The sequence below is a fragment of the Nesoenas mayeri genome (assembly GCF_963082525.1).
Source record: "Nesoenas mayeri genome assembly, chromosome: Z".
Taxonomy (NCBI): domain Eukaryota; kingdom Metazoa; phylum Chordata; class Aves; order Columbiformes; family Columbidae; genus Nesoenas; species Nesoenas mayeri.
In genome coordinates, this window is record NC_137542.1 from 51,393,310 (window position 1) to 51,537,488 (window position 144,179).

Genomic DNA, 144,179 nt, shown 5'->3' on the forward strand with positions numbered 1-144,179 from the left:
TTCTGTTTTATAATATAATAATACAATATAATAACCTATACTATCAGAGCCTTCAACACTGCTTTGTTGAAGGTGGCATTTATTACAGATCTCCAGAAAATCTGTTTTAAAAACTATTGTGTCAGCAAGATGTTCCATGACACAGTTTGCATCTTTTTCTAAAGACTATTTAAAAATATCCCCATTTTTTTTTCCCTGAAAGTTGAAAATACAATGAAAACAAACTTTAATTTCAAAAGAAATTACACAGCCAGCAGCAAATGGGCAGGGAACCACAAATGCTTGCTCTTGCTTTAAGGAAGGCAAAATGCTTTTGTAAAGTATCCGTCAACATTTGGATTTGTTACTTAGAGAACTTTGTATGATTAAAAGGGACAGATACAGAACTTCCTTTTAACCAGTGCTGAAAACTGACTAATTGCAGAACCCTCTGCTTACATTTACATGTGAAATGGAACAGTGATTGCTATATTAAAACAGATCCTGAGCCTCTCAGCTGCTAATATTGCTGAAAAAGTGCTCCAAATAAAACAAAAATCACTTATCTGCTAAATAATCATGCAGATTAAGGAAAAATGCTTTTGTGTTCACATAAAGACAGCTGTTTGAAAAGGCACAGTTTACAAATTTCTGCACAAGTTGTGAAATGTTGCATACTGAGCTTAGGTAAAGATCTCGATTTGTAAATCACATACTTAGGTAGGGTTCTCCATTGGCCTTAAGTCCTTGATGTATCTGTCATTAAGGCCAGCAGAATAATACAACGTGCTGTGCTTAACTGCACCGCAAAACAGTTACCGTGTATTCAGTAGCATCATCTTCAGTATATCAGCCTTACATGTAAGTAGCTACCATGTAGTACGGAAGACTGGGTGTTTCAGCAGCTCCCTTGATGGGGGCCTGTCCTGAGGTTGAAGTTCCAAACACCGAAGAGTCACATCTTTCAGGCCAGGAGACAGATGTGTAGGGATTGATGGAGCAGTAGTTGCACTAGCGATCTAAACAAACAGAAAATAATGTTTTAAAAGTCAGTGATTTTTAAGCCCCCTCTCTTACCTGAAAAATCTGACATAAACCCATCATTTTCAGCTCATGAGTTATATTTATGAGCTTTTCTCCATTTAGTGTTCTTTCCTACTGCAGTTGATGATTACATCACTGCTTCAATTTTATAAAATGGGTCTTAAGTTGCCCTTATGCCTCTTTACCGAATAACATAGGTTCTATCGCCTTTTACAGCCTGCCCCTCTCCTTGTACTTTTCTCTAAATTTTATTCTCACAGCAAGATTCTGCAGTGACCATCTGGGGAGCAGGCTGTAAGACAAGCTCTTATGTCACACATACAGGTATTCTTTACAGTAGTACTTGCCATCACTGTTAACTGGCGTAAGTCAACATGGAGATACATTAAGCTAAATGACATTACATTATGGTACGTCGAGCTGGGTATGCTCTCTTGCATTGTCTGTACTGTATTTCTGTAATCACCCCAAAGAGCAATCTTCCTCAGACACAGATCACTCTCAACCAAGTTAATTTTATCATCTCTAACCCAAATCAAGCAAGAGGCTTGAGAACACTAGGGTAATAGCACCAGATTCACACAGACACAGAACCAAGACAATCATATCTCTTATCGCAAATGATTTGTACTTAATTAGAATATAATTAGAACATTAGAACCTAAGGTCAGGGAGACCCTACTGCAGTTTTTCAGTACTTAAAAGGAGTCTATGAGAAAGATGGGGACACACTTTTTAGCAGGGCCTGTTATGATAAGACAATGGATGAATGTTTTAAATTAAAGAGGGGAGATTCAGGCTAGATATGATGAAGAATTTTTTTTACAATGAAGGTGGTTAAGTACTGGAACCGGTTGCCCAGAGAGGTGGTAGATGCCCCATCCCTGAAGACATTCAGGGCCAGGCTGGATGGAGCTCTGAGCAACCTGATCTAGTTGAAGATGCCCCTTCTTACGGCAGGGGCGTTGAACTAGATGAGCTTTGAAGGTCCCTTCCAACCCAAACTATTCTATGATTCTATATTTGAATACTGTTGTGCTAGTTCTGTTTTGTGGAAACACTTTTTCAACATGCTAGTGAAGACACTAATAATCACTTTCTCCACCTGGGGCACTATTTTCTTAATTCACACCTACAGTTCAACTGCACTTTTAGAATTAAATATACCTAACTGATTTCAGTAAGACACATGAATGCCAAAACAGATGACCTAGAAAAGGGAGGGGCAATGTTCACATATAGCATGGCATAATGGCCGATATCTTTCAGCAAAATCTCAATGTCGAACACCAGGTTTCTACCAAAAGACATTACCCACTACGAAATACATAAATACACACACAAAAGTCTTATGGTATGTTCTTTTGCTTCCATATTTTACACAATTTTAAGAAAGAATTCAAATCCCAATCTTCTGCATAGAGTCAAGATAAACTCTATTATCATTTTTTTTTTCAGCCTGTTACACTATGTATTTATATCTCAGATTTTTTCTGCATGTTATTGTGTTGGTAGCTCTATTTTTTTTAACAATCAAGTATGATTATGCTGGTATCAGTATTGATTTTGTAGAAGCAGCTCCAATATAGAGAAGAGCTATTGCAACAACCTCTACTACTTGTATACTTTTCTAAAATTCACATTGCTGCATATGAAATTAGTCACCATCTTTTATAGCATATTGGTAGAATCAAAATACCTCACCTTAAATATCAGAGCAAGATGATTGGAGTGTTTCTCTGCATTCCATGGAGGTTTAGCACAAGCCATTTCTATAACAACACAGCCAACGCTCCACACATCACAGCTCCTACCATATTGCTGTCCTCTCAGAACCTGAACAGGCAAACAGACCAAAGCTCAGATTATCCACTTCAAAGTATCATAACTCTAAGTAATTTAGATGAAAAAAAAACATCAGCCAAGGGCATTCTGATTGATACTTCAGGTTAAGAGAGTGATCAGTGGTGTAAATGCGATAAGATTAATACAGCTGTAGAGAGCTAGTAAATAAAATTCCTGATGAAAGAACAAAGCAGAATACTTTGTAATAGTTAGCTTTTGACCAAATGGCCATTTGGGCTTTAGTAACAACACTTACGATAGATAAACTACTTAAAACAACTTCAATAGTGAGAAAGAAATCTAATTATCACCATGATGCAGTCATTTCTATTCTTCAGGACAAGTGTATTGAAAAGGCATTTGAAGCATTTGCAGCAATTTTCTGTTATTTGGCTGTATGAATTATCTTAAAGAGTTCAAACAAACTTTTTGAAGTAACTTCCAAAACTGGTTTCTTACCTCCGGTGCCATAAATGCAATAGTTCCCAACAACTGTCCCTGAAACTCCCCAGCACCAGTTCCTTTTGATGCCAACCTGGCTGCAGCTCCAAAATCAGCAATTCTTAATCTATGACCTGTGCTGTCAATTAGCAAATTGGCACCTGTCAACAGCATAATAAAAATACTGCTAGTTGGCTTTCTATTAAAGGCAAAAGGATGAACAGACATTCTTCCTTCCTCCACTTCAAAACTATGAATAGGTTGCTGTCCCCCAACCCCAATATCAAGAAAATCTAGAAATCAAGGACAAAGTCTAATAATGTCACATTATGCCTGAATCACACTGCACACAGCTGGAGGCTGTCTAAGAGATTTAGGGAAGCAATCAAACTTTCAAAGTAAGGCAAACACAGAATTCTGGAACAACGTCTGGAAATGGAATACAGAAAGTGGTGACCTAAAAGCCTGGAGGTTTTCAGTGCCTGCAGCTCCCTGGGAAATCTAAACTTATTTCATCCTTAAGCAACTTTAAGATGTCTGGAAGAGAATTACAGAACAATTGAAAGTTTTCCTATTTTAAGAAGAAATATCAAAGACAAATATTTGCCATTGCTATTGCTACTTATCTGGATATCTCTCCAGTTCATGGATAGCTATGGTGACATTAAAGGGATGGTGACATTAAAGGGAAAAGTTTAGTAAGACTAGTATTTCCCAATAACATCCACATTTTGCTCAAACATAGTACAACTGTATTTAGGTTCAATTACAATGAAGGAAGAAAACAATATTCCTTAACATTATAAACCTGACCTCTTTATCTTGGCTTTTTCAGAGATTTTACTATGATTTCGGTATAAACATTTACATTAATTTAACTAGAGATCTTTAAAGCTATATGGCAACTTCATATTTTATTTAAACAAATTGAGAAAACCAATTTTTCTAAACTATCGTCACAGGTAGCAAATATCCCCAAGTATGCTATGAACATTCTGATTAGTTTCAGGAACTAAAGGTTATTAAGAATAATCAGAAAAAAACAACAGAAATATGACTCTTGAAATGGCATCTGAGATAAGAATAGGTGTCAAGCCAAAATAGACACTGCTTTCTGAATACTCCTTTTAAAGAGACTTTCTAAACAATTCTCACCTTTAACATCTCTGTGGATTATCTGATTTTCATGGAGGTAAGAAAGGCCACGTAACAGTTGTTCCGTGTAATTAATAATAACTGATTCTTTGAAGGCTCCATATTTACTTAACAAATGAGCAACTGAACCCCCTAGGAGATTAAAAAAAATAATTTTATCAACATTTTTGCTTTGTATTAGTAGAATGAGGAACTGCATTGGAACTCTGTATTGTTATTTCTAATTTATAACTAGATTTCTCCCCACACCAACATTAAAAAATTTCATAGGCAAAACATAATATACTCAGTTACTTAATTACTCTCTACCTGGAAGTATACACATTAAAGGCGTAAGTCTCCATGCTTCCTAATAATTTTATACTTCCTTAGAAGAATGTACAAGTCCCCTAGTGTACAAAGTACTGTTCCTGAAAAAAATCTACACATACTTATGCATGTTTTGTCTTAACATTTAAGCAGCAGAACACTAGGTTTCTTTGGGACAACAGATAGACACAGCCTCTGGTAAGCATTCGCTCTGAGGACTGTAATTTAGTTTTGGTACCATCTAAGTACCAATATATAGAAGCAAGTACACAAATAGGGAAAAGCAGCATCTTACTCTGTTTTCCAAAACTGGTACATAGATCCTCATGATTTTGGATTTCCACTGCGACTCTGAAAGTATTCTAATATAACTTGGGCTTGAAGAAGGTAAAGACAAATCCTGACATTTTATTCTCTAAATAATACTACTTCAGAAAAAAAATACTTTAAAAAAGTTAAACACCTTTAGTTTTGAGAAAATATTTTTCTGTACTATAGCTTATAATAACACTTACTTGGGCTCTGTTTGTTAGCACTCTGGTATTGCTAAGTGGTTTCTGCCAAAGAACATGACTTGAAGTACAATGCTTTCTTGTATAAGAAAGAAAGATGTATAGAACACCAAATCTAGTCTTGGTAGTAGGATGGCAACCACATGTAATCCCATTCATAAAATTAATAAAGATACTTTTTAAAAAGAGGATAGCAAAGTTATTATTAAAAATAACTTAAGTCACACAGATGCACTGAACTTGTAACAGTTCGATGTATTTCCAACTGAAGTAACTGTCTCTCAGTTTCCAAACCCTTATTTAGATTCAGAAACTGGGGAAAAAGTAGTAGAATTTTTGTTCAGAGCTCACCAAATTAAAAAAAGTATGTACCAGTAAGGATACTCCTATGATCACTTGAACTGTTCTGTAAGTAGACCTTTATACTGGTTACCAACAGCTATGAAAATAAGAATTTGCAAACTGAAGTGACACAAAATACAGCATGAAACTACATAGTTCAAGAGTTAACTTATACTTCCATTTTCTCTGGCATAGTACTTGTTTACCTGCCATCCATTCAATAAAGAGGTTATAGTTGCTCTTCTCACATGTAGCACCCAACATTCGAATAATGTTAGGATGGTTCAGATGACTCATCATCCTTATTTCTTCTCTGAGTGCTTCAACTACCTCTTCTTGCTCAGATGATGTGTTCCTGACATATGTCACCTGTTTTGAAATATGGTATTCAGATTAACCTTACATAGTTACAAGTCCTATAGCTCCCCTTCAGTATACTAACAAGAACAAGGGTTTTCATCCCATTTCACCATGTGGAAATATAGCAAGCATTCTTTTACCTCAAGCCCTTTCAGCTGAGAACATATCTTCATGTGAGACAATCAGAGAAAATTAAGAGTGATCTTATGGGAAAACACTAACAAAAAAATCTCTCCAAGTATGGAGTGGGGAAACTTCCCTCTTCACTCTACTCAAACTAGGAATTTTTTTTTTCCAGATGTTGAAGAAGATAATGCCTGAAACAGGATTCTGACAGTGTTGTTATTTGTAAGACTTTTACCAATCTAATCATACTATTTGTTTCATAACTAAATCTCTTATCCCAGATATTCAAAGGGAGGGGTGGAAAAAGCAGAAGTCCTGTAATGGAACAGGAGCCAACCCTATCTCTGATCCACACTAAATCTGAAATAATGGCATGGTGCAGAGAATTTCCCCTAGGCATCAGAATCATCATCATCATCATCTCTTCAGGAGTAGCCTCAAGGACTACATGGACAGTCCTAATCTTTCACAAGCAAGAGAGTTTTAAAGAAGGAATAGCTAATGACAGATATTCCTTCCCTGATTAAATGTTTTGAACTTGCTTGATTCCATAGGTATAAGTTAATTCTATAATTAATGAAAAAATATTAGGACTGAGATTCTTTCTGTGTTGGCAACACTGATTCAGACCTATGGCACCTTAAGGGTGAAAGATTTACTCACATCTAGAACCTCCAAAAATCTTGGGTGAAGCATGTGTGTTTAGGCCACTTCTCAGTCATGCTTCTGTACCTATTAATTTAAGTATTAAAAATACTTGCCTCTAAGTTGGCTGTTGATCAGAGGAAACAAGCATCAAACCGTATTTCCTCTGCTTAAACTGTTTTAGGGAAAAAAAGCTTGCAAGTACAAGGAAACTACTTTTAATAGGTACTCTGCAAAGATTGCATCAATTCAGAATCAAGAGATCTGGGCTCCATTCCTAACCCTGTCACTGATTTATGAACTTGATAGAAGTAAAATTGCATTTGGAGAACTATGACAGTAAATGGTCACATAAAAAAAGTACAGTGTTTTGGTGGGTTTTTTGTTGTGGGTTTGTTTTTTGTTTTTTTCTAATTTTAAGAATAAGAGAAAGAATTGTAAATATGTTAAAAAGTCTTTATGTGCATGGTATTATGTATTATGTGAGAACACTTTACAGGGAGCAGAGGAAGCATGGAACACAGGAAGTCTGTGAAAGCAGAGAGCTTTTATATTTAATATTCCAAAGAAATATTGAAGAACAAACACAATCTATTCAAGAAAGTATCTGAGGTATTTACCTGTTTTACAGCCATTAAAGTCCCTGTTCCTACATCTTGAGCTTGGTAACAGGAAGAGAAAGCTCCAAGACCAATCTGCTGACCTTTAAGCCATTCTGCATCTTCTCTGTAATGGTGTTTTGCTTTGGTATGTCCAGGCAGAGTTTCTGGTGTCTGCAAATTAAATTTCAAACCAATTCCATGTTTACTAGCATGCATATAAGACATAGACATTCTGGAAGGTTATGAAATACCCAAGCTTTTATGTCTCTCCTCTCCCTTACAGTTCTTTGTACTGCACATTATAGATGCTTCAGCTGAGACCAGAACACCAGTGTATTCTGTAAATCCACATAATCCTGCTGCATGTAAAAACAGAGAGTCTCCTCTATGTTACCCCCCAAAGGTGAAAGGCAAGATTTAAGGACATGAATACGAGCAAGACTCTTTTGCTATTCTTGTTCTCATGTCTAGTCAAGGTTTTAGTTAGCACCTACAGTAAAAACAAGCAAAATCATGTTGTTTTATACTTAATGTATTTCTCCAATTTTATGTTTCACATGTTGTTATCTCATGCAAAGGATCACAAATAAAATACTCCTTTTTCTATTACTTTTTCTTGTGCTTTTGTCTATTTGCAAATATATTTTTTCTGACTTCTAAAGTATCTCACATTTTCTCGCTCAAGAACTGACAACATGATCTCTTTCAACTCTGCCTTATTTTTCAGAAACTAGTTGGGTTTTGCTCAATTGCCTGCAAAGTAAATCAGCATTAAGAATCAGTACAGTTCTACTCCTCCTTAATTAGAAACTTTGTTCTCATTCCTGGTTTCCCCACTTCTCCACTTCCTCCTTTGCCATTTTAAAGGCTTGTACATTACATGGTGTTTCTCTTCCAAATACCTTCTCTAAACTGTTATTAACCATGGAAGTATTGTATTAGCACTCTCAACTGGCAGACTCTTTATACTCCAACTCTGAGGATAGGGAACTGTCCTAACTTTGGAAATACAACAGCACTGCTTTATAAACTCAGTGAACCTCAACTTTCACTTATACTAAATTCCCATATGTATACTTACATCTTGTTGAATGATTATGATATCTTCACCATTTTCGACCTGTAGTTGGGGAATTATTGGCAGGGCATCTTGAGATGCTGACATTGCCATAGCAATAGCTAAAGCTTCCTCCTCTTCAGCTTCCATCTTTTCCTTGCATTTTTGATTATGATTTACATCATCTTTGTAAGTATCATCATTTTCTGCCCGCTCAGGAGAAAGAACTGCAACTTCAGACTTGAATGTAACTGTGCCGTCACTTGTTGGCATGGACGCCTCTAGTAGGTCCTCAATACTGGAATTGAGCTCTGCATTAACATCCAATCGGCATTTGTCATCTACAGGTGTGAACACCGTCTCTTCACTTGGTATAACTGCGCTGCTACTACTACCGCTATTGCCATCGCACTGTGAAATATCATTCAGGTCAAGTGTCATACTGTTTTTTGAGGTTTCTCCCTGCTTGTTCACATCACTTGGGGTGGGTCGTGATGGCTTTGGCCTGTGTATGTGACTGGATGGCAATGGCCTGGCTTGGGTAAAAACTGGAGAAAGTTTATCTGGTTCTTTATTTTCAGAACAATTCCTCTGAAACTGAAGAGAAAGCTTCCGCTGTGTTTGAGGAGAAGGTGAGGGCACTTTGCAGGGAACAAATCCCTGAGGTCTGAGTTTCAAGACATCTGTTACAGTGCCAGCTGGTACAGATGGGTTCGAAGGAGACAGAAGTGCTGGGAATAGTGACTGGGAATGACTGGATGAGGGAGAAGAGTTCAAATACTGACTGTGGGGTTTTCCTTTTGTTTGAATGGCTGGCTTTGGTTGCTCAGTGGTTACTGATGAAACAGGAAGTCCCACAGCAAGGCCAGCCAGCATCTCAGAAATGTCCTCTGGACTGGCACTCAGTTTTTTATCACTTAAACCCTTCCCACTTTTCCCTGATAACTGGACAGTATTGTTAGGAGTATTACTTTCTGTGGCTTCTGGAGAGTTATCTGGTACAGGTAACTGTAAAAAGTCTTCATGTCGACATTCCCCAGAGTGCATTTCTTCCATGCCTAGCTGGATGGCTTCTGCAATTTCCATTTCATCTGCTATTGCCATCAGACGTCGACGCATCCTTGCATAATGAGATGAGCTCGTCACACTCAACATTTCTAACAGCTTTAGAAAAACATGGGGCACTCTTGCCACCATTCTTGCCGCACTCAAAAATACTCTCCGTGATAGCTTACCAACCATTGAGTGTGAATTATCAATTGACTGCAAGGCGAAAGTTAAGAGGGAGAGAAGTTTCTTATACCTAAAAAAAAGGAAAAGAAGTGTTTTATATACTCTTTAACACTAGTTAACTAGTTCCAAGAAAGCCATTTCAAGATAATGTATTTAGCTGTCACTTCTGCAATAGAGACTTATTGCTGCACTGGTTCTCAAATTTGACTCACAGGTCAAAAGTTTTTTTAAAAAGGTAACCATTTATTCTGTAAAGTAAGTGCACTTTTGCATATAAATATATACTCTTTGTTTCCATGAATTACAACAACTATTTTTTTTAAGAAATTAACCAGTTATGCATTCAGCTATCAAGAATAATAGTCAGTGCAAATCAAGTACCTGTCTGCTACAGTATCAGACTGTAAAACATCTCCACAGACAATGTGGGGATAAAAGTCACCAGGAAATTCCAACAGAAGTCTGTCTATTAGACAAAGTCGCCCCAGTAGTGCTTGCCAGTTGCTAGATTCAATTTGGGTTCCGAGAATACAATTTAAGACGTATTCAACACCACCAATACCAATGGAGCCTATAAAAAAGGTCGACAAAATAAGTGTTAGATATGTTCACACTCTAAATTCTGATCTAAATACAGATCGGAACTGTATCATTCAGAAATACATATTGTGTGCCCAAATTACCCTCCTCCCAAAAAGCAAAGAGAAATATTGCTCTCTTCGTCATGTTGGTATCAGATAAATCCTTTTTTATATTTAAAACACTCCAGTATATTTGCTTGCAATTATAATTCAATTACACACAAAGACCTATTATTACCAGATTTAAGTATTTCTCTCCCAACTGCCAGCTCGCCCGCTTGGCCTTTACACATCTCCAATAATGTTGAAACAGAAAGTTGGCTTGTTCGACTATAAGAAATTAGAACAAAAAAATTACTCTTAGCAGATGCTTTGAAGAAAGAAAACGTTCTAATCATTATATTTAAATAGTCATTCATTTGAAATTGCACATGGAAAATGCTTTCACATTACTTTATTCCAATATGTTTCTATAATCCTCTACCTGTAGGCTAACAATAGTTGTGGGTTTGTTTTTTTTTTTTTACGAGGATACTTCCAGAAATGTTGTGTCTATCACTAATAAATAAACCCAAAGACAATGTCATCTTGCAACAACAGGCTAAGTCCAGGAATCCAGTAACACAAGGAACAGTTCTGCCTCATTTATTCCCTCAACATTAGCTATACTATTGCTACACTATTGCCAGGGCACCTCTAGCTGCAGTTTCAGAAGAAATGCTTCTTAGAGACATAAATCAAGCTGGTAGACTTCTGCATACAGTTTACTGTAGAGGTGCAGAAATGGTTAGTCTGGTAGAACAGAGGGGGTAGCTCAGGACAGGAAGATAAGGCCTACTTAAGCCAGAAATGCCAAGGCCATTCACTCAGAATAGCTATCTCCTAACACTACACTGTGAAATAAAAGGTAGAAGTGTTAACACTTCATGACACAGATGTACAACAGGAAACATACTTGATCAGTACTTGCTGATTGTTTAAAAATGAGTCATGAGAATTATATCCAAGCAATATCAACTGAGGTGGAGGGGATGGCTGACTGTACCTAACATGTTCCTTTATATTAAGGAGGAAAAAAGGCCTTTTGAAATCAAAGTATCATTTAAGATCTGTGAGTGCTGGAAAAACACAATGAGGTGCCTTCAAAACCTATGTCTTTCAAAACAGAAATTTGTTGGTGGCAATTAGACCTTAACAAAAACATGATATATTTATACTTATGATCCACACATTTTCTTTCACCACCAACTATAAACAGTCTTCTAGATCCACATAAATAGTAACAAATGAAGCTTCAAGGCATTTCAGTAACAATCCAAAATGAATCTGAACTCCATAAAACACCATACCTGTTGGCATCTGCACATTTAACTAATATTGTCTCTACAACTGGCTTGAGAAGTCGCTGTAGTTTAGTCCTCTCTGCCAAAGTATGACAGGGGGTATATACCAGCATGGCTCTTAAAGTTTTCTAAGAGAAAGGAAAAAAGCAATACATATGAAATCAGATTAGCCACAATTTTATTTTTTTAAATGGTTGCAAATAGTTTTATATAAATTGCGTTTATAATATCAGTGAAATGTTCGAAGGGATAAATAGCTTACTACATATTCACTGTTAGAATTAGTCATATATTCTCTGAGATTTGAAAGAACCTAGTCATACAAGTACTGTTAATACTTAGCGGTGTAGCAAGCATTTCCTTGTACTTGGCCAGTGGAGCCATGCCATTTCCCTTTTGTTGAGGATTTTGTACATCCCACTTTCAGATAATGGTTTCAAAGTAAGTTCGTGGTGTTCGACAAAATAACTAGGATTCCCGACCTAATATATCTCCTCCCTTTCTCTCCCCTTCAAAAATGAAATAACTTCAAAATTGCTAGAATACAACAAGTAAATGAGCTACTTACTAAAGCAGCAACATACACTTTGTAGACAGGGTCAGCACAGACCATAGAGAGCACACTGCAGCAGGATTCCACCACCACATCTCCTGAGATACTGGTCTGAGCTGACCCACTAGCTGCTCCCAGAGCTCCAGCACTTGTGTTGTTTCCATTGCTACTTCCAGAATTTCCAGTGCTTTCACCATTTGCCAGTAACAGGGCACCACTAACATCATGGGAAAGACGTCTCAGTGCCATCTCTCGTATATTCCAGTTTCGAGAAAACAAGCAGCCAACCAACTCCATTCCAAATACCTGCCAAGGAAAAAGTACATTACAGGAGTCAAATTGAATAATACTGAAATTTAAGTAACTAAGAAGAGCAACAAAAATTGCAAATAAGTATTTCTGGTGAAAAATCACCTTAAGAAGTCTCATAACAAAAATGTGTCACAAGGTACAGTGTTTTAAAAAGATTCTATGGTATAAATGAAATATCATAAGTGGTAAGTCATCAGTTCTCCAAAAACTGTTAAGAGAAGTGGGAGGATGACTGTACAGATGACTTCATTCACTCTGAATTTTAATTATTCAGCATGCAGTTTGTTTCTAGACATCAACGTAAACAACTCTTAAATCAAGACTTGGCTACACCAAGCAAAAAAAGCAGCAGAAATATAAGCAATACAAGTTCTCTCACTTTTAATTGTGTGAGCCCTGCTCAACTGAACCCACCTCTAGGCTCCAGAGGTTATTTAGTATGTTTGGCTCCTGCAGTACAACTTGGATAACAGTAAGGATCAACTTTGTACTTACGTGACACTTGCACAATCAAAACTAGAGGTAAGAATACTACGTTTTATTACATGGACCTTTAATATGAGGCCTGAAATGAAGTTCAAAACTGAAACCCCAGTCAAAACAAGGCTGGAAAGCCTTCTATTCTGATACAATGATTTCCCATAATGAACTATAAAGCTGATGAGATTGAGAATAAATTTTTGAATTCTTGATCTGACAAACCTAGCAAATAATTTTGAAATCAGTTTTTACATTTGAAGCTTCTTTTACAAACTAAAATTACCTGAATCCATGGCTCAGCTAAATCTTTATAGGCAGAAGGGATCTGCTGGACCCCATAGTGAGTAAGGTTAAAATTGCTATCTTGGGTTCTTCTCTGTGATCCAGCAGTAGATTGTTGCTGAGTTTGTTGCTGAACCACACGGAGAACAGAAGAATCCACAGGGCTTGGCAATTCGTGACTACAGATTAACAACAAATAAAAGGGATTAAAAAATGAAACATCCACTGCAGTAAATCAGCATATTTAGGAACAATCAACTAAGGATCCAGAAACAGATGGTTTGTTATATGCAGACTGAATCGTTCATTACCTGTAGAAATCATGAGATCTCCATTTAGATCTGCAAAGAGGACAAATAAGTGGCTCTCTGTTTCTTCTGCATTCTTCTGCCCCTGGAACAGAGCAACAGGACAATAGATACTTCAGTCTTACAATGTATAAAAACAGAAGATAGCATTACTATTTCTGCATTTTACCGAAGAATGTCAGTTTCAGGATAAAAGCTTCTGAACTGAGCCATTTGCAACAGCCTGATAAATATGGGCACTTAAACATTTTTTGCATGCAGAAATGCTTCGTTGTAGCACTACAATTAATATTAAAAGTTATGAACTGAAATGCAATTCCTTTTGAACCTCAAACATAAGCAATACTTTTTCAAGAGTATCAAAATACAGGACATGGAATTTCATTTGTTAAAGCAAAGTATAATTATTTATATATTTTATTTAATGTAGTATGTAAGCATACTCCACAATTACAGTATAATCTTAGCTGATAGTAGATGACTTTCATGTGTCCACATGACAAGTCACAGTTGGACAATCTTTTCATTCAAGTAAAAGATGCTCAAACCTCCAGCCCTGCAGTTAACTTCTTTCTCAAAGCATCAAATTACAAACTTGATTCGTGATAAAATAAGGCATATCCATAGCACTCAACTCTCACAAAGAGCTACCAGGCATGACTTAAGAGCAGGTTTCTGGTTTTTTATTTTAAAACACACAAATGAAAACATGCTAAGTTATAATACTTTTGCATATTTAGAGTCACTAGAACTTAACCGGACAAAGGATGACAACGTACATATTGACATGCAGTGGTGGTGTAACTTGTTCCTGCAGCCATCTTCACACACCGTCAGGCTCTCTTCATCCAGCATGCCTAGCAAGCAAATGGGGCACATTTGTTCTTCTTCATCCTTCATACTATAAAAATAGATATTTGTGATTGTAAAAGTGGTATAGCAGAATTCAAAACAGGCTTAAACAGTGAAAAAAAGCTTAACTTCCATTTTGGAACAGTCACTTCTGAATAATTATAGACTATTAATGAATAATTTTCTTGAACCTTGGACTGAATGAGTAAGCAACAATATTTTTAGAAGCACTGAGTACAGACAACACTTTGTTGAAATGAAAGGGAAAGTCACAAAATGCATGACATCTTTTCAAACTAGGTCAGATACCAATTAGGGATTGAAAGGCCCAGCCTCGGAAACTTACATTTTTTTTTTTCCCCTAGGGTTTCTTGAAACAAACCAACCTTCACTTTTTTATTTGTAATTTGGTCTTGAAAAACTAAGAAATTTTTATATTTTGAAAGCTATCTACATTTTTTCCATCAGACTCATTTCAGAGTATTGAGTCACAAGGTAGTCTTTAGCCCATTACAGTCAACTGTAACTACTATTTGATGAACATATGTAAACCTCAAAGAATTAACAGAAGACAACAGCCACTCAGTTTTCTGCCACTAACAAACAGATGCACCAGATTCGCCTGAACACTAACGTACCTACATGTCACATGTGGATCTAACAAAAAAACCAACCACCCAAACATTTTCCCTGTTTTACATGTTACTTCCATTTAATTTACCCTCACCTTAATTTTTAATGGATACAACCAGAGATTTTGCCAGAAATAAAGTTATTATCTTAAGCAACATGTAGGGAAACCCACAAATTTTAATCTTCTGTAATATTGTTTAAATGTGCAAAAATCTCGCTATTCATAGCAAACATTTAAGAACAAAATTTGTGTGTCTAAATGTTTGCAGGAACCCTGTCTTTGTTCAGGAAGATATTTTAAAAATAAAACCTATTAGTATCTATATTGTTCATAGATGCATATATTCACTTCTTTTTACTTGTAAATGGTTGACACTACTTTTCGTCCTCGAAAAATCCACAAAAACAAGCTTACAGTAAAGATTCATTTCCACAGCTTCTATAAAAACACAAGTATTAATAAAACTTATTTTTGAAGAATTAGTAAATGAAAATTATTTCTCTCAAATGAATCTGATGTTCAGTGTTCTCCAGTACTTATACTAATAATATGCAAGATTAGGCTTGCACAAAATAGCAACTTATCTCATTGAACCAGTAATGCAAAGAAGTAATCATCAGGTGTACTGGCAAATAACTGAAAGAATCATCCTGTCAAAAAAAAAAGAGAACTAACACAGTAGACTTCCAGTGAAGCCAACTATATTAAAAAACCCCATGTTTTCCTATACATGGTATCTACATTAAAGGAACTGGCTTGCCAGATAAGTAGTTCCAGAATAGATTATGTATTTAACAGCTTTGTTTATGAACTTTATTTGACAATTGGGAAAAATAAGTAAAAGATGATGGGAAACTAAGGTCAGAATCTGTAAATCAGAATTATAGACCTATCTGAATATGTTCATCTCACTATATGGTTATTATCACAAAGTAACATATCAAGGTACTCTGTATGTCAGGTTTCACTTTATACAAAAGAAAGCCTCAGTTTAGGTTGCCTTCTGGGGTTTGACCTCTCCAGAGGATGTCTAGTTCACTCACTAACTAATGCATGCACAAATTACTTGTTTAAGAAGTTAACCAATATCTTTTCAAAATCAAGGGAAAGAACATACAAAAGCACTCCAGCAGTAGAAGTTGGGGAAAAAAAAAAACACAACCAAAAAACAAAAAAACAAACAAAACCCCAAAACAAAGAAACAAATATCACTTACAATTTATACATAAGGCATATATTGTATAAACTATAGAAATCTTGATAGTTTAAATAGCTTCCTTAAAATAATTTAATCACTCATTTCACATGAAGTGTTTTTTTAAAGAATATATGCTTTCTTATTTTTTTATGTTTACACAAACACAATGCATCGAACCAAAAATATTTGAGTATATTGTCTGCACAAGCATTTCTCCATAGTAGGACAAGAGAAAAGGAAAACCCATGTTCATTTCTCAACATTTGTACAAGTGCTGTATTTGAATAAATGCATACAAAATAGTTTTCCAAAGTTCATATATGCTTCAGACTTGCACTTACATTTCAGAAGTTTGCCAAATTCATAAAAGGGTCAAAATAATTCTTTTCACAACTAAATATTTTCCAAACAACAGTTAAAAGCAAATATGCCCACTTGGTACCATGATGACTAACATATGCTTGACTTGATTGTTTGCAAATACAGAGACTTAACATGGCTTGAAATGAAAGTAGTTTTGAATAGGAATGTAGGCGATTCTAAGCCTCCAAAATTAGAAGAAAACCACAGAACAAAGCTGTTAATTCCTTTAGAAAAATACTAACCTGTTTTCTGAGCTAGATGTAGAAGTACTAGATGATGACAATGTATGAGAATTTGACATGCGTGAGACAAACTTCTGGATGGTGTTACGAGATGGAGCTTTGATCCTCGAGCTACGCCTACTGTGATATTTCTGGAACAAACTCTCAACCTAACATCAGAAAAAGATAGCAACATTTGTATTTATGATATGTGTAGCTTGTAATTAAAAGTACTATTACTATTACTGAAGCTTAATTATTGCTAAAAAAATATCTATCCACCTTCACAATAATGCAGAGCACTTTGCAATAAAAATGTACTTGCTTATTAAAAATAAGTAACAGGTTTAAGTATATACACAATTACTTCTGAATACCCTTAGATCCTTTTTCCTTTCAGAGCTCATCAGTGAGACAGATAGACAAATTTGAATAAAAAATCCATTGCTAGAATCACTCACTAAACTACAGCTCTCTTCTTTTAGTTATGTCTTTTATTTGCAGCTATTTTTTTCCTACTTGCAGAGCTCTTGAGACAGAATTAAAGATATAATTAAAAACATACATTCTAATTGCTTTCAAAAGCACAAGTTTTCAGCATTTTTAACATAATGTTCTAAAAACATTTATCTGGAGCATGTTTAAGATCTGCCATTAGTTCTATTAGAAGCTGATTACCTCAAAGTTCTTCAGTGTCTTCCTCCAGAGCATTGGGTCTGAGGGTTCAAGCTGGAACACGCGCAGCATAACAAACAGCAGGTGAATACAGAATGTTCCACGGCCACAGCTACAAGTCTGCAAAGAAAAGTATATGCTAAGGCTTTACCGAATTGATAATGACATAGATAATTTTTCCACATTGAAGTGCCTCATAGAACACACGCTACCCTCCTGCAAACCAGAAAAAAAATAGTTGTTAATGGCAAATATTTCTTATATAAGCATAAATATCTTCTTACATATCCTTACAGAAAATGTTAATTCCCAAAATAGTATTAATAAATATATTAATATATGGAAAAACAGACAATTATTACACCAGTTTTCAACTGGCTTTACTTCCCATTTTGTCATTCTTTTAAAATCAACTAAAGCTATTGCTACAATTCATACTAGGAAGGAATTTATGCATATAATCATCATATACCCATAACAGGACAGCAAACTTAAATGAGATGCTTCTGTTTACTCAAAAACCTAGATGTTCCAAATGTAGGATCACATTAGTACTATGAATGTCTATGGAAAAGATCTCACTATGGGTATTAATGAAATTACCACACCACTAAAGGAATTAACTAATGTACTTGTCATTTATATATGTCCCATGAACACAATAATGTGTTTCAGAGTGAGAAAGTAGGAAAATGAAGTGGTCAAATTTTAGTCAAAATACTAGACATATATAATTCATAGACAATTCTAAGAATGAGAAATAGATAATAGCAATTACTTTTTCCAAACTAGAGTGGTGGGTTATTTTTTTAAAGAGAAACTTTAGACAAAACTAATACACTTGCTACCTATTTGACAACATACAAGATCATCATTATATTACATGAGAACAGATTACAACTTTTAAACATTACTTTATAGTACCACTGTCACGGATTGGCCATTAACTTGATCTAATTTGTTTTTGAATTCTTCCAAAATTAACTATAAATTAACAAATGCTACAGACAACACAAAAAGGTTCTCTACCTGAGGCCCAATAAACACTCTGTATTTATTATCAGGGCTGTCTCCTCCAATTAGGAAAGAGTTGGGTCCTATCTGCTGCAGCAGGTACAGCCTGGCTCGCATAACTTTGTTGACACGACGATTTGTTTCCTCAGGGCTGTATGGAGAGAAGCCATCTGGAGATGGGGCTCGTCGAGGTGGTGTTATCCGTCCACTCTGAAACTACATAAGTGGTTCCACCATAAGCACTTCCAAGACAACAGTAAGGCAGTAAGTTTTTTTTAGTGGGTTATTTTTTTTTTGTCTGTTGTTTTGGTTTTGTTTTCCAAAAGTGATAGAATAAGACAGTCCCCTAAACCTGAAAATACTACTACCTGCTTAGACTAAATAATTTTAGAAGGATTACTTTTCTTGCATGCCCAGAACTCAAGGGTGGAAGAAAAACTGAAATTTTGTCTGACATTATGACAGAAGAGAGATTCCTTCTATTTGCAAGTGTTCATTGGTTGTCTTACCACATTACTACTGAATTAGCAAGTATAATTCAATGAGAAGATAATCATGGACTTGTGACTCAATACAGGAAATTACATAAGGTTATAATGCTAATATATTTCAGAATTGAAGAAATCCTATGACTTCAGTTTTAAAAAAAGAATATCCAGTCAACAAGGAACAAAAGCTTAAGAAATTCCAGAGGAAAGGAAAAAGGATGCAGCTTCCTCTCCTTTGCACAATTAAAGCAACTTTCAGCTCAGGATGTATTTTTTGTTTTGTTTCGCCATGATCAAAAATTCAATGGCCCAAACCTTATCTTAAAACTGTCTTAAACTAAATTCTTTACATTTCTAACATTGAGATGCATTAATGGCTCTGTCCAATTTCAAATCTTCTGCTTTGATTTAGATCTGCTTTTAATTTTATGTTTTGATGCAGGTTATAATTGACTCACTGTCCATCAGTTAAGTAAAAGACAGCCTGAACTTTAAAGGTTTTATATGAAACATTAATATAAAATAAAGTAAAACAATGCAGTAAAAATTCAAAGGCTAAATTAGACAGTTCAGTGGATTTTTGTTTTGTTTTTGTTTTTGTTTTTTTTTAACCTTTCAGTTTCTCTTGTCAAGACAGAAAGAGCTGTGCTGCAGTGCTCTAACTTGTGATAGTTGTCCCTAGTTCAAATTCAGAGGAACGGCAGGATGTATTTTAATTAATTTTTGAAGTATCTTCAGAGCAAATGAGACAATAAAAGCAGTTAGATCTTATTCTTAACCTAATTGCATTGTGAAGCTGTAGACAAGTCAGCTGAAGCTTAACTGTGGATGAGCATTTTTATAACAAGCAAACCCACTGGATATTATGGCTCCAAACTTTATACTCTTGATCTTCTTTAATGAAGCCAGTTACTACTGTCTAAAGTGTCCTATTCCAGATCTTCTCAGATGTAATGACAGAGTTAAGTCTTCTAACAATGAACATCACCAAACCTTCTCTCATCTGTACACAAAGATCAATTATGGAATAGAGGATCACAAACAGCACACCAGTAAAACACTTCTGCAGAATCTTAAGCCAGTAAACAATCCTATGTCTAACAGAATATACCTGCCTGGAAAACTGACATGCAAAACTACTGGAAAAAAACCCAAACTACTATCACTTCTTTGAGCAAATCAAACAAAGAGCACATACTCCTCTTCACAACTACATTATCTATATTTCTTCATTTATTTCCTAGAAATAAAAATGAAAAGCAGGACTGAATTTAAAAAAAAAAAAAAAAACAAAAACATGCACCTAAGAGTAGAGAATAAAATTCCACATTTGAGAAATGTAACATGGGATATGCTCTGCATATCTCACTCGAGTGATAGCCTGTCATAATCCCTTTGTATCAGCATCTTGCTCTACACAGGGAGAAAATTAATTGCCTCTATAAGCAAGAGATTGCTCAGTATAGCCAAAATAAAAATTACATCACAGCTTGCAACTTACAGGCACTGGAGATACCCTTTTTCTTCTAACACCTGGTGATTCAGATTTAACAGTCCTAGAGGATGATGAAGAGGAGCTACTAGGAGAAGGACTACGTCTTCCTTTCTGTGCAAGTGAAGAAGCAGTGCTTTGTCCTTCAGACTGGGGCTCTAGAGAGAGTTTGTTCATTTCCGATCCATCTCCTTTCCCAGGAATAGGTTTCACCACCTTGCAGGAGTTAGATTATGTTAGAATTATGAATTGATCATTTGATACTAAAGGAAAAAGAAGTGAATCAAAACTTATTTTGTTAGCATTATATAACAAAACCATTATCCAGACATCTGAAGTTCGCATATTCCCCAGGTTTAATATTAACATCCAATATCTCATTAAACTATACGCAACACAAAAGCTAGAACCTTTTTTCCTGTCTATTTGTACTGCCAACCAATTTGATTCTTCAAGTACTTCTGTAATTGTCATTCCTGATATCTCAAAGGACAGCAATTCCCTCATTTGGATAGTATGAGCCAAAGGAATTTTTTTTTTCTACAGGCATTGTCTGTTTATTAAGAGCTGTAACACTGGGTCCATCTGTTATAAACAGTAAGTATCAGGGTCATTATTTCTACAGCACAACACTTGTTGCAGAGTAAAAATTACTTTAAACCTGCAGGCAATGCAGCAAGATTAAGGTGTGCTGCAGCTTCCCAAGTTTCCTGCCTACCATACAAGTAAAACACCAACACAACATCTGGCACCTGAGTCAAACACTGTGCTGCATTACATGAATTGACATTATGCTCAGAGTGAGTACATACACTTCTAATACAGTGCTTTGTTGCACAAACACTGAATTTTGAGGCTGAGGTACAGACTATTTCAAAACAGCTTCCATAATGCATGAGAAGAGTAAGGCCCCTGGGAACTGAATTAAAAGCAGCCACGACAGGCAGAGTCAGTTTGAGTTCTACACTTCTCATCCAACTCAAACTATTCCATTATCCAGAAACGCATTTCAGTTTCAGCTGGCTACAGGGAAAAGAGAACAACGAGGAGGCTGTGGTCTAGCACTTAGGCACTGCCTAAGAGAATGAAAACCTGCATTTACAGCCTTGACTCAAGCACTGCTCATCTTACTTTAAGAAGTAATCATATTTAACATATTACAAACTTGAACTTTCAGAAACTCTTGTTGCTATAGTTTTAAAATATATTGCTATCTGATTATGAAAGTGAACAGAATAAAGGAGAAGTATAAAAAAATATAGCTTTTTTTTTTTTTTTTTAAATATACAAAAGCATTAACCAAAATGCTAACAAAATACTCCGGCATCCAAAGTTTAGCAGTGTTGAGGTTTGTGTGAAAAAGTTATTCAGCTTTGGGTTCTTTTCCTGGTTCTGGTAAGAGTGCAGTTTGTTTTTCCATCTAGCAAAAAAATCCATACACTTCCATTACGATCCATAGAAAACTTTGACACTTCCGAGCTAAGGAAAAGTGAAGTCATGAAACCGCTAAGAATCAAAGAAGTGCAAAGCACCATAGTGCAGTTTTGCACTCAATTTTTTACCTGATGAACAGGAGCTACTTTTGTTGCTGACACTAGAGGGCAGTGTTGTTACAGTATTACTACACAAAACAACAGCGTGGCTATATGCCTTTTTCTCAAAAATAAAGCTTAATAAATGCGTACATTTCAGAAAGTCAATGACAGTTTGCTGTTAAACAGCTCATAAAAAAACTTAACTGCAATGCAATTAAGAGTATGCAAGTTAAGAAGATAAAGAAGTTTCTGATAGAAGGAAATACCAGGAAATTCTATTTGTAATAGCTGTCACAGATACTGCCTTTCCATCAATGCCACTCACCACGGGGCCTCTCCTGCTTCTTCTTTCCAGCCATTCATGCTTCCAGGCTGGCATACATGTTGCCTTGAGTTTCTCCCTGATCATGCGCTCTTCTGGGCGGTCATCCATCTTCTGCAACCCCCGGAGGGTTTCTTTATTCTCCATGTCACGACTACAGCAAATAAAAAAATATAATCATAAATATAATATAACCACAAACAATTATTTGTAGTTAAAGTGCAATACCACAGCATTATTAAACTCTGTGCCACCCTCTTCACTTCCTTCTTACAACCCAGCTGTTAAAACATTACTTCCAATTGACTGCAGCAAGCCTTTTAAGAGTTACGACTAGTCTGCCATTTGGAGCAGACCTGTTTTGAGGGCTAGTTCTTTAAAATATGTGTACTACCTGTAACACTGGGCACCCAGTAAAAAGCAAAGACTTGGCAAATATTGAACTGATACAAAAATCACCTATGTGTCATGTCATTCACCAAAAGTTCCACAGTGCTGTGATGGTTCATATATACCTTGGCAATCTAAAGCTTGCAATCTCTATTTTAAAACTATTTAGGAAATAAATATAAATTAATATCAAAAATCTTCCATCCTCACAAGATGCACAAACATGAAACCATGTATGCAGTGCCTCTCCCTATACATGAATTCTTCCTCAAAAACTTGTCAACTAATACATATTAAGTATGATTACACTAGACACCAAAGTCATGAAAGTAAGGCTAGTCATGAGAGTAAGGCTAGTTGCCTTCACAGTTGTTTTCTGAGTGACTGATAATGCAAAAGCTCTTCAAGTCACCTATAATTATAGCAATATTCATAGCAAGTTCACATCTGTAAAACGAAAGTGTAATCCATCTGGGCTTGTACTTTTTTCATTTTTAACCTTCAGCAAAGTAGTTGCTTGTGATTGCTGGCAACAACAAAAAAGCAAAAGATACTGTCTGACACTGAAAAACAAATAGGAACAGTCTGGTAGATTTCCTGATTCTGTTGAACTACCTGCTAAACCACCAAGAAAACCACATTCTTAAGCAGCAGTACATGATCTCCACCCATCTTCTTCAAGTTAGCCGCCTTTAAAAATAAGCAAGCTTGATCAAGCCAGTTCTCAGAATTAAGTTCTCTTAACAAAAACAAATACACAAATCACAACTTAAAGTGGAAGATAAAGCTATGCAATAATTTATTTACAACCACTGCTTTCGTGCATGCAGTCTTCAGCTTCTGAAACATTTAGCTATGCAGTTAAAGCTGTATTTATGTACTGTATCGTGACCTAGAATATATTCCCGATAATATTAATTGCATTAAGATAATGTTAAAATTATAATTTCTATCTTCATCAGCAATGTAATATTAAGGTTGATTCATCAGAAATTCCTACTTAGAAAAATGAGAAGTTTCCAGTGGTAAGAAGGGGTTCTGTTATTTTTTTTTCTCTCTCTTTGTAGAGACAAAGGAAACAAAATATTCTGAGGCAGGAAATAACTCTTCCTGTTCAGTGCTGAAACGTAATAAGCAGATGGATATTGTAAACAAAATGTATTTTCTTTCAAGCAACATCTAAACCTACTGTTAGTAACCAATTTTAGACACTGAGAACTGTGTCTAGCAATTAAAGACTTAAAAAATGTTTATAAATCAAAACACAATCCACCTCAGAATGAATATTTTTGCAGAGGTTAAGTAATAATGCTTGACTTCAAAACCTAAACCCATGACATAAAAATACTTTTATCCCAGCACTGAATTCCATACTATTGTTTTCTAAAAAAAAGAGAGAACAAAATTAGTGATAGTTCATGAAAAAAAAAAAAAAAGATATTATAGCAGCAGGTAGATTCCAAATGGAGAATGTGCCTAAAAGTTTAAAATAGGGGAGAAACTACTGTGTAAAAAGGCTCAACTTTACATTTATTCCTCCGTAAAAAAAAATACCAGTTCAAAGACAAATCTTTGTGTAACAACAGTACAGCTCTGAAATAATATAGGTGCAAGTTAAACATAGTTACCCTGTTTTTTCTATCAGTTATTCCACGGGATGAACCATCTCAGTTGCATGAATACTTCGTATACAAGACAGAAAACACTATCCCAGCAGTGAAAGAATGACACAGTAATTCATTTGTTCTTATAACCACGATTAACTTCCCAAGTGATATAAAAAAAGGCTTTTAAGCCCTTGGACTTGAATTCATGAACAATGTAATACAACAGCGGAGGCTTCACAATCTGTGCTTGTTCTCTAAAAAGCAGAAGCAACTATCTTCCTCTCATGTGACAGCTTAACCGATCCACTCTCGCCTGCACAAAGAACTCTTGTGCTTTCCCTCCACGCAGGTGGGAAAGACCGAGTCTGAAAGCTTTTGCTTAGTACACCATGGTTATCTTCTTGCAAAATTTAAGTATTATGTGTACTTTTATAGAACACAGCATCTGAAGTGCTCAAGAAAATTTCATATTTTAACTCACACTTAGCTAAAATATTTATTTAAAATTCCTATACAGTTGGGTGGGTGGAAAAAATATTTTTCCTGTGACTGCACAGACCTCCTGAATACTGCAGACACCCTCATTTTGTGGCCCTCAACCTGCAAGATTTTAAATTATTTATTTATTTTTTTTAATCTAAAGCAAATCTCACCTATTCCAGGCAAGCTGCAGTTTTCCTACATGACAATGGTTGCCACTCTCCATATCACTGTACCTCAGCACAAAATAAAAATAATAAATCCCAAGCATACTCCATGAAGGACTTGATCCTGCAGGGTACAGAGCAGTCCTATTTAGGAGTCAAGGTAACTATGCCCTTAAGTGATGCTTTACTTGAAGCAGCAGTGCCAGGGTAGGGGAAGCTTAGGGGCAGGCCAAAAAGCAAACCTCAGAACAAGCTACCTTGGTCCAGGGAGTCTGATATTTTGCAGCAGCCCACCCCTCTGCTTCATCAGGAAGCAAGGATTTTGCTTTTAAATGTTTCAGCTTTTTTTCATGAATCAAGCAAAGAAGATAAAATTTATCTGCAAAAAGCCTTGTACCTTTTGAACTTTATTCCCCCACCTCTTCCCCACTTCACTTCCCCCCCCCCCCCCCCCTTCGACAGACCAGACTTTTAAATTAACTTCTTGTGCAGAGAACACAAAATGTCCTTTGTTTCTGTGTCTTAATTTTGAAGACTTGCAAGCAGTAATTGAACAGTTAGATTATTAACAACTTGTTCTCCATGGATCAGTGATTTAATATTTTAACACAAGGTATGCAATACACACGTTACTTAGCAAACTTTTGTGAAATGCACAAGATTCACCTCCGAATAGCTCAGTGAATTTAAAACTAATTCTCTGCAAGCATTTTTCTTACAAAGACCATATAATAGTATATGAAAGCTGAATTTTAGCTCCAATTTATTTTCCTGTGCTTCTCAATGTTTAGAAACAGTTACACATCTTGGCTTCTCTGCTATCTTATTGGACTAATGGCCCTACCCAATAACCATGCTGCACCTGATTTTATTAACAGCAGGAAAACAGGAAAAAGGCAAGTTCTGAAATAGAAGAGAGTCAATTCACCAAGAAAACGGAAGCTCTGTCTCCTATATCCACAAATACCCAATCATAAGAAAGAACAATCAGCGCATTTAACAACAGGTTGCGAGGAGAAGAACGTGGGGTTTGATGGAAAAGCACTGAATGAGGAGGAATGAATATGGGAGAAATTACATATTCTGCACAGTACAAATGCTACATGGTGACAACCAATTCTGGGGACAAGCTTACGAGAGATGTATAAAACTCATTTTGTGGACCTTAAACAAGAATTAAGAATATGAGCACTCAGCTAACTGCAACCCAACCCTCAACAGGTCCAGAGAACACTGGGCTAGTTGGCTGGCCTGCAGGTACCCTAGGAGAAGCACTCAGTGTCGGGAGCAAGGACAAAAAGAGTTAGCCATTCCGCAAAATGAGGTTATCTACTAGTGTTTTAGATATCTTCTTGTCACTAACAGTCCCAGTACTGCTCACACTTTCCCTTTTGCCATTAAGTATTTTTAATGATAGCAAGATCAGCAAAAAACAAAACCAAACCATCCAGCCAACAAATTCAGATCACAATGGGCAAGGCCTGGTCTGTCATCTTACCAGTCTCTCATTCCTTCTCTTCCTGAGCCACAGCTCTTGGCACCTATCATCTAACCATTTATGTTCATCCCAACAAAGCAAAAGATCAGCTATGGCACATTCTAGTAAAATGAAAAACTTGACAGTGAACTTCCTCAAACTAGTACTAAGTGGCAGCAACGGCCACTTAAAGACAGCATTAAACATAATGCCTCATAGAGGCTAATCAATTTGGCTTCCTAAAATAGTTACAGGGATTTTAGCCAAATGTCATAAGTGCGAAATTAAGTTCTATGCTTCTGTTAGAGTGCCTTACAAACACAAAAGGAAAAACAATAAATCATATTTCATTCAGGCTGAGAGTGTTTGGGTTGTTCAGCCTGAAGAAGAGAAGGCTCCAGTGAAACCTTATTGTGGCCATTCAGTACTGAATAGGTCTATAAGAGAGATGGGAACAGACTTTTTAGCAGGGCCTGTTACAATTAGATGATAAGTAATGTTTTTAAACTACAAGAGGGGAGACTCAGGCTAGACATGAGGAAAAAATTTTTTACAATGAGGGTGGTGAAACACTGGCCCAGGTTGCCCAGAGAGGTGGCGGATGCCCCATCCCTGGAAACACTCAAGGCCAGGCTGGACAGGGCTCTGAACAACCTGATCTAGTTGAAGATGTCCCTGCTCATTGCAGGTGGGTTGGACTAGATGAGCTTTGAAGGTCCCTTCCAACCCAAACTATTCCATGATTCTATATTCCTTTTTTTTCTAGCTGCCTCAGCTTCTCCAATAGTTCTTCATCATCTTCCCTTGAGAATATTCTAGGCTGTCTCTTCATTTGGCCAACACACCACCCACTGAAGTTCACGAGGAGTATCTATTGAGAGGTACTCAACACCCACTGTTTGCCTTTCACTCACATTAGAAAATTGCTACTTTCTTACATCATTTAGATGTATCACTAACAACCATTCTGCATTATGTTATATATATGTATTACATTTTTTATATATATGTATATATATATTTTTATATATATGTGTGTATATATATATGTATGTATCTTGTACATATATCTTGAAAAAAACTACAAATATATTTATATGTTATAAAAATACAGAAAAAGCATAAATGAAACAAATATTACACCCTGCAGGTTCCTGTTGATCCTCTGCTGCCCAGGGGATCACAGGCTGCAGTGTGAGGGGCACTGTTGGAGAACACCATCAGGTGGCAGCCACTGCACCTTTACTTCAAAGTAGTTTTAGAAGCTATAACACCCTATTTCTTCCAGCATTTTTCTGTAAAAGGGAAACAAACTTGTACAGAATGTGAAAATATGAAATAAAAACATTTCTGTTACTTGGCTCTAAAATGAGAAGTACTGAGGCTACACCTCTGCTAGTTTGGTAATAATTAATCCCAGTTTGATACACCTCGTCGTCTCTGCCAATAATGTCATTTTATCAATTATTTTTCCTGAAGATTGGTATGTCAAAGGGTGCATTTTGAAATAGAGTATTTCACTGCTAAACAGGACAATATTCACAACTAAGCACTAACTCTACTGAAGGAGCCATCACCTTCAGTGGAAGCTCACAGGCCCTGGTCAAGAAGGATCATCCCCCTCAGTGTGGAAGATTCACATCTCCAAAGACAGATGCCTAAATTTTCAGGGGTAAATTAGCTGCCTGGATTTGTCTAGCTACTATGAAGTCAAATTCCCCTATTCAGTGATTCCATGTTGGCTACTCCCGATAACCTTCCTTTCTGCCACAGGCTTAGAGATGACATCCAGAATAAGTTGTTCTATCACCTTTCCAGGGATGGAGGTGAGGTTGACCGGCCTGCAGCTTCTTGGGTCCTCCTTATCACCCTTTTTGAAGGCTGTACTGACACTGGCTTTCCTCCAGTCCTCAGGCACCTCTCCTGCTCTATATGATCTTTCAAAGGTGATGGAGAATGGCTTGGCAATAACATCTGCCAGCTCCCTTGGCACTCATGGGTGGAATCCCATAGGGGCCCATGGATTTGTGATCCCTGATCCAATCCTCTGTGACCAGGGGAAGGTCTTCCTTTCTTCAGACTTTGCCTCTTACCTCCAGGGTCTGGTATTCCTAAGGGATGGTCAGTAAAGACTGGAGCAAAGGCAGCATTCAGTAACTCTGCCTTCTAAGCATCCTCCATCACCAGGGCACCCAAGTAATTCAGCAGCAGGCCCACATTTTCCCTAGCCTTCCTTTTGCTGCTGATGTACTTGAAGAAGCCCTTCTTGTTCTTTATATCCCTGGCCAGATTTAATTCCAAGTGGACCGTAGCCTTCCTCACCACATCTCTGAATACCCTGACAATGTTGTATTCCTACCAAGTGGCCTGTCCCTTCTTCCACATTCTGCAAACTTCATTCTTCAATTTGAGCTTTTTCAGAAGCTCCTTGCTCACCCCTGTAGGTCTCTTGCTACTTTGGCTCACAGGGATGCACTGATCTTGAACCTGGAGGAAGTGATGCTTGAATACTGACCAGCTCTTTTGGACCCTGCTACCTTCCAGAACTCTAATCCATGAGATTCCTTCAAGTAGGACCTTGGAGAAGCCAGAGTTAGCACTCTTGAGCTCCAGGGTTGTAATCACTCCTGCTTATTGCCCTGCTTCCACCACACAGTTTAATCTCTTTGGCACCAAACTGAGCTTTGTATTCAGATTCTTTAAGCCTGTCATACCTCAAACAGCAGTACTAGGTGAAATGCAACTGGCTAAGATGTCGAAATCATCACATCAAAAGAGGTATGGTCCTTGCTGAGGTAAAAGTCTGCAGCCATGAACAGAAAAATGGGATTACAAGTATGTTAAAATCCAAAATAAAAGTCCTAAAACAAAGTTCTCACTGCAGATTATTTGTATATGTCCATATATCTGGCATATGAGAACATTCATACTGTTTTAAGTTAGAGTCTATCCTGCTTATAAAGACGAAATTGCTTATTGCATATTGAATGACTGTCAGGGTAAAATGTCTCCACACGTAATTCACAGGATGAAGAGCTTCTTAGACCATTTAACTCCCCTGTTCCCAACAGAGAAGATCAGATATTTTATAGAAAAAAAATTATACTTTGAATCAGCTTAAGATAATAGGAATATGCAAGTAAAGCTCTGCATACTATGTTCTACACCTCCAGTTAGAATGGTTGAAATAAGCATACTTAGCAGGATAAGCTACACAGATTTTCAAAAGCTAAAATATATTAAATAATTTCTGGAGGAGTTACAAATAGGAAAGGGAATTTAGACCACTCTGGCACCATTCAAACCAGCAGAATTTTCAGCACATACCAAATGTTTCAAGATTGCTGCTGGAAAGAGAATTTAGCAGTTCTCTCAGTAAAATATTATTATAAAAATGAACAATATAAGAAAGAAAATTGAAAAAAAAAATCAAAGTATTACAAACATGTTATTTCTAGCAAAGAAACAACATATTCTAAAATGTAAGTCATAATGACTGGTTAGGCAATATATGATATTTATGGAGAATCAAAATTATTCTTTCCAAAACAAGTAAGTCTTTCAATAATCTAAAGCTAAATTCAAAAAGTTATAAAACCCTACACACTCTGGCCTTAAGGGAGACCAGACACCCAGAAAGAAGCTTAACAGGTTTGCTCTTGTTATTTTCTGAAGAATGATTTGACCGTCATGCTTCTGCGATAAAAATCACTATTTCTTACCAGGGTTATATTTGTTTCTTGGGTTACACTACTGAAAATTGTAGCAAATTATTATTATCATCTACTAGTTGTACTGAAGAAGCAGCTAGGAGTCACGAGGCAAGATCCTAGTATTCCAATAATCGCAATTAGTTTTTTTAGTTACCTATCTTGCCTGTGTCTGGTTTTGTTATTTGGTAGTGATCTTTTCTAAGCTTATGCTTAAATATATGGGCAAGAAAAATGCCAAGAAGAAAAAAAAAAACCAACAATCTGAGTTACACTGGCAATTAATATGATTTCTTATGATACAGGAGTAATAAGCTGTACTAAATAACCACTACAAGTTGCTAAAGACTCTTGCTCACTGACACTCAGAAAACCCATTCAAAACATCCTCATCCTATCAAGATTCATGCATATCCTGAATTTTGCTCCAAAAGACAAAGAGGAGAAAACATTTCCACATATATTTCTGTCTCTGTCATAAAAAGCTTTCCTTGGGTGCAGAAATAAAGTGCAAAACTCCTTGCAAGCCTATTTTGAGCAACTAGTTGGTGAAGAAACAGAAACCTATAGCAATCCATTAGAATCCTTCACCCACTTATAGCAGATTCATAGAGCACAAAGCATTTTCTGTCAGCGGAAAGTCACATGCGAACAGGCTCTCACCACGAAGACCCAGACTTAGGATCTTTAGTTCCTTAACCCTCATACATATAACACTGCTGTATGTACACAGCATGCTCTGGGCTGTGCCTCCCTGGACAACAAGACCTTTCGCTGATATCTGTCTACTGATCTAGCCACAGGCCAAGCATACAGTAACTACGCCCACTTTAACAATGGCAGTTACTATTACAAATGTTTATTTTTGTAAGATAACAACAAGATAGTATGAAAAAAAAAAAAACAGCAGGAAAAGGCATTCAAAACTTCTGCAAGCATTTGGCTAAAAACGGTTATAGTTTCAGTAACTCCTATTTCGGAATCTTTAAAATCCATAGTTGAAAGAGAAAATAAGTGCAGGAATCTTATCTGATGAGGAGGGGAGTACTTAGTGAAGTAGATTAAAAAAAAAAAAAAAAAATCAATGTAGCAAAAAAAAAAAAAAAAAAAAATCCATAATAACCAGTTCTGTGATAACAAAGCAAGGAAACTAATTACTGGACAATTTTTTCTTATCATCCTCAGTGTATTCCTGATTTTCTTTTAAAACTTTGTTGCATTCTTATCTCACAACAATGTACTAAATTTTTAATTTATAGTAAAGCATCCTTCTTTAGAAATGTAATTCCTGACACTAATTACCAATTACATACTGGCACAGTAAAAATGCAGTGAGCTCACATCCCTTTGATACAGGTCTAGATAAAGGGAAAAGGATACCTTCACCGTTTGCTTAAAAATTAACATAAAAATTGCAGACACATTCGCAAAGCAGTGTGAAAATGTAACAAGAGAGAAACATCACTTTTCAAGACCTTCAGCTTGTCACCAGTGATTTGAAGGAAGACACAATGTCCTATGTGAACAGAGTTTGATCAGAAAGGCTTTGCATTCAAGTTTCAGTAGTCATTCCCTCCCAGGCTCCTAAGCACAATAGTATTACCCTGTAAGCAAACACCTGGGAAAAACAATTTCATATCCATGGGCACCTCACAATAAAAAATAAAAATAACACTACACATATCTAGAAAGATGCATTAGCATGGAATGATATTGCTAGATATCACACTTATGGAAAAGGAGTAGTCTAATTTAATCAAATATACTGTGCAACAGCAACTGGAAGCAGTATTAAGCATATATACAGTATCTGAGGCAGGGGTGTAACTAGTAAGAGCATTTGGGACAGACGGACATACTTTTTCCTATCTGTGAAACAATCTTAATAAATGGAACAAGCAAATCAATTTATTTTTATCTCATGAGATATGTGGTCCTCCTAAGTCCCAGTTCATGAAAGAATAGCACTATTTCACATAAAGAGTAAAGTCTTAGTTTAAATGAGAGACTGGCAGTGAATAAAGATGCCTTCATTGCCTTCAGATTTCAGTTAGGACACTGATTTCCAATGGACTACTGCCAACCGCCAGCAGGTTTTGTGGGCCATCAAGCACTCTGTCATCTCAGTATGTACAGCTTTACATGTCAGCTCCCTGCATACCATTTTGACCACATTCCTGAGTTCTCCAGACCAATTACTTCAGTAATCATTACATGGAAACTAATAAGTGAAAAATAATTTTAAAAAAAAAAAACAACCTAAACTTCAGGCAAAAAGTCATCAGATAAAATGCTGAATTCCAATCAAGTAAATTCTGTGGAGGAGCTGAGTGTGGTGCCTTTACTTAAGCCATTCAGCAGCCTACTACAAAATACTTTGGCTACTTCTCATTTCTTGCATTTATTTTTTTACAACTAAAGAGCAAATTTTTTTATTCCAGGATAGCACTTTTTAGGATTCCCAGCTACAAGAAACCTTTTCCTTCCATCAGGATTGTGTAGAGTGCTTGTTTTGTAAAACTTTGTAAAACTGTACTGATTACACCACCACAACGCTTTGAACACAAAGCAATTCTGTGCCTAAGGAAGTATGGAAAGATCAAAAGACACGACAAACAGGAAAAAATAAACCACGCTGTAGAACAACCTCAAATTTACACTGATACTCGCCCATCTCCCACTATTGTATTATTCAAACATTCTGGTACATGTACTTACATGGTAGTTGAAACAAACCTGTCTCTGACCTCATGTTGGACTTTGAAGCCCCAGAATACAGTGAAAATAAGTAATAATGTTTAAAAGTAAGTAATGAACTTCAGATCATGCCAACTGTGTCTAAGTTTCACAGAACAATGGCTGATTTATTTCTGCTGTTAAAAATCCCTTTGAAGTGGAACGGAGGAAAATTTTCCAGAACTGGAGAGTTAATCTTTCACTGTAATTTCTAATCAGCAGCACAACTGAATAAGAGAATAATTCCAGTTCATAACTCCAATCTGAGATCTCCTCCCCAAGGTAACTGTACAGGTTTTGGCTGGGAAGGAGTTACAAGAGTAACTCAAATTTTCATATACTATTGTTAGACAAAATCAGAGTAGCTAAATTTACCATTGTCATCTTTTCACTGATCCAAAAGAATCAGGAAGGCGGAAAAAAAAAATGTGTGTGAGAACCACAAAATTTATAAACAGGAATAAGCACAGGCAATCATGGTATACAAGTTTTATGGACGTACAAGGCAGTTTGAAAAACTATAAAAAGTAAAACAGGTGGAACTGTAAAAAAAAATCTTAAAAATACTTATTTCAAAAATATCAACAGCATCACTTGAGTATTTTATTTATTGCCACGGATAGGTATCACCTTAAAGTGACTTGTAAGAAGGCTTTTTTCACATAAGCTCAAAAAGAAACGACCATTGTCTTCGAAGAGGAAGCAGACTTACATTTTTAAAGCTGCAAAATATGCACAATTGCAAAAAAAAAAAAAAAAAAAAAAAAGCAGAAAAAAGCATTTACTTGCTTATTGAGAGAACCATACTCAACAGCATTGGTCATAAGGTAAGCAATGAAGGTATTTTTGGTGGGATGTATGTGAAGTATATCTGCAAGACAATTATCTGGAGCATGGGAATAGAGATACATGTATACTTCAGGCAGAGGAGATGTTTTCAATGGCACTGACCTCTTTCACACATCAGATTCTCTTAAAAAAAGGAACTTAAGAAATGGAATTACAATAATCTGCTTAAAAATCGCGTTTGGCTTTATTTGGCACACACTTTAAATATTTTAAACTGGCAATCATCAGAGAAGGAATAGAGTATTTAATACTTTACAAGTGCACAATGTCAGATCTTTCTTTTCATCTATCTGCCCAAACTTCTTACTTCAGCAGAAACTGACTGTCAGCATTCGAGCTAACAGGTTCTGATTTCCTGTACACTGTTGACCAGTTAAGATACCAGTTACCATTTAAGGTTAGTGATATCTACTTTTCTTCAGTCACACAGGGCCTACAACTACTCAGATCATCTTTGAGGTAGCTGATGGAATAAGCCCAGGGGCTGCAAGAAAGACTCCAAGCCATAAGCCAGAAATCAAGGGAAGTTTGGTTAGGAACTGCCATGCAGTTCCTCCATGCCAAAGGACCCTGAAATGTATAGATAGGAAGCAATTATTAACCATTTGTACAGTACCTTTAACCACTGCTTCAGCTGAGATAGCAGCACTCAGTGAAGTACACGGCTTCAAAGCAAAAAAAAAAAAAATAGCACACAAGTGTACTTTCAGATTTTTAAATTGCTCTCCCACATAACTCAAAAAACAAAGATTGTGTTTGTTCTGCAACACTATACACTAGGCTTTTGTGGACTACTCGTGTAAGCTTATCAATGAACTCCTCAAACATCCATCTTCTGTCCACAACTCTGTCCTCGCTCTACAAATCAAGTCTGAAGTTCAGTGGAGCAATTCTCTGGAATTCTGACACTATCAATAAGCTTACATTAGGAAACCTAAAATAATAATAACAAGGCCCTATTCATTAATATTCTCAACATAAAGAAGAATGCTGGGATGCTCCCATATGAAGTTCACAATACCTAAGTATTCACATACAGCAATGACAAGGTTTCCTTGCTTCATCCCTGCCCCCCCACTCCAAGGAACTAATTACAAAAACAGGTATAAGCATTAATGCTTACCTGAGCTTTACAGTGAAGCAAAAGCAATGTACTGCTTCCCTGAGATCAGAAAACCAGAATGTACTACTGCTTTTGTAACAGTAACTTTACTAACAAAAATTAAGGAATACATAAAAGTAAACTTCATCCAATGTGCCAAAATTAAAATTAAAAACATTCTTGATAGGTTGAACATCACTTAGATACATGTTCCACAGTTTTCTCAAACTTCCTGTGAAATGTGTTTGATAAAGTTGTACAAGCAAAAAAAGAAGCCTCCTATTGTCCATCTGGAAGATGACTTTTCACTATTCCACATGAGAAGCAATGCCGTATTTTAAATTAAAATTATGAGGAATTAGGTTTTCTTTATATTTTCTTATCAAGCCTAGGTTTACAGCATGGTTTTCAAACATCTTGATTTGTAGGCTTTATTTTTCACTGTAAAATTATACCTTTGTAGAGAAAAAGTCTTGCTTTTTGTTTTTTTGTTTTTTTCCCCCCAGAATTTGTGAAATATACTAAGCTATAAATCCTGTAGAAATGTGTAGACCCTTGATTCAGAAGTGCCTGCCCTAAAAAATAAAAAAAATAGAGTCAAATATCAATATCCACTTTTTTCTTTTGAGGTGTTGTCCATCACTATGCAGATTTGGAAGCTCATAGCATAACTTATGTGGCTGCATTTCATTCATTTGTATTCAACCACTGAAATTTTTAACCTAGAAGTCCACTGCCAACAACATACTAAACTGAAAGCACTTCCTTGTCCCAACTATTATTGTTCTACTTTTCACAGCATGGCTCCCTAAAAAAATAACTCACCCAAGTGCTACCATCCTGAATCCATCTGAAATAAGATTCCAAATATTTCACTCATATTCGTCTGCTTCCTAGTTGTCACTACCAGCAGCATCTGATTAACAAGAACAATCACTATTAGTAATTAGTGACTATGATTCAGGCAGCAGTGGAAATGAAAATACTTTTGCATTTAAAACAGCAAGAGAAACTTCAGTCCTGAATTGCAGAGATTTTATTTAAATTATCCCTGCATGCTTTTACTTTTGTAAAGTGAAGAAATATCAGAGCTTAGATTTTCAGCTTCACATGTATTAGCACTGTCCTTGGATTATTTTTTTTCTAGGAAAGGTCTTACATGGCAACTCAAAGCTATATGGGAAAAGCACATGAACTGTGCCAGTCCCTGCTACGAGTGTCTCATTCATGAAGGGTTCATAAAGTGAATGTACTTCATGTTAAATTTTGCTGTTGCAAATCCACTGAACATTTTAAAAATCCACACATTAAACAGAGCACCTGCTACATGAAGCCCCGTGGACAGGACATTATTTCCGTAGCACTGTCAAGTTTGAAAAGCAAGACAGAAGAACTGTGGATGCTGCTGCAAGCATATCACATGAATCCCTCCCTACAAGGACACTGTTTTAATGGACAGACGTATTATCTGTATCTGGCTACATTTTAAGTTTTAACACTGTTCTCTAAACATGTTGGATTTCAGATAGTTTCAATACAATTAATTCGCAATCGATGCTGTAATGATGAAAGGTAGGAAAATGTGGTCTCGCTTACAGTCACGCTTACCTGCTCTAGAGAGAGACAGCAGAATTGCAGCCCTCGTCTCCTGGAGCAGACCGGTTTTCAGCTTCACACCTACTGCTGTCAGTCAGTATGACCAACTTCACACAAAAAAACAGCACTGAGTGGAATGTGCACACAAGCGGTCAAACGAAAAGTCCATGCCACTGTAAAATGCCTTCCTTAAATCGAGTTCAAGTACTAACCAGAAAACACAGTTACAGCAGCAAGTAACAGGCATTTAGACTCAAAGACTGCTCTGCTCCCCTTTCCAGGCAAGTGGCAGGGTTTGAGGTGATATACTGCAGACACAGAGCTAGCTACTACATGAAAGCAGCAGATTTAAAACTGAAACCTCAGTTGAAAGTTCTGTTTTTTATGTACTTCGATCCCTAAATAACAGCTTCCCGATGACAATTTTTAAATCTAACTTCCTAAAGTTCAATTTATTAAGAAATATTAATGTTATGTCATTAATAAAATAACCCTATGCAATTATTCTTTTAAAATTTGTCATGCATAAACACAAGATACATTTTCCCTAGTTAATTCAATTAAGTAGAAATGTATGATTTTAACTCAAAAAACAAGTAGAGCTGACAATTTTATCTTCAGTATTCAGCTAAAGGATGTCTCATACAACGAAAGGGAATTGGACACTCAAAGTCTGCTCTACAGGCCAGAGTTGGACTAATCATAAAACTGAAAAATCAGAAGTCCTGCATTTTTTTGCAACATTGATCAGCTCACAGCAGGCTGCAATGAAGTTCTAAAACCTTCCAATCTACTTGCAGTATGTGACAGAGGTAGTAAGCCATTTTAGCAATACAGTGTAGTCTTTAAAAAAGTGGAACTGAATCCCTGGCAATTATATCAAACCGAAGGTCAGAGAGAACATTTGTAAAACTGGAGGTACAGAGAGATTATTGAAAATTTATTCAATGGGACAACATAGAAAAAGTAAAAATTGCAAGTTTTGTTTCTTTACTAAGTAGCTTTCAAAAATTTATGAGGAACAAAAGGCAAAAAAGCCGAGTTTGAGTGTTCATCTGAATGCAAACCCACTTAAGCAAGGTATCCAATTTTCATTTCTTATCATTCCCCCATTTGCCATTCCACATCCACTAAATAAAATCTACTGATGCTGTGGATAATTTTAAGTTTTTCATTTTGGTCACGCACCTAAATCTCAGCCATAAAAACTTCAATTTACAGGTCAAGATGCTTCTAAGCATGAAAAAAATACACTGAATATTTAAATAATAATAATAAAACAGTGAAGAGTCCATAAAATATTTATATGCAAGTACAATCTTGTTTTTGCAGCTAGACTACTCTTAGAACAAGTACTAACATTAGAACTTGAGTGATAACAAGCCTAGAAACACATGAAGTAATTTAAATACCTAGGCTCTGAATACCTAAGCTCCAGCTATACATGCCACTAGAGAGGAAGAGACCAGAGGCTAACCTAGCTTGGGTAGGTAACCTGTTGAAACAGTTCCATATACCATCTTCCCAGTAGCAATGTCAGTTTGAGGAGTTCCTATTCCCCACATTGATTATTCATTTCTAGTCCTCCTTACTGATGTGGATCTGACTTAAAAAAAAAAACAACAACAACTCAACTAAACAAAAGAAAAAAATTCCACAAACCACCAAAAAAAAAAAAAAAAAACCAACCACCACCAAAACATCAAAAAACCCAAATAAACAAAACCACCAAACAAATCCAAAACCAAAACAACCACCACCAAAGTCCAACAAACCACCAGCAAAAACAACCCAACTTCATGTGTTTTCAGACCTGAAGTTGGAGAGGAAAAAATCATAAACTGTTGAACTGGATTTGATCTACAATCCAATTCATAACATGGTCTCATGACAATTTCACAGGAAAAAAAGACAGTATGACATTTCTGATGAACTTTCATCGGTCTTCTATGACTGATAGTGAGGTCTTCTACGACTGATAGTGAGGTCTTCTACTTTCACAGTACACATGCACTGTAATACAGATTTATTCCAGTAGAGAAGCTCCAAATACAACAATATAATCTACCACACTGCAGACTACGGTTCCATAGGATCAAGAAAGATTGTTATGAAAATTAAGCTCCAGGATCACAGAATCATTGTGTTTGGTAAAGACCTTTAAGACCATCAAGGCCAACTGTTAACTTAACGCTACCAAATACATCACTAAGATGCCCCCAAGAACCTAATCTTTTAAACACCTGCAGGGTTGGTGACTCCACCACTTCCGTGGCCAGCCTGTTCCAATGGCTGACAACCCTTGCTGTAAAGGAATTTTTCCTCATGTCCAATCTGAACCTCCCCTCACACAACTTGAGGCAGTTTCCTCTTGTCCTATCACTTGCTACTTGAGAGAAGAGACCAACACCCTCCATGCTACAACCTCCTTTCAGGTAGTTGTAGACAGTGATAAGGTCTACCCTCAGCCTCCTCCAGGTTAAACAGCCCCAGTTCTCTCAACCTCTCCTCCTAAGACTTGTGCTCCAGACCTCTCACCAGCCTTGTTACTTTCCTCTGAACTCTCTCCAGCACCTCAATGTCTGTCTTGTCATGAGGGGCCCAAAATTGAACACAGGATTCAAGGTGGGGACTCATCAGCACTGAGTACAGTGGAACAATCACTCCTCTACTTCTGCTGGACATCCTATTCCTGATACAAGCCAGGATGCTGTTGGCTGTTTTGGCCACCTGGGCACATGCTGGCTCATGGTCAGCTGCTGTCAATCAACACCCCCAGATCCTTCTCTGCCAGGCAGCTTTCCAGCCACTCTTCCCCGAGCCTGTAGCGCTGCCTGGGGTTGTTGTGGCCCAAGTTCAAGACCTGGCACTTGGCCTTTCTGAACCTCATACAATTCGCCTCAGTACAATGATTCAATGGGTCCAGATCCCTCTGTATGGGCTTCCTACCCTCCCACAGATCAACACTCCCACTCAACTTGGTGTCATGTGCAAACTCACTGATGGTGCACTCAATCCCCTCATCCAGATCATCGATATAGAGATTAAACAAAACTAGCCCCAATACTGAGCCCTGGGGAACACCACTCGTGACCGGCCACCAACTGGATTTGGCTCCATTCACCACAACTCTTTGGGCCCGGCCATCCAGCCAGTTCTTTATCCATCGCAGAGCACACCCATCCAGGCCATGAGCTGCAGCTTCTCCAGGAGAATGCTGTGGGATACAGTGCTGAAGGCTTTACTGAAGTCCAAGTAAACAACATTCACAGCCTGTCAAGTAGGAACTACAGCCCCCAAAATCTGAAGTTTATTCTCCTTCAACCTGAATTTACTCAGCAAGACAGCAGGGGTTATGACTTGCAGCCATGACATTAGATGTACTGGAAAGCTTAACATCGTCTGTCACTCCACAGGATCTCCTCATAAGAGCATCTTTATAAGATCAAACCAGAAGTCCTTCTAGCCCGGTATCCTATGTCAAACAGCAACTACTTGTGCTGCGGTACAACCACTGGAACAACAAGATGACAGCTGAAATTAACTGTACTAATATACGAAGTTATGTTAGATACATGTTAGAGGTAAATGCACATTGTTTATTCCAATTTATATGCCACCCTTGTGTACAAATCTAGGTTAGGGAACAAAACCCACTGTCAGAAATTGGAAAAACTGAAGGCCCAGTAACTTTAAAAAAAATTCCCATAAAGACAAACGCACAACCCTTCCCTCTTTCCTTTAAAATCCTGAGGCAGTTTTTAAAATACTGTAATAATGGAATCTGCTTTGTAGATAAGTCAAAAAGGAGGAGGCTAGTTGGCTACCTTCTCATGTATTGAGAAAACTAATTGGTTCATAAAGTACAGGTTTTGCTTTTCTTTTTTTTTTTTTTTTTTGCTATGAATAAGTTTATCTTAAGGTGTTTCACTTCTCTAGGTAGAAGACATTGCATGTCCTTAATTACATGTCACTATATCAGCATTAACACACAAGATACAAGATTGATACAATAAACCCCACTGTTTCATTGTTTAGAAAATCTTACACCAGAAATACCATTATATACAACTGCATTTAAACTACCAAACCGAAGTAATTCTCCCAGTGCAGAGAACTACAGACTCAAATACATACTACCATGAGTTACACAGATAGCATTCCCTAGTAATGTATGTAATCTAACACCTTAGCTTTCCTTAAAATTTCTTTCCCCTTTAGGAAGGGAAGTGGATGAGGAGGCAGAGAAATCATACTTAAGGTTAGAAGATCTGATACCATCATAAAACGCTTTATGTATTCAACAAGTTAAGTTTCACTCAAATCAAACTGGCAGACAGAAAACCCCAGATGACCTACCTGACATTCTGGTGAGGGAAGAAGGAGAAATTGTACAACTACGGTTTGTGTTAAAACTCTAAAAGAAGCTGTGCATGCCAGCAGACATTCAACAAAAAGACGTCAGTGTTACCACATAGATACAGCCCAGAAGAAGAGAGGAAGGAAGGAAAGCTCCATTTCATGGAAGCTTTCCCTGTAGTAACTATACTAGCAATAAATTCTTACAAATAAGGGCGGATTGCACCATGGCTTGTTAAAAATTGATCTGTAAGTCATGCTAAACAGACCTGAAGATTATTGTCAGTTACTACAAACTATCAAAAAAGAGTGTTCAGTTAAATCAGTTTCTTCACAAATAGTGAAGCTAAAACGGAAACACTGCGTGTTTATATCTTGGAACACGTTCTTACGCATCTCAGCAGCTCCTCCTGCACTGGGCATTGAAGTTTCTGACAAAGCATAAGGAGTCTGTTAACTTTCTGCTTTGCAAAACTATCAAAGCAATTGTCACTTTATCGGCATTTGACAGGCAGACAGGAACAGCTTACTGTACCCTAGATGCTGACAGTGTTTCATTAGCAACTTAAAACGGTACTTCTGCTATGAAGGAAAGCTGACAACAGAATTAAAGATGAACAACAACAAAAAGCAACCTCAAATTCCTGAAGGCATCAACAACAAAAAAGCTCTCCCCGAGGCCTACTCAGAACAAGACCAGACAGTAGTCAAGAAATACATTTCGTGCTCTCTCTGAAACATAAATACAAAAAGGACAGAAATTTCAATACACATTAAGGTACATTTGCTATAACACAGACAACATGAAGAGAAAGATATGCACTAATGGATATTAAAGGCTTCATAAGGACTCCTTCCCTTGCAAAAGTCAGGAATGAAAAAACATTCTGCAGAAGTCAGCTGCATGCTTTCAGTTTCTCTTATCAGGCTAAGAAAAGACCCTTTTTTACTGTTGTAGAATGCAAAAATCTCAGTAAAACGGGAGGCAGAAATCAGGAAAACAGACATTATTTTCAAGTGCTGTTCTAACATCTGAGCACATTTTATGATGCAATTTCTATTCTACAGATCGTTACATTCAAAAAAACAAAATGGTTGGACAATGTAGAAATACAGCTGTTTGTTTTAACAATTATAAAGAGGGAAATGTGTGTCTGACAAACACTTACGTGACTTCTGCACTGAATTGTTATGAATAGCACAGTACACAGTTGACTCAATTTAAAATACACAATAGTTAAACTTAATAGATATGATCAGCACAGTCTGAATTTTACTACACGATCTGTCACAATTCAGCGTCTTAGAAGATTTGTTTAAGTAATAAACAATTTACTATGATAGAGCTGTTAAGAACACAACTTTGTCCTGGAGATGAGGACTTAGCTTCCTTGGAATGAAGAATACACACAGAGACCTTTCTGCTTCAAATCCACAGCAAACTAATCTTTCTCTATGGATTCAGCTGCAGCAGCTAAGTGGGAAAAATAAAAGTACAAGACACTCATTACTTGCAATTTATCTCAGAAGACTTCTCCAGCAATATTTTTAAAAGTTCAGCTAGGAACAACAAACTCAGATCTGCCTTGTTTTTAGGGAGAGTTGATATACAGTTCACAAACGCAAATATTTCTCTTATAAAATTATTCTTTTCACAGCAAAAGAAATCTTGTGTCATTCACATCTAAGACATCTTGTTGAAAGTGCTACAGTAAAGGAAACTTTAGCTAATTTGGGAGATTTTACTAGGTAAGTAGCAGCTGGCTGTTTCATTTGCAGTTTACCAGCTCCAGTTTCACAGTGTGTTAAAGAGTAAACTAATTACATATGCATAAGATATGGAAACCCCTTATCCATACGACAGTATACCCTATTCTCTCTTCAGTCCAGGCCCAATAAGCAAAGAAAAAGTGTTCACATCTACGTAACAGCATAAATTTAAGAGCTGCTTTCTTCTCAGTAAGAACATTGAACATGAAATCTAGCCCATGCATTAAAGCATTACCAACAAAAATTATTATTATTATTCTTATTATTATAGTGTGAAGCAAAGTTAGTTGTCTAGAGTTTTAATTTTAGTTTATTCAATCGAAAAACCCGTAGATTTTCTTCCTTATGAAGGACAATAGAATTCAAATATGTGAGAACAATAAGCAGAAGTGTCTACACCTGATTTGACACAATGCACAAGTGCCACTAGTGTCTGGAGGAGTGGTGGTGTGGGGAAGGAACAGTTGTCCTTGTCTGAATCTTTTTCTGCTTTCATATACTCACCAGTTAATGCAACTATAAGCAAACAAGATGATATTGCAATGTATACCCCTTCAGTGCCTCACAAATTAATTTGACCATTAAAAGCAAGGCTTTTAGTGTAAAACATACTGAAACATACCGTTAACTTGCCATCAGATCAAAAGTCATTAAAGGCGTGCTGGTAATTAATGGCAGCCCCACAAAGCCATCGAGCAATTTTATCAAAGCAAGCAAGCAAATAATTAACACTAAATCTGGAAAAAAAAAAAAATGCAAACAAAAGTCTTGAAACAATACCAGAGAAAGTTAAAAGAAATCACCAATACCTTTTCTCTACCCTCACTTCAAAAAATATCCCGCAACAACCCAAACTATATATTCCTTCTTTGCACTTGATTCCATGTACTCAAGTATCTCATAATTGTTATTTGTGCCACAGAGGTAGGTGCCCAAGTTTGCTGATAAACTCCTTGCTTATTTACAGGTAACAAAATAAATTGAGACAGACGACTGAAACACTTTTTCCAGGAAGTGCTGAAAATCAGGCATGAAAATGATCCTTTACGGTATTTAGAAATTTCTGTGAAGTAATTCCTGATATAGGAAATGATGCCATACCATCATAATTATTACACTGTTCCTCATTTCCACAAGCTGGAACTGCACCATGTGGCAATATTTCAATTGTGAAGCCAACCTATGAGGCAGGTTTGAAAGTCATCCTTACTTCTGCTAGATCCAAAATTTTCCCAGCTGACACTGACTATGTTGTTGCTAGGGTGCAACAGCAATCTGCTTCAACTTTTTCCCCTTCCATTTGGGTTAAAACATTTCAAATTTTATTTTATTTTATTAAGAGTCAATACTAGATCAAACCTACGGAACAAGTTTAAATTCTAACTTCTATATTTGTTTCCCACTTCTTTTAGCCATTACTCATTGGAAGTGGCTTTCAGATTTCTCTCTTCATAGTAAATCCTGTGTAGTATTTTTTAATGCCAGTGTATCTAGGACACCTTCCTAACTCACATATGAAACACAGTGTAAATTGTTGTCTGATGGAAAATTTCATACCAATCTACAGGTTAAGATTTGTGCATCTGTAATGAACACAAACTGCAAAGTTCTACAATTTCTCTTATTTTAAAACCTTAAGAAAATATCCCAGAAAAAAATAAAACTAAGCACTTCACAGGACCTCCTTGGCAGTAGGTACTATTCAAAAATATCTCATCAATTTAAGGAACTTTGAACAACAGTATTAGACCCAGACATGGGTGCAATTAAGGAAGAATATGTGCTTTATTTTTTAATCACTTCTTTGAAAGGCATATATGTAATTTTGCACCTACAAGAACAGCATTGTTTAAGTTAACATTCTTTGAGTGTCAGTGCTTTCATGAAAAAAACATCAAAACAAGAAACCCACCTCCCAAAGTCTGGTACAGAACTTAATTATAGAAATATTTTTTTCCTTAACTTTAAGCCTACTGTTCAGTGTACTGAAGAACAACAAATGTAAAATACTTGAAACATATGTGTACAAAGGCAAACCCAGAAAAATAGGCCATAAATGACAATGCTGAACCAGCTCCAGAGTTTCAGTAAAGCCAAGACCTGTCTCTGTTCCTCCCCACATGCCACTGTCAGACACAAGTCCCTGCCAATGCAGATGACAGGTTTTGAGGCTGGCTTAAAAAACACCTTCTCTTGCAAAAGGCCCCAAAGCCTGACTGCTTGCACGTGTTGCCATTTTACCTCAGGACTAAGCTAGTATCTCAATTAGTGAATTTAGTGTTGTGAAGTGACTGGAATTAAAAAATACTACACAGGATTTACTATGAAGTGAGAAATCTGAAAGCCAATTCCAATGAGTAATGGCTAAAAGAAGTGGGAAACAAATATAGAAGTTAGAATTTTTTACTAGTTTCTAATGAAAATTTTCCAGTAGTTTTGAACAATATGATACCCAAGAATAAGAAAGGCACTAAGTCAATGTGTACAGTCAAGTGTGTCTTAATATAGTTTCTGGAACTTTTCCAGTTCATTTTATTTCAGTAGTCTAAGGGAAGGTTAAACTACCATTGACTGAATCTTGTATTTCTGTTCAAAATCATCTAATAATTTCCTCATGCAACAACAAATTCTGGTCCATTAAAATGATGACCTTAAAGTTTACTGGTTTTCAAATTGGTGGATGAAGCGCCAACTAGTGTCTCTTCAAAAACATTTACCAAAAAAGCATCTCAAGCAAGTTACATACTTTAAGAAAAGTAAAATTTTGCCATTATTCTTGGAAAATTCTTAACCACTTCTAAATTCAAATTAATAATGCAAGTAACATTTAATATTGTGCACTCAATCCTAAAAGACAGAATAAGCCACATTACTTGAGCAAACTGGATGATAAACAGTCTTCTGTTAATTTGTATCCACTGCCAGCTTCAGAAAAAGAGGGCATTACATTCCTGAAGAAGGTGAAAGACTATCAGTGACTGCTGTTCTGGATTGCTCTATTCTCTGCCTTCCCTTTACAAAGGCTTCCCAATTCATATCTAAGTACCCACAGGAGAAATTTGGTTTTCTAAAACACACCAAGCCTCCCAAAGCAGTTGCCAAATGTAGGCATCACATTTAAGTAACTAATTCTATCTTTCAGCTATATTTAAAATCCAATCTTCATTTTCTGTATGAGAGATTCTAATCAAAGAGGGCACAGTAAACAACAAGAACAGAATATGCATTTATCATCAGAAAACACAAATCAAATACCAACAAATCAGAACTATTAATTCAAATTTTAAAGAAATTTGAGTAACCTGAAGGGGGTTTTCTGTATAAACATTCAGACATAATTCTAACAACCTAGAAAGCAGCAAAAGAACGCATTTGGAAACTCCACTATTAAAAACAACAGTGAATAAGAGCTATGACAGTTACTTTGGGGGAAAAAAAAAAAAAGCTACAATGAATAAGAATCCAACTGGATATTAAAAAAAAAAGAAGTTGCTAGCTAGAAGTTTTGGTATGGTTTGTAAGCCTATTCAAGTTCCAGTGCGAACTTAAGGCACAGGTGAGGACTGACTCACCTAATGTTTTTTGATTTTTGGATTTGCTGAAGCACAACTCATTTCTGTTTGAACTGATTTCTGTAATTCTCTGTACACTGAATTAGGCTAGAGTACTTTCACATAGTAAAAAACCCCTAAACTTCAGCAGCTCAAGACCATCCTTTGTAGCTTTATTTATTTTTTTCCTTCTGAAGCAAGTTATTAGTTGCTTGGTCTCTGTACTAGACTCATTCTACCAATTAAAATTTTAAAACTGATTTCATTTATTTGCAAGCAGTTATAACAGACTCAAAAACCAGCAAAATGAAAATGAAGAGCTATAATAATTATCTTCAGGAACACTAATTCTTAATGGGAAAGCTCAAATTGTCAGATATGCCCTATAAAGTTTTCTTCCAAAAGCTTCACAGGTGTTTTTTGCAAAACCAGTCACAAGAGAAACCTCAACAGGCTGTCTGTTGTCCACACCTCCATAATCTATTCTAGCATTTAATATCAGAGTCCACACAAAAATCAGCAGTAACCTAAAACAGAGGTGTTTTTTTTTAAGCAACACATTTAAAAATAAGAAACACAAAACACAAGCTAGGACTGTTACTTGTAACCATAATACCCACTCTAGTAATGAAACATACACAAAAAAGTAGGAAATAAAAGTGCAAGGTTTCACCAAACCAACTTCAGAAAGCGGATATTATTCCTCCTTGTTACAGAGGAAATATCTTTCACCCAAAGGAAATCAATAACAACAACTGAATCTGAAGTCATTCCCTGAGGTGCTACCACATAAGCTTTTACTCATCAGCAGTGCTTCAGCATATGGAAGGATAAAGCAGTAACAAATTAAACATGATGGCCAAGCAGCCTGAGCAGAGTGGCAGCTGTACCAGTTCGTAGTCCCATTTGTGACTACCCTGCTGTGCTATGACTCTATTGAATAGACTTTCAACCATAGTTAAACCTGTGTTAACATGACATAGTACAAATCTATACCAAAATTCGTTTGATTATTACAAATTCATAGCATAATTTAGGTTGGAAAAGACCTTTAAGATCATCAAGTCCAACTGTTAACACTGCCAAGTCCACCACTAAACCATGTCCCACAGCACCATGTCTACACATCTCAAATACCCGCAGGGATGGTGACCCCACTGCTTCCCTGGACAGTCTGTTTCAATGCCTGACGACCCTTTCTGTAAAGAAATTTTTACTAATATCCAATCTGAACCTCCCCTCACACAACTTGAAGCCCTTTCCTCTTGTTTTGTCACTTGCTACTTTGTAGAAGAGACCAACATGCTCCATATGCTACAAGCTCCTTTCAGGTAGTTGCAGATAGCGATAAGGTCTCCCCTCAGCCTCCTTTTCTCCAGGCTAAACAGCCCCAGTTCCCTCAGCTGCTCCTCATAAGATTCGTGCTCCAGACCCCCCAACAGCTTTGTCACCCTCACCTGCACTCTCTCCAGCATCTCTGTGTCCTTCTTATGATGAGGAGCCCAAAACTGAACACAGGATTCAAGGAGGGGACTCACCAGCACTGCGTACACTGGCACTATCACTTCTCTAGTCCAGGTGGACACCCTATTCCTGATACAAGCCAGGATGCTGTTGGCCGTTTTGGCCACCTGGGCACATTGCTGGCTCATGTTCAGCTGCTGTCGGTCAACACCCCCAGATCCCTCTTTGCCAGGCAGCTTTCCAGCCACTCTTCCCCAAGCCTGTAGCGCTGCCTGGGGTTGTTGTGATCCAAGCGCAGGACCCAGAGCTTGGCCTTGCTGAATCTCATACAATTGGCCTCAGCCCATCAATCCATGGTGTCAAAGGCTTTACTGAACTCTAAGTACATAATATCCACAGCCTTTCCCTCATCCACTAAGCAGGTCTCCTTGTCATAGAAGGAGATCAGATTGGTCAAGCAGGACCTGCCTTTCACAAACCCATGCATAACCCGATATCACTTCCTCTACTTTGCTACACAATGTAAGTTTTTTAGGCTTTATAAGAACAAAAAAAGTGAGAAAAGAAATCTGTGCCTCTTACAACTCTGTAAGGTGCTCTGGTGTGGCATAGCCACACACTAAGAGATTACCAAAATAATTTTATGTCAAATCAATGTGTGATCAGATGCCTCACAACTTCAACTACATTATCAAAACACTTGTGCAAAATATGCTGATTTTAAGGTCAAGGAAAAGTATGCTATTCTGAAAGACCTTTACAAGACAAATACCTAAGAAAGGAGGATATAAAAAAATTTGCTTTAACACACAGATAAGTGTCTTATTAAATCTGAATAATCAGCTGAATAATCAGCACTATCAGCATGGCCTAGGCAGAAGCAACAAAATAGTGCTAAACACATTTGTATGCAGCCATTCTGCTAGAACCATATTACATATCACATATTACACTACCAGTGTTAAGCAAACATTTGTGATCACTACAGATGTCAGACTTATTTTACTTCTTACCATGACAGCCTGTATCACAGAAGCAGCCTCTCAAAAATGAGATATTAACTGAGAAAGCAATCTCATTTCTTTAAACAAGTGTGTAAGTGCTTTTCAAATTGCTATGAAACTATAGCACTTATATAAAAGACCAGAAATAAAAAGTAGTTTCCAGGAAACACTGGTGGAACTGTGGTTTGGGAAAAGTCTGTGTCTGAAACAAGTCATGCCCTTGTGTCTTACTAATGGACTCTTTATGGAAACACTTTTCTCAACAAGTTAATCTTACACCAAGTACTCGCCTGGCTGTGAACTAGAAGCTGAAGACTGATGTAATCCATTGAATTAATTGCTACACTAAACTGACAGACAATCTGTGACTAGGGTGATGAAGCCTCAAGTCCATGCAGATGTTTGAAGGAAGACACACCATTGAATGTAGCTGGAAGAAGGCTGACTTAAGCCCTGGCTGCACAGGATCAGTAAAGAACACACTGTCATGTAATCCCATCCTGAAGAACTGAAGGCATTTGCATAGTAAGCTTCAGTTGTATTTCTAACAACAAATACTATGTGAACATTCAGACAACATGATACAAACTGTATCTCTTTGAACACTGCAGACAGGGTTGGTCAACAATTTCAGAAGACAGCTTTCCCATATACTTTCTTAATATGTCCAGGTTAATCACTAGCCAGTCAGCCACACATCTACACAAAGTTAGAAGCAAGTTGCTGTATGAATATGGAATACCACAGTTCTCAGTTCTTATACCCTGACTGCCCATTGGCAGCTTCTGAAGGACTGATGTAGTTAAAATGAAAGAGCTAAACATTTTAAATCCTGTAATTATAGATTATTTTTGTGACTGCAAACAAGTATATATTAACCCAACAAACTCTTATCAAAAGTCACCATGGTAAGAAACAGCTACACTAACTGCTTCCATTGTGAGAGCCAGATTTATTCCCTCCCAGTTATAAAAACATGCCATTTATTTAAACATGGAAAGGGAGTAACAGTGCTAGACCCTTATTGTCTCATTTCCCATTTCCTTTTAGGTATCAAAATGCAGACCTTGTCATAAAAAGGCTCAGAAATGCAATGAAGCAGACATTGGGCCTTCAGGAGAAAAAAACGAGATGTTGGTTCTCTGAAGGTAACTTAGCAGTGGAAAGAGCAAGGTCTACGTAGTATCTTTTATTTTCCAAAAGTGGCTATAAAGAAATCTGAGGAAAGATTGCACAGGCTGACTACTACTGACACATGCCAAAACCTTGCCCAATTGTAACTACAATGAGAATTTTGACTGAATTTATGTTTACCCACTAATTATTTGTGGTTTCAAGAACAACAACAACAAAAAAAACAAACAAACAAAAAAAAAACCCCAAAAAAACCCAAACACAAAACAACTTCTAAAAATTCATTTAAGGTAAAATCCATAAGTCTGTTTTATGCCTTCACCAAATCATACAATCTATACAATCTATTTGTGATTTTTGCTGCACAATAAAGTGTTTTGAAATCCAGAGATGGTGCCCTCTCCCCCAGAGATTAACTGAAAATACTTATGGAAATGGTCCTTTCTTAAGGTAGCAGCTCCCATAACACAAGCTGTGTTCTCCCCACAGAGGGGAGACAGAGCACAGCTGCTCTCAACTAGTAAAACCAGTAGAGCTCTTTTGCAGAGGTGACAAGGTTTCACAGATCTGAAAATGCTGCAGTTGCATAAATCAGTCCTCTGTCTGCTTTTGGCCTTGTACCAGTCCAGTTTACCTACTTACTGCTTGTGCAAATCAGGGGGATGTGTAGTCCCTTTGGCTCCATGATCAGAGAAACTTAATGTACATTTTGTACCAATGGTAAGCAAAGAAAATTAATTTGTTCAGCAGTCTTTCACTTACAAACACAAATAGAAACAGAGCTGAATTATTTCCCAATAAGCCAGAAGAGGCAAGCTGGGTATTTTTTCAAAATCTTATGGCTCCTTAAGTATAGCTATTTATACCTAAGAAGGTCCTGTGTATATTAAAGAATTAAAAAAAAAAAAAAAAAGGAAAAAAGGAAAAACAATCATATTCTTAGTTTTGACAACTTTTATTTCACTCTTACAACCTTTGAATCAGGGTTTTAATCATGACAGAAACTCATCATTTTTAGATATTTCACAAATCACCATGCACCAAAATACTATCAGCATGGCCTAGGCAGAAGCAACAAAATAGTGCTAAACGCATTTGTATGCAGCCATTCTGCTAGAACCAGGTCGTCTTGCAGTTTGTAACACATATTACACTACCAGATACTGCATCCTTCTTTTTCCTGAGCTCTACAGGTACCTGCTGCTTGAGGCACTCAGAGGTGGTCCACCTCACTAAACCTTATGAGCCCCACACCAAGTTTTATGTAGCTGAGAGCCACAAGATGCACAGAATTTACCTACTCATTGTGAGTACAACAGGTTTTTTGCCAGCATCACCTTGCTGCCTGTAGCTCGACAGAGCTGAGAAGCAGAGAAACTTCACTCAGAACTCTACAGGAGTCACATGTAACTTCAAGGTGGGCATAGTGGCAACTGGAGTCCTGGCTTTCCTTTGAATTGCGATTCGTGTTTTGAATGAAACCCAGATTAGAGAAGTCTCACCTACTCAGTGATAAACCTTGCCTTATTTCAACCTAATCTGCCAATACCACAAATGGGATTAGATACACGACAAGTGAACACTTGCTGACAAAGAATACCAGTGAAGCCTACAAGGCTTCACCATCGCATACGGTTTTTACAAGAGGCTCACTCACAAGATCAAAACCTGTATTTTTGTTTAAGTCCCAGCTATTTATGATTATTTACATCTCAACTACTTAAACACATGTACTCTGAAGACAATGGAAATACTTAGGCACACAGAGCTAAGCTGCTGCCTGAATATAAATGTTTTTTTTAAAAAAATATATTTTTCAATTCAGAAGAAGTCAGAGACCCATTTTGATGATGCTCCTATGGAACTTTGTCTACGTGGTGGAAGCTGGCAGATTTCCTACTAGTTCCTCTTGCAAGCTCCTCGGCAGTCAACGCTGCAGGCTGAAAGGAAGCCAAAAGCCTAAAAGTTCTGGCTGTGCTCTCCCTTGCAGTCTTGATTCCCAGGGTCTACAAGTGGCCTGCCCTGGCACGGGACCTATATTCCCTTTGCAGTCAATTTAAAAATACAGGAATGTAATTCACACATGGACGATTTCTAAATGCCAAAGGAATTGTCCTCCTCTGTTTGGCTTCACTGGGCATCCTCACTAGCGGCAGAACTGTAAAATACCGCCACAAACACGCAGCTCAGAGCAGGTCAGAACAAGCAAACAGGAGAGCATATTAATTTTCTGCTTAGGTACTAAGGAGAATGATATACTTCAGCATATTTACCCAGACAAGATGGTCTACTACTGTACCCAAACATGCTGGAACTTAACCATATGCTTAAAAGACAAAACTAAAGATATATTAGCACTGTTCCTCTTACCATTCATACATATAACTTTCTAAAAATCTAATATATACTTCAAAAATTTCAATGTAAGTAATGTAATTTCAAGACTAAGTATAATTATACTCCAAATTAGTTCAGAAATATGAACGTTAAATAGTTTCATTAGTTTAATACCATTAGTCACACAAAATAGAGGGAAGATTTGGTTTAAAACAGCACCTTTCTCAGAAAAGCCAAAGTTTTCATAAAGGTTTGTGATATTGTTAGTGAACTTACATTATATACAGAATGCCAAAAGCAGCAGCCAAGGAAAGTTACTGATATTGATGTATTTGTTGCAGACATTTGAATCAGATATCAAGACCTTCCTAGTGGACATCATATAGAGAAACTTTCAGCTCAAAGCCTTCCAACATTTTTGTTTCCTTCAGAGGGAAGTCCAGCTTCCACTGTAGAAAAAAACCCCAGAATTTGTAGGAGAGTTTAGGACTGCAGTCTGCAAACTGACATCTTTATTGAACAGAAAAAAAGGTTGGCCTGAGAAATTATTTGGGGTTGAAATGACAAGCACCGCAGATACAAAGAAACACTTCACACTTATTTTACTGATCTGTTACTTTCTAACCTTTTCCCCTATGTTTTCCTTTCCCAAGGGAGTCCCTTCTGGCTTTGAACTACCTAAACAAGGAAAAAGCTTTATAAGAATGGAATCCTTCACTACCAACAAGAAAGCTGACATGAGTGACAACAGTAATCACTGTGAACGGAGGCATGCTGACCTGCATTGGAAGCCAAATGCAGCGGCAAGGCATTACAACACTGTAACCCACTGCAGCAATTCTAAATTGCCCTGTATCACCCGAGCCAAACACTTTGCCAAGTGTTAATATTTCTCCTCACTAAGCTTGCTGAGAGGGTACCATAGCATGCCGGTTTACAATACTGAACATATCCATACATTAAATCACCTTACAACCTTGCACAGATGGAAAACATCTTAGTTTAATCCAAAACATTGTATTAACTCAGTTCCCTGATGGGCATTACCTGCCCGCTTTCCACAAAAAAATGGCAGTCTGAGTGTCATGTCAATATTCGGAGTGACACAAAATAGACCGGTCACCTAGTCTTTTCTGCATGAGTTTGGCACAATGCAGCTCTAAGATGACAGCCCTGCAGACTGCCTGCATCCCTCTCCGCCAGAGATCAGCGTGGCCTGGAGAGTTTCATTTCATGTCTTCTTGTACACAAGGCTGGGGGAGGGGAGGAAGGGAGCTCCTTCTCCTCCCTCTTCCTGTAACACTGGCTTAAAACAAATACAGACAACAATCTGCATGTCTTTGAGACTTCATCCCCACGTACCCCGCTCTTCCTCCCAAGAGCCTCTGGGAGGGATAAGAGACAAGCAATTGCAAATCAGAGCAAGTTCTTGCTAGGGGAAGGAACTGCAACTCTCAGCCTTAGAAAGACGTTTGAAGAAGCTGTAAACAAGCAGAACATACCAGTGCAGGAGAGCATGGCTCGCACCTTGGAGGTTCAAAGAGAAAGGTGGTTCTGCTGGTTGCAGTGACCCTGCCAGAGCCAGCAGCTGCCACTGCAGGGCAGGCAGCAAAGAGCCTGGCTGAGGTTGCTGGCCAGTACAGAACAAACGCATTCTGCACTTACTATGGAAAACCTTATCAAAACCCCAGTGCCTGACAGTTCCTACTGGCTGGGGCACCAGATTGGTCTGCAGAGATTGGGTAATCCGCTGAATTGAGCTGTTCATTACAAATAAATGGTGAACCTGCAGTTAAAAACGCCAAGAAATTAATGTCTGCTATATATTTACAGAATATATTTTTTTTTCTTGAACTATATGTAGACAGTACTGAAATAAGTTTTTAAAAATAAACTTATGCATATTAATATCGTTTTAAGAGAAACTCCATCCAGCACCACTCCATTTAAAAAAGAGCTGTTTACTTTTCCATTTCAAGTCTGAACTGCCTAAGACTTTTACACAACTATAGGAGCCATTGCCTATGTCTTATTTATGTAAATAATCCAACTAAATTAATAAGGAACACAGATCCTTTTCAGATTCTTAGGAACACAATCACGCTGTTTCCGTGAGTGTCCATGCTGGTCACAACCACCGTATTTTCTTACATTAGGCAAACAAGTCTTTAGTTATAGTATAGGCACCAGTAGATGCATTTACTTTAGTGAAATAACAAACATTCCAGATGTATTTTATGGGAACATTTAAGCTACTGATTACATATCTGGTGGTAAAGTTAGAATTTGCAACAAGAGGGAAAAAAAATGAAAGTAATGTTAGTATCATACCTAACAACTCCATGGTCTAAAACCACAGAATAAGTAAAAAAAAAATAATTATAAACTGGGAAAACTGTCACTGATTACACATGCATTTTCAAAGTGCAAATCCAGCAACCAGAAACTAAGGTACTGTCATAATTGAAAGCAATTAGAATACTGTCTTAACTATTACAAGAAGCAAACATCTGCCTGCTAGACTGTATTAATCTGACAAGCTCAAACTCTATATGAACTGCAAACTGGAGGTCACTGCAATTTTCACCACACATTTCAGATACTTGCATTCTCTATGCCTCTCCAGATGCAGAACAATTAAATATTACCTGAAGACAAAAAGGAGACCCTATTATCCACTGGGCTTTGAAGCTTCCCTTTGAAACAATACAAAGAATTACTAAAATAAAACTCTGCAATCATGTATTGGCAGTAGAATGGGATGTAGCACTGACAATTTGTTTAAAGAAACTAAACTGTTTCTCAGTTTGGTCTTATCAGGAGTTGTATTTTTTTCTTCAACACTTAAAATATTTACACCGAGCTCTTCCAGTATGTGAAATGAACAATCCTGAAGATGCAAGCATGGCAGCCACACAGGACATAGTAAAAAAATCCTCCGGGTGTAAGAGGGTATTTGACAGAAATAACTAGTGAAATGAAATGCATACCCATGGGCCAAAACAAGGAGTATTAGTTGCATACCTTTGAGGGTTAACTACCAGCTCACAAAAGGGCCTGACAATCATTGCTGACAGCTGAGCAAAGACTCACTTCAGTTTGCTCAAAAAGCAAGATGAGTGGATGCTCAAGAAGAGGATGAAAAAGAGATCAGAAAACAAGATGTCAGATGTGGTCAGATGTCAGTGTGGTCTAGCAGATGCAGCTCGTTTTTCCAGCACTCTAAACCCACCTTCCACATGATCCTGGGTAAGTTACAAGGAGCTGCGGTACCAACAGCAGTGTGAAATTTATTGATGAGAGATACTAGGGAATAATTGAAGTAACCTGGCATAATAGGTACATTAGCAGCCATTCCACTACAAATTATAATATTAGGACAAGAGAGATGAGAACTAACAGTATTATGCTATATTTCCATGAATGATGGGAACAGTTTACACTTCAGGGACATAAAAGAAATTTATGCAGACAGTGGGAAACAAAGGTAGACTGACCTCAATTACAGTTTAATCTCATAGCAGAGAAATGGGAATATTCAATGTCATTCTAAGTAAAAAACACCCCACCAAAACACCACACTTTTTCAAACATCTTCAAATTCTTAGTCATCAGATGCTGAACACTATCAAAAAATTGGACATTTCTGAGCAAAATTAAGAGGGAGTGATGGCTCTACCAGCTTTTATTAAGACAACTTGAAAAGTATTTCATCAGTTTCCAGACAGAAGGTAAACAAATCCTAATTTCAAATGACTCAAATAAACAGAGGTGCTGTTTTTCCAGGACATTTTTCAGTCAAGACCAAACAAAACTTACCTAAAAAAAAAAAAACAAACCCAACAAAAAACTACACCCCAAAAAAACCCCAAGCCAAACAAAAAACCTGACCAAGCAACAAAACAAAAAAAAAACCAAAACCAAACCAACAAAACAGAACTCAACCATAATCCAAAGAAAACTTCAAAATGCACAAACCAACAAACAAATAAAAATCCTAAAATACACAACCTCCTCCCACCCACCAACCTATCTTATAGGAAAAAAATAGTCAAGAGTATTCACCACCGAGCAGGATTGTCCAGTTTCGCAGTGTGGTGGCACAGGAAATCGGAAGCATTCCGCAGGCAACACTCAGCCTCCGGGTAAAGATAAAAATGGAGGGAAGCAACAGAAAGCAACTTCCCACTTAACCAGGTTCTCCTACTCACCTACAGACAATTAATGAAGCCTTCTTAAAGGCTTTCTGTCCACTTTGCCTCAGGCAAAAGAATGAACTGTAATTCTAGAGTTTTAAGTGAGAGCAGATAAAAAGAGGCAACCCTTGGGTCTTTGCAAAGAATCCTCTGAGAACACCAAAGCAAAGAAAAGCATTAGAAAAATTAGAACTCAAACCAGATCTGTTTTCTTATCACCACTGCTGCTGAAAACTAGCTTTACAAGTTTGTTTAAAGAACAGCTACAAGGCAATGTATAATTTCTATCTTACACAAGCCCAAGCCAAGTTTCGCCAATACTGGAAGCCAGCAAAAGCCAACAGGAGCAGCAGCATTCCCACAGCCACCCCACCCTCAGTGCCTGGTCCCACTCTCATCTCACAGTGTCCTGCACCAGCTGCGCTGTTACCTTTACTCCAACCTCAGACCACAACTGATGCGTTAGCACACTAAAAGATCCCTTGAAGGTCAAATCCATCACACGGAAATGAAAAACTGATGTTCATATCTTGCACTCAACATGTTGGAGCTTTGGGCAAGGCATGATTGCACATGCCCACACACAGGTATCGCGCCGCGCTGTGCGGAGACTCCACTGAGTGACAGCGGAGACTGAACCTTCAGTATCACTAAATCCCATGAGACAGAAAGCTCCAGATTAGTTAGTTACAATCTATTTACTTTGCCTAGGAACAAAGAAACTGCCATGCCAGATCAGACTATTTAAGCAGAACTCTACCACTTGCAATAACTAAGAGTGATAAAAATCAGACACTGTAGAGGGTGACCCTCTCCCAAACATACTCTCAATACGAAGAGCACAGCAGAGGTAGAAGGTGAATTTTCTCTCACAGAAGTATCCAGCTCAAACTGGAAGCAGAAAATTTGATGGCTTATTTAAGCAGCCAGTTAAAAATGTCCAGCATTATGGGCTTAGTTAAAACACATAAAATAATATTTTACCTTAGCTAAGAGTAGTCAAGGTCAATAACAAGCCATATTTTTTTTCCCCTCAGCTATATTTTGACAAGATTAAGAGAGAAAATGATCATCATTTCAGATTATAAAAAAAAAAAAAAGGAGCAAGTCAAATCTTGGCCACGCTGCTGTGCTTTCACTGTTCCCACCCAGCCCTGCACTCCATTAAAGCACTCGTGCCCGTCTTTGAAAGTCACCAAACAAAGGTGCTACAAATTGATAAGCAGAGCTAAAACTGATGAGCTTTTGCTAATATGCTAGTACTATACACTAATATATACATAGTCAAAACTTCATTTTCATAGCTTGTCTTTGATGTCTCTGGCAGGAGCCAAGCAGAAACTGCAGAAAATGCAGCATAAATATCTACAAAAAGTTGTCTTGCAGCTGAAGTATCTGACAAGTCTTCCATATCCAGTAGATACATTTCCAAACAATTTTCAAGCCAGTCACACACCACGTCATTACTGAATGCAGAGGAGATGAACAGCAGCATTTCCTGCTTTTTATTTTTATAAAAACAGGATAATGGCAGTAGAACTAATCCTGTACTTGGGGATGCAATAAGTCACCAACACCAATTTTGGACACAAATACACATCACTTAAAGGGTGTGAATATTTTAAAATAACATTTTTTTAAGGTCATAGAGAAGAAGGGGTGTTTTGCCTTCATGGATTTCCCCAATGTAACAAGAAATTATACTACAGTTACCACTGAATCACTATTTGGATCTTTTTATATAAACTAAATCAATATACTGTCAGTACAGATATGAGATAAGAGGTCTGAAGTGCTTTATGTTGAAGCTGCATTTCCTAGTAAAACAACTCCCTCCTCCTTCTCCTCCCGTGATATAAAAAGATAGCTTGTAACGTTCAGGGCTTTTAATGAAAATATTTGTTCTACTGCCATGACAAGCTGAATGCTTGAGAGATTAAAGAAAAAAAGGTAATATTTACATTTAGGACTTAACAGCAGAGTCAGTTTCCCTTCTCAGCTTCATTATGATGCTCATGCAGGTCTTCCAGCATAAACAGAAAATCTGTTCTAAAAGAAAGTAACTGTAACACCAAAGAGACTGATAGAGGGCCTTCAGAGCAAGCACAGTATCTTTTGACTAACAGCAGATCCTTACAGGAAAGCACAACTACTGTATTTTAAAACAAAATAGAAAACTTCTATGTAACACATTATTTTGATTATGTCCCTCAATTTGACTCTTAGTAAAAGTCTGGGCAACAGCTGCAAGCACAACTTTAATGTGTAATATGCTGTCTCTCAGATATAAATTAACCTCCCTCCTTTGGCTAGAATAAGTCAATTAATATTACAATAAGGCCAGAAAGGCATTTTAAGTTCTTCATAGGGCCTGATAAAGTAGTACTTTGTCTAACATCTCTTCACTGGTAACACAAGAGATACTCTACATGAGCATTTATCTTATATTTCTGAAGAACAATCACTATCAATGCTGCCATGTATTTTCAAATGCCAAATTCAAAGTAGACTATCTCACTAAAATATTACACAGAAAAGCACTTAGCATTTAGTATTTTCTATGATCTGTTAATATTCCTAGTCGAATGTCAGCAAGCATTTAGGAGAAGGGTATTAACTTGTACACACACTCAAAACACTGACTTGTCCAAATGCAGGTACTTAAAAGTAAGCAAAACTGTCCATGTGAAAGGAAAAAAATTCCACAGCTGCTCTGTCATTGCTGCTGTGGGACTGACTAGCAAGGATGGACTCAGTGTTTCAGCACTGATGCGACATGCATTGACCTTCCTGAACCTCTCATATTGACCCTAACTCCTGCTTGCTATCACCATGAGACTCTGAGTTGCTTTAAACATGTTCCAACACTGAGTCTTTATTTTCCTTGAAAGCCATGAAACTGGTTACAACTGTATTATGAGACGCAGTACACTATAATTTTATTACTTGATAGAGACAAAGATGGTCCTGAGTCATAAAAAGATAAGTTACTCACTAAAATTCATACATTATTCCCCCTTCAAAACACTTAAGATTTCCCACTAATCTTTTTGTAAGCAGAGAGACATTTCTTATCTGTTACAACCACACCACAGCAAGTATTTTTACATTGCCCCAGAAATAGACCAAAATCCATCTGAACTGCTGAGAATTCATACAAACAGGACATTGGTCTAGAGATCAGTTCTTATTACAGTCGTCCCAAGATAAGTCAACCTTTAGAAAATATTCTCGAGGTTTAGTTGACATAAGACACAACTAAAAAGAATACACGTCATCTGTCCAAACTGAAGCTCGATTTCTTAGGAGGTTTAAGTAATTAGCCAAACTGTAAGGTGGCATTCGAATAGGTCCTTGTCGGTTAATACTAAGTATTTAAACTACATAGTCCACATCATATAAAAACTTACAAGAAATCTATATGAAATTGTCAACTTCACAACAAAATGACACCGTCACTACTGCAGCACCTTCCCAAACACATACCGGTCAGACATTGCAAGTGCACATTTAAGCTAAAATGTGCTCTGAAGCACTTAAACTGTTTCGCCATGGATGTGAGTTCACTCTCATCCCGAATACTTCTACACGTCAAAAAAGGCAGAATCCGGGCAGATCTCTAAAACTTCAAGAAGGTAGACTTATCAAACAATACAAACGGAAGGCAAATATTGGCTACAAACAGTAGGGCACTAAATGAAACCACTGAAATACGTCACCTAGAGACTAAAGCACCAAAAAATTACTTTCTCTCGGAAAGAGAGAAGGTTTATGCTTGAAAGCCTTTCTGCGCCCTTACTCAGAATCAAAGAAAACAGTCCCGCACTATCACTATGCTGCAAATTGGACTTAGACTTCGTGAAGTCCTTTTTTAATGCAAAACACAAGCAAAACAAACAAACAAAAGCACAACAAAAAACCCCCACAGCTCAGTTCTGTGCAGCAAACTGCGAGGACGGTGCAAGAGGCTCCCGGGGAGCCCCCGCGGCAGACGCACAGCCGCCCGGAGCGCGGCGCGGCCCGCGCCCTGCCCCGCACCGCCGAGCTGCGCGCAGAGACACCGGGCTCCGCTCGCCCCGACACCCACCAGCGCACACACCCGCCCCCCGCCACCAACTCACACTGCAAAGCCGTTCGGGACTCGGGCAGAAGTTAAACACAAAAGCACCCCCCGCAAACGCACCCGCCACCCCCCGCGGCTTGGCTCCCGCGCAGTTCGACCCGCTGACAGCTGCAGGCGGCCGGCGGGACAGCCCGGTCCGGCCCGGCGGCCGCCCGTCCCTCACCCACGCACCAGGTGCCCCCGCGCCCCGGGGGAAGGCGACGGCCGAGGGCTGCCCGCCGCGCCCGAGCCCTGCGCTCTGAGGGCGGCTCCCGCCACCCCCGCATCCGCTGCCGGCCCGCGGCCAGGCGGCGTCCGGGCGCCCACGACGGGGAGCAAAGCACCGGAGACCACCCCGAGCCCTCCCCGCGGGAACAGCCACGCCGCCGCTGTCACCCGCCACAGCCCAGCGTCGAGCCCCACGCGTCGCCCACCCCGGCACTCCCTCACCTCGCGGGGGGGGACGGCTCCATCCTCCGCTCTGCGCCGGGGTCCGTCCCCGCCGGGCTCCCCGCCGGCAGCGGCTCCAGAAGCTCGGCGCAGCGGCTGGGAGAGGCAGCCGGGCTGGCGGGGCTGGAGCGCGGCGGCCCGGGCAGGTAGTGGAGCAGCAGCGTCTCGGGGGGCTCCGGAGAGGAGGAGGAGGCGGCCGGGGCGGCGGCGAGGAAGAGGGGCGCCTCGGGCAGCCGGTCCAGCTCCACGCTCCGCACTTTGCGCAGCTGCTTCCGTCTCCAGTCAGAGCGCTGCTCCCGGCAGCCGCCGCCCGCCTCCCGCAGGAGCCCCTCGCTGCCGCCGGCGACGCTCCCCGAGACCGCGCCGCCCTTCGGGCTCCCGCAGGCGGCGGCGGCCGCCTCCGCGCCGCTGCCCGAGGGTAATCCCGACGACGAGGTGCGATTCCCCGCCGCCGCCGCCATTTTCTCTGGCGGGTCACATCGGGCTCCCGGGGATCGCGGGGAGCCAGCGCTCCAACCCACTGCGGAAACGGCGCTGCCTGCGCAAAAGGCGTAGGGCGGGGGGGGGGGAGGCGGGAAGCGGGCGCGGATTGGTGGCGACGGGGGGCGCGGGGCGGGGCGGCCGACTGTAGGTGCAGCGGGGCGGGGCCGAGCGGCGCCCCGCCCCGCCCGCCCCCGCGCAGGTGTTGGCGGTCGGAGGGAGCGGCGCCCGCGCGCCAGGGGCAGGGCTGGGCTCAGCCGCCGCGGACCGACGGGCCGGGCAGCGCCGCGCCGCGCCCGGGAGTGCGGAGGCGCCAAGCGGGGAGGGCGTCCCCGCCCCCACGCGACCCTTCCCACGTGTGGGGTAGCAGCGGGGGCTCCGGCGGCCCCGGGGCGGGGGACCGCGGCCGCTGCCCGGTGAGAAGCTGAGGCGCGGGGAAGCGCTTCCCCAAACTGGGGCCGGCTCCCGGCTGCTCCGCGCCCCAGCTCGCAGCACCCCGTTTGTACGCCCCCTCTCCCCAGCACCCTCAAAACTTCCCCAGGCGATGTCTTGCCCGGGAACCGGCCGAGGGGCGCACGATGCCCGCGCTGCAGCGAGCCGCTGGGAAGCCGCTGCTGTGCCCGAGCCTACCTGCTCATTCCGAGATTTGTAGGAAATCAAATGCACATCCTTGCCCGCAGCTTTCACGAGTCCTTCGCTGGGCTGCCCTCACTTGGCAGGCGCCGCTTCACCCGTCCGCGGGTACTTCTCCATGTCTGTAACTACTTAGAAGCGTTAATGTCTCGTCTGAGCACACCCGTTTCCATATGCGCATACGTTCAGATTATAGCCCGCCGCATACACCTAGCGCTGCGGCTGTTTCCCAAGAGACTGAGAGCGAGCAGAGAGGCAGGAGACATCACATGACCAGAACCTTGGGGAGGTCCAAGTAAAATTTACTCTTGGTCTAGATTTCCATTCGATCACAAGTGGGTGGTTTTTCTTTCAACCTCGGAGCTACAGAGAAGGGACTTTAAATCCTGCAAGAACAGAAGGGTGTACGTTGCTGTCAAAAAGGTGTTTTGCTGCCGCTAAACAAGCCTACCTATTTGAACGCTGATTGAGATGAAAGGAGAACTAAATGTTGCCGTGTGCACCAGGTTGCTTTCAGGATGGTGTGATTTTGGATATGTTGGATGCCACACAGTTCAGAGTATCTAATCTGAATATTTTAGGCTCATTTATCAGAATTTGCTATGTATCCCCCAACTATAATGTTACTAAGCATCTCAACAATGATTATTAGCATGGTCACTTTGCTGGTGTCACTGCTTTGGTCTGAAGCACTAATTGAGTAAGAAGTACCTCCTAACAGAAGCAGATTCCTCTTTATATATGTGATCAGACACTGATGTAAACATAAGGTCTTTGCTGAAGGATGTGATAGCAGATTGGAAGAGTTCTTTCCCTCCAGACTTGCTAGAGAAAAGCCTGAGGGGACTGTTTGTCCTCCATAAAGGTGCAGAACAGCATTAGTATGCACATACTCTCAAGGTCACACTAAGTGAATCACTTAGGTCACAGGTGTCAAACGCATGGCCCGTGGGCCGGGATCTGGCCACCATCCTTGTTCTATCCAGCCCAGCACTTACCTGCTGGCAGTGCTGATCTCCATGTCCCCAGACTCCTGCCAGTGTTGGTCATGCGTGCAGTGTGTGTGACATGTGTTGTGCTGCAGGAGCAGAACAGCGAGAGCTGTGACTGTAGCTAAAGGAAAGCGGTGAGCCTGTGTGAGAAGAGTAATAGGTGAGACTGATGGGGGACACCAGTAACTGTCTTGGGGCATTGAAAGATGAGAAAGTCAAAAATTACTTGGGGGGGTGAGGAGGGCGGGAAGGAAATGGTGCAGTAAGGAGAAAGCTCTTCATGGGGGGGTGACAAAAAGAGAATTATCAGCAGGCATGTCGACCCCCAAAGGAACATTTTCCTTATTCCACCATGGAAGAATGAGGAGAGTGTTCATGTTGGGGAATGGCATTAAGGATAATGTTGCTGTCCAAGGAATTGGCAATGAGGGAATAAGGAGAGTGTTACTGGGATAGATGAAGGAGAAGAATTGCGGGAGAAAGAGTGGCTGCTGTTTCTGGGGATGGAGGGTTGAAGGAAAGGTGAGCCTGTGTGAGAGGACCTGACTATTATTTAACCTGGTCCCAAAGGACATCTTGGTCTTTTACTTAGGTGGCACACCATATCGTCTTTGGTGGAATAATTTGAATATGTCCAATAAGGAAAAGATTGATACAGAAGGAAAGCAATGTAATGATAGATGGGAAAGTGAATAAATATTTGTGTTTCAAGGAGAAAAAACAGTATGTCTCTTGTATTATGAGACAGGGTCAGTGATAAAGGAGTATATTGCACATAACTGAGTTGCAAACACAAGGCCCACAGGCTGAATCCTAAAATGACATTCAGCCCTTTGAAGGCAACTCTGAGGCTGATGTGGCCTCCAGTGAAAATGAGTTTGACACTCCTGACTTAGGTAGTCTGTCAACAAGCCAAGCTCATGTTTTTCAGTGAAGGATGCTGTGAGGAAGTCAGCTGGAGGAATTGTCACCTTGTAAGCAGGGTACTTTTGGGATGAGCAGGTGATCTAAATGTCCTCTTGTAATGTACAAGACAGGGATGTACATTTAAAGAGAAATTAATTCTTATTTTCCTAAAGATGGTATTTGATGCTTGTTTAAAGCCTCTACTATAAATTCGGGACAGTATACTGGAAGATTCCTAAACCAAGCCTTGTTGTCAAAGTGAGGATGTAACTACATGCAGGGAAGAACAGAGCAAAGTATGTGCTCTGTAGAAGTGGCATGAGATTAGCTGCATGCAAATACTGAAATAGATGGCTGAAACTAACTCAAATTATTACTGTTGGCAGTGCAACCTGCATGTACACAGGATCCTCTGGTCTTCAAAAGAAAAAAAATATGCTATTATGTCTCTATTAAATATTTTCAAATATTCCTCTCTGCCATAAAATAACATACACAGAAAAAAACCCCAAACACACCAACAAAACAAACAAGCAAGCAAACCCAACCCTATGCTTTTAAAGTATTCTAGACAGAAAAAAATAAACCAAACTACCAAATAAACAAACAAAAAACAACCCAAAACAAACAAAAGAAACAACCAAGCAAAACCCACCCAGTTTTAGGAATTTACTAAAAACTTGTCACATGGAGGAGGAATACAGCTTTGAATAGCAATTAATTAGAAAAGGATACAGAGAAGAAAAAGTAAATCACTAGTAAATCTAGGAGGTGAGAGTTTGTGAACATCCTTTTGGGCTGACAGAATCATAGGGGACACTTCTTCCAGAGTGCCAAGTCTACGACAAAGCTTCAATGAGAAATAAACTTGGGAAATTCAAGGCAAAATGTCAGAGTGGCAATGAGGTACTGAGGAATCTGTGCGTGAACTGAGGTGAAATGCTTGCTGTAAAGCAGCTAAGAACAGGGCAAAGCATGAAATCCATGGACGGTGGAAGGCATCAGAATAAGAAATAATTAAGTGCAGAAAAGTGCTGTCACCATCCCTCTTAAGCACAACTTTGCCTTTTTAGTAAGGACAGCACTATCAAGGTTTTGAGTTACTTTTGGATAAAATGGGAAGTGGAAAAACCTCACATTTTAGTCAATGAAGAATACATGGCATGCTTTATAAGGGCTGTTTATCCCCTTATTATTGGCTGAAATCCAACTGTAATAAATTACATTTTGTCTGCGATCCTTATATTCACCTTATTGTTTCAAATGGACATTTCTCCACTTTGCTGTGACCAGGTCAGCACAGTGGCAAACACACCTCATTCCAGAGCACCAGCTAATGTGAGCTGACCTGATTGTAAAAAGCACAACATTTACTGAAGAACTCAGAAAAATACTCAGTTACCTCTTGCACATATAATTTCTCAGTCTATCTAGAATACAGCTCTGAAGGGTAACATGAGACTTTTCGCAGTTTTTACTGGGCCTGTTTCCCCTAAGTCACAAGTAGCAGCACCCAGGGTTTGTTATGAAACAGAAGCCTTTGGCCTCAAATTAACATCGTGCAACATTTGGAACATCAACTGTTGTACACAAAGAAACTTCTGTTAGGGAACACAATAAGTTTTTGCAAGCCAAGGAGTTTCCTTGTTGCACAAAACCTGTAACAGTGTCATGAATAACCAACAATTTTCAACATGCTAGAGATAGGAATCTGCCATGCCCCTGAATACATAACCTAGGCATCATCGTCCGCAAACAGAATAAATACAAGAGATAACATAGTCTGTAGCTTCTGGTCTTGACTAAACATGCAAAAAGTGCTTTAATACTGTATACAAGCTAGATTCTCCCGGTCTTGTTCTTCTGTGTAGAAAGACTTATCCCCGTTTTGATCTTCCGTTCGTTCTTTCTGTTGTGAGAAAGGGAAAGCAAACCTGCTCCTAAGCCATAATCGCTTCCTGTTTACTCCTCCATGTAATGGAGAAGTCAAGGCATTAAATGAAGATACAGAATTTAAGGTTCTTTTCATTCTTTTTTCCTAGGACGTGCTGAAAATCTGCTGGTGTCTCTGTTGTCTGTAGAAATCCTTTGCTGTTTTGCTGCTGCTCAGCTCTAACTTTATAGAACAGCATGACAGGTGTACCTTTTAGAAATAATTACACCTCAGAAAAGCATGGTACCATATCACTTTTCAGGAGAGGAAACCAAAGTAAAGCAGGAATCTGTTACATGGAGTTCTGTGGGTTTAATTCAGACACTGTGAATGTCTAGTCTGACTGTTTTAAAGTATTTTTCTTACTAGTTTACCTATTAATTTCAGCATTGATTTCCATAGAAAATGTGTTTAAATATTTCTTCCCTCACATTTCAGTTCACACAGAACTGAACTCTTGTTAGAAATGTATTTTAGAGCCACAAAGCTTAAGATTACCTCTTGACCTAGGTGTCAGACGCATTATATAAGAGCTGTACTTAAACCTCCTTTTTCTGACAAAGCATGTAAGAATGGTTCTCTGTTTCTTTTTAAGAACAAACAATACTGATGTTTCTTCTAACAGCCCTTTATGGTCTAGTCACATTCATCACAGTTAATCAGTTTTGTTTCTGTAGCATTTACACGTGAACTAAGGAACCTTTAGGTCTATCCACCAAATGATCGAAAGCAAAAAGGTGATCTGTCCCCACAGTTTGCAATTTAAGTATGAAAGAGACAAGAAATGGAGAGATCTGCAACCTAAATTGCAATCCTGGTACAGTGGAAATCTATCTCCTGCCTTGATGATTTTTCTTTTTTCTTCTTTTTTTTTTTCTTTTTTTTTTTTGTCATTTGTTTGTACATCTTGCATTAACTATTAAGATCAGTTCAATTTGTGACCTCTGGTGGTCTCTAATTTGGATATTTTTCTTGACTGTGCTACAGAGGATTTTTCTGGCCTCGAATAAGTCACCATCCTTTCGTGGCTCAAATTTTCCCAGCTGTAACTGGGTAACAAATATGTTTACCTACCTCAGTCCTGACACAAGGCTGAGGGCTTTAATGTTTTTGAGTTTTCAGGTGAACCCTTGCTCAAAGGAAGAATAGTAATGAAGTGAGCAAGACCTGTTAAACTTCTTCTTGCACATTATTTATGAAGTGTAACCAGAATTGTTGCAGCTATCAGCTCTTTTTCTTACATTCTTCCAGATTACTAAATTAACAACATAGCTCTCACCTAGATCAGCAGTGACATGTGTGGTAAGCACCACTGTCTGCTGCCTCTCCAGGGGAAAGGAACTGTACCATTTCAGACTCAGGAGACTAACAGTAGCTTAGTTTTCCTTTACCCTACTGCTACCACTGACTGTTACATCACTTTCAGACCAGACAAAGGCACAAGCATAAGCACATAAGCACAGCTGTCGATAAACTGTGGAAGCTTTTCTCCACTGGAAGCTATAGTCTTCCAGATTACAAGGGAACAGATGCAAGAGTTTCATTCTTAGTTTTGTCTTTAAGGACAACGTAGCAACACGATGGAAGAAGGACCATTTCCTCACTCCCAGCAAAGACGACCCCACAGTTATTCTTTTCCTCTACCTGTTGTTCTGTTATCCTGCCAGCAGCAGAATCATGCAGTGCCAACAATAAAGTGCAGTTACTAGAGGACAGTAACTTGAAAACAGCATAAACATTCAACCATCACCAAATATAAAAACAAGGCTAAGTTTTGTTGATGTGTCTCAGCATGGCTATGGGCTGCAAACCAGCAGCCTCTCATGATCAGCATATCCAGCACATACCACACAAGCTATGCAAGGATCCTGGAGGAGCAGACGAGAGCAACATAGTTTGACAGCTACCTCTGGATAACTGCCTCCCTAAATAATCACTAGGGCAAGGACCTGGCAAGAACTCCCTCCACGGATGATGCTAGTGTCTTTCTCCAGAGCTGGGCATATCTGAATAATGATTTCTGGGTGTATTCATGGCAGCCAGCCTGGCACATTATCTCCCTTCTTTTTATTTCTATTCATCCCACCCTGCCCCTCTAGGAATAATGTCCGTATACTTTCATTCACAGTGGATAGCAGTGGTGGCGATGGTGTTCCTCTTCCTCTACCTGGCAGGCAGACCCTGCCAAGGTCCTCACAGCTGTCAGAAGGAATAAGAAAACTCAGCAGTGATGTTAGTGCCTAGTTCATCATGTGATCACTTAATGTCAAGCCTGTTAATTGTATGGCACCGTGGCAGAAGTGAATCAAACAGCTTTTTGCTGCAATGATGGTGGGAAGTCCACAGATCTTAGAATCATAGAATAATTTTCATTGGAAGAGATCCTTAAGATCATTGAGCCCAACCATAACCTAAACCTAGTACCAAACCATGTCCCTAAGAGCCTCATTTCTTCAGCTTTTAAACACTTCCAGGGATGGTAACTTAACTACTCCCCTGGGCAGCCAATTTTAGTTCTTTTCAAACCCTTTCCATGAATAAATTTTTCCTCATGTCCAATCTAAACCTCCCTTGGCACAACTTGAGGCCATTTCCTCTTGTCCTATCACTTGCTACTTGGGAGAAGAGACCAACACCCTCCATGCTACAACCTCCTTTCAGGTAGTTGTAGACAGTGATAAGGTCTCCCCTCAGCCTCCTCTTCTCCAGGCTAAACAGCCCCAGTTCTCTTAACTGTTCCTCATAAGACTTGTGCTCCAGACCCCTCACCAGCTTCATCACCCTCCTCTGAACTCTCTCCAGCACCTCAATGTCTTTCTTGTCATGAGGAGCCCAAAACTGAACACAGGATTCAAGGTGGGAACTCAACCAACACCGAGTACATTGGAACAATTACTTCTCTAGTCCTGCTGGCCACACTATTCCTGATACAAGCCAGGATGCTGTTGGCCGTTTTGGCCACCTGGGCACACACTGGCTCATGTTCAGCTGCTGTCAATCAACACCCCCAGATCCCTCTCTGCCAGGCAGCTTTCCAGCCACTCTTCCCCGAGCCTGTAGCGCTGCCTGGGGTTGTTGTGGCCCAAGTGCAGGACCCGGCACTTGGCCTTGTTGAACCTCATACAATTGGCCTCAGCCCAATGATCCAGCCAGTCCAGATCCCTCTGTATGGCCTTCCTACCTTCAAGCAGATCAATGCTCCTGCCCAGCTCAGTGTCATCTGCAGACTTACTGAAGGTACACTTGAGCACCTTGTCTAGAGCATTGACAAAGAGATTAAACAGAACTGGCCCCAATACTGAGCCCTGGAGAACACCACTCTTGAGTGGCTACCAGCTGGATTTGGCTCCATTCACCACAAGTTTTTGTGCCCGGCCGTCAAGCCAGTTCTTTATCCATCGCAGAGCACATCTGTCCAGGCCATGAGCTGCAGCTTCTCCAGGAGAATGCTGTGGGATACGGTGTCAAAGGCTTTACTGAAGTCTAAGTACAGAGCATTCACAGCCTTTCCCTCATCCACTAGACAGGTCACCTTGTCACAGACGGAGATGAGGTTGGTCAAGCAGGACCTGCCTTTCATAAACCCATGTGAGAGGGCTTTGTATGTGCCATGTGATGGCACTCAAGATGATCTATTCCATGAACTTCTCTGGCACCGAGTTCAGACTGACAGGCCTGTGATTCCCTGAATCCTCCTTCTGACCATTCTTGTAGATGCATGTCACATTTGCCAACTTCCAGTCAACTGCGACCTTCCCAGTTAGCCAGGACTGCTCATAAATAATTGAAAGTGGCTTGGTGAGCACCTCTGACAGCTCCCTCTGTAGCCTTGGGCTGGATCCCATCTGAGTCCCTAGACCTGTGTGTGTCTGAGTGGTGCAGCAGGTCACCAACCATTTCCCCTTGGATTATTTGGGCTTCATTTCACTTCCAGTCCCTGTGTTCTGGCTCAGGGGGCTGTGCATCTGAAGGACAACTGTTCTGACTGAAAGACTGAGGCAAAGAAGGCATTAAGTACCTCAGCCTTTCCCTCATCATCAGTCACTCTGTTCCCCTCCACATTGACCAGAGGGTGGGGATTTGTTGCCAATGTATTTATAGAAGCATTTTTTGTTCCCTATTACAGTAGTCACTAGGCTAAGCTCTAGGTTGGCTTTGGCCCTTCTAATGTTCTCCCTGCATAACTTCACGTCATTCTTGTAGACCTCTTGAGTAGCCTGCCCCTTCTTCCAAAGGTTATAAATTCTCCTTTTATTCCTGAGTTCCGTCTGGAGCTCCCTGTTTGGTCATGCCAGTCTTCTTCCCTGCTGGCTCATCTTTCAGCACATGGGCACAGCCTCCTCCTGTGCCTCTAAGATTTCCTTCGTGAAGAGAGACTGACCAGTCTTCCTGGACTCCCTTGTCCTTCAGAACTGCCTCCGAAGGGACTCTGCCAACCAGCCTTCAGAACAGATAAAAGTCTGCCCTTTGGAAGTCCAAACTAGCAGTTTTGCTGACTGCCCTCCTTCTCCAATAATAGAAAACTCGATCATTTCATGATCACTATGCCCAAGGTGACCTCCAGCCTACACATTACCCCCAAGTCCTTCTCTATTCACACACAACTGGTCCAGTGGAGGATGTTCACTAGTTGTCTCACTGAACAATCTGTGTCAGGAAGTTGTCTTCCACACGCTCCAGGAGCCTCCTAGACTGCTTCCTCTCTGCTGTGTCATATTTCCAGCAGACATTTGGTAAGTTGAAGCCCCCCATGAAAACAAGGGCTGGCAATTGTGAGGCTTCTCCCAGCTGCCTGCAAAATATTTCATCTGCCTCTTCATCCTGGCTGGGTGTTCTATAACAGAATCCCACAAGGATGTCCACCTTTTGGCATTCCCCTTGATCCTCACCCATATACACTCAACCCTGTCATCACCCTCATTAAGCTTCAGACAATCAAAACACTCCCTAACATACAAGGCTCTCCACCTCCTCTCCTTCCTCACTGATCCCTTCTGAAGAGTTTATAGCTATCCAATGCAGCACTGCAGTGGTGGGAGTCACCCCACCATGTTTTTCTGCCTCACTATAGCTTCTAGCTTCTGTTTGTTGCCCCTACTGTAGGCATTTGTATAGACACACTTCAGCTGGGCCATTGATTCCACCACCTTTTTCTGATGAGAAGCCCTAATTCCTTTTTGGTCATTCTCAGGTGCTTCTGTGGTATCTAACACATCTGTAACCTTTGTGTCTCTTCTGTCACATGGCTCTCCATCCCCTTCCTCCACTCAGATAGCAGACCTTGCTAGCATTGCTAGCACCCCATGCTAGCATGCTGGCATGCCACACTTAGGTTTGCCTCTGCTGTGTCTGATTTTCTCCCTTTCCCCTTTCAAATCTAGTCTTAAGCTCTTTCAATGAGCCCTGGTATCTCCTGCCCAAGGACCCTTTTCCCCCTTTGAAAGAGGTGCATCTAGTTTGTCTCCAGCAGGCCAAGTGTCATGTAAATTGACCCATGATCAAAAAACCCCAAATTCTGCTGGTGACACCAGTTGCCAGGTATTGATCTGATGGGTCTTCCTGTATCTTTCCTCATCATACCCTGCAACTAGGGGAACAGAGGAGAACACCGCTTTTGCTTCCAGTCCATTAACCAATTGTCCCAAGGCCCTGAAATCCCTCTTGATTGTCTTTGGATTTCACTTTTCAGTCTCATCACAGCCTATCTGAAAAATCAGTAGAGTGTATATATCTGAGGACCTGACCAGGGCAGGAAGTTTTCATATATTTAACCCTGGCTTCAGGGAGGCAGCAGACTTCCCTCAGAAGTGCGTCTGGTCTGCATATAGAGCCTTTTGTTCCCTTTAGAAGGTAGTCTCCTGTGATCACCACCTGTCTTTTTTTCTTTGCAAGAGCTGTTTCAATGGAGGGTAAAGGCTGACTTCTTCTCTGTGGCACCTCCAACTGAGTTGAACCACCTTCCTCAATATTGTTGTTTGGTTCCAGCTCTAGAGCCTCATACCTGTTGTGCAAAGGAACCTGGGAAGGTGGGGTAGTCACAGCAGAGACCCTTCTCCTCTGCCCCATGTAGAAGCATGCTGCAATTGTCCCTGGTCCCTTGAGTTACTATGTTCCAATGTGCAGAGAGAGGGTAGGGAGTCCGCTGTGTGCCTTGTCTACCTGCTGGGCTTGCCTCAGGGTGTGATTCCACTGGTCTTGAAAATAGTTATGGGATCTTTTATGTCCAAACAGTCAGATCTTTATCATACCCACCTTTTTAGAAAAGGCTGCATCATTTTGTCCTAAGCTCTTCAATTTAAGTTATTCCTTCCAGTAACTACAGTAGGTGCAACACTACTTTATTACCTGTATGTCAGTGACTGTCCTGCAAATTGTGTTTCCAAAGCCACTTCATCACAGTGTCCCAAGCTGTCATCTGAACGAAACATCCTCCAAAGCCAGGTCATCTGGACATGAGTAGTAGGCATTTGCGAACACTGAGACAAAATATTTTAAACATTGTGTTGCTTCAACAGGCTTCTCTTCTGCTCATACATAAGTAAATAAGAGCCCAGAAGTATAAAAGTGTTTCCTTGGTAGTTTCTGGAAAAAGAAATCTTGCACTGGAGAATTCTGAGAAAAGTGACTTCTCAGTCTTACTGTCTGGTTGGAATTAAAACCAAACTTACCTTTATACTGCATGAGCAACTGGCTCCGAAAGAAATACAATGAAATAAAGTGTATATTTGAAAAACAAGTTCCTTACCTTTTCTTGAGATCTGATTTACTCATAAAAAGGTATTTCCAAAAATATTCTCTCTACTTCTTGAATTTGGTTGCTGTTAATTTGTCATTCATAGGCCTCTTGCTGTTCTGTATCATAGCTTCCTTTGCTACACTCAGTTCATTTACATTTTTATTATGTTCATAGAGACTAATAAATCTCACCTATCAATAAATCATCACTAAATACATGCCCTGCTTTCTGCATACTTACCTTTATTCTTGTAGATATTGAAATAACATAAAATAGATGTTGAATTAATTTATAATCCTTGACATTTGAAAAGTTAATTTGCATATAATATAAACACATGTATACTATACATATATGTATAACATATATATGCGGCTTCTTTCGTAGATTGGTTTTGTATTTCACCATTTTATTTTTTATTATTTCATTTCATCCTGCTGACGTAACCTGAAAACCTTGTCAGGGTACAAAACTGAGCTGACTACATGCTCGACATGTTTTCACTATGAAAGGCCTTGAGAAGCAAAGAATGACCTTGGCAGATTATGTTTGTGTGGATTTCGGAAAGGGCATTAATTTAATGTTTGCTAAGGTAGGATATGTGATTTACTTTGACAGATTGCCTATCTTCCTTGTTCTCTGTGGTTTAAGCCAAAACTTTTCAGATTTTGAACAAAGGCTTGCAAGTCCCAAGAGCATAAGTGACCACTTACTTTTGGAGGTATTAACCATACCAGCCACTCCCAGTGAGCTGTATAACTGCTTTTCAAGATCAGTGCTTTAATGAAGTTTATCGTGCACAATACTAACAGTGCAAGTCAGATCACCTCAAAAATATATATCACTATTTTCTCTTGAATTTCATTAATAAATGAACACCACTGAGCTACTGCTATTAGTTTCCCATCCTCTAGACAGAGGATTTTCAGGTGATTTTATTTACAAATGTTAACACACATTTAATTATATTAACTTCATTAGGTAGTCTCTGACATCTTAATCATAAAGCTGCATGAATTGTCTGCTTTATGTTGAAAAGAACAATCTTCCTTTTAATTTCCATCCAAGATAAGAATGTGTATTAACACATTTACATATTAGTCACAGAAGTGTTGAGATTATAACTCTTTGTTTGCTCTGTTTAGCCAGAACAAAGGATCCTTCTGAGAACAGTAATGTACCTTTCAGTCTACAGTAAGAACTACTGCAGGCCCCTTTCTAATAGCTTCTTTCACCTTCTGGATCATACCCATGTATACTTTAAGTATACAGAGATAACAAATGTAAAAATAAAATGCTGAGGGAAGAAGCTAAATAATGAAAATAGCACCTCCTCTTATTTTTCAGTTCCTAAAGCCAAAACTTTTGGAGTTATTCTGAAATTCCTTTGTATATTCTAACTCCCCATATTTACAATGGATTGTGATGATATATATTCCTTCTTTTTCACAGAGAACTCAGATTTATTTGGAAGCACTCGGAATTTTTTAAGTGGAAGCACTTACACAAAACTGCAGCAACATTAAATTTTAAGTATGAGGAAAGCCCAGCCCTCCATGTCAGTTAAGCTACAGGCAGAGATTCAACTCATTAAATTCTAATAAAAAGTACTTTTCCCTTTGTATATTAAACCAATCTCATACTTCAGATTAATCCTTTATTCTTTTATACTGCCAGTTGGATTTTAATAGAGTAGATTGCCATTCACTGCACCATTAATCAGTACATAACTGTCTTCTCACCCTGACTAGTAGAGTCATGCCCTTTTCCACATTTCCAAAAATTCCCCCCGATTTTTAAAATTCAATTCAATTTTTTGGGAATCTTCTGTCTCAACAGAGTGGTCAGATGTATACTTCTATAGAGCACTATACATCTCCACCAGAATCTTCTCTTTCAGATTTTGAAGGATTTGGGGTAGTATTTGAGAGTCTAGATATCCTAGAACATCACAGCTCATCTTTTCACCATTCTAAATTATCCAGTGTTTGAAGGAAGCTCAAAAGCATCAGAATAGTATAACTTGAGAAAGTTACGAAGGAAGTATGTGGCAAATAGGAAATGCCTGCAGAAAGATGAAAATCCTATTTTTTAAACCCAGAATTTCCCATCATATGAGTGGTATAAACAACTTATTTCTGTCAAAAATTAAACAGGATTATTTCTCTGGGGGATTGGACTGGATGATCTTTCGAGGTCCCTTCCAATCCCTAACATTCTGTGATTCTGTGTATTAATCAGTCAATGAATGCAAAATTCTTTGTACAGCATTTTTTCCCTTAAATTTCTCTTTAGTTCTTTTTTTTGCTCTAAAACCATTACTCATAAGAGCATATTAGAAAGGTATGTAACATAAATCTCTGCCTCCTTCCTCCTTCCCTCTTTTTTTTTTAAAGTACTGAAAGAAGAGGACCTAAATTCCAGTGCATTTTGATGATGTCATGAAAGCCAAAGTTGTGGCTATAAAAAGAAAATGTTTCTATTTCTCCTGCCCCCAACAAAGCATGTCATAAATAACTACAATTTGGAATAATAAAGTTTCATATATGAGACTTAAATGAGCTTTATAAGCCTGTCAATTAATTTGTTTAAAATCAAAACGAACAGTGGATTTGATGTCAGATATGTGTTACAGACTGGTGTGAGGGTGTTTATAGTTTGTATTGGTACATGGAAAGGCATTCCAACCACCTTATTTTAGTAACTGTATTGCACCAAAGGCAACAAAAGCTGTCCTAAGATTGATGTGTATGATGCTTTCAAAGCAGGTTCATTATGAATATTTGGAAGGTCATAGGTCTGAATTCCACTGATGTCTTGCATTCTAGTCTTGCTGCAGAAGATGGGAAAGTATGAATGAAAATTTCGCTAGTAAGCCCAGGCTTACAGTATGATTTTCTGAGTGCTTTGGCATTCATTGGTCTAAAAGAGGATGTATGGAAGCATCAAAATTACAGAGAAGAGAAAAAAAATCTGTCCACATCTCCTTTGCAATCTCAGCTAAGCTTTTGTAGAGCACCAGTTATGACCCAGATGGCTCTACTCCAGTGATGTGGGAAGGATGCTGTTACCATTCCTTCCTTGGGCCCAGTGAAAGCAACAAAGTCTTCAGTTGCTCAGAGCCCAACTTTAAGGGTTCTGGATCTTGTCCGTATGAGAAGTTCAAGTTTAGAAGAACCTCTTAAAAAATGAATGGTGTTTTTATTCAAATGAGCCAAAGATAAATCAAAATAATGTGTGTCATATTCTCACATGTCTAATGAAAGGTGTGTGGCATATTCTGTTAGTACTGATATGAAGATCTCTTTAAGCAAAGCACTAGTTGCAAGATAAAGTGTCAAGGTTGCCCCACAAATTTAACATGATAATTCTCTGAATATCCAGACTTTATTTGTGTAACAGCAATTCCTTAAGTACAGGCAAGTGAAGGAGCTTACCATTACACAGAAAACTCATGGCCTAAGATGGAAGTGAAATCAGATGAGACCACCTGCTCTGGTCACTAGGCACAGGCACATCTCACTGTGGAAAGAGAAAGAACATACAGGGCTTCCATGTCATGGCTTGGGCTTCCTGTTTGCCTCAGCAACAAATGTTTTGAAGGGAGAGATCTAGTGCTCTCTTCAGTGCTTCTTACTCTCAATGCCATTGATAACAGTTAAGATAGTAGTTTGGCTGGATACTATGTCTCTTGGATTCAAGCATTAAAATACTCTTATCAGAATCCTTACAGACTCATCTAAAGCAGAATGTGTTGAACTTTCTTTGCTGCAAACACATGTACTTCTTCCACAAACTAATAGAAAACCGTCCAGGATTCAATTAATTCATCTAAGCCATTGCATTTTATGTTACTTATTCCCTTTGGTTCTTACAGTTAAAAACCTCCACATTAATATTTTTAAGATCTAATACTTTTTGTTAACATGAGTCAGATAAGAGGGGTTGTGGTAGCATGATAGTGAATCACATAGCCTTTTTGCACTTTCAGAACATGAACAGAAATTAAAACTCCTATCACAAGACACATTGGACAATGGACATGGTTCAATTTTTGCTAGGTCCAGGTAGTAGAAACCATGAGAAAGCGGCTAGGAAGTCTGCAGAGTAAGAAGGCTGTGGTGGCCACACCCTCTTCTTTGCCTGCATTGGGATCAGAAAAAGCAAACTGAGCTGGCCAAGAATGAGTTGATTCAGCATGCTCTGCTGAAAAGCCTCTTAAGCTGTTCCAGACAAAACTATGAGGAAGGATGACAGTGACAACACCATTGATCCTTCAGGCTAAGGCCCCCCACCCTGCTTTGGACTTCTGCCAAAATGAATCATCACCACTTTAAACATACTAGGAAGTCCATGTCTGGCATAGGTTCTTCTTTCGTTCTTTTTAATTGTTGTCTGTGGCTGAGTGATCTACTGAAAGTTGCAAGTATGGTTTATATGGCAGTACAGAATAATGTGTGGTTGAACATTGGGTAAAAGGGCTGGATCTCATTTGCTATTATATTTGTATAGTGTGATCTCAAGTTAAAACAGGAGGAGATGGAAGCTGCTGAGACGGGGTTGCAAATGAAATACTTACTTCTTTTGCTCTGCGCTACTTGGTGTACAAATATACTCCCTTTACCTTGTACTTATACTTCAGTCTTTTTCTTTGGTCTTGTCTGTACCGCATAAATTGCAATGATATACCGAATCAATGTTTAAATCAGAGCAATTCTCTTATATGAAGACTGGGATCCCCTCTGAGTAATTCCCAGAGATAAGACCTTTTATTTAGTATGAGCAAAGTCTCTCATTTAGTTATTTTTGTCAACAGATCTCAAAGCACTTTTTATAAAGTAGGTCACTGCCATTTACTCTGTTTTGCAGATGGGGAACAGATGAAATAATTTGCCTACTGTGGGCAAGTAGAAAGCTGGGAATAAAACCCCATGTCTGCCCAATTCAGTGTTTCAGCCACAAAGCCACATGGGTTTTTCAAGTTTTCCTGCCATTAATGTGCTTTGAGGATCACATTTCTGCTAACCTTGTAATGATGTACCAGTGATTTCATGGTAATCACAATCAACTTGAAAAAAATACAAAATAATAGGTCTTATTTGATGGACTTAAAAGTGTTTTTTTATGCAATGTTAGCTCCTAGCAGAGCCTACATCTCTTAGAACTTACTTTTTGCCATGCAAAAATATTGGAAGCATCTGTAACATGTCCAGAGTCTCTCTTCCTCCATCAAAGTCAGGCCACAGAAAATTCACTCTGAAGTTATGTTCACATGATAAATAAACCATCTAACAGCCAAAATACAGTGCTATAGTGAAATCTAAATCAAGCAAAGAATGAGCTAACAAAAAATTTAACAAGGAGCAAGAAGCAATAAAAATTATTATATTGAATATTGTATTGAAACACCATCTCATTTTCTGTCCAGCCTTCAGCATGTAAAGATAAGCTTAGCTTATGTTTTCAATAAGACTGTCATAACACTGACCTACCAGGTAGTGGGCTGGTGGTGGATTAAATGTTCTACCTCTGTCACTGAAACCTGAGGGACATCGTGACTTCTCCGTCCTTGGAGATTTCAAAGGCTCAGACAACACTACAACTGACCTGATTTAATGTTGGCAACAGTCTTGCTTTGAGCAGGAGTTGGACTAGAGAATTTCAGAAGATCCCTTTCAAACAACATTTCAACAGTCCTACAATTTTAAACTCAGTGTGAATGCAATGGATCTTGCATTTGCATTGTCCTGGAGCATGCGGAAAAAAATCATGAAAATGGATGAGATCTTACAGCATTGCCATGTTAGTAACATTCTTCATGTCAGAAAAACAGAAGTACTTCATTTTCTGTGATAGGCTGCCTGTTCTGGTAGGAGAGGAATTAATCAGGGTTTAAATATTAGCAAAGTTGTATTATGTATAAGGAGATTCTGAAGCTGTTTATTATTAGGTAACAGTCATTAACAGTTTAACAGATGAACAAGGAGGGGAGTTTATGGTATGAATGATACTTAGCTCTTTTCTGGATTCTGGTATTTGTCTTTCCCTTTGCAAGAAAAGGGAGAAAGTTGCAGACTGGCATAGACATTGTGATCTGCAACCTTTTTGTTTGTCTTATCTTTTTGCCCAGTACTTCTAGAGGCTACTAACTTGCAAGAAGAATAAGATGATGGGAAAGCTACCACAGTCTCATGTTATTATCAGTGCTTTAATTGGGAAGACATTTACTTCTTTTGTCACAGGGAAAAAAACAATGCAAGAGAAGTACAAATGTTCATGTTATATGCTAGTTATGGTGTAGCTAATTTGAAGATACCATTTTCACATATGTCCTATTCATTACTGCTAATTAGAGCCAGGCAGAGAGTTAGGGAACCGTTTTCTACCTAGAAATGTAATCACATCTCAAACAGTGTTCAGCATATAGTTATTTGGCTAAATTTTGTTTGGGTAAAGAAGCCCCTTAAGTACTCTGATAATACCCAGCACTGCTGTTTTCTGTGTTTTGTTTGTTTGTTTTGTTTGTTTGTTCTGCATATTTTAAGTTATTTATTTCTTATTATAACATATAAATTGATCATATAGCAGTGTACATAGCTACTGATACATATAAGGCATTTTTTAAGATGTTAAGGATCCTGCTGATTTTTGTTGCTACAAATATAATATGTCGTCATTTTACATAACTGTTCACAGTATAGTGAAATGAAAAACAGCCAACAAGCTGTCAGCTCATAAATCTGACATGACTTGATACGTCAAGAAAAATGGATATGCAATGAATTAAGTGAAATTTCTAGTTCAGTCATACTGTTTTATTGGAAAGTCTGAAAGTTTAAAGTGCTTTCAGAAGGGTAGAGTATGTGCAGGCTTTGTGGTACTGTATATTTAAAGAAGAACGCAGAACAGGAAATTAAGATATACATGTGGAAAATCTTGCTGCAAATAAAAATTTGCAGGAGTAGGCCATGGATTTCTAACTATTCACATTTAATATTTCCTAAAGTGTTGGTATATGAAGAGATCTCTTTCACTGCTTCATTTTAAATTAAATAAACCTATATTTCTTGTTAATCTCTTTAGTTTGTTTTCTTTTTATAAACAGTGATTTTTTTTTCACCATATAAAAACCAGAAAGTTTTGGGACAACAAACCTCTGAATACTGGCACTGGAGAATACATATATTCTCCTTTTATAGCCTTCTGAATCATGAGTTGTGTTACACTCAAATCCTGCACTCTGGTCCGGGTTATCTCTGTGTCCAAACCGAATTCCCATTGCACGTGACTAGTCTGTTGGGAGCAGATCTGTTCAAGGTTTTACCCAACTTCTGAGCCCAGCAGCTTGGGCTCAGCATCACGAAAGTTTCTGTCCCTGCAGTTGTGTCTATTCTGTTTCTTACATGGCTTGCCTAAACCAAAATTGTGCCATGATCGTGCTTAAAAAGCCAACCACCTCTGCCAAGAGCACTGACTCCTGGCCAAGGTTGGTGACTCTAATATGGCAGTTTGACCCATTTGCTGCAAATATACGTATGCAGTTGTTATCTACAGGGAGATACGTCATGTTGTCCCCACCCTGAAAATGTCAGGTTCTGTCAGATGGCCCTACAAGCATTGTCATGCTAATGGTAGTTCTTCCCAGTGAAAACCTCACTGGTGCCCATGGCACATGAGCATGAAGGACAGGAACTGCAGGAGATCCTGGCGTGATCAAGCACCAGCAGAATTCAGGAGAGAAGTTGATGGGCCGGGGCTTGGGGAACCTGGGATTTTTATGGAGCTCTGCATAGACTTGCCCACCAGGGAGGGACTGTCCCTGCACATATTGATACCCATCTCTGACTGCCGTGGCTGGGTTTGGCAGCCACACAAGGGAAATTTTGATGGGCAGGGTTTGAAAGCAACTGAGAGCAGGATATGCTGGCATGGAGCGTGTTAAGCAGCCAGGTCCCTTCCCTCTGAAGAGAAATGAGCTAACATAGGCTGGCAAAAGGGCTGGACACAGCCCAACTTGCCCTGCAACAGAGCAGTGGGACACTGCAACATCATTCTCCTTTCTGTCCAAACCACTTCTAAAGCTCCTTCTACCCAACCACAGTAACCAGTAAACAGAGCTAAGAAACAAAAGGTCTACTTGCATTTTAGGAGTCAGTCACATATGAACCATGTGTGCAGAGTTTTAACAGTCCAGTGGCAGAGCCTGGTTTCTTCCTTAATATCTGAACTATGTAAATAAAGGCTGTGACTACATGCTTTTAAACATAGATCAAAGTCTTACTGACTTGAAGTTGTGATGCACAAAAGAATTACTTCTTCTGGGATCGGAACATCAAAGACATTGAAGAAGGCAATTCAGATTACTGTCGCTGCAGTACTGTTCATGTTTGTGACTTTTAATCTTTCCCTCTGTAAAGAATGAGACAACAATCCAGTTTAATGCCTGCAAAGAAATCACTGTACCTATGTGCTTTGTAGTAATAGGCAATCCTTTGGCTGTGACAGCAGCAGGATGCTAAGGGCTAGCACAGCTCACTGCAAATCATGGACAGGTCCTTGTTATAAATGTACAGATAGCTACAAACCTGCCCCACTGCAGGCCTATGACAATGGTAGTGACAGCAAAGCACAACATGCTTCATTTTGCTTTGGGAAGTCAAGCAACACAGGCAGCCACTTGCCAGGCTAATAGCAACAGCCAGAAAACATGTTTTCCAGAAGCAACTCCCCTTCTTTGGGGTTTCAACTTAGTAATATGGTCTCCCAGTCACCTAAGTCTGTTTCCATCACCTGAACTATCCCGTCTGCCTCCTGGAAGGTGGCAAAACCCAAGTGATCTCATGTGTTGCTGAGAAAAAAGCCAAGAAAGCTTTAAGATTTCAATCCTTTAAGATTTATAAATTATACCTCATATCAAGGTCTTGCAATTATAGTCAGAGATGAGTGTTAGTCTTATATCTATCTTGATGGCAATGATATGAAAATGTATTTTTGCAGCAACCTCCCTCCTCCCTAATTTTCCAGCAATATTTAAAAGGAAATGTAAACTAATAGCAATGCCTGTGGCCAAGGCAGACTAGCTTGTCTGTTGCCTCAGCGTTGTGAAACTGATGTTGAGAAAGAGTAACTGAAAGAAGCCTAGCCCAAAACACAAAAGGAGCAATTTGTGCTACTGACTTGAGAAAGAAAACTATCCAGACACTTTAAAATTAAGTAACACAGTGGGATCTTTTAACTTATTTTTGTAATTATTGCCAATCACATTCTGATTTCAAATCTTTATACTACACAAAACTGCCAGCAGTGAAACTTGGCAGGGAATTATCGGCTGAGAAAGACAGAGAAAATGAATCATGATCATGTGGATACAATGCTGCACATAGTTAGCCCTAAAAGTTACATATTTTGTAAATGCAGACTAACTATGCAAAATTTCAGTATGCTTGCAATTACAATGTCTTCATATATTTTAACAACCTATAACATAAGAACAGTTCTACCAGAGTAATTTTGGAGATCAAAATTCAAGGGTCTGAAAGGGAATATGCATTATAGAGTCTCTTAGAGCAATCACCATCTTGTAAGTAATGTGAAAAGGAAGCTTCCTGAGTTTAGACAAGCTGAACCAATTTCAACATGGATTAAACTGGTTTAAAGGTATGCACACTCTGGGTCTACACTAGTTAAAACTGGGCCAGTTTTAGAGTCTATTAAGATCTATATATCAGTACAAACACATGTCAGCTGGGTACTGTCTCTCTCCTGGAAGTGTAAAATGAAGGCAAAACATGCTTTTAAAAACACGTGAGAATGAAGCTGTGTCTAGATATTATACTTTCTTCACTATAAGTAAGAAATTATCAAGGAGGTTGATAATGTATCCAGTACCCATACAAATCACTCAAGACTGCCCACTAAGAATAATCAACATATCTTTAGTATCATATTCTTCTAAAAGAAAACAGAAGATTATTGTCAGTAGAGAGGTAAGTCTTCTTTTGATTTCACTTATTTTTACCATTTAAAGCTCTGTAATTTTTATGACCTATTCAGAAAGTCCACGATTTCTAAGTGCCAATCTTCTATTTCTTAAGGGCTACATATCGTCATCACCACTGCTACATTGCTGACAGTCTGAGGCTAAGGAATGATCGTCTGTAGGGATCATCTTTCTAAATGAGAGGTCAAGAGACTTCCAGGGCAGGAAATGATTGCAACAGTAGCACTATATTCAGAAATTTGTACTATTGTCATGTAACCTGTGATGTACTGCTTAGATAAGGGAACTTCATAGTTGCTCCAGTCACAACAAAGTAGTGCTTTTATTAAATAATGAAATGGCTTTAATAAGAAGCAATTTGGAGCCAAATTTAAATTGTTTATTTTCTGCTGAACCATGTATGACTCTTTTTGGCATAGTAGGGAAAGTTTCAGGATTGATGCATCTCTCTTCTCAACCTGTTTCTCATTGTAATATTTACCCCAACAGAAAATTGATAGAACAATTATCTTCATGTCCAGAAAAAAGAAAATAATCAAAGAAAGGCTTCTCTCACCCACTCTCAGGAAAGCACTTGAAAACACTTTCTTTTTGAGGTAGTTTGATGCACAAGAAAAAGTAATGTTCAGGGAAAGGAATTTTTAATTTATATAAGATCAGACTCTTCTTACAACATGTTGCTGCTACACAGCATATGGTGCCTTGTCTGAACTCTATTGTTAGACCATACTGGCTTCAGCTCTGCCCCTCTATAATATACCAAATACTATTAGAGGCAGAGTGACTGATTAAGGAATATCTAGGAATATCTGTCTCCATTACAAAGTTTGGAATAAAATTAGCATTGGAACGAATGTGAAAACATATTCCTATGGCACTTACATTAAACGCAGAGGAAGGTTATTTTTCCTTTAAAAACATGAAGTAACACATGTGAGAAGGTAGCTATGTTTCATCTAACTCGAAGGGGTTTTAATATTAAAGTGTTTATACAAGGTGGAACATACTTTCTTGAACTCAAAAACAGAATACAAAATTCAGAATCTTCGATTTGGCCAAGATTTATTTTGCTAAATACTACAGATGGCTTACAAAAAGTTTTGTCACTGCCTGTTTTTGGGATGAACTAAATTAGCAGGTGCTCACGGCAGTATCTGTACTGGAATACCTCCTGGTGTCCCACTGTTTGAGGAACATTGGATATGTTACTGACTGGCCATGGAAGCTGTCATATTGTATAATAGTTACTTCGGAAGTACTAACTGTATAAACATGTGCAGACTTTAACATAACCCTGAAAAAACTTCAGGATTGTTTGTGAATTAGTTATGAGACTTAGATCATCAGGTCCTGAAGAATTCCAGAGCATGTTGTATCTGGATCTCTTTAACATGATTTGAAGGCTCTGTGACTGGCTGGAATTCCAGTGCAACAGGCTATTTTATCTTTCAGGAAACTCATCACTCTCAGCAGCTTGAACCTGCTCTGCTGAAAGCACCACTGAGGATTTCAGATGTGTCTGTGCATGGCATGCTACCCACAGCTGTGAGTCAGGGGGAATGGAGTTGCTCTCCTGGACTTTAACTTACCTGATGTACATGCGTGACTAAGCATCATTAATATTTTAGTTCACTTGGAGTAAAACCATATGCATTTGCATTTCAATATATACAATGACAAAAAAAAAAAAATGGAAGCACATTTGAGTAAAATCTATTACAGAGTTACACTTCAGTTTGTATTCTTGCAGTGTTCATGTCTTGCAGGACATGAACACTGTAAAATTTGATTCAAGATGTGCATGATCATATACTTTCGTGCATCTACAAGGCTGTAGCAAGGGCATCATGCACATTTACTGGGACATTGTGCACTGATTACAGGGAAGATGGCGTGGCCCTTAAAACCAAACACTTACATTGAGCTCTAGGATTGCACGTCTGTGCTGTGTCCTGTTCTTGTTCTGTCCTTAGACAAGAAGTTACCCCAGGGCTTTCCTTGCCCTAAACCACTCAGGACTGAATCAATACTTACAGGAGAAAGAAAAGGAGAAAACACAACACAGATAAATGCAACTTTTAGGCAATAAAATGCCGAGAGAGAAAAGCAAAAATACATGACTGGAGATAGAAAGAGGGCAGATCAAAGGTTCTGAATCTTATCTTTTGTAAGTGAACATATCCTATCTCTGCATGGTTTGAACCTGTGTACAGTGATCACAAACATATGCTTACAAAATTCAGAGTGTTGTTTACCTGCACTTTGGGGAGCAAATCTGAAACCAGCAAAAGAGAAAAGTGATGAAGAAGATTAAAAAAATGTATCATATTCACACCTATTGTATATTTACTGCTTTCCTTTGATCAGGCAGTGCAGTTTAAAGTGTTAAACAATTTAACTTCCAGAATTAAGTAGATCATTGATTGAATTAATTGATCATTGTGCATTATTTTTAAACTGTGGTAGGAACTCATAGAAAGCCTTTTAAAAATGTTAGTACTGGCAGAAACTTTTGTTATATAAGCACCAGCATTAAAAGCCATAAGCACTACAACCACGTAGTGAATAATCCTTATGTTTAATTGTAAATATTTTATCATATGAGAAAACAATATAATCTACTGAGGATGTCAAAATACGAAAGGCTTATATGTTTTCACATTTCACTTAATATCATCTTCTTTGACAAAAATGATCTACTCAGCTCTTACAGCAGGAAATTTTATAGTCTGACTATCCCAGGCAGGAATATTTTCTAATCTCAGTGTCCTGCTGTGGAAGCTTTACTACTTGTGTTTCTTCAGACCAGTCCTCTACATCATTTAGAGACCACTGGTGTTATGAGAAGCACAGTAGTAATTCTATATTAATAGAAATTATAACTTGCAGCCTTTTTAAAAGATCTGCAAGATAACCAGCCACACAAAATGGAGACAGCCTTGTGTTTCTCTCTTTGAGGTTATTTGCGTGTTATAAAACGCAAAATGGAGTTCACACTCATCCTGTGCTTTCGGTACCTAAATCAAGTGCCTCTAAAGCAACCAGGATAAAATAAAGCTGCATGATCAATAACAGAAATGACATGTTGCTAAAATGTCACCATATGTTACTATTTTGTGCACTTTCAAAAGCAACATTGCAGTCTTTACAGGATGAAAAATAGAGAAATTTGTTTGGCTTTCAAAATGCCATTTTCAAGTCCTCACCCACTAAAAAAATTGAAAGTTTAAAATTACTACAGTAAGGCATCATGTTTGCCTTTTAGTTGACAGCTCTTTGTCAAACAATAGCTAAAAAATGTTCTGACAACTGGAAATCGCCAATGAGAGGAAAACAACAGCCTGACATCTATTACTATCTCTTGAATTTATGATTTGAGAAAAACTGCTTTTTCAACTCTCTAGTTTCAGACCACTGGCTCCTGGAGTGTTATTCCGTGCTACATTCTGAGGAATGAGGAGTCACATGAAAACAAATCAGACCAAACCCGCAAATCTGTAATTTCCTAAAAAAAAAAAAAAAAAAAAAAAAATACAAATGTCTCTTATTTTACCTGATATTAGACATTATGCTAGACCTTTTAGGGGCCCATGCCTGGGGTAGAAAGGGATGCCTGGCCTCAAAGCAATGACTTGGTCACTGGCAAATGTGACCCAGGGCCACATCTAGAGAATGAAATGAAATTAGGACCTTATTTGGCTCTGGAGTACAGCTGAACGGATGAACTGCTAGGAAGTGAACAAGTCCTGATAATTATTTATGAGTGATTCTTGTAATTAGGTAAAAATAATAGCCTGTAGTCCCCTTGAAACTCATTCCGGGGAGGCCCAGTTTTGTACACAGTGTGGAATAATTGAAAGGCACACAAAATAGGATTGAAAGACTTTGTACCCTGTGGAAAGAAAGGTAAATCCCAGGTGAGAGACTGCTGTTGACTCTTTGGTGCTCAGTGGGAGATGCTCAGATGTACTTTTCAGTCATTATCAGCCATAACAACATTTTTGACTGCCAAACCGCTGGCTCCACAGATGGTTTCCAGCACATCCAGACACCAAACTATTGGCAGCTTTACAGCCTGATCAGACTCAGGGAATGAGATTACAAGGCAAGGCATGAAGCCCTATGCTATATCTGTCCTCCCTTCCCATGCATATACTGGACTGCTTGAGCTCATCTTTAGTGTCAAATGTGCTGCTGCAGCCTTCCCTGAAGGTAACTGAGGCCTGACCAAAGTTTGATCCGTATCTGAAAGGCCATATGGCTTAGGATTTTCAAATACATGTTTACATTCACGCACCTGAATCCATATGTAGCAATTAAATAAGTAGCCTGATTTTTTAGGAATGAATTCATTTGATGTTTGTGTTGCTCACAGTCCATATCCCCTAAGATGCACATCTTATAGAAGAGCCTGTTTTTCACAATAACTCTGTTGTAAAAGTCTGTAGGTTCTTTTTCAAGTGTTTTGCTCATTACTAAAGAGCTAGATGAGATTGTGCATCACAAGAAAATCTGTGAACCTTTGGTTCAACTTAGGCCTGCAATACCACTTTGATTCAAATGTCTTAAAATGTTAATATGAGCTAATCTGTTAGTTCCAAGCATATACAAGCATATACAACTGAATGGTCATTTGCATTTCTCTGTCCTGCAGACAGAAACTGCAAGGTTACAGAATTTATAGCTTTTCCTTCTGACCAAGTATATTTAAAACAGAGGTAAGGACAGAATTAGCTAATTTACTGTTAATAAGAAGTCCACTCTGGGTATTTACTTGCATAAAAGCTATCCATTAAAATGCAGTTTATTTTCATTAACTGACAAAAAAAGCTTCATAAAATTAGAGAGCAAAATAAGTGATGAGAGTTTATACTTGTTAGCCAGCAAGGAACTGATAATCCTGGTACCTTCTTTGAAATAGAGTCAGGGGTTCATAGTAGATTTACAGGACATGAATGTCATTATTTGCTTTATTGTGCTGCTCAAGGGCTCCAGCTGAGATGTTAGTCCCACTGTGCTACCAGAAACAGTGGTACAATCCCTGCCCCAAAGCATTTTCCATCTCAATTGCAAAGGTACAGGGTCTGGGATGGTGTGTGCTCCTCCTGCTAAATCCTTGGTTCCCTGGGGGCACCACGGGGTGATCGAGCTGAGCTTCCCCGCGTCCTTCTTTGCCCAGCTGATTAACAGGACCCGGTGGTCTGGGTGCCCACGCTAATGCTTCATATCTGCCGACCAGGCTTTTGAGGAGTCTGACCAATCAAGCACTTCAGTCCACTGCTTTGTCTCTCTAGGCAAATGATAGCTGACTCACACAGTACATTAAGTGGCTCCAGAAATACACAAATCAAACAACAACTTCTTTTATATATTTACAAAATGAGTTCAGCACTCTGAGATCAGGATCTCTACTGACCAAAGGGTTTGGGTTCCTTTTTCTCTCACAGACTTTCTGAACACAATTTATCTCCTAAAATATGCGGTATCACTAATCTTTTCTTCCTTTAAGAAATTACCTGCCTTTCGTTATCCTAAATTTTCAGGTCAGTCATTAAGCTCATCAGCTGCTTTGTCAGTTAGTTACTTCTCCAGAGAAGTTCAGACTTAAATTTCGTTTGTCTCGAGCCATCTCTTTAAATGAATTTGTTGACATGTGAAGAAAGATCTAATAACTACTCACTTTTCATGTATCCACTCAGTACATACCCTAGATCATTTCCATGTGACACTGAAGCATCCACATCAGGAATCAAAAGAAGATTTCCAGCAGTTTTTTGTGAGAACAGAGCAAGCTGGGCTTACATAAGGACACATTTTACAATAAATAGTCCAGCTCATTGCCCTTTTACTTTGGATCTCTCTATTGAAATTTATTATCCTACTAAAATTGTGCTAGAAACCCAAACTCCACAGTGACTGCAAGTCAAAATGCATCTTTCTGTAATATATTTAAAGTTATCAAGCTACATGCTTATATATGTGCTAAAAAGCAAGAAAACTCTTGGTGATCCATTCGTACAGCCCTGATGAGGGCTCAAGCTGCAGGGAGAAATTCTGGGACATCATCTGTGAGAGCCTGGTTCCAGCACAAACCTGGATGGTCAATGCAGTCATATTTATACCTGGGGCAATGTCATTCAGCATACAAGTATTTTTATGTTGTAACATTTCCTTTAAAATTGGCAACCTCTGATGGCAATTTGTTTCCTCTCATCTCATTTCTTCACATGAATCTCCAGTTTCCATAAACAATGTTGTATTGCAGGTAAATACTTTTAAGGATGAGAGTTTCTTTTATGTCTTGCACACAAAAAGTACCAAATGATGTTTTTGAGGCTATCTGAAGAAGCTAAATAGGAAATACTGTTTTCTATTTAAGATGACAGTAAATAAATTATTTTTTCCAAACGGAGCCCAGTGGCTGTTTAATAGATGCAGTTCTTCAGACCATCAGAAATGATTCACGTGACCCTTATCCACATCAGGTGCTTAATTTTTTTTAACTATTTATATAAGTATCTATACAATGAACTGACTATAAGCCAAGAGCCTTCCAACTTGTTTCCTTTCAGTTTCTCTAAGCAATGTTTACACAACTGCTAAAGAAAAATGCTAAGAACATGATGATACAGGGAAAAGAAAGAAATTATGTTTAAGCGTAACTTCAAAAGTTTTCATTAACCAAAAATAAGCAAATATTTTAATAACCAAGCTTAACTACTAATGCTGAAGGCTAGAGGCTCTCCTGTGGAAATTCAGTCTAGCAATAATCTTTTTTTATTATTCACCCTGGGAAGGAATCACAAGTACTCAAAGCTCAGAGGAACAGGGCAAGAAGAAGCAAGTATGCAAGAAATAAATCTTCACTGAACATTTATGAAAGAAAGAATGCCTACAATGTGGATACTTCCTGTTCTTGAATATGAAATAGTATTGGAGTTTAAAATCCCTCTAAAATATGAGATAATGATTCTACAAGTCTACTCTTCTAAATACAAAGGAACAGAGATGCAAAATGATCAAGGCTTCTCCTTGGGAAGGGAATGGCTATACATAGGTGATACTTTGGTAATTGTTTAGGTCACATATCTCTGAGAGAAGCTATATCTTTGTTTTCAGACACAGAGAGGGATGAAATGCAGGTAAGACATTTACAAGATAAAGTTGGAGGGAAAAAAAAGGAGATAGAAGCTGACAGTATTTCTGATTGTATTTTTAAAATAAACAAATAAATATTCTAAGTTACAGATTGTTCACTAAGTATGTTTAAATTATATCACACCATTCAGTAAGGTCATAGCTTTGTAACCATTGAACACCGGAACTCATGCTAGTTAATACTGAAAATTAAGAATAACTCTTTTGGAAATGCATTGTCTCAGTCTATGATGATAGGAAATACCAAATTATTGGTAAAGCTGTGTAGCAATTAACCAAGAAAAATCCAAATAAACCTCAGAAGATACCAATATGGCTTTTCTTTTCAACAGTTCAAACAGGAGAGTGCCTGAGCATGCTGTTGCTGAAAGAAATCTCTTTCCAGTGGTTAAAATGGTAGTAACCAAGGTTCTCTCCACAAGACACCATAATGAACCTATGGCATTTCCCAGCTTCTGAAGAAGGAACCTATATACCAATGTCATAGCTTAGCACTCCCTCTTCTAAAGGGTTTGTGAAAAACAACCCAATGCAGGTACATTAACAAGCAACTTTTTTTTTCACCCACTTCTGGATTTTGGGGCCTTCCAAACAGAAAGAGGTTGTAAAGCATCACTCCAGCTAATTTCCCACTGCATAATTAAAAATTTTATGACTTTAACCATCCCCGATTTCCATAGTGTTTCCTGCTCCCTGTCACAATGAACAGTATTGTGTTAAATGGAAATACTTTTAAAGATATGAGTTTCTTATATACCTTGCACACAAAAAGAGTCAAATCACAACTGAAACAATATTGATCTTGTTTTATTTCAAATAAATGCACAGATCAGAGCTTCACACAAAGCTCTTAAAAGATACTGAAATTGCACGTTAATAGCACAGCCAATCACAATACCAAACTGCTGTGGTTACCAGAGATGTGAGAATGTTCATGCTTAGCCATGACTACTGATTTTTAAAGCAGCTTGTAAGAGCCATCTGGGTTCCCACAGAGCACCCCAGGACTACTTATACTGAAAATCAAACTGGAAGGGATGTTCTCAGTTAAAGGAGCAGTGTCCCATAATGATAAAAAAAGGGCCTAGGTCAGTTAAAAATACACAAGAACCACAATTTACTTTTCTTCTTTCTTTCCTTCCTTCTTTCTTTCTTTCTTTCTTTCTTTCCTTCTTCCTTCCTTTCTTTCTTTCTTTCTTTCTTTCTTTCTTTCTTTCTTTCTTTCTTTCTTTCTTTCTTTCTTTCTCCCTTTCTCCCTTTCTCCCTTTCTCCCTTTCTCCCTTTCTCCCTTTCTCCCTTTCTCCCTTTCTTTCTTTCTTTCTTTCTTTCTTTCTTTCTTTCTTTCTTTCTTTTCTCTTTCCCTTCCTTCCTTCCTTCCTTCCTTCCTTCCCTCCTTCCCTCCTTCCCTCCTTCCCTCCTTCCCTCCTTCCCTCCTTCCTTCCTTCCTTCCCTCCTTCCCTCCTTCCCTCCTTCCTTCCTTCCTTCTCTTTCTCTCTCTCTTTCTCTCTCTCTTTCTCTCTCTCTTTCTCTCTCTCTTTCTCTCTCTTTCCCTCTTTTTTTTTTGTCTTTTCCTCTCTTTCTTTCTTAGGGCTAAGCAAAATCAACATCATTCTTTCTGACCTGGTAATGTGAGTCATTCCGTTGAGTCACAGGGCTAGATACAGAAACTGAGAAATGTTGAATGCCCTGAGCAAGACGAGTCCACTCAACATCTCATAAGATTTGGCCCCCTTTTTCTGAATAATGGCAATAACTCCTGGACTCCAGGTGAGATATGTGGCATTTTGTTTGGGCAATTATACCCCATTATACCATTATACACAATTATACACCAGCTGAAGAAAATCCCATACACAGATGCTTTCCATGAGAATTAGGACTGCATTAATTTTTTTGGCAGTGGTATAAGCCTATTTTTGGTAGCTTTATTTTAAAAAATCCAGGAAATAAGTTTCTTTTTAGTAATGACTTCTATTAATGAGCTACAAGAGATTTCACTTTGATTAGCTATCTTGTAGGTGAATACTAAATGGGAAAGCTCTTCAGGAGGTGGCCAGTTTGCATTAAGCCTAGCTAGCAGAGTTAGCTTCCCACAGGCAGGCAATCTGTCTGTACCCATGTAATTAAGGTGTTTCTCCTTCAAAAACTGCCAGGCTCTATTCACTTCTTCTGTTTTCCTTGTGACCTTAAACAAGAATATCTTCTTGGGCCTGAGGTCAGGACACAGGGGTAGCTGTCTATATAAAACACAAAGTAATGACCCTACACGGTCTGCTCTGTGCCCCATATTTAACCTCATCCAAGCTACAGGTCTGTCTGTCTACTGCTAAGCAAATTAAAGTGAGCTTTTCCTCACTCACCAATTTTTCCATATTTTCTAGTCTTTTAAGGAAGATCTTTTCAAGAGGGAGTTTGCTGCCTCCTTTCCTTGCACATCTGAGATCTGTCTGCAAGGGTGGGCATAAAACACAGCAATACCATCAAGAATATCCACAACTGTAATCATAGTATTACTTAGGTCTTTATTTCAGGATTAGACAAACGACTTCTCTCTCTGCTACATCTATTTCCTCATTTGTGAGAATGGAGAAAGTCAATTTAGTCTGCTTATATCTTTTCATACTCTGGGAAAGACTGCCCTATAATTTACAGTGAGCTGTGTTTAGCTTTGCCCGAGTGTTTGTTTGTCCTTTCAGCATTAAAATAGTTTTTCTGAAGTTGTATTTCCTTCTAGGAGAGTTTCTACTAAACCCTTAATTGGAATTAAAAACAGACCAGGAGGTAACTTGCACTTCAATGTCTTTATTTCAGGATATGCTTACCATTGCTAATACTGATATGCTTAAACTTCTGAAAAATTGAGATTGAAATGCTGTACCAAAAGGAAAAATGTTGATTACTTACTATAAGAGGAAACAACCAAGTGCCAGTCAAGTATCTAGCCAGAATAAATAAATAAATAATCCTAAATTGAAATTTTAGCCCTGTCCCAAAAACTTACCGCCAGGAAGGCATCCTGGGAAACAAGTGTCCTCTCTATATATAAAAGGAAAAAAAACCCACCACAACCATTTTTATTTAAAAAAAAAAATCAGAAAATGTTTTGTCAAATACCTTGAGGTTTTCATATGGCAATTTTTAGTATTTGCTTTTATAGTAGTCTACCCTAAAAAGAAATATGTTTTGCTGTGGGACATAACAGTGTTTTTCTTTTCCCACAAGTAAGTAACTAGGACTCAGGAAGAGCCATTTTATAGCTATAGGGTTTTTAGTGCTGTGTGGAAGGCTTAACTATAGTACCTCACTTCTAGAAGAGGGCCTTCTGACAACTTGTGAATAGGCAGGAAGCTGATTAATTTGAAAAAAAAAAAAAGTTATTTTTATTGCCTCTGTTTTCGTAGACTCATGCTGAATATATTGCTGAGTTGCACCAGGAAATCCAGGCAAGTACTATGCACCGCTGTGGTAAGATGTATCCAAGCTAACTGCAGGCTAGATGATCTGAAAGCAGCTCTCAGGTGTTGTAGGCAGTAGTTTCAATTTATGAATAACATTAGTGCACTCACTGCTCCGGAGTTGGCCCAGGCTCCTCCCAAGGGACAGAGGCTAGATTTAGATTAGATATAAGGAAGACGAAACAGGCTACCCAGAGACGCTGTGGATATCCCATCCCTGGAACTGTTCAAGGCCAGGTTGGATGAGGCTTTGAGTGATCTGGTCTAGTGGAAGATGTTTCTGCAGGGAGATTGGAACTAGGTGGTCTTTAAAGTCCCTTCCAACCTCAACTAGTCTATGATTCTATGACAAGCAGTTACCCAAAACTAGACATCTGAAGGTCAGCATGCTGTATTTGTGAATCTGTAGGGGGAAGAGCTGAGAAACGTTACCTCTAGCATAAGTTATCTGCAGAAAAGTAATGTCTTCCATCTGAAACTCCTTATCTGAAGGCATCTAAACCAGCCACTTTCTTTTACCTTATTTTTCTCTGTTTTTCAAATTTCACCCCACTGCCATGACACCATACCCAGTTGTAGGCTGCTTACATGAGAGACTTCAGTTCAAATCCTCTTGCTGGCTGATTCAGATGGCTAACCTGACCTCCCATTTCCCATGTCCTGGTTTGGTACACTGATCACAGCTGGTGGGTCCCTCTGAACTGCACTGTTTTGTATAGCGAACAAAATGTTCTCTTTGTAGTGGGACCCTAATGCCAGTGCTTGTCATCTCAGACCATGGTTATAACCATTCAAACCTTGATCAAGATCTCAGCTGTGAAGCAATGTGGCTTTGTAGCAGGCTGCTGGTGGGAGGTGAGGTGTCCAGAGAGGTTGAGGTTTGTGTGTCTGTGTGGAGACAGTGAGTGGTAGATGTGGACGCAGAGCAGCAATGGTAGCCTGTGATCAGTTCCCTGACTGTCGTAAGGAGACGATAATGTTTCATAAAATCAGAATCATAGAATGATTTGGTTTGGAAGGGACCTTCAAAGGCCATCCAGTCCAAACCCCCAGCCATGTGCAGGGGCATCTTCAACTAGATCAGGTTGCTCAGAGCCCCGTCCAGCCTGGCCTTGAATGTCTTCAGGGATGGGGCATCTACCAGCTCTCTAGACAACCGGTTCCAGTACTTAACCACCTTCATTGTAAAAAAATTTCTTCCTCATGTCTAGCCTGAATCTCCTCTCCTTTAGTTTAAAACTATGTCCCACTGTAACAGGCCCTGCTAAAAAGTTGTCCCCATCTTTCTTATTTCTGCACCTCAGGTTCATGCCCTGTGATGGGCAATTCAGCAGGACTCCTCTGAATTTGTGCAGAGCTCTCACAATATTGTACATGTTTTTACCTACGTTATAGTAAAGTACCTCTTCTCAGCAGCTGATCTTCAAGCACCACAAGGAAACATTACTATCCCTAATTCAGAGACAGTGAAACTGAAGTCTGAGGAGGCAAAGGGGTTCGTGTGAGGTGATCCAGCCAGCTCTTGGCCAAGTTAGCTCTGAGGAAAACTTAGGTTTCTTCAGCTGGATCCCACCACTGGACTGTAAAAGGTGAATTAACATGGCAGGACTTCGCCTGTCACAAAAGACTTGATCGCACAAGCTAGCCCCTGATCTCAGGCAGTGAGAACAGAGCTGGCTCTAGTGATGTTCTTGTGATGTTTCTTTCAGTCTTTAAGCTGAGCACTACACTGAAGGGAAGCTGTTGAAGACTTTTGTCTTGTGTGTGCACTGCAATGTTAATTCTCGTGTTTCTTAAAAAAGTAATTTAGCTGCATGGGAACCATTTGCACAGCATTTTGAGGTGTGTTGCAAATCTCTTATGGTAGACTGCTCACATTCTGGCAATCTCTGTTCTGCATGGGCAACTCAGGCCTGATTCTTTCCCCATTGCTTTCAAAGAAGGATGACATTAAGAAAGTTTTGTATCATTAAAAGTAGTATTCTCTTATAGACTGGAAGATGAAATATCACACCACATGCAACTGGATTGTAGTAAGAGAAAAGGATATCAAAGCTGCAGCAATGAGGGTATTAATTCTTGCAGACAAAAATGTGTCAGGCAAAACCCAGGGGAGATTTGAGGAACACGGCTACCTATTCCAAAGCATGGTCTGAAACATGCTCAGCAACAGGGAGTGACCAATTGCACAGAAGCTTCTGTACTGAGTGAAGGTGCATATCAGAGGCCAGATATTCATCAACAAATTCCTTCCACCTGGTGCTGAGGAAGTTTTAGAGGTCAGTGGAGCCATTACAAGTCAGCATACATAGGTGATACATGACGCCCTCAACTGAGATGCACATATGAAAATATGGAACATGGAAATGAAATATTCATTTGGCAATGCTGACGTTTTTGTGAGAGTAATTGATGTTACCAAATACAGGAAAACATCTCCTGTGCACTGTCAACTCAGTGACCCAAAGCTTAGGCCCTCAGCCAAGATCCTTAACAAAAGTAATGTGTCAAGATGCACGTACTATTGATTGAAGCCAAAAGCTGCAGCTTCTTTTAAGAACAACATGCCAGCACAAGCTGTGTGGCATGAGTACAGGTTTCTGTCATGTCGGTACAATGTGACAGGTAAAACCGTGTCCTCTTAAATATCTGAGCACACTTCTTGACCTCAAAACAGCTTGCACAGCTTATCCTCAAAAATGTGTCTTCAGGTCTGCAACAGTTATTTTTCTCTGTCACTGGATGTCTGTTGGACACAATTCACCAACATACAGGTAGACATAATAATTTCCCTAACATATTTCCATTAAGAACCTATTCCAATATAAAGACTTCCAAAGAAGTGAACGTTTACAGTACTCCATGTAAAAATGTATTGCTTGATGCTGACATGCACTCTTTGACGGTCTTTATATTTTCTGTTCTCCCTATGCAGGGGGATGAATTTTTAAAGTAGGTCATGCTTTTCCACACTGAGCGCTCAGACACAACTGGAAAGCACTTCCAGGAGCTCTCACTCAGCACCTAACCACTCTCACAGCTGAGCTGAAGGCTACATTCCAAAAAACTCCCAAAAACCAACTTTTTGAGAGATTTAGGGGCCAGTGCTAATGTACATTTGAGAGCTAATCTAATTTGAAAATAGGTTTATTTGTGGTTTCTAAGCTCTTGTAAACATTTTTACCTGTATCAGTACACCTCAATAGGCATTTTCTGAGCTGCTTCACTGATAACTAGGATTTAATACCATTGTATAATACCATTTATTATTTCGGGATTTTACTGAGAAAGAAATTTTAATCAGCAATGTTAAAACAAAAGAAAAGAAAGCAATTCATCTGGAATTATCCACAGGCATAGGAGTACTATAAGTAGGACAGTAAACCCATTGCTGATGAAGCGGAATTTTTCTGGCTTCCTATTTCACTTTGATAGTTGCCTAAAGCTGCAACCTGACTATTGCTTCCTATCCATGTGACTCCATCCCTTTAGTGACAATTTTTCTCAGCTGTTCTTGAGCTTCAAAGGTTCCCTTTTCCTATATTTCATAGCAGAAAGTGAATTTAGATCTGCATAATCTCTCTCAACTACTAATCCATACTCAGGAAAAGTAATGCACTTTTAGAGCTCTCTAAGTGCTTAGAAATTATTTTTGAAGTCTGAAAAGCAGATTTGTGGTTTGGCAGTGAGCTTGTATTCTTACAATATCTTATAATACTTTGTGTTGTGTTCTTACAATACTTTAGTTTTAAAACATAACCACAAAACTAAGTAACATTAAAACTGGAGACAAAGTGTTTGATTTAAAGCTTTTTCAGAATAACTGGAATGAAATTAAACATAGGTCAATTTAGAGCATCAAAGGTCTAAAGTATATTTCAACTCTTTGAATTTATTTTTAGATCTTTTCTTTATAATAAATGTAGAGGAAAGAAGCATATTTCAAAACTGTGTGCTAAGGTCTTGGTCACAGTATTATTTCAGTATTTTAAGTAATATATTGGAAACCTGATAGATATTTTCATATTTGCATATCGTCCCTGTAATATATATAAGTCCAATTCTTTTTAGAGGGCAAGAACAAAACGTTAATAACACAGTCCACACAAATGAATTTCAAATCATTGTTATCAATGTTTGGGAAGGCATTCAAAGTCCTCTCTGAGGTACATGCCTGAGCCTGGGGCTGCTGGCAGGGACCTGACGGTGGATGTGCACTGAGTCAGGAGGCAGCTCCCAGCTCCCCTTCCCCCACCAAGGGCACAGGACACTGCCACTGCTTCCACGAGGTGCAAGATGCCAGGGTTGTTGTGGCTGGCCATTCCAGCCTAAGGCATCCACACCGCACCAAGCCTTGTCCCACCAAACCTCTGCTTCTGCATTTTGCTGATAATTTGCACAGTCAGAACCTCCTGGGCCAGTCAAGCAGTGGTGAGGATTCACAGTTTCACTGCAGTGGTGTTTTCTGGCACTGTGCCTGCCCCTTGGCAAGTCAGGAGGCATCTGGAAGGCATTTGTAGCTGGTCATATGGCAGCAGTATCTCTCCGGTGGACAGTTTTCCTTTGAGTAGACCTGGTCAGATGTTCCTGAGAAACTGTTCAGGCAATAGGTGGGGTTTTTTGTCTTTTTTTCCCGTTAACTCCTGGAAAGGTTGCGTAACGCTTTGTAATGTGAAGGTTTCTCTGCTGTTGTCTGTGAATGTCAAGTACAATTAGAAGTTTGCAAGAGCAGTATAAAAACTAATACATTTGGAGTCTTCTTGAGCACTTGACCTCCTTTAATCTCGGGACAGTGAGCTTCACAGATTAATGAAGTGGTTCTAGACCGTCACTCTTCAACATTACTGGGAGCCAGCTTCCCTGAAGACAGACCACCAGGACCACATTGTTGATGTTGTAAAGGCCCTTCTTGGTTGAGTGTGGTCCAGCTGCAAAGCAGCAACACAGGCCTTGTAGGCCAGGGTCACTGGCGAGTTATGCAATCAGCCTGACCTGGGTAAAAGGCTACTATTGTTGGAGAATTTTTATTCAGTAGCATTTTGTGCCAGCTTTGCACTGGAGCAGATGACATGAACAGTCCAGAAAGAATCAGAAATCTGTAACATTTAAAGCATTTGAGGCCACATTTCATTCACATCTGTATGAATTCTGACTCGGCTACACAAGGAAAGCCCATGTAATACTCTGACACGCTCAAGTTATTCCAGTTACGCCCCAAGAAATGCAGAAGCAAATCAGTAACCTCAGTGAAAAACAACCACCCCCAAAAAATCATTAATCTCTGAGCCCAGTCACCTCTTGTACATCTGAAGCCTCTCCAAGAGCCCAGACTAATAAATGGGCTGATTATACTGTGCCTGAAGGTCAAGAATTTGGAGCTATTTCTGGCCCAGGGGAGTGAGCCCTTGCATCGTGCAGTCTCCCAAAAGTCTTCCTTCGGCTGGAGATGCACGGGCCCCATCTCCCCTCTTGACTGGTTATTTGCAACACTAGGACCTCTGTCTTCACAGACTGGCAGCTAGGGTTTTCCTCAGGGTTGTTTTGCTTTTGCAGCGGGAGCTGGGTTGCACTCACCCTTGCACAGCCAGCCTGTGTTTTGCGCTATGCTTGGGACAGACAGGCAATAGGGCTGCTATGTCTCTTTTGCATTTTCTGTTGTGTGTAGCTGAGCATTTTCTCCTTGCTGTTCAAGCACCCTTAGGGTGAGGGAGGTTAGCTAAAGCAAGAGATGAACGAGTTTGAACAAATCCAGGCATCTGATATTTTCCACCTGGGAGTTATTCATAAATAATCATCATATTCCAGTAATATCAAAATCACAAATCAATTGAACTAAACAGTAAAAGATTCAGTGGGATTTTTTAAAATTTATTTTTCTGAATCACCAGTCTGAATTCACCTTTAAGTGCTGTGTAAAGTGTAAAAGTACCACTCTTTCAGAGGGTGGCATATGCTAGGCACAGTGGATCCATTATTTCATTCTGAAAGGGAATACTACACATCTAGGTCCACTGAAAAGCAATCCTAGATGCTTGTTCAGCTTGTTCATGACAGCCTAAACTTGCCCTCAGAAATCCTGGGAAGCTCCTTAACCAAAGAGTTCAGCATAATGGGCGAAAGCATGGAATGGCTCCTTATGAGATACATTCAAGCATTTGGCAGCTTGAGGTGTCCATAGCAGGTGCTGGATTTGCTATAAGTGGACAATTTATAAACAGAGCTGACAACTGGGAAAACAGAGTGATGAGAATGTGGCATTCCTGAGCTGGAAGTGCCTTGGCCATTGGATGCTCCCTGGTGCATGGTTTGGAATAGCGACCCTGCTCGAAGAGGGCCAGCTGGCTAACGAGCAAAGCAGTACTACCTCAGGGCATCCAGCAGTATTGCTGGGTGTTTTCCACAGGCCAGTGGAAATCAGTTTTTTCACTTTTGTCCTTCATTAATCAATAGTGTATATATTGGTCAATTCATGTGTTAACTCATCTGTTCTTTACTGTTCGCAGTTTGTAAAGACAGAAACCCCAAATGGTTTTATTCAGGCTTGCTTTAAAACAATATTTAGGGTTTTGCTATTTTCTGCATAAGTAGCTTGGCTCACCATATGTTTGCACCTTGGTTTTGAGGCTTTTGAACTGTCTTCGCTGAAAATTCCCCAAATTAGACTGAAGTCTTGAGTGATTTAAAAATATAAAACACCCTCCAAAGAGCCAGGATTTGTAGGGCTTATTGTAGCAGATCTAGCTGTAAGGGAGAAAATGACGCTGCACCGTGGCCAGCTGGGGAGCTGACCCTGGCTCCTTATTCCATTAAACTTCGTGCTTCGTGGATTAGATGATCTGTGCTTTAATTTAACTTTCTGGGGCAAATCAGGTCCAGCAGGAACAGAAACATCTCACCACTTCTTCCACAGGTTTTGATTTGTTTTCTTCAATCTAAAACAAGCCAAGAAACAGAAGAGAAAAGGAAAACATACTCCTAACTCTTTCTTCCCCCTCTCTTGCTTTGACCAAAGATCCAGTTCCTCTGGAGATGGAGCTCTGTCGTTTCAGCCCATCAGACCCTTCCCTCAAAGTACAGGTGGTATTGCACATGCTCTCAGTTCTCATGGTGTGGTTGCAAACTCACAGTCTTGTTACTTTGGTCAGAGGTACACCTGCTTCTGCTTTGCAAGCTGTTCTTCTCCATTCTGCCCTTCCACATTCTTCAAGAAGTCAGGTACACATAGAGATATGAACATTATTTTTTTTTTGCAGTCCTGTCCTGTAATTCTTCAGCAGTGGAGCCGCAGCATATAACTTTTTTAGCTCTGATGTGGTAATTTTAACACTCTCATGTATTTTTCCTGCCTTAGCCAGAAACGAGAAGCAAAACTTATCTCTAATCCCTATCAACACCATTAGAGCAGCTCATTTGTTCGTCAAGGCATCGTTCTAGGACATTGGAGAAGGGTTTGAATCCTTGCTCCATCTGACTGATACTGGGAATTTGTGTAGGATACATTTTCTCCTGCTTCCATTGATTCACCTTGTGTAAGTAATTACATATTCATTGGGCTAGAAAGATGAGTTTTGCCCTGGGCAGTAAATCATTCACAGCAGGAGGCTCTTCCCTCTCCAGGTGAAGTGAAGCTCTGACATCAGCCTACCTGCCATTCTGCAGCAGGGCTTGTACGTGCACTCTCGCTGCCTTTCTCCTTCTCCAGAAACTCACTCTGGGAGCCAAGGAGCACTGGTTAATGCAGCTGATGCTGCATCAGATCTGCTGCTATTTTTTATTTTAGCAAATGCACATTTTCAGTGAATAACTGTTTCAGTACAAGACTCCTAAACAGCTGTAGGTGTGCTAGCCAAGACACTGATGAGCTCTGACAGGCGGTATTTCAAAAAGAGTAATGGCAGGTTGTAATGACAGAAATTTGGATGGTTAGTACTTGTAGCATCACTCTGCTATTCATAGCCCTAAATCAGTAAAGCCTTTAAACATAGCAATGGCCCTGTGATTGAGCAAAATAATTTACTTGCTCTTATTTCTGAAGGTCTCCAAGTACTTTGGTAGATCAAGGCTGTGCGGAGCAGATCATGAGCAAGCTCGCAGACGTGAACCCTGTGTCATACAGATACATTTAACCCCTTAATTACTCTGTAGTGTGTAACAAGTTATAGTCTGAACACACCTGCTGCAGTGTACTAGCAACTTTAAACGTGCTTAATTTTAAACATTTGGATAATATCTGCTAAGAGCAATTCCTCTTTCTGTATTTTTGTAACATTTTTTTTTTTCAGGTGTGTGCTAGAGGTACCACTGAATCATATTCAAATGTGCTTAAAGTCTCATTCTGTGAAGTTCTTCACCATGTGCTAAACTTTAAAAATATGCTTATTAGCATAGCTACCAGGCAGGGTATTTCCCAGAACTGATCAAATTCCACTAAGGAAGGAAAACGACACTGATAAATTTTTCATTCAGCCCATGTCATACAGATCAGTGAACGTGTGTTGACTTTTTGGTGGTCTCATATTGTCAGTGTTTTGGTGTCACTGGAATTTTAAGAATGCCTCAAAACACATTATATCCAGCCCAGAGAACTCTGCATCTGATAACAGCAGATAAAGAAAAATTGCTTATAAAATTAAAAGTTAATGTTTGTTTAGAAAAACGTGATCAGGACACATAATTTTGTCATTTTGTGTGTAAACAAATATGTATATATTTTATTTGTTTTGCATATATATTGTATATATGTAGGACCTTTTCAAGGAACCATTTCTCAAACTTGAAATAATTATGTCAAATCAATCAGAGGAAAAATATAAATAGGAAACGGTCACTAACAGCTGAGATTTATTTACAAATATATGTAGATAGAACCTGCAACCTATAATCAGAACAAAAGTTTACATTGATTAAAAAACACCTTTACGGAAGTAAAATGTAAGACCAAAAAAAAAAACAGAGGAGCTGTCAATAACAATGATGGAATGTCACAGCTGGTCGGTACATATTTAAAAAAAATAAAATCTTTATAACAATTAAATACTCTTCATTGCAAATATATCAAAGGATACTACAAAACTTAAGCAATTAAAAAGTCATTAGTAAATCACTTTACTCAAGACAACTTATATCTGAACATTAAAAAAAAGCTTGTGGATCAACTTTGCTTATTTTTAATACTTTCTGGAGCCCTAGAGAGGTTCCAGAGAGCTGGAAGGCAGCTATTTTTGAGCTAAAACCTAAATGGAGAAAATAATTAAATAAGTCTAGGACTCATCCTCATCTTGATCTTAGGGAAAAAAGTGTTGATATAGGTTTCAAGTTAAAAACACAGAGAGATAACAATATAATTTAAGCCAGGATACACAGAATCTTCCCAAATGAGTCCTCCTCAGATAGGCTTCTGGGCTTTTTGAGATTGTATTTTGATTGCTCTTAGTAGAAGTGTTGACATAAAAAGACATTTCATTTGGTCCTATACGATATTTTTATTTAAGCATCAATAACACATAAATACATCACATAGACAAAATACTCTTCTTAATATGTCACAAATGCACTTCCATGTCAGAATTTACCAGCTAAATGTAATTCTACTGCAGCCTGTCCCATCTTGTAATTTGATCACTGACCTGAAAAAAATGTATCACCATTGCATACAGAATTTGCCACTGACATAAAGACTGAGAAGTGGAAGAGGGATGGACTGCTGATACACAGTGCTCTGGAAGGCTCCACAGGCTTGGCCATGGGCAAGCAACACGCATTTCAGAAAAGTCAACTAAGGTCATGCTTCTGGGCACAAAGGCAAACCAGGGTTACAGGACAGGAAAGCAAGCACTAGGAAAAGGAGCTGGAAAATGTGGTAGATGATCAGGTACAAGGCAAGGAGATCCATGAGTTCTGTAGTCAAGGAAAAAGTCCACGGGGTAACAGCAAAATCTGCAGTCTCCCTGTCGAGTGAGGTCTCCCTGTTCTCTTGCAGCACATGGTTCCCTCATGGCTGTGTAGAGGGTAAGACCCTGTCTACAGGGCGCTTGTGAGGATTGGAGAAAGTCATGAGAGGAGGTGCTAAACTGTCCATCTGTCGTCACCAGGCAGACCATGTCTCTGTCCATTTTTGGTACACATGCATATCTTCCTGGAGTGTTTGGATAGCTATATACCCGAAGTGATGCTGAAGCAGGGAAGGTGGCTCAGAGAAGAGTGCTGAGAGTGACGAAGGACCAGAGAGGATGTTACGCAGGGAGAGACCCAAGGTGTTACTACAATCTCGGTCAATGAAGGGGAGATTGCCTCTCCTGTCTGTCCATCTCCATCCTCCTTTGGAAGCTCTGCTCTCCTTAAATGTTCTTTCACAACATTTCCTTGGTTTTCAAGGGTTTTTTGCATTGCCGTGTAGCTTCCATAGGCTGCTAACATGGTCTTCCAGCTGATCCAGAATCCCCTCCACTCCCATGCAGCTCAGGCTCTCATTAAGCTTCTGCATTAACCATAGGACTCCTGCAGCATTTGCACATTCCCGCAGTGCCTTATAGGCACTGGAATGCTCTCTGAGCTTTCCATGTTCTTTTTTTTAGCCTATGTACTTTTTATTTTTCAAGAGTTTTAAATTATGTAGGAAAAAAAGCTCCATAAAATCTTGCATGTGAACTCATTCAGGAAAGAAGCAGGTGCATGTGACAGTAATGGTAGGTGACTCTGTCATGAAGGAAGTAGAGCAAGCTTAAAGTGAGTGTATCTAGGTCACAAATTAAACTCAGCCAAGAAAATCTGTTGTCTTGTTTTCAAGTGGAGATAGCATCAACCACCACTGGCAATGAGAAACCATGAGAACCAAGGCAATGATAGTTCTAGTGTGGTTTTTTGTTTGGTTTGGTTTTGGTTTTCATTTTAAGATTCTTAATCAGAAACAACAAATTACCGCATTGCTTCATGCTTGGAATTTGGATAAAATAAAACATTGGTTGCTGCAGGTCAGAAAGTGTCCCAAGTGGAGCAACAAACCAATAACTATCCCACAACAACACTCAGATTTGGAGGCTCGGGAAGCATAATACGATCCCTAAGTGAGTTTCTGGTAGAACCATAAGGTGCACTAAGCACCAGTTTTTAGCCAGTGCACTATATCTCTCAGCCTTTTGACATGCATGTGAGAATAATTGTTCTGTTGACAATCTGAATATTAGGAGCAACTCTGAGTGTACCAGCCTAATTGATTCTGTATCTACATTAACTCAATCTATAACCTCAGGATTAAGAACAAAATAGTTTTGGATCTTTCTTCTGACAGCTTTTTAGCTGTTCAAGTCCTTTGCACACCCATTTATTTGTACAGATAAACATGGAGAAGACAACCAGAGGCTGCAATTAGCCCATGGGCAGCTGGTCCCCAAGTAGTCTGGAGAGTTATCTCAGTGAGGAACATCACTGAACATGAGTCCTTCTGGGCTCACTGGGGCTAAGGGCTAGACCAAAAGTGCAAGTAGGCGAGGGATTTTTAATCCAACATGTTCCTTCATCTTTTCCATATTGTGTAAGAAATAAGATCAGAAGAGTGTACACTGTATGAGACCTCAGGGCAAGCACTGGGCAATGTCACACTTTAGGCCACTGCTCCAGCAGCTGAGCATGTCATCCAGTCAATTCTTTTTTCCTTAAGCCACACACTGCAAGAGCATCAGTCTCTTCAGTATCTAGTCTTCCCCAGTGAAACACCTGAGAAGTAAGCCATCCCTGCTCCAAGATCCTCCACTAGTATACCTGTCCCTAGGATGTCTTTATCTAAATATTCCTAGTGTGTTTATTTATTGATGAGGACCATTGAATCCTCCTTTGCAGCTATATACATGCTAACACCTTCTTCTATCCCCCATAGTTAGTCTGGCAATTCTTTTAATTGACTTAGAAGTATCTTCGACCAGATGACTCGAAGGTAATCTAGACAGCATTGTTAAGGCCCTGTGCGACCATTCTCATTATGCCTTTATAATCCTCCCACAGGTATAAGATGATTTCCTCCCTAGCATCCATCATATCTCCATGCACAGGAAGCAGAGTGCTGGCTTAGCAGCTGGTAGGACACTCTATGCTTTCTCAGTGGTAACACTGAGCCTGCACTTGCAGGTAGATATCTGCTGAAGGGACCTTCCTGATGCAGTCAGCCAACGTGCAGAACTGGGGATGCTTAAGCAGAGGTTCATCCTCCTATTTCTGTAGGCCACATTCCTGCTACTAGCCTTCCTATGCCATCTTCATTAAGCCTTGCCTGTGGGCTGCTGGTAGAAACAGAATGCATGTCTCATTTATGTTGCTTCACTGACACATTAACCCCTAGCTAGGAAGACTCAGGTACTCTGTGCAGAAAGAAAGCCCAAATGACTCCAAATCAACAACTGGAAGTCATAGAGTTTCTCAGCTCAGCAGATGGGACTGTTTGAGCATGCCCAATACCTGTTGTCCGGTTGCAGGAGGAGTGGATGGGACAGCTCGGAGTGTACCTCGATTAGATCATTCCTGCCCTGGGAAGAAAAAAGGGATCCACACCTTGGAAAGAGCCAGGAAGAAGCTGAGATGAAAGATGAAGTAGAATTTATTAAGTAATGGTGCTATAGCCCAGGTTTTGCTAAGGTGAATAAGTAAAGTTGTGTGGCTGGTGACTGTTTTATGTGAGGGCTGCTGTTTCTACAAGGCCAAGGAACAAAATCACCTAACAGTGTGGAAACACTATATGTTGGGTCAGAAATAGAGCTGGCCATGGTTTCAGAGAATGGGTGCCGTGCCTGTCCCTTGTTTGGTATATTTTGTCAACCCCACTTCTCAAACCACCATGCTGTACTCTTTCTCTCTGTGGGTTTGAAGAAGTGCTATGTTTGCTGGCAGGACTCTGGCCGTGTGTGCTGAACTCTGCTTAAAATCCACCCCTGCAGATGCAAATGAGACACGGCCATCAGCCTCTTGACGATGTGCCACTGGGGTCCTCTGGCTGCACAGCTGTTGCCCCAGCGTCCTACAGGGCCACCAGGATTTGAAGCTTTGTTTCAGGGTTTGTTTGAGGCTTTATTTTAGGGTTTAACCTCGTGAATAGTAATTTGTTCTGTGGTGAGTTCCCAGCTGTTTTCCAACAGACTGGCATGTGACAACATGGTGTCTCCAGTCAGTCTGAGGCGTCCCAAACCTCCAGCTATGACAAGCGAATATTTATATCTCACACGTACAGCAGGCCAACATTTTCTAAGTTATCTTGGCTCTTTTTCCTACCCAAAAGTGCTCTGTATCCACCGGCTCTGTCCAGGGGGAGGGCAGTAGGAGCTGACACGAAGTCAGTTGGATGTCCTTTGGTGTCCAGCACCGTGCCTCTGAGAGAGGCTTGTAGTAAGTACTGGCGAGGAAGGAGCAAGAAACCTTGCAAATCAAAAGTATGTCTACAAATCAACCACCCTTTGTATGCTTAGCTGATGATTCATACCATGAAGCTCAGTAGTTTGTCTCTCTTCATGTGTTTCTTTTCCTAGATAAATAAGATTAATAAGAAATATTAAATTCTGGCTAGCTCTTGACTGCTGCCTCTGTTCTTTCTGACTAATATTTCTAATGAATTAGATATTTGTTTAAATGCAGCTTCAGTGTATCTGTTACTGTGTTATGTATATTGCCACCATGATTACACTATCTACCATATAGCCAAAATTAAAGGCAATATTAGCCTATCTGAGATCAAGTACTCTCTGCTGCTATCATTTATTAAATGAAGCTGTTGGTCCCAAATCTCCTCTATTTCAAAGCAGTAGTTAATGAATAAAACATATCTTAATAAGATTTTCATGTGCAGCTACAGAAGTATCATCACAGCATATGTTTCAACAAAATTTTCCCAGTGTGTTCAGCAGCATAAAAATGAGATGCCTTTTTTTTTTCTTCTTCATTCCTGAAATTCACCACTGAGACTGATCTTAACCAAAGCCTTAGCTCACTGAAGGAAGAATAGGACACTTCTGTACAGATTCACAAGGCAGTCTCTGTGGAGGGAGGAAACACCCTTCCTTCAAGTGATACTATTAAACCTCATTAAACTTTGAGCAGTACAATGGTACTTATTATGAAAAAGTTGAAGCAAATGCTTGAGCTCCTCCTCCTTGGTCTTTCCAGCCAATGTATTGTGAACTATTTTAAGAAGGGAGCTGTTACTGCCCCTAAACTACCTCTGCAGCACAGTTAGAAATTACACAATCTGAATTGCATATGTTGTGTTCCTATACTCCACTGGGAGTATACCAGTACACACCCTTTTACAAAGGCTGTAAAAGGATGAAGAAAATATTTTTGAGTTTGTGTTTTAATATGACATGAGAAATTGCCAGTTCAAAGACTGTAAGCATCACACATGTTCTCAAAATCTTACAAAATTATGCTATATTTCAAGTATAGTTTGTTAAACATAATGAACAGTGAGATAAACATTTTTTTAAAGCATTATCATCGTGGGAAGCATTACCATAGCCCACTGTTGGACTCAAATCCTAGCAATTAGTTTTGGTTATCAAATAATTGGCCAAGTTGCCTTCTCTTTGTTTTCAATAATGCATTGGCACAACAATGTGCACTAGAGCTGCCAAGAATAATAAGGTATTCTAAATACCTTGGTACTGAACCTACTTCATAGTACTAGTGGGGTTTCACACAACCGATTCATATATGCTATTCCTGGGTAAGAATTGGAGCCTACTCATCAGAGCTACATGTATTAGGAGCTTTTGCCTCGATGATCACACTGATAAATGGAGATGAAATGGTGTAAGGCAGGTCAACCTCAAATCAATTTTTTCATTTTTCCTGTAAAAATAATCTGTAGAAAATGCTTTGTTTCTTTTCACCCAATATACTTCATTTTGTTTCAAGATATGTGTTTCTTCCTTGATCTATTTCTTAGTGCTTACGTCTATTTTAAAAGGGCCTTTACCCCATATAAAGTGGAAAACAAAGCTTCCATTATTTCAAAAAACAGGGCTTTGCTTTTTCAGAATGAATCATGGCTACTCAAAGTCTTCAAAAATCTTTAACTTTTTATATAATCTCCTCTGTTTTCTAAATGAAAGTGACTGGTGAATCCAGACAAAATTTGCAGATTGTTTCTTCCTGCTACTACAACTTTCAGTGAATTTGCTGTTAACTGAAATGATTTCACCCCTCTTATTCTCTAACATTTGAAGCAATTTTTGAAGAGCTTTACCTTTCACCCAGTTTTATCCTTGTGTATTATTTCCCTACTAGCCTCCTAGGTTCCCAAATTCTTCCTTACACAGCCTGCAAAATATTCATTTTGAGAACATGGAAGTCTTAATAACTGCCAATTGTGCAATCAATAGCTCCAGGAAAAGCCATAGTTCACCAGAAGAACTTACAGCTCTTAGACAAAGCACTCCCATCTCCCATCTCAGCAAGGCCCCTGGCACCATGGGTGGCACTGCCTTCCCAAAATGTGGTACTGAGAGTGCAGAGCCACCGGTACCTTGGCTGCCCTGTGCCAGCATTGATGTGGTGTGACTGAATTAGAGTGCATGGCTTTGGCCAAGGCAAGGGGAAATGAGGCTCAGCAGCGCACAGGGCAGAGGGCTTTGTGGCTGGCAAACAGGGGTGATCTGATTGTAATGGTGAAATGTCCTGAAGGATGGAAGAAAAATGGTTGCTTCCATTAATGCTCAACAACATTCCATTTTAATATATATTATTTAATACTTAATACATAATGTGACACATCAATAGAACATAGTGCTAGCTGACAAAGGGGAGTGATTTTTACAGTATGTCTGGTGACTATGGGCTCTGAGGGCCATTTCAGAACAGAGACTACATTGCACTCAGTGTGTGAGGGAATGGAGGCAGGCAATTCTAGAAGTGCAAAAGCACTCCATGTCCTAATTCACCGAACATTTTGGGGCCATCTTTTGTAATTTAGGGCTCTGTATAACAAAACAATGACTTGTCAATACTCCTAATGACTCCACAGTCCTCACTGGCCACACAGGGACATGGATTTCAGGAAAGTGTCATTCACCCCTATCAAAATGTGTGGCTCCAGCCCTGGTAAGGCCATTCTCCAGCAGCGACCTGATGCTGCAGAGGATGCAGTACCTACTGGAGATGCCAGCCGTGGGATGATCGTGCTGTTTGTCTTTCAAGTTCAGGCCCATGTAGCACACATCTCCCTGAATCTCTGAAAGGCTAATGAGCTAATGGCAGCAATACACACGCACGTTCCAAGCGATGCAGTCCAAACGACATAGTGTTTATGAAAGGTATTTGCTTATGAACTGCTGACAACTTTTTTTCCTTAACAACTTTAGCACTCAGTTTGGCAGCCTATCTTTCTTTCAGTTTTGGCCTCGGACTCAGCAGTCTTTCCCTGTTTCACTGCTAAGCCCAGGGAGAAGTGGCTGTCACCCTTACACCCTTACTAGCGGCAGCACCTGCACCATGGGGCAGCCCCACAGCCATGGGGTAGCCCCACTGCCCCAGCTGCTAGCACCAGGTTCTTCCTGGGCCCTTGTATGGAGATCAGCCCACAATGACCTTGTGCAAGTGACTCTATCTTGAAACAAGGAATAAATGTTGCTGGCAGACAAGTGGCTGCCAGAGCTCAAGCCCAATGCAGAGACATGCACACAGCATCGTGTTTTATCTCTGCACCTCTACTACAGCTTTCTGCTCTATATGAGGGCAGTGGCCCCTCTTCTGTCCGCAGGACCTCCTGGCTGGGCCATTTTGCTGAGCTCACCCCCCACTGCTTTCCCCCCTCTACTGCTTTTCCCCCCTCCACTGCTTTCCCCTCTACTCTGCCCTGGCGAGACCACATCTGGCATACTGTGTCCAGTTCTGGGCCCCTCAGTTCGAGAAGGACAGGGAACTGCTGGAGAGAGTCCAGCGCAGGGCAACAAAGATGATGGAGGGAGTGGAGCATCTCCCTTATGAGGAAAGGCTGAGGGAGCTGGGTCTCTTTAGCTTGGAGGAGACTGAGGGGTGACCTTATTAATGTTTACGAATATATAAAGGGTGAGTGTCACAAGGATGGAGCCAGGCTCTTCTCACTGACAACCAGTTATAGGAGAAGGGGTAATGGGTTCAAACTGGAACACAAGAGATTCCACTTAAATTTGAGAAGCAACTTCTTCACGGTGAGGGTGACAGAACACTGGAACAGGCTATCCAGGGAACTTGTGGAGTCTCCTACTCTGGATACATTCAAAACCCACCTGGACACATTCCTATGTAACCTCATCTGGGTGTTCCTGCTCTGGCAGGGGGATTGGACTAGGTGATGTTTTGAGGTCCCTTCCAATCCCTAACATTCTGTGATTCTGTGATTCTTCATCCTCAGCCCCATCCTCTCTTGCTGACTATCTCGATCTGCTGAGCACCTGGCAACATTGCTATAAATTTCCCAGGTGCGTCACTCATGCTTTTTCCCTTTCCTGTTTCTAGTTCCTCTCTTCATTTCTGCCTTTTTGGCACTTCACCTTTGGCAGGTTTCTTTTTCCACCTCAAGCATCATCAAACACTTTTCCTTTCCATCTGCCTTTTGACCTTGTATCATAGCCAGAATCTTAAAACACAGACATATAAGCTTTTATTCATGTCTGCCATTTATGTGATGACTTATCTTTTTCATTCTATCCTTCTGAGAATGTTGTTTTGTTTTTTTTTTCTTGCTGTCACTCTATTTCAGCTAGGTGATCAAGTGTATCCTTTAGGAAGGGCTAGGTTGCCTATGCTCTTGCTGCAAGGCAGACTTCACTGGCAAAAAGCAAAGGGTGGCCTGCTCTAACTGCAGAACATGCCATTAAACAGTAAAGCAATATTTGCATAAAGAAGCTTTTTCTTCACAGAAGTGCAAGCCATCTCAAAATCCACTTCTCATCTCATCACTAATCATTCCTCATCAGGAGTAAGTTACTTTCCCTCCTTTTCCCCATCCTCTTGTTTTCTTGTCCTTGCACCTCCTTCTTAATCCTCTCCAGCTGAAATATTGCTGTTGTTGCTCCTCAACTAAAATGGCTGAGAGCAGAGCTCACAGAGTGGATTTTCATATCTCTGCCCAGACTGAGGTTATTCATTAATCCAGGCTGTTGCTGAAGGATCTCTGAGAAACTTTCTCTGCCATAATCACTATGCAGAACAGTGTGAAACACAGCAGCAGAGAAAGATGTTACTATGAACTCATTTCCATGCCCCAGGCTGGACCCTCAAGCAGTTTGTCTCTAGAGGAGTCCAGGGAGTGGTTTGTCTCTGCAGGGTCCACTGTGCTCATGGCCTTCGCTGGCGTGAAGGGCAAGGGCTTCCAGAGCAGGTCCTGTGTGTTTGGAGCAATCAGGAAATCAAAATCCTTTACAGGTCTGAAATCTGACCCTTTTTATTTTTCTTCCTGTTTCAGATCTGGGAACAATTGTTTGAAATGAAATTGTATTTCTCTACACCCCTACAGGGTGCTCCCAGGCAAATGCTTTAAACCACAGTCTGGAGCAAAGCCAGGATCATCCTCATGTGAGTTGTTCAGCACAGGAGGTCTGTATCGATAAACTAAACAAGGCCAGGCACAGACCCTAGCAGCAGTTTGCTTGTCTCCATGATGTTGAACCATTAGCAGAGCCCTGGCAGGGTTTTGGCCCCTGAGAGCCCAGGCTGCAGCAGGCGAGGGGCAGGAGCAGTTCAGGGTTAGCCAGTTCTGACCACTTTCCAGGGAGCAGCTCGGACATGGCCACCCATCTTCGGAGGTGAGTGGAGTGAAGCTGTGTGAGCGCATGCTGTGCCATGCTAGCTGCCCTGAGGGATAGAGAAACCATTTTCTTCACTGGAATAGTTGTAGCCTCTTGGTTGTCTTAGGTGTGTTCTGGTATGCATAAAAAATCGTGCTCTTCAGGCGATTTAGGCACAAGGCCACTTAATTTCTGAAACCTAAAGAGCCATAGGCAAGGAGATACGTACCTAGATAGTCACACCAGCCAAGACAGTGGTGCTATTGGGCATGCAAGATAGCACAGCTACTGTTGCCTAAGGATGTTTTCACCAGAAACTGTAAGTGCTTTTGGCATTTCAAGTGCTTCAGCAAGTTAAACAGGTTTTTTGAAAAATATTTTTCTTGCAGATAGGCACCTGAAACTGGTGTATGCAGCACTGTAGATCCTCAGAGCTATTTTGGGTCTGGTTTGGGGATATTTATTTAACAGATTGATAGTTCACTTTTAGATCAAGCAGGAAATCCTGCTTGCAGCGTGTTTCCAGCATAGTGCTGGCCTGGCATGCTGGCAGCTTGTCTCCTGTGGTGGCATTAAACTGGAGTCTGTTTCGTCCCCTGCAAGGTGTGAGGGAATGGTAAAGTGGGTCTGCGTGCTGCAGGAATGGGCAGTAAATGAGATTTCCCAAAATGTCCATGGCACATTTTGCAGCAGCAGTGGGCCTCTGGGCCTGATCTGTCCCCTCTCGGCGGTAGTGTGGATGTGTTTGCATGACAGAACTCGCCCGGCATGCTCACCTGCAGATTCATAAAGCAGTTGCAGCTGTGACAGTTTACATCACTTTGTCCAGTTGCAGGCTGTGACCGGATTGGGCTCATTGCTTTTCAGAAAGGCAGAGCTAAATAAGTCTCAGAAATCTTATGAACTGTTAGCATGACATACTATTTTACCTATATGTAGACTTTTTCACCACGGTTAATTCTTGACTTATCCAGCTATCATGATTCCCGGAGCCCATTGTCAAATGTCTGATTGGTTTGAGCATTGTCAACATCTAACTTCATGATGTATGGTTGTTTTAAAGACACCTATTATATGTTATGGAGGATTTTCTTCAGATAATTTTTTCCCCCGTTTTCTTGGGGGAATTTGACACGAATCTCTCAGTTATGAGGGATGGTCAAAATCTCCTTGTCTTAAACTCAGAGAAACCCCTCATTATCTTGAGCAGAAGTCAGGAGAGAAGGGGAGTCCTACCATACAGACAGAAATTGCGGATGGACAAAAGTCCACATTTTTCCCAGAAGTCATGATTCTGGTCCACTTATATTAACAGAAGTTGTTCTGCTGCCTGAAAGGGCATCAAGATCAGCTCCTAGATGAGAGATAATACATCTTTAATGTTTAGATTTTCTAACAGCACTTTTCAAATTACAACATGGCTATGATTTTAAAGTGTAAGCTATCTTCATGTTGAGCAACATTGACGAAAACCAAACAGGAGGCCTTTCTTCATTGATAATGCCCTTGTGGGTAAGGGCACAGAATACAGACCTTCTCTCTGTATTTAGGCTGCAGACAATTAGTCATGAGGAACAGGAGGAGACACACTCAATTATCCTGGGAAAGCCAAGAAAATGAAAATTGGTATTTCTAAGCAACCCATAAATTAAATATTTCAATAACTTAAATATTTATCTAATTCAGTTGTGAGCATGTCATGGACAGCATCTCACACATATGCAAAATCGGTTTATGGAAAATGTCCTGATATAATCTGACACCATGTCAGAGCATATCAGTGGTTTAAAGAAATACTCCTTTTTCTGGAAAGCACATTATCAAGTTTCTACTCCAGACATGTGTCCATCCTATTTATGTCAGATAAGTGTTGTAAGGTAAGATTTGCCGCTGTATTTTGCATGGCAACATAGTGGTCTTGCATTCCCAGGTATCCAAATACAAATTACTGTACAGCATGGGCTGAATTATTCTCTGAACGTCTCTCATAAACCTCTGCCTTCTTTGCCTCACATTGAAAAAACTGTGCAGAGTTAAAAAAGAACAGAATTCAGCTTTCTGAAATTTCTTATTTTTACTTTACATAATCTTTGTATTCTATGATCTTTTCAAGTCTGAGAAGCTAAAAAGGGCAATGGCTCTGGTTTGCCTCCTTAAACATTACTAAATCTCTTACAGGAGAGAGGAAGCAGTGCAGTGTGTCAATACAAAGCAACTTTAACTATGCCTTTCAGTACAGACATGTACAAGCATTCAGGAGCATGATTAATGATCTGTGGAGATGTGTTGGCCAAGTTCAGCCTTTCATTTGGCTATTGGATAATATATCAGGTACAGCATAAATGTTGTTCCCTTGAAAAAAAGAGTGTTATAACAGTCAAGAGAAGAGAGATTGGTTTTGTTTTATGGAGGAGGCAAAGGGAGATAAGTAACCCTCTCTAAACAAACTGCAACAATTATACAGCAGGTGAAAGATGATGAGCGGAGCTGGTTAAATGAGATTTTCTTTAGTCACATAATATTATAGAAATAAGAGGGTTATGTATTATTTATTAAGAGAAGCAAAATCCTGCACCCCACAGATCTCTGGAGAGTTGTTGGTAATAAGTACAATATTCTCTCCATAACGATATTCTTCTTTATTATTAATGAGCAATCTCATGAATTAACCATATTTATAAGGGCAGGCAGCACCACTGCCTTAGGAAGTTACTTCATTATTCACAGAGTCAGAGAACCGTAAGGCTGGAAGGAGCCTGGGAGATCATCTGCTCTCTCTGTCTGCCAGAGACATCTTAACATTTTCAAAGCCTCAAACTTCTCCATCAATGGCAAAAAATTGGCTTAAAATGGCTGTGGTGCACCAGCTGTGATGTATGGCACAGTGTTTCTATTTTCCTCTACCTTGACTAAACAGCTATAATAACTAAAACATAAGAAAAGGGCAGCGGGTTTCCAAGAAGCACAAGTATCAAAATCAAAAGCTTCTTGTCCTTATAGTAAACTGTGTCCAGGACATATCGAGCTATTAGTTCTTGTAGATGCCTGTTGGTGAGTGAAATGAATTGTAAACTACAAGCTTAACAGCCATATGGAGGTCGATTAAAAGCTAGAAGGTTGAATAAGGTGTTTTTTTCAGCAACAGGACTAGAGGATAAAACATGTTCAAGAGAAGGTTTTGGAGCAGCTTAATGGTGAGTTTCACATAGGGCAAAATGTTTGCACCTATCACTTGGCACTTCCCACATCTGGTGGCTGGCTTGCATGTGGGATGTACTTGTACTAATGGCAAATTTTGCACATCCACAACCAGTAAACCACTTGAAAACACTGTTTTGCTGTTCCTCTGGTCCTTGTGAGATCTTTGATCTGCAGCAGCATCTATGGTGAAGCACCTGCAGTGCAGACGGGGTCTTTGAGAGCACACTTTGCATTAATGTAACGCGTCAGCATAGCAGACCTCCATGGCATGGGGAGGCCTAGGCACCAGCCAACAAGTATTTCAGCAGTTTCACACCACAGGCTGTGAAAAGCTGTCCCGAAGTTATCTTTCCAAAGGGAGTCTGCTACAGGGTGCTCACTTTTTATGCAGACACAGAGCCAGCTGCAGTTTACCTTGTGGCTAAGAACAAGCAGCCTGCAGAAACCCAGTTCCATGGGCTGGGATTGATTGCTCCAAGCATTAGCTTAGGCAAGTGCCTGCAAAAGAATAAGGCAATTTGAAGAGACATTATTGACTCAGCTGCAATGTTCAGAAGGTCTTCAGCAGAAGCAGGGCGGCATTTAGCCTTAATGTGGTATCCAAAAACAGCTTTCTCAGTTGTTTTCTCTAGGTGTGTCTTTCTCTTTTGTTACCAGGGAAGGACTGGAGGAGCTGAATTTATGCTTGTCTAGCACTAGCAGCTCAGCATGGAAATGTGATGATTGCACTTTACAAGTTATAAGCTGCTCTGCATCTACCACATTAAGGTTGTAACATCAGCACTGTTGTCAGGTGATATATTTTTGGAGGAGACCATGATTCTCCAGTGCCTCCACCAGTGCAAATTGGTGCAAAAACTGAGTCAGATTCTGCCATTTAGATGTTTTACACACTTCTGTCAAAAGGAGAAAGGCAAACGGATTATTTTAGCTGGATTTTAGGGCAGCTGGATGCAGGCACAAACCACATTAGCACTACGAGGCAGAAGGGAGTGTACTGACAAACTGACTTTCTCTGCTTGTGCCACTGTCACCACTGGAAGTTCTTCTGTTTGCACCAACATACAATTTCTGCACTTCTGAAAATGAACCAGGTTGGTTGGTAGAGCATACATCTCAGTGTCAGCAGTTGTCTCCAGCACTGAGGCTGCTATGTTCTATGACCATGTTTCTATTATGCAAAGTGCACCCCGTGGGAGCAATAAGGCACCCACAGCTTTTGGAAATGGGACTGGAGCAGAAAGCTTAACTTGGGCTCCTACTTTTGACAATGTGAAGCTGCCTTGAGAGTCGGGGATGAGCTACCAGGTTTTGCTATAAGGAGGTGGAGATGGGATCCTGGTCACCTAAAAGCCCCAGGAGAGCCTGGAAGATGTTAAAGAAACAGGGCCAATCTGATTCCACAAGCATATTATATTTAAAATTCATTGGAACATACTCACATTCATGAAAATGAACTTAAAATTCAGTGGCTGTTGAAGTACTGGCCACCACTATATGAGAGCTTTGTGATTAAGTACACACACAGTAATTAATTACTCCAACTCTGGGGTTTTGCACTTTTATTTCAGGTTAAAATGTGATGAAAATATTATTAAAATAGTCCTTATTTTCATAATGGCAATAGGCTTTCATTTAAAGAAGTATTATTGTTGCTAAATAGCAAATGTTATGCCATTAAATATTAGCAGGACTATCATGTGAAAGCCATGGGAAGCAACTTAGCTGTATTTGCTTGGGTGAGGCCTCTCAGACAGAGTGAGTTTTCTACACTTGGACTCAGCACTTAAAGCTGTAGACAAATAAGAGAAAGCTCAAAGAAGCTCAGATATAACAAGAGAAAATGCAGCTTGTGTGGAGCTGGATTTACCCCGACTTGAGAAAATGTGACTGAAAGGGGACGTACAAGCTGTACCTAGAACAAAAGACAAGCATAAATTGCTTGCCAAGTTCAGTAAGAGCAGAATAAGATGTAATTAAGTTAATTAAAGGTCAGTACAGTTAGATGGGAGGAAAACTTTTCTAACCGCAGAGGGAGGTAGTGTCTAAATAGGTTACTTAGGATCGTTGTGGCAACCCTGTCTTCCCTGTCTCTGTGTCCCTGCCACTGTACAAATACTGGCTGGGATGTCATGGTTATGCTTGATATGGCTTTATGGAATGGGACTGTAAATGAAGTCCTTTCCAGCTCTATTTTTCTATGATTTTATGTCAATTTGACTGTTGCTGTGTAAAGCTTCCTCTGTCATGTGATCCAGAGCATTTCATCTGCTAAGCACTTTACTTAGAAAGTTTTCTTCCTACATATATTACAACATATATTACAACCTATTTTTCTTTTTTTTTCTTTTTTTTTCTTTTTTTTTTTTTAATAACAATGATAATCCACAGGATGAAGGTAACACCTTTTACTCCTTACAAAGCTAAATTCACCGTTGGCCTTCTTCATAATGGAGTAGACAGATGCACAGGAATGTTATGGAATTGCTGAGTGTTCATAAAATGCTGTGTTCATAAAGTAGGCTGGTAGCAAAAATGGGCACATAACCCAGGAAATATGTCTCCCAGGCCTTTCCCTAGCTGCCAGACCACATTATTTATCCAACAAATTATGCTGATGAAGATGGAGTACCCAATTTGCAGCTCTGACACAGATTTCTTTTTTTCTTGTCACATGGAGAAATCATAATCCTCTGAATGCAGAGGAAGTCCTGGCTGGTGGAGATTCAAGGTAAAATCAGTTCCACAAATCTCTCATAGAATGCAGGTTAATACAACCCAGGAATTGGGGCTATGATGTTAAAACATAATTGCCTATTTTTTCTGTGGTGAAAAACGTGTTCTGATTGTGAAACTGTCTATGATTTGATTTGGTAAAGTAAGAATACTTGATGTCAACAGAAACTAATATTGTCTAATTAATTAAAGCACCTCATGATGCAATATGTAGTATAATATGTTTTCTCACAGTATTATGTCTTCACAGAGCTGTCACTCACTGCAAAGGCTACTATCTTTTCTTTTCAGTACAAAAGCTAACTGTAAAACTTGAAGCCTTTCTGGGAAATTGCTTGGATACACAAAAAACAGATGAGTCTGGTTTACAATTTTCAGTGCTTTCTGAGCTTCATATAAAGAGGTTTTTGTCAGCTGCCCTCAGCTAGATGTGCAGAACCAGGTCCTCCAGGGTTGCAGTTTATTTTACAGCTTTCTCACAACCTTTATAATTGCAGATGTATATTAAGATAACGTGTTGGTTCTTTCGCAAGAGTCTGTTACAATTTGTAGATTCCTGTGTTGCTCAGTTTGCTTTTTTACAAAGAATGCTGGCTGTTCAAGAGCAAACCAGGTGAATGCCATGAAAGTGCTGCCTTTTCAATGTGTTCTTGCTATCTGTGTTTGTTAAAGAGTGCTGTGTAGACAGCTATGTCGCACTTTACAAATGAGTAAGGAGGAAAGAGCTTGGCTACCGTGGTTAATTATTGTTGGTTTGTGGTGGCTATCAGTGTTTCCATTGGAAAAAAAACATGTGAAAGTCATACTAAGAGACGAATGCTTCATCAAACCGGATATTCTTCATATATCCAGAAATTTAAGCTCCAGTGACCACAACATGCCATTTTTCCTGCCTTCTATCATCTCTTTATCTTCTTTCTATATCAATTGCAAGCAGTTTATGCCTGGCAAAATTTAAAAAACAGCCATATGCTGTTGCAGAGACTTCAAAGAAGAATTTCTTCAGTCTTCCAGTTGCAATTAGATGCCCAGTGCTTCAGGAAAAATGTCTGTAAGAGAAGATGGTAATCCAGTATGCTATTGAGCAACCTGGTAGTGCCTGCCTGCACCTGGGACCCTGCCTTCCCAGAAGTGTTGGAGCAGGTAGCAACAGCTAAACCTGACTGCCTTATTCAGGATAAACAGAGTATGGAACAGCCACACATCTGTGTTCACACCTCTTACAGGTGCCAACTAGCTAACAGCAAGATTAGCATAAACATGAATCGGTATAATATGGAGGGAAAGAGAAGTGTAAGTATCAGCACCATTTAGACAGATTTGATAATTTTTCAGTGTGTTTATGGCAGCAGGAGATGGTCTGCCATGCAGGGGTGTCATGCATGTGTACTGGGGTGTGCAGGGCAGGCCTGTGTTTGACAGCCATGAACATGCCCTCAGCAGAACAGCCTCAGTGCTGGGCATAAATATGTCTAAGAAACAAGTGACACATTTTTATACTGTTTAGCCGTGGTCAAATAATAGGCATGATTTGTCACTCAAATTGTTTGAGTAATATTTTTTCATGGTATAGATCTAGTTCTATAAATTAGTTGAAGAACATTTGTTTAATAATTTAAATCCCTCAGTGTTTCAGTTGCTGGTTAAATTATTGATGGTTGTTTCTGCATTATTCACTCACCCTTAATAAAGCAACTGAAGTGTTGGTCTGACTGACTTTTCTCCCACTGGTACTTACACATGCTTCAGTCCTGTTTGATGCACCTTTCTGATGGTGTTTGATTCGTGCCATACTCACCGATGGCCCTGTCGGCATGTGCACTGACTTCTTAGACTTCCTTTCCCTGGTGTATAATCAGTGCCTTATGAGCAATACTGTTGCTTTCTGTATTCATCGATGAACCTTTACACATAATCTAAATATCAGCAGGAACCAGTGTGATACAAGTGTGAAATCACCCATGGTTTACATGGAGCCTGATCACAATGAGAGTCTGGTCAGAGGCCACCCCACGTCCAGCTGTGCCTGGGCATACATGTCCTGGCAGATGTTCTCCTGCTGGCCTTGCTGCTGCATGCAGGAGCATGGGTCTACTTGGAAGGAAGGTGCAGGGGAGTGACCCCAAGGGCAAGGCAAATGTTTTTATCAAAATCTCACGGAGACAGGTCTCACTCCCTGCTCCACATAGGCCAGGGTTCCCTTTTGACAGAGGGACTGGGCAGGAGGTGATTTCGTCGCCTATGTCTCCTCTCAGCAACAGTAGCTGTCTGCATCTGCTTTTCTGCTGCTCAGCAGCTGCAGGAAGACGTGATCACAGTTGCCCTTTGCTGTCTGATCTCTCACAGTTTCTGTAAGCCACAGGGAAGGAACCAGAACAGGAAATATTTTCTTGAGCGCAAGGTGCATTTTAGCAGCAGAACTGAAACCGCCAATGTCAAGTCTGAAAAACAGATGGCTGATAAAAGTAAAATATAGCTTATTCAGGAAGCACATAAATTGATGCAGCATGTTAATATTTTAGTGGCTTGGGCAGCTGCACTGTTTCTGATACAGTAAGACCACCCCTTTCCTCCAGAGCACAAGCTGAGCTGCAGCTCTTGTGAGCCCTGAGAAGGTCGGGTTGTTCCTCTCAGCCTATTCTTCTGTAACCTGGAGGTACATTGAGAGGTTGGGGCTGTTCAGCTCTGGGAAAGGAAGCACTGAATATAATAGGTAAAACTGTTTTTGACACAGGGAGCTGCATATAGCCAGCAGCAGGGATGGGACTTATCTTGTCTGATCCTGATCACGTCACTCATGTGAGTGATTGCATTAAAAGTCAGTAAGACTGTCCATCTCCTTGAACTGTTCTGGGAAAGGGTGACCCCAGGGTGCCCCAGAGCGAGGTGCCCTCTTGGTCTTCTTGCTATGGTGCAGGGGGTGTCTGAGTCCCTCTAGGAAAACCAACCCTGTGGGGAGGTAGCTTGAGGGGCAGGCTGCAAACTACTGCTGGACCCATGCACTGCATCATCCAGCCTCACCAGTGGGCTCACAGCACTGAAGGGAGACGAATGTCATCTCAAAGTCAGTCCTCAAGCTGCCCTTACCACAGAGTACCACCCTTAGCTGCAACTCCCTCATCTCAAAGCTTTTACTCAGAGCCTCACTTTTCAGATTTTTCCAGCAAAAGCCTGACCGATTTTTGCCAAAGTAGTTCTTTAAAAAATGGTTTGTTTTTCAGTCGGAGGAAATTTTCTCTGAAGGGAAATATCACTTCCTGATTTGTTCTGCTAAGCAGCAGAGATCTGCAGAGCACAGCAGAGATCTGCAGAGCAAGAGCATGGTCAGCAGCTTCCTGCAGCGAAGTCAAAGCACCAGTAGTTGAAAGGTGGGAACAAGGCCAGGAAGCCAAAAGTATATTCCCATGCCCATGTGAAAAATCCTCATATCATATAACAGGACCCATTAAAAACCATCTACAGGGAATCACAAATTTCATGCGGCTTCTGTAATTAAGAGTTGCATGGGTATAAAATGTCTCAGATCTAAAGGATGAGTAATAATTCAAATTCCTGCAAGTAACTGCAAGTCCAAATTCCACAGCAATCTCTGAGCAGTTGCAGCCTGCTTTGAACATGCCTTGCTCAGGATGATGAAACCAAGGAGGCTATAGCAAATTTGACTCAAAAACAAACAGAAAAAAGATATCTTCCTTCAGAACAGTAGATGAGAGCAAACATCGCAGTTCTTTGTGTCTGCTTTCAGACACGAGGCTTTCCGGAGTCGGCGAGGAACCTGGCCTGTTGGGGTTCACTGTGCACAAATGCTCCCCGAGGTTTGGCGGTCGGGCGCGGGGGTGTGGGGCGTGCACAGAGGCAGGGGCTGGTGCTCTGCGCTGCACCCCTCTGCGGGGCAGCCCCCCCCTCTTCCCTCCCCCCCGCCTGCTTCTCGGGCCTTGTTTGGTTTGGTTTTGCTAAGCACTGCTGCTTTCGGTTCCTCTACAATAGCGGAGCTTGTGTACAGAAAGGTCAACTTCAGGTCAAGCCAGGATCTTTTATCTTTTTTTCAAACCTGGTATGCAGACAAGCCTTATCCTGTAGAGATAAAGCAAATTTAGGCATTTTGAAAAAGATGCTGGAAAATGTTAGAAATAATTATTGGATCTTAGCTTTTAGATCCCTTCTTTTTATGTGAGCATCATTAATGTGCTGTAAATGTGGACTAAATGCCCAGCATCCCTGAAAAGAACACAATAATATACCACATCTGGATCAGAGTGGGTTTATAAAAAGCATTATTAAAATGAGCTGACAGGATTAACCACTGTAACTGAAGAAAATAAAATCCACATTTTCCCACTGAATGTGAGCTGCACTTTTACCATATAGGGCAGTATGTGTCTCTCTTTTCAGTTGCTAACAAGAATCGATCTAAACATTTTTCTCCTGATTTTAACTTCAAGGCTAATCAGTATAATCATCTCCTGTGACAACCCGGAGAGCTCTGTGGTGGTGCTGGCTGTTGTTTTGCTGAACACTTCCCTGAGAAATAGATTTTGGCCAGAGGCAATGTCATGTGTCTCCCCCCTCCTGTGTCTCATTGTTGTATATTTAAAGTCTGTGCCCAAGGGCAACCTCTTTCTCCCTGGGTATCTGGGTATTTCTCTGTGTCTTTCATGCCGGGCAAAAGGTATCAAACAATTCTGACTTCGCTGCTGCTATGCCCTGATAAGGCAGCTAAAAAGGGGGATAGCAATGGCATAGAGGATTTACTTCAGCTGCCTGTGTACTCACTGGGGAGCTCTCTTTATCAGTCTCCTGAGTGTGTTGGGGAAATCTCTGTAGGCTCAATCCCGTTGTGGTGAGCCCCATGCAAGCACACAACCAGAAAGGTGCTTGTCCTGAGAATCTTTGCTTCTGTAGAGAAAAAGCAGCAGCTGAAGCATACTCACGTAAGTGCTGATTTAAGCTAATTTACCCCAAAGGATGAGTCTTGGAATGGCAGTTCCAGATGGCAGTGGGTTTGCCAGGCCATGTTAGGCTGCTGTAGGGCCACTGCCATGTGAGGGTGGGGTGAGAGGTTAAGATGGACGCCCCAAATACAGAAATGATGCTTCCTGCTGGGTACTCAGTTTGATGTGCGGCTTACCGTGCCCAAGCTCATCAGCTGAGGGAAGGTTCTCCATGAGCATGGGACATACATGAGGTGAGTATGAGCTCACAAGCCCCTCTCTAGGTTCTCCCTGCCCCCTGGTCCTACTGGCCTGGTGATACCTCCATCTACTGTTAAGGTTTAGTGTGAGAGGGAGAAATCTTATGAGAAGCCCTGCTGCCTGCCCAACTCCTCATGGCAACCCAGCTTATGGATGGCAAAGCAACCATGATGTAGCCAAGGTCCACCACGGCAAATCAAAGGGACCCCCTCTCAGCTGCAGGCAGGGATGTTGTGCTGCTCCAGGAAAGGAGCCACCAGAGACCCTGCAAGTATCCTTGTTTCAGATGTAGATGATCAAGTATAGAGAAGTTTGCATGACTAAAAGAGGTGAGAGAACAAAGGGGACCCTACCAGCATGACACCAGCAGTTGTGTAATTTGGGTGAAGGTAGAGACAGAGGGAAGGTGGTTCTCTGGCCATGATGACTAACTCCTCTCTTTCTGCAGCTGGACTCGTGAGGACAAGGCACTCATAGCTTATCTTCTTTTGAAGACAACAGTGAAGCATCCTCTACTGCCCAGACAAACTTGCAACTTATATGTCAGATCTGACTTACCTGGTGGGGACAGTCAGTGGAACACTGTCAGAAGAAGGAGATAAGGGCTGACTGCAAATGTCATAGAGCAGCTCCAGCTGTACAGCCTCCCCAGCCAGTGCCACCGTAGTGGACAAGTCATGGGCAGGTCCAGCTGGCCCCAGGCAGGGCCTGGCTGGCCCTGGCATTTAACTGCAAGGTGGAGAGGGCAGAGGAAGGCACAGGCAGCTGTCTACACTGCCAGGCAGGACACAGCACCTTTGTTCCCTCCTCACGACCCCTTCAGCCTCACAATGTGGAGGGTTTTTTGGGGAAGGAAAATGGCAGCATGCTACACATTTACCTACCCCCTCTTTCCCCTTTCCCCTGCTTTGCTCTCCCCAGATCCTGTACACTGTTTCATTGGGGCAGTATTTGGTTCCAGCGATAAGCATGAGCACATCCATCGAAGTGTAGTGAGTCAAACCCACTATCCATCTTCTTTTGTAATTACCTTGATTTCCTAGAACTCTAGCATATCTGAACACCTGCTTATACAGTGCCAGAATCTGGCATGGGAGTGTAAAATGATGGATCCCTTCTATATCTCTGGGCTTCTTTACAAAGTGCGGGTAATCTGTGCAAAATGAGATCATTCAGCCAGACACAATGTGAGAGACAGCTGAAGTAAAGGATATACACCTGTACCAGGCAGTTCAGCAGCAAGTAATGAATTGTCTCTCTGTCTACTCATTATCTTTTGCTGGCATGATGCTCAAGAGGGACAAGAGGAATATTTTCTTCTGTGGCTTGTTGTTAGCCTCTGCAGACTGCAGATAAGGTAAGATGCAAAGAAAGATGTTGCTGTTCTACACCTCAGAAAGGTTTCCCTCAGATCTGCCCTCTTTGTAAAAGCATCGTGATGCCTTTGATTTGCTAAATTACTGGCACCAACAAACTTTTATAGTAGGTTTGCAATGTAAAAAACATTGAAAATAATATTCCATGAGCCAAAAGTCTAGTTGTCCGTGGTATAACTCAGCTGAATTAAATAGAGCTACATGGGGAGAGGGTGGAGGCTGCCAATTTCATCAGTCTGAGAGATCTCTTTGAATCTCTCACATTTTCATCATAGCAAAAAGGAACATCTGGACATATTGTGCAAGGGCCACATTCTGCTTTCAGTTGTGTTGAGGCAAACCCAGAGTTGTCCCTATGGGATAATTCAATATTTACCCCAGGATAAACAAGAGCAGGATCTGTCACCATGTTTTTGGCTTTACTTCTTTGTTCTCTAAGCTTAACCTGTTCTTGTCCAGCTTGACTCACTTTCTGCATTTTCCTCTTCCTGAATGAGACACAGGAGCAGGAAGGAAGATCTAAGAAGTCTCCAGTTTTTCATTTGAATTTTTCATTGTTCTTGTTATTCTCCAATAACCATCTCTCCTGTGTCACTGTTTCTGATAATCTTTTCTCCTTTTGGCAACCTGTAAAGTACTCCTGCTACCTTCCTCCCCATCTACATTGCTTATTCTTCTTTCCTTTTCATTTACAGTAAAGAAAAGTGAATAACCAAAGAGTTTTCTTGTTGTTTGTCTTTTCCCACTAGTTCCAAAGGCCTCAGCTAAGAAAACAAAACAAGGCAGCTCACTCAGGGCCATGCTGGGAATTGTACTTTTCAACTGTCTCCACTGTGTGCCCCTGACACTCTTCAGACCATGGAGAGTTTAGGGAACAGGAAGAGGCTGTCAAATGCAGCAGTCTTGCACTTTTTGATTTATCTCTAATTCCTCTTTTTACTCTGTGTCTATACCTTCAATTTTGTCTTCTTTTGGCCAGACCCAAATCTGAAGCTACAGTTTTCTGAAAGTAAGAACTGACATCAGGTGCCCAAATGAGACAGATATGTGGGGTACAATTTTTGGAGATTCAGTCTGAACACCTGAGGAAGTTCAAGCTCCTTCAGCAACAGGGCTCAAACACTTTGAGAAACCAGGGCTGACTGCGAATGTCAGCGTAAGCATCCCAAAAGGACGGCATCAAAAAGCCCAATGTGCAACTTTGCATCTGGAGGTGCTCAGCAGCCAGACCCAGTCTCGCTCTATCCCAGGTGCTAGACATGGGTGCCGTTTTCCATGGTTTGTTGTGAAACACAGGGACTCGGGTCCCTCTGCTTTTCCTTCTTGCATGAGTAACACAAGTCCACTAGCACCTTTTATTCTGCTGCTTATATTTAAAATAAGTAAAAAGGGCTATTTGCTGCAGAAGCCCTGAGAAAATTGTCTGCAAAGAATACAACCAGCAACTTCTACCAGCTCTCACATTTCCTCCAGCTTCCTGCACTGTTTTCCCAGGAGGCACCTAAGAACTTGTAGCATATTGTCCTTGATGCCACTGCAATTCTAAGATAATTGACTTTGTTTCTGAGAAATAAATGTTCTTGCCCTGGTAAATATGAAAAAGCATCTCCATGCAGACATTTCCTGATACTTCTATTTGACAGACTAGAACAGTGAAGCAGGAGTTGATGTTTTGATTACATCCATCAGCCTTGACATAAGGACAGGCTGATGCATGTAATGCATATCATTAAAAATAGTTAGCACAAAGAAATGGTTGTTATTTTGCTTAAATTGAGCTGGACTCAGTAGCTAATTAAGTACCGACTTTTTCCATGGTTATATGCAGTTTTCAAATTCCTATAACACAAACTGTTTCAGAGGATAAGTTAAATACAGAATGCATTGAGTTTGGTAGAGAAAGTTTAAAGGTCTGCATTTTCCCACCAAAGCTATTTGATATCAGCTACAGAGTGGGTGTGTGTGTGTGTGGAAGGGTTATGACCCCTTTTATTTTTACAACCATTGCCATGATTTCATAATACTGGCAGCAGTCACTTCAAGCGAGGGACTAGACTTTATTACTACAATTATATGCTAGTATGTGGGCATAAAACAGAAAAACTTTTCTGTAGATAAATGCCAGTAGCAAAATCCTTTTGTCCAACAAATAGTCCTGTAGCAGTGTTATGAATATTATATTAACCTCAATAAATGCTATGCCAGAAATGTCTGCTGTACTTGGTGTAAGTTCTGTGTTCTTACAGCAGGTTTGTTCTGAGAAATGAATATACTCAATGCTGAGGGCATACAGCACCTTTCCTTTGCGAAGCACATTACGGATGTGCACACATAAATTATAATGGCCCATTGTAGGAGACAGTAACATTATTTCAAACAGTAGGGAAACTGAGGCAAGGAGGGTACAGTTGAATGTAGTGAATGCAATTTTGGGTGTTCCAACTGTGATGCTGTGCGCGTGTCCTGACAGTGTGGTGCAGGTGTGGGGTGACACAGGTTTGAGCCACAAGGCTCCAGCCAGGCCAACACTGGTGAGAACTTTGCCATTTGAGTTTCCAGAGCAGGGTGTGAAAGGGAAGGATGAATCCTGCAGGAGAGACGATGCACTGAACACCATCCCCGCTGCCCCCAGACAAAACTCCTGTGCCGGCAGGGCAGGGCACTGCCCTTGGGTGGGGAGCTCCATCAGCAAAGATGAAGGAGGAATCAAATAAGAGAGTTTTGTTGAAGTCTGTCACTCTTCAGATCAACTCCGAAGGCCTTCCAGCCCAGCTATGAGAGCATGGAGCCACTAGCTTGCTGGCCAGCTGAGCCAGGCTTGCCTAAAACCTGGCTTTCTGATTATGCACGAGAATGAAGTGCAGCCTGAGTAGTTCACAGCCTGGTCTGAGAGGTCAGCACCCAGGCAGGATGGCCCCAGCAGCACTAAGTGAGCTGCAAGTGCTGGGGACAGCTGCTTTCCAAATTTGGCAGGACTATAGGGTGGACAGTTTTGGCCTAAGCAAGAGGTGACTCTGCGATCAGCAGTGACTTCAGACTCAATGGTTCTCTCCTGAACCAGCATCACTCTTGAGCAGAGCAGGGCTGATGGCTGGTGGGGCAAACACTGAGCAAGACTCACTAGCAGCTTAGATAATAGAACTATTTGTCTAACAGGAGGGATATAAAATCCCACAAAATGTTGATCTCTATTTTTTTCACATTTATTTCCTTGCCCCTGTTTTCAAGTAAGGTGATGGAGGTATACAGAGTAGCATATCCAACTCTATGGACATTAAGTGTTTTTCTCCACTGTCTTTCATTCCAATCATATCAAATTTTCCATCGGAAAAGAGAAATGGCCAATAATGTAAATAGCACATTACACTGGAAAAGTAGATTGATTCAACTTTGTCTCAATTATCATGTTGGCATGGAATTAGTAAAATTACTGTTTGTGAATAATTTACAATGTCATTTTGAGTACTTTTCCCTCTTTATAGGTGATCTGACTTTTTAGGTAGTTGCCTGATAGCACATATCAGCCACGTTGATGTACAGCTGAATAACAAGCTGTTATTATTAACCATTTCCTATCAGTCCTATAAGCCATGCAGTATCTGATCTGTTCTCTATTTCTTCTTGACTGAAACACTGAGAGAATGATATGTAACAAATACGGTGCTTTTTGTTATGCATTTTCAGTATGACTATTTGTCCTTCCTATAAGTTGAGAAATAGACTTGTACCCAGAGGTTTTTAAAATGTCAAATGGTCACAAATAATAAATTATACAATCCTACCATCCCAAGTTACATTCATTGTTTATAGCTGTGTAAATATTCACAGAACAAATCTAAATACGTGTGGATATTGCATATCTCTAATGACAAATGCTTGCAACAACTCATATTTAAAAAAAAATTATATGTGTAAACATGCAGCAGTGGTCAGTCCTACAGTAACATAACTTTTTCAGCTTTTGAAGATCAGGAACAACTAAAAATGACAACCAGCATGGATATACATTTTAGCTGGCTGTACTTAAAATGAAAGGTCAGCACAACCACAGGCAACCAGGATGCTTGAAATGGCAAAAGAGATCTGAGGGTGAAACCAGAAACTCATCCAAAACCAAGGGATGTCATCTCTTGACTGTTGATCAGTAATGAACTGTAGGCAATTCAGACCTCGAGTCCCAGTGCTTTGTATGTTACTTACTGAGTAATGTTATAGCACAAGGCCCCTGTGCTTCTGAAACAAAAACACGTTTGATAGCAGACTGTACCATGGAGAGGCTGCAGCCTGAACAGTGTTTGAGTGTTTGGCTCCTCCATCCCCTCTGCAACACCCCTGTTAGAGGCACAAAGCCAGGAGGGTGGCTGTCCTTCCTGACATCTGCAGGTATTGCTGCTTTTCAGCTGCCTTCAGACAACCTGGTATAGCACAGAGGTTAGAAGCTGTGGCTGGCTTGTGACTGCCGTGATAGGGAGGTTTTATAGCAACTTTATTATGTCAGAGTTTTATGGTGATGACAACAAAGTGGGCAGTGCAGCACTGCCAGTGCTCTGCCTCTTCTCACTGAGAGTGTGAATTATTCTCACTATAGGATTCCTTGCCTAGTTATTATTTCTATTGTACAAATATTGTGATGTGCAAGACATGGTGACAGAGCTGAAGAACTTATCCACAAAGGCTTGTTTCTGCCCTGCTGATTTTCAGAGCTATACTTACTCTATTTTCAGTACAGTCTATCTGGTATTGACAAGTATTGACAACCCTGTAATGATGTTGAAACTTGAATTAAAAAGGAAAACTATTACATGCAAAACTCAGCCTGCTACTTAAGAGTGTGAGGATCACAAAACTTGCTCCTGGCATCAGGTACATTTTGGGGAATTAGGCAGAGTGTGTAGCATGTTCATGATTGAAAACAAGGATCTGGGCAGCAGCACTGTGAAAAGTGATGGCCCAAAACAACGTTGCTCAACCCAGTGCTCAGGCAAGGGTACTGAATTCCCGATCTATTCACTAACAAATATTTTGTCATTGCTTCCCTCAACTGCCACAGTCTTTTCCACGTTCATCCTTGCAAGGATCAATATTAGGCCTTATTCAATGACTGTAACAGATCTTTACTTCTCGTTTAGCAAGATTAATGAGCAAAGACTACCACTAGTCTGGGAGATCACACGTGGATTGATGATTTGAAATACTCATTGTGAAACTTCAAAGTTCACTGAAGAGAAAAGGTGTAAGATAATTTTATTGCATTGATGTTTTAATAATTATTATTCTCAAACACCCACTCAACTTGTCTGTCTCCTGTCATATAGATAAAAATAAAGAGAAACCAGTCTGGTCTCTTTTGACACACAGGACCATAATAGGATGGGGAGAACACTACCAGGGCAAGATAGAGCTGGTCTGAGGATCTTTAGAGTCATCCTACTCTGCTTAGTCCCTGGCTAGAAAATGGAAACATATTTGGGAGTAGACAAGACCTCAAATAATGTTATTGAATAAGAAAACTGCTTATTTTTTGCTGCATAATCTTGAGATTATGAACCTACATTTCTCATCATGTCCTGTTCAAAGAAAATGAAAGAATAACCCAAATCAGAGACAGTGTTCAGCAAGAAATCATCCAGTTTTGGCTGGGCAAAAATGTATCCACCTCTGAATTTATTCCATAGTGTGAGCAGAGTAGCAAAAAGCATTCCTGAGAAGCACCAGCCTGCTGGATCAGCAAGGGGAATGAAAGTGCTTTCCCCTTTCTGATGGCAGTACTGAAGAATGGATGCAAGCTTCCTGTTTGTATTTTCTTGGCTTGGTTTTGGTGTAGCACTCAACTGATGTGTGTGAAACCTTGACAGGTAACGAACTACACACTGAAACAGGCAGAAGCCAAACTTGCAATGATCCTCATGTGTGAGTTGGACGCGGGAGCTGCGGGAAGAAGTGGGTGCTGGGCGTAGTCACAGGCTGGGGAGCAGGAGAGACAGCAGGGAAAATAAACCATGTCTCAACATAATGTATCAAAATCCTAGCGATATATCAATTCCCCTAAACACTTCAGTGCTTTTTCTAAAAACTGTCTTGAACCTGGCAGACTAGTTCTTTCTGATATATGTTTAATATTTTACATCAGTTTACTACTATCTCTACCTGTTTGTTTTGGGTTTTTTTGGTTATTTTTTTTTTTTTTTAAATCATCTCTTTTTTCCCCCTAGGTGGTTCATTTCCTTTCCCCAGAAACAAACACACTGTTATCTGAAAATACCGTTCATTACAGGAAGTCTGCTTTTCTGCCCTGTTTCTGTGCTTTCAGTAAGCTTCAGCATCCAGATCTGGTGTTACAGCTCAGGGACGAAGTCCTTCATTGTCCAGTTCTGCAAGGAAATAGTTGTGCATGAACTTTGCAATTAGTGTCCAGAATTTACCAGAAGAAAAAAATAAAAACTCACACCAAAACACAGCAAACAACCACCAAAACAAAACAAACAACTCCACAGCATTGTGCAATAAAATTTTTCATAATAAACTTTGCAGAAACTGTTTAAACTGTTTATAGTTTGCCTGTTTTTTAAGTTATGCAGAGAGGGGGAACCCAACATACCTCACGTGGGGCCACTTCTCTGTTTGGACCCGCTGGATACCAAATGGGACCATTTACATTTGCAGCTGCTGGTACATATGCTAAAATTAGACTAAATAAAAAATAGCAGCTGCATGGGCAGAAACAAACCAAAGCTGATTCACAGATGGGGGCAGCTTGGGGAACTCAGGCGTTGCAGCTAGATTTGACACAAAGGCTGGTCCAGTGTAAGAGCCCTGTGCCTACGAAGACACAATAGCCTATAATGGTAAGCCAAAACTATGTTCTTCTGCTCAACCCCCTTGCTAGGGAAATCCTTTCACTGTCCTAGACTTTTCTTTTTTTTTTTAATTTTTAATTTTATTTTTTTTAACATATGTTACAATGTCTCATTATGTAGGAACACATTTCCCTTTAACATGTCTGTCGTCTCCCATCCCCTCAGCCTCCCCCAGAAACTTTCTTTGGACAACCACACTCATTGTGGCCCATGCCAAGAAAAGCCCACTCTCTGCTTGTGTCCAGCCCCATGCTCCCTGCTAACTCCATGCCAAGACATTGACAAAGTGCAGGATCTTTCTCTTCAGCCTTGTCACAGGCTATTTTTTTTTTAAAGGATTCCCTTTCAAAATGCTAGTGCAGTGGAACGTCATGACCTCTTCCACCAGCAGCTCCGTCTTGTGTTGCCCTATGCATTATATTCAGATAAAAGGATATATTGTGAGTTTTAAGGAGCAGTCTGCATCATAGGGAGGAGGGTGCAAAAGGGGCAGACTGCACAGTTCACACTCCTTGAATAGTCAAACTGGACTTTTCCAGAGCAGAAACTACCAAAGATTCCAACTACTTTTCATAGGAAATTTTAGCAAAATTCCTTCCAGCAGCATTAAGTGGTTGCAACCCTGCAGTTCATGGCAATACAAGATATAATGGGATGTACAAGATTTCTGGGTGGTATGTGACAGAGATCCCTGTGACTTAGCACAATCAGTGAAGGCCTATTGCCCCCATGTCAGGCTCTGCATTCCCTGTTACCCTTGTTTCCAGGCAGGTTTGTTAGCTCAGGCTCCTCATAAGCATGGTGCTTCAGGCCATTGGAGCAGTTACACATGCCCTTCAGCACTCCCGAATTGCAAAGCAGGCCTTTTATCCCCAGGAAACAGAGAGGACACTGCACAAACAGCACCCTGGTGTCAAGTTTCCAGGCAGCTTTACTTCCACACTTGTGCAAAGACTTCACCATATTGGAAGGGTTCAGCAAACTTTTCTCCAGCTCTTCTTCGCTCCCGGGCCCTACCAGCACATTGCCTGGCAGCCTCATCACCACTGTATGGCTGCTTCAGCAGCAGTATCTTGTCACTTGCCTGTGCAGGGCTGTACCAGCTACAGACAAAAACACATCTGAGCACTTCAGCCCCAGTTCCTCCTTGGACCATAAGCATCAAAAATTCAGGCAAGAGTTTTGCGCTGGCACAGGTTACCAACTTGCATCCGACTTCAAACAGCTTCTCTGAGCAGGTTGGTGGGTCGATGTGGCAGAGGGGAGGCATCAGTGTGCCCTGTGGCACCCTGTCACACACCTGCTCCCTGCCCCAGGGTGATTCCCAGCAGAACCTCAGGGCTGCCTGGCAGGCACCTGCCTCTGCAGAACTGCAGGGCACCAGCCCCTGCCCAAAGCCTGGGAGGACAGATGGAGACCTTTTCCTGGTAAAGGGCACACGTCTACAGCTGAGGCAGCAGCACTCAGATCCAGGTTGGATTCCTCCTTCACCTTGAAAAGTCTTATTTAAGCCTTATGGCCTAACCACTATAGTTTCACCCCTTCTCTTCTGTAAATTCTTGGTCTTAATCTTATTTACAGCTCCTAGATCCAGCTTCAGCCACAAGGCAGGACAACGTCTTCCTGCCCTCTGTGGTCTGGTGCTTGGGGCACTCTCTGGGAAAACGGAAAACAGACAGTAAACATTCTCAGGCTAAAGACGGAGCTGAACCTGTGTCTTCTATTTTGGGAGCTATTAAATTAGACAACGAACGGTGACTGGCTGCACACAGAAGGGGCTGCTCGATGTCCATCAGATCTGGACACTTGAAGGAGCAAAGTCTGATATACCTTGGGAGTGCTCCGCCAAATATCAGAGGCAGCTATATTTAAGAATAGGGACTTCTTGGATTGCAATTTTGTTCCAAGACACTGCAATTCCACTTAAGCTTTCCTTTAGGCAAGTCCTTCCCACACTGAGGCTTAAGCGCACTCCTTAATGATAAATGACCTTGGATGCCATTGCAGCAGACAGAGGGGGAGTCTGAAAGCTCTAACCCTGAGCCAGTTGTGAACCATGCTGCAAACCCGTTTGGTAGCCCTTGTGTGAATGGGGCCTTTGTTAGAGACTGATGAGTAGGATGTTCAGAGAACTTGGGAAAGTATGCTTGGCAAGTAAACTCACCTAACTAATAATAAAAATGGTTTTCAAATTTGCCAGGCTTCTTTGCCTGAGGCAAGCACAATTAAAGTCAATGAATTGTTTAATGTGAGGAAATAACAAGAGAGAGAAGAAAAAAAGCATTCTGTTCCCTGATGCTGTTTTGGAATATCTCTTGTGTAGATCCTCCTCTGGATTGATGATAAAAGCCTTTGGCATGCATCCTGCAGAGAAATCAAGAAGCGTAACAGAGATATGTGAGTCTGTTGAGAGCTATATCCTACCTTAGCATGAAGATGGGCTCTAGGATCTAAGGCATTTTTCATCTCTAGCTGGGATGATCTATCTGGCACGCAAGTATTAGATTTTGGATGTTTTAACAAGCCAGAATGCTTTCATGGGAGCACTCCCAGTGACATGAAGAGCTGTTTCAAACATGCTGGCAAACTGTAGTCCTCCTCCACAAGAGGCCCAGAGCAGGCACTAATTACAGGATGGGTGTAGCACATACCTGCCTCTGGTGGGAAAGAACTGAGCCTGAGAACTCTATCTCCACAGATCCAACCAACGTGCTTTCCTCTGTAAAACCAGGAGGCAGAAAATACTTTTAACACTTGAGAAGAGACATAATCCTTGCAGATAAGGCAGGAACTTGATTTAGAAACTGTCCTTCTTCTGACCTGGACAACATTTCCAGTGTATTTCCACCATTTCTTGCTGTCACCCGTAATTTTAAGGCCTTGAGCATTTTTAAGAGGCAGACATATACCAAGAGCTTTCAGAATAAAGCAAGCACTAAATTTGTTAAATAAATATGGGGATAATCCTGTGCTTTGGGGAGACTTCTTTAGTTCTTTGTGTTCTGCATCCTAACTGGCTCCTTACATAGCCTATTACAGATTCTTTTCCAAGATAATGGATTGGTAATCTTGGCTTGAATGAGATGAACAAATTTCTAGGTGGTATTTTCTGTTATTCTACAGTTCCTAGTTAACTAGAAATGGATTTATTTATTTTTTAATATAAAATAAATAGATGAGGGAGAGAGATTGATAGCTTTGCCTAACCTGCACTTTTGAATTGTGGTAGAAGAATCACAAAGATTAAATTTCCTATTCTTTCCTTATAATCTGTTCATTGGGATTCAGGAAGAATAGCCTCTTCTCCGAAGCATAAGTGTGCACCAGACCATTACAGTGTGGAATGAGGACACACTACTTCGTGCTGGCAGAAGCCAGGTGTAGAATAACACCCTGGTGGCTTTTCTGCTACTAGTTATTTCTGAGGCCAAAGACCTCAGCAAACACCTTGGTCTCGGCAGTGCTAAAGGAAGAAGAGCACAAGGTGCAATGGAATGCTGAATTGGCCAGAGCCTTGAGGTATGGCTGCCACATCCCTGAGCATACCAAAAGCTACCACAGGTTTCCAGATTCTTGGGTTAGCTTTATCAGAACACCATATTTTAAGCCACAGAAAGATGGTCTTTTAATGGGAAAACTCAGACCTGCTATGTGAGATAGATTCAAACGCATCTCCACTCTTTGCAGAGACAAGCCCCACTTCAGAAACAGCAATTTTCTGTGGCTTCCTGGACTGCAGCAAACTCCACACTGTCTTTTCTCAGCTCCTAGGAAAGACAGATTTTCTCCATTATCTTAAAGGCTCAAGTGTGGGTCCACTGAGAAAAGACCTTTGCTCTCCAGGTCCCTCCACCACTGCTCTTCATTGTTTCTCTGCTCTGTCCCATCATACTTTCCAGGGCTCCCCCAGCTACATGTCCCCAGGAGGTGGGCAGGATGGCAGCACCCCACACAAGGCCCACTGTCAGCTCCCCTTTCCTCACAGACACGGCAGACGAGGCAGACAGCCAGCCCCTCTGCCACATGGAATTACGTTGCATGCTGCAGGAGGCAGCTTGACACACGCTGGAGTGACCAAGAGGGAGTCTGAAGCACACGTGCTGAGGTCCTTGGGAAGCCTGGGCTTGCAGTTTGCTGTCCCAAGGAAAAATTCAGCTGTAAGTGCAATGCAGTGACAAGTCTGGTCCAAAAGTCCCTCCCCTCTTCTCCTCCCCCCCGCAGTAGACAGGGAAGTTGGTCAGTGCCAGCAGTAATGTCCCAGGAAAGCCACAGCTAGTGCCACCATGCACAAGGTGAGCTGCAAGCTCTGTGGCTCTGTGATCACGATCAGTAGTGCATTCACAGGAGAGGACAGAAGAGCAGGGCAGCCAACACCACCCTCAGGGCTGCTCGATGGCAGTACTGTCTCTACTCGCTGACGATGGCTGCATGTGTGAAGAGGGTTGTATGCTCCTGGTGAAGATATGCCAGTAGAGCTGGCAGGCTGTGTACCAAGCTCAAGCCAGGCTCAGCCTGCTGTGTCAGGTTTGCTTAGAACAAAGGAAATCACATTTCTTCCTGCCTTCCCCTGCTGCCCTCTTCTTGAATAGCCTTCCCTGCAGCTTAAGGAAGAGGCCCAGGTGGCAAACAGCCCCCAGCTGTGCTGCCGGGAAGAGTGTGAGGAAACACTGAGTATGGCATGGCTGGAGTAGCTCACGGACCTGTCAGAGCTTGTGGAGAGCAGGACTCCTTTAATCACCTTTTCTCAAGGCACACTGCGTACTTTCCTCTGGTTTCACTGTTTGCGTCCCCCTTTTTTCCCTCCCATTTGGTGTCACTTGCGAAGCTTTGCACTTAAATAATTTGCTAGGCTAGATATATCACCAGGTGTTTTCCCTTCCCCACCATGTCTTCAGACACTCTTTTTAGATGACTGACTACCCATTTGAGTCTAAAAACTAATATTTAGCCCTCAAAATCTGTTGAAATCCAATTTCATGTACACATGCCTCAACACAGATACTGACATCACCTCAATTTGGGGGGATCATTCACATGAATCAAGGCATGGGATATCTACCCTGATCCTTCACCATCCCTTTTCTGCTTCTGGCACATGTATAAATAGATAAAATGTCCAGATGATAGTCTAAAGCTAGCTCCTCTTTCCTCTTTTCTCAGCCTTCTAAAAGCTTTTTTTAGAAGCAGAGCATGGAGGAAGCAAAGAGTTTACAGAGTAAGTGCTGGTGGTGTGTTCAGGGTGGCCTGAGCAGTAGCCATGGTTGGGGAGTAGCTGGGCAGATCTGAGTGAAGGAACCAAATCTTCCTGCTGGCCTCTACCATGGGGGTGATTAAAAAGAAAAGATGAAAGTATGACAACACCATATTATCAGTCTGTGATCTACAAACGTCTTCTTGCCATGGAGAGAATCGAGAGCAAGGTGGGATATGAAATGAACCTGAGAGTTAAAGGAATTAAAGTCTTGGACAGTTTGCTGGTTTTTTGCACCCCTTCTCCACCCCTCTCGCCCCCCCCCCCTCCTTTTTTTTTCTTCATAAGGGAAGATGGGTTATTAAATGCAATAGGTTTGATTTTGCTTCAGGGAAGCATGTTCAATGCTGGAGTGGGTACATCCCATCAAGGTGCTGCTCTCTCTGCCTTCCGTGGTCATGGTCCAGGAGCTCGGCAATGGTACAAAGGCAGAACATGTGTGATGGGGATGGGCAAGTTGGGGCATTGCTTCAAGGGACAGAGCTAAGACGCTTAGCATGTGCCTTGGTTTTCAGAAGTTTTAAGTTTTGTTGAGCTCAGTACTCTGAAGCACACAATTTTGGCATTGCATTAATGCATATCTTTGTCAGCAAATTTCTTAGTGATTAAAAGAAGAAGAATTTTTCTCCTTATCACACATTTAGGCAGCTGACACTACTCTCGGGCTGTGCAGGTGGCATGTTTTTGTTTCTAGTTTTAGGTGAAGGACCTGCTGAAATTCTGCAGAGTTCTTCTAGTTTCGTTTTCTACTTTACAGAACTGAAACAGATGATATTTACAAGGCATAGCTGCTGCCAGAGCAGAAGAAGCCATTAAGTAGAATTTTTAATCGAAACCCCTTGACAACTCCATTCTTGCTGGTCACACTATCTCTTATACAATGGTAACACACAGTTCTCTCCCTCTCATCAGTACAGTGCCCATAACATCTTGCAACATACAGCCACTACCATAATTTTCATCTTAACTCATCTCTAAGCTATTAACTCTCTGAAAGTCACAGTATATACAAGACTTCTTGCTTGCTCTTGCTTATATATGTATAAATGGCAGCTGGAGGGAAACCCTCCTTTGTTTTCCTTGGCTGAGTTGTGCAGTGAGCCAGATACTCACCGCCTGCATCTCCACCCAACTTCTTCCAGCCATATCCATGGTCCAACTGATCTCCTCTTGCAACAGTCCATCATGTCTTCCTCCCTATGCCAGTGCAGCCATCCCACTGTTCCCCACCACTTGGAGATCCTGTATGTCCTGCCTTCATATCTCCTGTTTACTTAGAGCTGAAATTTGTGTTATCTTATTTCATCGCTCCCAGATTTTTTGAGATTTAGGTCTGCATTTTCATCACCCCTCCTGCAAGATTCTGCCTCTCATGAAGGGGTACTTCCCAAGCACAGTACGGCTCTTCTTCTGATTGCAGCACAAACACACCTCCACAAGGATTAGGGCTTCAGCCTGCTGGCTTTCCCCCTGCCAGAGTGCAATCCCCAGGACTGATGTAGGTTCAGGAGGGGACATGGAGGGCTGACTCCTTGCTGTGACAGAGCTCCCATCAGTGGTCTACAGCTGTTGACAACTTGGTAATTCTATAAGCTATAAAACTGGCCGGTCCTGTTTGATTCTTAAACTTTGATCAAGAAATTCCTCTTGAGGCCTATGAAAACACAACAAACTCTACATTTAAATGGGAGCTTGGCAGACAAAACTATGGATAGTCCAAGAATCATCAAATTAACAAATGCGATGATGCAGCTCTGTTTTGTAAACACAGTAGATGCAGCTAAGCTCCCATGAAAAGCCACAAGGCTGTAAAAACTAAAATGTTTATTCTTCCATTACATTCAAGGACACTCATAAAAATAAAATAAAGTAAATAGATGCTGGGACTAGAGGATTCCCATATATCAAGTAAGGAAACAATTCTGTAAGTGGAAAAGAGAAAGAAATAGAGGTCAGTGATCTGAACTGTTTTCATTTGTAATATCTATTTCCTCTCCTGCTGCTTGTCAGGACATAAAACCTGCATGTTTCAAGGAAGATTTTTATTTTGGAAAACTTCAAGCGGAGTGTCTAAAGAAAAAAACCTGTTGCCCATGGCAGTGCACATTTTCCTTAGTCATGCTGGCTGCAGAAGAGATGGTGTGTGTTTTGAGAGAGGGTTTTCCCTCTCGCAGGCTGCCCTAATGACTGCTTGTGATGTGTTTACTAGATGAATCATACAGAAGCGCTAAGGGGATGGAGGAGCTTCCCTTGTAGATATGCAGGCACCTCTGCATGTGATCCTTGGTTTCCTATACATGCCCAGGTACCAGGCTGTACACAGGCATATCCGGGCATGCCTTCAGGCCGTACATGACACAGCAGTACCCAGTAGCTTCACACTCTGTCTTCCATTTTGAGAAGAAGGGGGAAGGAGGAGTGCAAATACAAAGGTATGAGCAGCCTGAGCAGAGGCTCTGGCAGCCTCGAAACCTCTCTTGCTTTTCAGCTGCTTGCAGACCCTTATGCTCTCAAATTTACAAGCACCTTCCAAGTCCTGTGCAAAGCTTCTCCCACCAAATCTTTTCTTCCCTGCTTTTTTTCTCAAAAGCTTTCTACTCCCTTTCTTGACCTTCCTTCTGCCTTCCTTGTTTTTAAAGTCTACCACTTAAGGCTCTCCACATAGTGCTGGGGAATCTGCCCCTTCAGATGCTCCTTCATGCCCCTTCAGAAAGCTCCCTTCTCCTGGCAAACCCTGCTGCCTTCTCACTCTCCATAATCCCTACTTTTCTCAGGACCTGAATTATTGTCACTGTAATTGGTCTTGTCTTTGTTTGATTTGCCTACCTTTCATGGCAAGCAGTTTAGAGCAGGGAATGCATCTTGCTCTGTCTCTGGAAGTTTGCTATTATCTACATCCCTTTAACAGCAATAAATCTTGAATCTGCCTCGCTATGCCTCTGAGACTGCTTCAAACTTTTTTCAGTCTGGGTCTGATGGAAAAACCCTCTGGCACATTCAGGTTGCAGAATGGGTCTCCCAGAAGCCCCCAGGGACCCACACTGGACTTTCCCTGGGAGCACAGCTCTTCCAGCTTTCACCAAGGCCCAGGAACACGGAGAGTGCTCAAGGTTCCCTGAGGGAGGGTCGTTTTCCCTACTCAAAACCGGAATGAAAGAAAGGACAAAAAATGAGGAAAATATTACTATAAATGGAGAGAATCCTGTTCCCTGCTGGCAGGGGTATTTTGTGAGTCATGGTTATTTTCTTTTGAATACAGAGCTTCTCTGAGCTGATTAAGTGGAATTAACAACACGGTCAGGAATCCTCACAGTTCCCTGTTGCTCTGATCCCTGTGGCTCTTGTTTTACCTCTTCTGCTTTTGGGAACACTTGAGGAATTTATTAATGAGGCCCGATTACAGAGGATTGCGGGTTTATAATCAACATTCTGGTTAATGCCGGGAATGGCTCTTTTAACTCCTCGGAAAGTAAAAACAAACACCAGAACCCACCTTCCCAGGCATGTTTGCTCTCCAAAATATCCAGAATAAAAGCTATCCTCAAAGCTGGCCAGTTATCCCCACTGGGGCACTGCAGCTGTATCGCCAGTTCAGTGGAGGCTCCTGGGCAGTAGCGTGTCACAGGCTCCAGATGCCTCTCAACAGGCTTTAGGTGCTGGGGAGGCCACGGCCAGGAAGGGGTTTCAATTAACTGTCCAATTATTGCCCAATCTGGCATTTATTTGATCAAATGATTTGCATTGTGTGCAAGGCAGAGACTCCTGGGAATACTGGATGCTAATTCTGAATGAGGGGTTGAGCTGAAAGGCACCCAGCAGGTCCTGGCACATCTTCTTGGGTTCAGAGGCATTCCTTACGCGTTGACTTAATTTCAGCATTTGGAGTGAAACTTCTAGCTCTATCCATAGACAGCAACTCTTGAAAATGGCCAGCTGCTGCTAACAGTGTTGAGAGCCCAAAATTGGCCAGGGCTTCCTTCATCAGTAGAGTGACTTCCTTTGGATAACATGAAGATCTGAAAAATCAGAACAAACCAAAGGCTCCCATGAGCAACAGAGCTAATGGAGTCTGTGTTTTGGTATATAGGTCTATGCTGCTGATAAAAGGGAGCCAGTCACTGATTCCTAGTTCTTAGGACAAGTAAAGCAAAGTGGCTGATTATACATCCCTGGCTGCTTGTGGAGAAGAACAGTCATGCCAGCAGAGCATTGGCCCCCTAAGAAACAATTATTATTCTTATTGTGTTATGTTTGTTTTTTTGTTTTGTTTTTTTTTTCAAAGTGTTTGAAAATAAAGGTCAGACTTTGTTGTAGCTCATGTAAATGGGGATTTTATAGTATAAAACTGAGCATATATATGGCATGCTCTAGGGCAAAGCATATAGAAAGTGGTGATTCAGCACCTTTGGGATAGTATTGAAGGACTTATAGGTTGGGAGAAACCAAGTGTAGTGAGAAGAATTGATTCACGCTACCCGCTGGACAAATTATTTGCCAAGTCAAGGCTGGTTGTTGTATTGGAGAAAGGTGGTTGGGGTTGTGTAAAGCAAAGCTAAGAGGTGAACAAAGAAATAAGGTGTGTGGATGAGCAGGTATCCAGAAGCTAAGCTGGCTTCATGGACCTCTTTTAGCAGTATGAATGCAGTGAGCACATGTTTCTCATGAAGCTTTCCAGATATCTCATAAAAGCTCACAGTTGAGGCACTAACAAGCCTTTTGCCTGTCTACCCAAAGACATAATTTCATAGAACTTGCAGGGCTTTTTGAATACATCCACTTTGTCGAGAGTGGTTCAAAGTTTACTGAGATCAGACTGAGAAGCAGCTCCAGAGAAGTGTGTATATGGGGCTGGCATGAACGCATATGCCTCCTTTTGCTGGGAAATCTGGCTAATATCAGATCACACCAACTCCACTTTCTAGGTGTTTGTGGGTTTTTTTTGTGTGGTGTTGTTGGTTAGTTGGTTGTGTTTGGGGTTTTTTTTGATTGTTTGTTTGTAGCTTTTGTTATTTTGTTTTGTTTTGTTCTTTCAGGAGTGCTACAATTTCTGAGCACTCTGGCCCAGAAAAACATGACATCAGTGTAACTTGTAGCTCAGAGGGCGTGCAAAGCCCAACACTGTAGGATTTCCATGATTCTTACCTATCAGTGAAGGCTGCACACTGGCTTGTAGTCTTCCAGTGATCCAGATCTGAGGCTGTAGTTTTTCTGTATTTCAAAGGGGAAGATATTTCCCTTTCTAGAAGTCATTGCCTACCTTATGACATATACCACAAGCTGTCTGTCTTCCAGGTACCCAGCCCAGTTCCAGGTAGGTCCATCAGTAACTTGCTGAAGTTTGGTGCTCCCTAGTACATATATATAATTCTGCTTTCCTCAGTGAGGAGCTTCAGTCAAAAAGATAGTTCTAGCAAAGTATGAAGAGGCCAGTATAGTCCCACACTGTCATTCCTTGTTATCCAGAATCATTCACAATAACAATTGCAAATGTATTTCTCCTCCTCAAATATGGCAGGGAACTGGAAGCCTTGCACACCAAGCAGACCAGACTTCTTAAGGAAACAGGTCATTTTCAAACTGATTTTGTAGTCAGCATCCCAGTTGCCATCACAGTCTCAAGGATAATTATGGAGTTGGAGAGCAGGAACCAGTGACACCAGTACAGTCATATGAGAGAAGCTCCAGCACGGGCTCTGCTCTGTAAAAACTTGCCACTGAACCACAGCTCTCCTAGGGGAGGGCTGGGCCGCTGATGAGGAGCTGACATCTGGGGCCCTGTACTGTCTGCACAGCCCACAGGGCTGCTGATACTTTCAGCCAGATGAGGCCCTTTGGGATTTATGGGATTATTAACAGTACTGAGGGTTATGTTTGTTCACAGGGGAGAATATACCCTTTAGACTACATTACTCATTGTGTGAGTCACCATGTTTAATAACATAAGTTTCCTATATTTGGTATATGACCCAATACGTTGCACTTCCATCCAGAATTATACTCTATAGGAACACTAATAGGTTTATTTTTTCTATTGTAAAAGCTCAAAAACATAAAACTAGGTGCACTGCAAATTGATTTCATATGTTTGCATTTTAAATTTTTGTATAATCAGTTACAGGACTTGTAGTATTAAGCCAAATCAGCCATATGCTTTCTGATAGTATCTAGATTTTACCAAGTTTGTATATATTCTAATGGAAGACATGTTTACTTGACAGAGGAGGATTCCAGGGTTTGGCTAGGTTAGAACAAACAAAAAGAGTGTTTATCTCCAAGAACTTATAATTCTACTGGAACCAATAAGACTATTCAGGTGCTTACAGCTAAGCACGTGTATATTTGTTGGCATGGTTGCTAAACCATTGTTTTTGCAAGGAAGGAAGAGCGATCCATCATCATCAAATGTAACGCAATGCTGGGGGCTACTTCCATTACAGAGAATGGCAAAACTCCCATTGATTTGAATGGAAACAGGAGCAGGCTCTGACACTGAAGTACTAAGTTTGTGTAAACAAAAGATACAGTGAAAGCTCCTCATTACAAGTATTTATGGTGATTGTGGAGCCTGGGAGTATTTTGGGTGTGGAGCCTCTGAGGTAAAGTGGTGTGCTGGGATTTCTAATGTTAGCTAGTTTAGAGCATGCCTTGGTAGTTAGAGTGGTGGCTGGCTAGAGGGCTTCTTTGTGGTCTCCTTAAGGCACAGAAATTGTGCTGAGAATGTTACGTTTTAAAACAACATGCTGGCTGCTGATGGTGAGCCTTGTGTAATCTTGAGGATCTTCTTGATTAACGATGAAAAATTATTCTCTCTTTGAAGTTTGGTGTAGCCCAGATACATGGGTGTTTCAATCTGTCTTGCCTTGACAACATACGAAACTCCACTGGTATGACAATGGTTTGGCTGGACTCAGATCAGAGTCAGCAGGACAGTAATGGCTTGGTTCTGCCTGGCACTGACCTTCTGGCCTTGGGTTAGCCCAATGGTTAGCTCATCAATAGTCTTGGTGTAATGCAAATGAGCAGCCAATCTCATATCCAGCCTCACCTCTGCCCCTATTCCCTCACTAGCACAAAGAGGGAATGAAAATAGATACCCTAAATTAACTTATGAAAGACCAGCCTTTTAATTTCAGCTTTGACAGAATAAACTACAATGGTTTAGCTCTTACTAGTTCACTTTTCTCCAGTGTAATCATGCCCATCAGAATCACTGAGGCTGAATAAGGTCCATCAACATCAACACACTAACTTTGAGTATGTAGGTAGTGACTGCTAAAAGTGAAACTACCTCGAGTGGTTTCTGAGAAAGCATAAATTTCATTAAAACACATTTCCACCTCTAAATGTTTACTTCTTGACTTTCTGCTACAGTGAAATTAATTTTATTTTGTTTTAGTTTTATTACCCTCGTGTTTCTAGAGCACTGCTTATCATCTTTCTTGGGCTGGGGAACCTCAGGCTTTTCTGATGCAGACCAGAACCCCATTGCAAATGTCACATAGATTATAAGTGTCAAACAGTTAGGTGAATTTGCCTTTACTATTCCTTTTCTCACACATCTTCAAGCAGTCAGCAGACCCCTTACTACATACAGGTTTCCAGTTGAAAATTACTGTTATAGTAAATTCTGGGGGGTGTGGCCTTAAGAAACACTTCTTTACAAAACAGTGTTTAGATCCAAACTACTCCCCGCTCCTTTTATTGAAAAGTAAATAACTGATTGTTCCATGATCTTAAGCACAAAAA

General features: G+C 40.2%; 1 protein-coding gene across 1 annotated transcript; it reads right to left on the reverse strand.

Annotated features, from left to right (window-relative positions):
* Nucleotides 1–848: 848 nt before the first annotated feature.
* On the reverse strand, nucleotides 849–61,269 carry MAP3K1 (mitogen-activated protein kinase kinase kinase 1; the record flags this gene model as incomplete). The annotated part of the gene is made up of 20 exons (XM_080362980.1): nucleotides 60,785–61,269; nucleotides 22,307–22,457; nucleotides 20,456–20,662; nucleotides 18,482–18,682; nucleotides 17,456–17,572; nucleotides 16,799–16,947; nucleotides 14,289–14,410; nucleotides 13,513–13,594; nucleotides 13,203–13,380; nucleotides 12,143–12,433; nucleotides 11,581–11,702; nucleotides 10,470–10,561; nucleotides 10,032–10,221; nucleotides 8,442–9,720; nucleotides 7,379–7,531; nucleotides 5,834–5,996; nucleotides 4,465–4,596; nucleotides 3,328–3,470; nucleotides 2,728–2,859; nucleotides 849–998 (listed from the first exon to the last, which is right to left on the reverse strand). The coding sequence occupies exons 1-20, from the start codon at nucleotides 61,243–61,245 to the stop codon at nucleotides 849–851; spliced, it is 4,515 nt and encodes a 1,504-aa protein (XP_080219106.1). The 5' UTR covers nucleotides 61,246–61,269.
* Between the last annotated feature and the right edge of the window lie 82,910 nt (nucleotides 61,270–144,179).